The sequence below is a fragment of the Anser anser genome (genome assembly GCF_964211835.1).
Source record: "Anser anser genome assembly, chromosome: 7".
NCBI classification, from domain to species: domain Eukaryota; kingdom Metazoa; phylum Chordata; class Aves; order Anseriformes; family Anatidae; genus Anser; species Anser anser.
The window spans coordinates 37,054,809-37,163,168 of NC_139727.1; the positions used below are offsets into that span (position 1 = coordinate 37,054,809).

The following is a 108,360-nucleotide window of genomic DNA, read 5'->3' on the forward strand; positions in this document are numbered from 1 at the left end:
GGCTCTAATGGGGCATAAAAATGCGGATAAAAAATCCTTAAGTTTTATGCAGGCACAACTCCAGTCCTTCCTGCAGAGAAGCATGTGCAAATTTTCCCTCAATTATTCCATGATTTGAGCTTTGATGACTTTAATTTGGGAATTGATTGGGCTGGGGTTTGGCCATTTATGTGCTGGATTTTGCATCGTCTCTGTTCGGCTTTTTAATCAATGATGTATTGATTATTCATACTTAGAGGTGACTATGAATCAAATCCTCGAAAATCATTCAGATCTCTCCAAACTCTCAGGAAATAAAGCTCTCAATAGAAATGTAGCTTTCATAAATGAGTCTTATTTCTAGAGTAAAACAGCTTTTGACATATTTAAGATTTGGTTGGACGGTCTCCTATCCATGTAACTCATTGCAATGATTTTACACACTATGAAAACCTAAGTAAAAGAAGTTTAAAGGCAGTCCCAGTCACACCTCACCCCCTGGCACTCCCAGGGGATCCAGAAGATCACCAGATCTTCACCAGAAGATCACTTCCATTTTTGTAGCAACAAATGTTCAAAAGGCACTGGTGATACTCTATGTGATCCCTACCTATGGTACCTGCTGAAATCAAAGGGATATGCTTTGAAATGGAGAAAGAAGTTGAGAAATTGTCTTAGTTAAGATTATACCATTGTCCATGTAAAAGTCAAAAGCAGGAAAAGCTGCAAGAACGTAGCGCATGCCAAGGTAAGCAACCTATGTTGACACGGAGTGTTAGCCAATGATATTATCTGGGTAACAGGACGAAATGACCCGTAGTACTGTATGCAGAGCCAAAATAATTGATACCCATTTACATTGGCAGAACCTTCATCTCTGACAAAGATTTTCCCTCACAGGACTCACAGGGGTGGACTGGGGCTTCCAGAGACTAGATGGTGACATCTTTATTCCAAGACAGTACGTCTACAAGAATCAGAAGCTGTACCCAGCACTCATTACTCAGTTTTGTCCACAGAAGATGACTTCACATGTGAAGTTTCCACTTTGCTTTACCAATATATTCACTATAAATGTGGGAAACCCCTTTGAAGGTTATATTGTCAGGGGCGTGATTTATTTCAGCCTGGCTTTGCCCTTTTCTCTATACTTTCTTCAGTGTGCAAAATGCACTTCAGAACCTGCTGAGGTTGATTTTAGTGGAAGGGCTGGAAGAGAGGAAGCATGAAAAAAGAAAGAATTGAAAGAATATACGTTTTAATTACAATCAAGAATGTGTCTGGATAGCTAAGCAACAGATGTTAGGATACCACACACTACCATATGGTAGCTTCATACAGCCAGAATGGGTAACAGCAGCAGTGAAAATATGATATCATGGGCCTCATTAGGAGCAAGCATGCAGGCACATACTCAGGGTCTTGAAACTTCAACATAATATTGCATTTCCAGATGTAAATCATAACAGAAAGCTGCACAACACCTTTTCATCGTCCTTTGTCACACACCTATCGCACCCAGTCCTCTAGATAGGTGTGAACACAGGAGTAAGGACTGCTGTTATCAGGTAATTTCTGCTACCTCTGAGGGAAGCAGACTCAGGGACTGAGGCTGAGAAAAGCAGAAAAAAGACAGTCTCTGGTTCCCTTGCTTAGTTACTTTTCCTACTGCATCTTTTCCCCCCTTGCATTTATAGGGTCATAAATCGTTTCAGTGACATCAGGATTCCAGGAACATTTCACTTGTCAGAAATGAGTAAAATCTGTAAACCCTGAGGTGTGAGAGACACTGCTTAGTACAGAGGACAACATCAATTTGAGAGTGGATAGCCATACATAACGTGCACATTTAGGGTCAAAGCTCAGAGAAGGTCCTTTATTCTCAACATGATCTGGTTCCTGATGGGATGAAAGGTGCAAAAGACATTTTCAGTTAAACATACAGCTGAAAGGGGGTAAAAAAGGTTACAATAGGTAGTAAGCCAGCACGATATGACGAGTGATTACTCCTTTCTGAGGAGCGCACAACCTCTCGTCTGTCACAGCAGAGCAGGCCCTGTCATGGCATCAGGGACTGGTTTGGAAAACCAAACCAACCAACCAACCCCAAACCTTTCTCCTCACAGAAGGAACATCCCATGTTTTGGAAGCTTCTGGGGAGAGGAGTTGACACAAACAAGGAGAATCTGTGCAGCTTTTCCAAGCCACCACGGGTATAGAGAGCTTGAAAAGCTCCTGACACGTAAAGCTTCAGCCCAGGCTGTATTGGGGCCCTGTCTCCTCCAGACAAGCATGTGCCTCCTCCTCATCATCATCATCACCTCTTGCTGTGTCCTTTGCTGTTGTTTTGGGCATGCTCCCTTAGAACATACTATTTCACTCTTGTGTTAATTTCAAGGTTTTTCTCAATGCAGAAAAATAAGGAACTTCTATTTACATATGCGTATTGAAGGTCTCAAAAGTTCCTTGGAAGTTCATAATTCTTTGCTTTTAGAAACAGAAGGTAAAACTGATGAAACAGCCTGTTGGGAATGTGATGGTTTCAGCAGAAAAACAGGACTTGTTGCATAAGAAATGTTCTCAAAAGCATAGTAAGTATATTTACAGTTAGCAAGAATCTTTCATTACATCCCTCCTCGGAGCAATGTGCAGTGAACCATGAACAAGCTCTGCACACTTATCTGTAATATGCTGTCTTCCTCAAGTATGTCCTGTAGCAACACCGGGCCACGGGCTCACACACCACCAGCCAAGTCCCCAGGCTGACTGAAGTCAAGGATGAGTATACGGCAAGTATTATGGCAGCCTTCAAGTGGTAATCTTGTGGGGCATTTCAGTAAATTCTTCCAGTTCCACACTTCATTAGTGAGTAATCTACAGTGGATGATTGACTGAAAAAGTTATCAACATGACCCAAAACAAAAGTAGACCTGTGCATCATTCTGTGGCTTCACACACTGGTGTTTTCTTTGTCAGGGAAGAAGAAATACAAATAAGTATTTGTACAAGAAATACATGTCTAGGAGAAATTCAATCGGTGCTAGTTTATTCCTTCGAAGATATTTCAAAGAAATTCCTTGCAAACATTAGTTATGAGAGCTACCAAATGTCATGGTTTACAGCCTTGATAAGTGATAATGTGTAAAGAGCTGCAAGGGAAGAGGTACCTGAGGCCTCCACCTATTTAGGTGCATGCCTTAGGAGGGCCAGTTCTCCTGAGCACCATTTGGCCAAGAAATATCCTCTGACATTGGTAGAAGACATCTGAGGAACAGAAAAAAGTGTCCTGCTGTTTGTAGCTGTCTCATGCACAATTTATTTTGTTGTCTGCTTACTTTTTAAGGTATTTGCTAAAATTGAGACCTCTTTATCGACCCTACAAAAGTACTATGCATTAGACCATTTATCTTATCCAGTAACTTCCTCATTCCTTAAGGACAGTGCCTCACTGCCCTCCAGTGGTAATAGACACCAGAACAGCTTTATATTTTCTGATTGCTTTTAGCCCATCAAACTATGTCCACCAGATCCTTCTGGAGTTTTTAACACTACAGATTTCCATGAAAATTGGATGTAGTTTGACAAAGCTGAAAAAAGCTTTGTACAGGGATGGGTAGTTTTGCCAGGGCAGCAAAGCTCCAGCACTGTCAGGAAAGTTTAACACCCATCTTCCAGCGCAAAGCTACTTCACTATATCACAGAAAACAATTACTCTTTGTTTTCAGAGTGAATTTTGATAGATTTCTTTAAGAAGATTTTCTCAGAAATGGCACTGCTATGCCGAGACCACAAAGGTCAGCCCCACTGTCATCACTGCTGCTTCCTGCCACACGGGATTAGTTTGCTTGCTCAGCTTTGGACTGAAGATTTACCACTTCCTTTTAAAGGCACCTTCAGTGTCAGTGACAAGGGCTGCAGTGTTTAATGTGGAGGCTGGTTGTTCCTTGTCACCTGTAACTATGGATTAGCTGTACAAATCTGCTGCCCTCACTAGCATTGTACCTGCCTCCATTACTTCTTATATACGGTGTAAAATAGCCTGCAGTAAGATCCAGCTTCACTGGGCAAGAACAGGGATGTGGAGTCCTCTGCCCCGGGCATGTCTGCTGGAACCATTGGCTTCTTTGTGACCTTTCTTTCAGCATTCTTTTCTGAGGAATGCTGAAAAAGCAAATTTTGATGCTTCTTCATAGTTGAGATATTTTAATTCAGTCATGCATCTAACACAGGCTAGACAGCTAACAGTCTGCATTCCCCATATCTTCCCGTCCTCTTAACTAGGCTCCACACTGTCTGGCCTGAGTCACCAGAATGAAGCATTAGCTGTTTCTACAGCACTCTGCATTTCCTAGGGAGAAGATTATTGGAAGTCCAGCATCAGCCAAGCACTGAATTCGTTTATTGTGGGATGAATATGAAGTGCACTGAAACAGCATGTGTGTGTCTTCTATATGACAATGTTCAGATCCAAATCTTTTCATCCAGACTTGGGTCAAATCGCAAGATATAAAGAATTTGTTTCTCTTTGTTTTGGGAATAAAACCTTCATGAGATTTCAGCTGGAGTTTTGGAATGTTTCTGAAATTTCTTTTTCATTCAGGACTGAGAAATGTCTGTATGAAATAGCTTAATTGATGTTAGGAAAGAAAACTGGTATATACTGTACTGTTAAGGTCCAGCTTAGAGCTATTTGGATAGAAATATCGATAAGGATCTACCATAAACCCACTTAGTCACTTCAGGAAATGGCAGCAGAATTCAAATAATCCACACACACGGAACTGGAAGTTTAAATACTTGACATGACTGGTTTTGCTCAAGAAGGTAGTGGGAAAGTAAGAACATGGCCGTCTAGATAGATACAATACATCATAGTGTGCTGAGGAAATAAGAAAAGCATTCACAGAACAAAGGAATCAATTGATGTTCATTTTCAATCAGCTAAGAACCTCTAGCTTTGCTTTTTCCCTCTCTCTAGATGAGGCCCACCTTCTCCCTGCCAGCACTGAGTAAGACAGAGCTGAAGGCATCCTTTGGGGTATCAGCAACCACAGGGTATTTACCCCACCACCTCGTGACAGGGAGAAAACTGTGCTGCTGGAGGGATTCTGCTGGATTCACGGCTTTGCTAGAGGCAAATCTTTTCCAGTTGTGTAGCATGGCCTTTCTAGGTGGGAATCCCTTTTTCCATGCAAGCCGCCTAATCTGAAAAGTTAGCATGGAATCAAATGGCAAACGATTATCTGCAGCAAGTCCTGGTGTATATTTCCTCTTCACAATGATTTTTTTTTTTTTAATATTTTCACTTACTCCTCTACTAATTTGTATTTCTACTAGCACTACAATATCTTCTGCCTCTTATCCCATAATCTCATATCTCTTACTAGTAGAATAAAAACCTGTTTGTAGTTTCTCCCTTTCACCTGAAAGTTATTTTGTGCCTCAATTCTTTTGTGCAGTGTCTCACAGACCCAAAACCGTGTCTCGTTAAGTCGTAACACACAAAGGTTCCACTTCCTTCGGCTCTGTGCAGCCAGTTTATGAGGGATGCAACACAGAGAACTGTCAGGCAGCATGTTTGCTTGTCCTTTGAAGGGGAAAATCTCAGACTGATTTGGTCAGAAATACACCAGCTATGAAACTGGTAGATGGAGAACAGGGAGTAAATTGTCAGTGGACTCTACTGGTCTTCCCCAGAGCAGGGCATGGCAGCTGGTCGTGCCTCTCTGTATGCCTTTACATACAGATTCCTCGACTTGCACAGCTGTAGCTTAATATAACACCTTCTGGCCCTATCCTGCTCTCTTTGGTTGCTGTATTTCAGCAATTGCCCTGCTGATGTACCCCCAAAGCAGTTTGTCCCTCTCAACCATGCCTTGGCCGATATCTCTTACAGCTGATTCATTGTTCTGTAGGCTGCAAGTGAGAAAGAACTGACTGCAGTTCCAGAGCATACTATAGGGATCTAATCCTAGGTTAAAGAGGAAACAAAGAGATATGAAAAAGTGTGGGAACTCCATTTTAGAGGTATAATACTTTCAAAACAGAGATAATTTGGTTGAGGCTTTCTTTTTTAGGATACTGATCTTTTGACACAATTATCACATCAATTTAGTCTGTTTTAGCACAGTTGTATGTTGGAAATGGTCTTAACTGATGGTAAAAAAAAAAAAAAAAAAAAGTTAAGTTTTCCTTACCAAACAGCCTAATCTCCAAAAGCAAATCATTGCTTCCTGGAAAAAACACATCAATACACAGCTGCAATGGTGTCAGTAGAGTGGGAAGATTTCGGTAGCCAGTCCGGAACAGCGGTGTGATCTGGATCTGCTTATCCGGATGTCTGGATATACCCTGTGAAATGAAAATACTTGGTAAATCACTTCCTTGGCATGGATCTGGAATTTCAGGGAGATCAAATTACACAGCAAACACCTTTGGTGTAGACCAGAACCCCTTTAGTATAAATTCTGAATCTTCACTGGTTTAGAACAGACAACCACAAAGAAAATGGACCTTCAAGTGAGTCTCACTTGGATGCTTCTGTTAAGTGCTTCTCTCCTATGTGAACCAGGTACAGTGAGTACATTTTTTGTGCTTGCAGGGAAATGTTAAAGACAAAATTCAGTACTCATACAGACTGGCTTGTTGGGAAGTGGTGACAGGGTCCCCTTAGAAACTGCTGGCACGCTTTATATCATGAACTTTTTGGTTTAATTTGTCTTCTAATTCTAACATTCAGATCAACTTCATAGGTTAGATTTTAAAACTGGGTATGTTAAAGATCATTTTCTTTGTTTTTCTTCTGTGAGGGGAATTGCTAGGCGAAGTTGTTTTCCAAACATTCTTCTTCAAATATTCTAGTTTTGAATTAAAATTCTTCTACACTATACATTTAAGGATGTAGACCAAGAGAGTAAAATAAAATTAAAAAAAAAAAAAAGAGCAGCCTGCCGGACACAGATGGAAATATACATTACAAATGCAAGTCTCTGCTGAGTCTTGGGATTGACGCAGTGACATTGTCCTTCAAACTTCAAACAAAAAACCCCAAACCTTCCTTACAATCTTGCTAGTTTGAATGAGATGCTTTGATCTTTAATAATCAGCTTGGGCACCATGAATAAAGGCTTATCAATCATAAGAGAGAATTTCATAGAACGTAGATTCAGGGGTTGGCTATATTGAATTATTTATAAAGCAAGAGGAAAGGCAGCCCAGAGGTGAGCTCAGCATCAAAGAGGACTAAGCTGCATTTCCAGAATGTAGTCAAATCCCAACACTTCAGCAAACCTTTAATCTCTCTTCAATAAATTCACTTTTGTCTTCAGTTTGACCTGATGTAGGCTGGATTAATTTGACTGGAAAAGTCACTTAGGGTCCTGTCTTGCAAACCCAGAACTTTAGGATCACTGATCTATTCACAGGAGTAAGAGTCTGTGAAAGTGAGTGGCTGAAAACCAAATGCAGTTTGGAAAAAAAAAAAAAAAAAAAGTGCCCAAATGAAATTTCTCCCGATTTTAGTGATTGAATCAGGCACAGCCCTTCAGAGCTTGTTAATTCTGAACGAACAAGGATATTACAACAGCTGCCATTTCAAAACATTGCTTTGACTTCTGGCAACCTAATCATTTTTCCTTTAAGTTAATATATGTAGGGCCAGATTTTAAAATGTATTTATGTGACTGCACCTACTGATTATCAAAAACCACATGATGAGCCCAAATGCTTGTATCCTCTTTTGGAGGACAATTTTGTCCAGTGGTGTCTGAACGACTCTTAATGGGTTTAAAGAAAGCATATGCCCTGTCCTGTTCTTGGTGTACATCTCTGCATGGTCACATCGGAATCTGGAGAAGCATTAAGCTGTTTCTCTTCCTTGGCATGGGACCTATGAGAGTTTTCCTGCTTCTTTGTGGGAATGAAGAGTGGAAGACTAACACTTACTCTTTGCAATTTCACTGTACAAGAGGAAGCAAAGGATTGCCTATGAGTATACAGACGCCTGTTATTCTCGACACCTGGCAGAACTAGCCAGAAATACGCAGACTGTAAATGGAAGAGCTGCCCTAAAAATATGTAATGCCACACTTTGGTTTAGTCAAACCTACATTTCGAAATACTTGGAGCAGTGTGCAGTGTATCTGAGTTAGATGAAGCCTGGGCTCTCCAAGCACACCTGAGCAGGCATTTGCAAAGAGAGCACTTTAAGCTAACTTGCTGGGCTGTCGGCCAAAGCAACACACAGTCACAGTCTGCACTGACAAATGCTCCACACTCTCCCCTGCTATTATGGCAATAGCATGGAAAAGATGAGTAACTTTTTCTACTGCCCCAGTAAATTCTGGCAGAGCTCAGCTCCCAGAAGCCCACGTATTCACTGGAGGTGCAGGATGTACATGAGGACTTGTGGGGTTGGGTCACTTTGCTCTTGTGCTGCCACGAAACAAGGTCCTCTACGACCATCTTCCACTGAACTATGAGAGAATGAGCATGTCCTTCCGGGCACAGGGAGGAACTGCAGGATTGTTTTTGCTTTGAAAACACACCACGTACCAATGCTTACTCCTTCCATCTCTGCGTCAACACAGAAAACCATAAAACATATCTAGAACTATGTTATGTCAATGCTAATAATGTGCTTTCTTATCTGATACAGCAAGTGGTTTCTGGTGGCAGTCCACAGGAAGTGGAGATCCAAACTCAGCATGGAACAAGTTCTCAGAATGGATAAAAAACACATTTAGACCCAAAGGTAAGAGAGTGAAACATTCTCCAGAGCGTGAACACACCGGGCACACCTGTGGGTGTAGATGAGTCAGCTCGGGGAGAGCTGGTTATTTCCCCAGCCCAGCCAAAACCCTAACATGACAGATCAGCCCCCGCATGCAGCAGAGCTGAGTGAACTGGGCTGAATTAACAGCACTGATCTGAGCTCTGCTGTTTAGCTCCTTGCCCCACCCTGCTTTGTGCACTGTATGTGTCCCCCAGTAAGCCCCAGGAACTGGGGACACAGAAGCACTGCACAGCCCATCCCTGCAGAGAGGGGGGTGCGACCTCAGACGTGAGAAGTTTACATTTTCTGTAATAAACAGCTTGAGATGTTTGCCTGCCAATTTTTGCTTTCATTTCAGAAGATCCGCCACAATTGCGACTGGCATCTGGTGGGGACAGATGTGCCGGAAGGGTTGAAGTTTACCATAAAGGCGAATGGGGGACAGTCTGTGATGATTTCTTCAATATGAACAGTGCCAATGTTGTATGCAGACAACTTGGTTGTGGCCAAGCTGTTTCTGTCTACGGATGGTCTTACTTTGGCCCTGGTGAAGGAAACATCCTCCTGGATGATGTGCAGTGTACAGGAACTGAATCTTACCTTTGGGACTGTCCGCACGCTGGCTGGAACAAAAATGACTGTGGGCACAATGAGGATGTCGGTGTCATCTGTTCAGGTAAAAAAATATATATAAATCTGCACTTAAACAAAATCTTTGGATTTTTCTGTTGGCTGTAAAAATGAGGAACATCAGAATGGAATTCAGAAACCAGACCAGAGCCGAACTGTGTGCAGAGACTCCTTGTACTTAGGCTGAATGAAGCGATCAAGGAACACAAGGATGTTCTGTACAAAATACCAAGACTGGCAGCAGCAAGCACTGAGTATGAATATGCTGAGAAGAAAATAGTCCAAGACCACTTTAGTCAGCATCTGATTGTAGGCTCTTCCCAAAATAAGGCAGGCAAACAGTTAACTGGAGGTAGAAGTACATCCAGAAGATGTGAACCAAGACATGTCTGCATTGAAAAAGTGTTTTAATATTTTTGTCATAAACGCAGCTGATATCAACGATTGCATAGGTAGAGGCAACCTATTTTGAAGCAATATAAATAACTCCACAGTAAATATCAATTTTTTGCTTTGTTCTGTGTTCACAGATGCAGTACCCTCCACGACTGCACCACCAGGTAAGGCAGGGCTTTTGAGACATAAATCCATTCACACTTCACAGTAACGCTAAATGCTCAGAGACTAATTTTTAACTTGAAAAATCATATGATTAGAGTTCCTTGGCAGACAGTATCCTAGAAAGGTGCATGTTCCTAATTTTTCCTCATTACTCGTTATTCATCTATTCCAAAATTACTTCTGTTGTTTGGATTGCTCTTAGGAATTGCATTTGCCTTTCATCTGCTAACAATTAGGGAAAACATAAAACAAGTCTTTACACTCCCGGTATAAGCTTCTGACTCCTGTTTTTTTCCACCACTGTGTCCCTGAAATAATGGATATAGGAAATCTTAAAATATAGGTGCTGCTCATGTCTCCCATGATTTTGTGTTTGTTTGTGTGTTTTTTTTTTTTTAAAGTGTTGAGTTAATCATTAATGTACTTTGTAGTGCACAAAGAAGTGGGCACTAAAATGCAGTTCTCAACCATTTGCAGCCCAGAAGTGAAAGGCTGGTTCCCTAAATAATGTCTCCTCAAGGCCTGAACCAACAAAACCACGTTGTAGTAGCACTGATCTTTTGCTGCATATTCTGAGCATCTACATCTGCCTTAACGGTACCACTGGCAAATATCTCAGCAGTTCATTTAGAACTGTTATTAATTGACAGCAATCACACTACTAGGTCTAGTGCATTAGCCCACTGCTACACGAAACCTGACATTTAAATTATTTCACCAGTGTCTCAGTTCTCATGACCATTATCATAGTTCTCTAATAATTTATTTCCTCTATCTTCCAGCATCCTCAGAGAATCCCCAAACTATAAGTTCATCATCAACATTTGCCACAGACAGCACTGTAACCTCTACCACAGAACTGCTGACTTCTACTGACAAAGGCAAGGGAAAAACCCAAGCTCTAAATGGCACCTGCAAAAATTTGGGGTAATATGCAGTTTGAGAAGTATACAGGAGGACCACTTGGAATTCAGTAAAAATAATTCATTATCTAACCCTGTATGTAAGTAGCCTTGGAGGAGCTAATGGCCAACACCATCTTCATTTTCACAAGAAAATGTGTTTGGAGGGAAAACAAGTACACGATTATGTCTACCTACAATATAATTATCAAGACTGCATATCTGTATGATGAGATCTGTACAACTGGATGATCTGAGGCACGCTTATCTGGATATTTTCTTCACCTTCAATTCTTTTAATAGTTAAACCTAATATTTCCAGGTTCTGAAGTTAGTGAAAAGGTGGAATGGAAATCAGGTGGGCTCATACCATGACAAGAGGTATACCAGTTCCATCAGTCTCCCAAATTTTAATTACTTTTAATTAACACTACACTTTTAATTACTACTACATTCATTTACAATTACTAATTAGAAAACGTTCTTCTGAACCAATTACCAAAAGTCAAAGTCTGGTAAAATAACTTCCCTTTCCATAAAGCCTAAAGTACTAATGATCCCTACACTGATTCCTGAAATGTCTTTTCTTTTACCTGGTCGTGATTCCATTTACTAATGTATTCCCTCACACCTGCCCATCTCTGCAGCTTCCTCCTCTGCACCCAGCCCAGACACAACAGGGACGGAGACACTATCTGCTACAGTGACCTTGACAACCCTTGAGGAAGGTGAGGAGCACTTGTCTGCTAGCACTCACTCATGAAATGCTATAAAAGAAAAAAAAAAAAAGTAAAAATCACCTAATTTTTTATTTCCCTAACAATGGCTACTTTGCGCCTTTCCAAATGACTGTTGCACCTCTAACAGTAAACAAACACAGTCAGAAATAACACAGGTATCTTCTGCCTTCAGTATTAAAGGTTAAATGAAGATGAAAGACTTTTTTCAGTAACAATAAAGGACTGTGCATTGACTCGCTTCACTGCTAAGCCCAAACCCACTTACTTTCATCAAGATTTCAGACCACACGTTCACTCCCAATTGCTGCCTCTCCCTCCTTCTCTTCCTTTCCTCAACTTGCTCTTGGCCTCAGATTCATCTTCTGCACCTGCTGTTCTTGCAGAGGGAAGTACTACATTGGCCCCTGAAATCCCAACCACAGTTTCTGAAGGTAAGAATGGCCATTTTGCAAGTTATATCTAAAACAAACACTCTGTTAATTGGGATTTTTCAGCTGGATTAAGAAGATGTGACCACATGAATCTGTAAAATAGTCACAGTAGACAATGCAAATTAAACTGCTGTGAAGGAGCAACCCCTCTTTAACATCTTCACTTAAAAAATATCAGACTGTCAGGATACAGCAGAAATATATGCATTTAATGATTAATTTCCCTGAGCTTGTAGCTATAAATACTACAGGTATAGTTTTGTAAAGCAGAAGTGTCCAGATCATTGTGATTTTGTGTGTCCAAGTTTCATAAAAGCTCCAGAACCATTAAGGAGCACAGCCAAGCATTTGAACTCACCTCCCTGAGCTGGACCTCTGCCTTTCCAGCTATTTAGCACACTGATAACACAGCTTTTTATCAAGCCTGAGATCTAGAGTCCTTAATTCCTCAAAGCACACACCTGCCTTTAATTGCTGCTGGCAGGCATTTAATTTCTCGTCCTTCTAATAGCCTCCTTTGCTTGCACAAGTTCCTCCTTTGCTTCCACTGCCATTACAGAAGAAAATGGGACCTCAGAAACCCTGACCACACCAAAGGAAGGTAACGGGCATTTTCACAGCCTGCAGCATGTTAGAAAAATGCTGAATGAATATCTGGATGTAAGTTTTGGTTCGAAGGGGAGATCAGTGGACATGCAAAGAAATACTGCAAAATCACCATCTCTCAGTGCCACCAATGCTTGTCTCTGAATCCCATTTGCTTGGTGCCAACCGCTGGCTTTCTGGCAGCATGGGCAGGCTGCCACTAGCACTTAAACCACAACTCCAATAAGGAGCTGCAAATGTTACATGCAAATCTCACTTCAAGTGAAGCTGAATAGTGCAGAATTTAAATGAGAGAATCCGAAAGAAATAATGATTTATATATATATATATATTTAAGAAGCATGACTTGGGATAAAGCCATTTAGTCTGTGTTTCTCACCATTTATAACAATATTTATCTGGATTCTTAACAGTTTATAAGCCTCTAGGCTTGGTCTTACCAGATTCACCCTCTCCCCACACGTGGCACAGGATGTCGCAGGCTGAGCTCCGCGAGCTGGGGGCGAGAGCCGGCTCTGCCACCAGCCCCCCACTACACCACACCTCTTACCTGCTTGTGGTGATGCTCTGCAATGCAGGGACACCCTGCAGGGAACTGCAGAAAAAATGGTCTGAACGGACTCTCCCTCTTCTCCCCAGTGACTGTTACACCTTTGGGAGAAAGACTCTCAGTCAGATAAGACAGAAATGGTTTTAATGAACATTTCCTTACAGAAAGCCAAAATACTCTTTGTTATTTTGCTTGTTTAATTGCTGCCTCTCTCTCCTTCTCTTTCTTTCCTCAACTTGCTCTTGGCCTCAGATTCATCTTCTGCATCTGCTGTTCTTGCAGAGGGAAGTACTACATTGGCCCCTGAAATCCCACCCACAGTTTCTGAAGGTAAGAATGGCCGTTTTGCAAGTTATATCTAAAACAAACATTCTGTTAATTGGGGTTTTTCAGCTGGATTAAGAAGATGTGACCATATGTTAGAGGCTACAGTCCAACTCACTTTTACTTCAAGGACATAATCTAAATGATATCACCAAACATCAGCTCCATTTTCTATCACTGGTTGATGTTTCTCCCCAATAATGCATTTTCTCAACTCTTTAATGGTATATACCTGTATATATATACTCTGTATATACCCACGTATTCCTTCTGTGCATCTGCTTCAGTGAATGATGGGACTGAGGCAGCATCAATACCAAGAATCCTGAGTAAATTCGGCTTATAAAAGCAAGGATATAGTTGGATGGTGTAGTACCAAAATCAGTTTTGAGTCTAGGTGAGCGCAGGTAAAGACATATTGCATAGAAAATATGTGCTCTGAAGTTTTCATAAAGAGGGATAAGAACATGCTATTTCATTCTCCAGTAGCCAAGAAGCTTAGAAATCCCAACTTTGAATATTTATTTATCATAGTATTATGTGATGCTATATAGGGACTCAGACTGAAGTACAAGAGACAATTCCAAGTTTGTTCACTGAAAAAAAAAACTTCTTGTACTTTCACACATTTCTACAAAAATGACAAATCCTGATTGTTTTAACTTAAAAATTACTTCTGGTTTATATTCACATTTTGCCACTGTTGTTCATAGTTCCTACTGTTTTTTTTTTTTCCCCTCAAAGCTTCAATTGATGATTCTACCACAGAACTGGACGACTTGATCACATCTGCCCCAGTCACAGAGACTAGTGAGCCAGCCACAACTCCAGCATTAGCCTCTACAACAAATGAAGGTAAGGAACAGTCAGACACAAGCTGTCTGCCTTGCATGGTTCAGGAACAAAAATGTCTCCTAGATGCAAAAGGATGCAGCTAGGAGACAATCCTGTGCAAACCAGGATTGCTTGTCCCATTCTTATACTCCTCCTCAGCATCTGTTAGAGGTCCCTCTTGGGGATGGGAAATTGACTTATGTGGGGCTTTGGTCCCCATGTAAATGCTGATCACGCTGCAAGGTGTGTGTGTATGTCCCACCTTTTCTCCATTCCCTTTGTTGGGGCAAATCTTATTCTATCATATGGTTTTTTTTTTAAGATGCTTTGTAAGCTTTTGAAGAATGAGCTGTTTTAATGAGTCTATGAAATAATTTCTTAAGTTTTACAAACCTTAAAGCCAGGGTTTCACCAGACAGGGTCATTTTGTATCAGCCATCAGCTGAGGGGGGCCTTTCTACCCACTATGTGCTGTTTTACCTACTCGTCTGATGAACAAGAAATTGATAGCAACAATAAGCTTTAAACTCCTAAGCAAATCTCCACCAGGGAAGATGAATATGTACACTTTGCCTCTGGGCTTGACAGATGTATTCAAGACACAAGAAAAATGTGTAGAACACTACATTTGATGTTCTTTTGTTGATAGGAATTTTCTGTAGTGCCTACAGTTGCTGTTTTAGCTCTCTACAGATTCCAGGGGGAAATTCATGGCAATCCTCTTTAGAGTCCTCTTCTGAATATTGAAAGACACTTCGCATATAAACTAAATTCGGCTCTTTAAACTTAGAGCTCATGATTTTCAAGCCTATTACATTTCTTAAATCCAAGTTCTCCCCATTACCTCTATCTTTCTTAAATGTACAATCACCAAATGAACAGGTGAGGCCTTGTTAGTGCCGAGGAGGATAAGTAGACCCAGTGTATCACTCTGAGAGCAAGCTAAGATTGGACTAGCTCACCGCAGTGCCAATACTGCTGACTTCCAGTCTTTCCATGGCCCTCCTGTGCCAGCTAAGAGGATGATTTTGCCTTTGTGCCTTGGTTTTCTCTTTGCAATGAGCAGTCCATTGCATCTGTCTGTGCTGAAGTTCAGCTTGCTGATTTTTGACATTTATTCAGTTTATGAAGATGATTTTGAATTCTCATCCTGTCCTCCAGAGAGCGCACAAATCTTGCCTTTCCTTCTGTCACTCTATCTGTCCTGTTCCAAAGTGTCAGTGGTAATGGCTGAGGATTTCATTACCGTACAGTAGCTGTGGCTGGCTATTTAACACCCATACCATCTGTTAGCTCAAGATGCTGCATAACATGACAAACAATTACTGAGGCAACTGATAATTCTTCTCTTTATAACCGTTTATAGAGCTTCTTCTCTTCTACAGCTTTATCTATGTTCTCAAAAGATTAGAGCTGTGACTCAATACCAGTGGCAGCAGGTCTAGGAAATGTAGTACAAATCTCCTTAATGCTCCACCCATCAACCTTAATTTTAACAATATGTTCATGTTCAAGATCTAGGGTCTATCCACCCTATTTTCTACAAATGTTAATTGTCTTAGAAATTAACAGACAAATCTTTAGTACAGCAAAGGAGAAATTTAAGTCGGTGTTTCTCTACCTTTTTGCTGCCAGTCTTTCCAATTTCAGAAGGATAGAAAAGAAAACTTTCCTGCTTTAAAGAATATTTTACAGAGCTTTGACCAGATTTTGCTGCCTGCCTTACATGTTCAGTCTGGGACCTATTCCAGATGAATGAAAAGAAGTTTGCACTTCTTAGCACACACCAGTGAAACTGAGAAATGAATGTGGTCCCTCAGGATTTATTTTTATCTTCTTGGCTTTCAGAAGTTGAATGTGAATTTCTTCTTAAATGACTGATCAGTTGACTACAATACAGGCTTAACGAACCTAATACAGGGTGTATATATGGATTTCCAAGAATACCTACGTTACTAATTTTAACTATTAAGTGCTTTGCTTGTGTCTATTCAGCCATGCATTTGAGCAAACAATTTCATCCTATGTATGCACACTCTGTGCAACAAGGAAGGTGTTTAATGGTTAAAGTGAAAAAGTGCTCCTCTTTAGCTGTAACTAACAATTTCATTACTTTTATTTGTACCAACCACAGATAAACTGCACTTTGGGTTAATGGCTCAGGGAAACTAAGTGCTTACTAATTCTTTTGATTATATTTTACACTTACCTAAGCACAAAACACTGACTTTGAAGAGAAGCAAATATCTAATGCTTTCTTTTATTCATTTGTTGAAAGCAGAAAGTTGCCTTTCATCTGTCTAGACACACCCACAAGAATGCATTAACAATTCTTGGGACTGCTACTTAATCAGTCCTTTATTTTGAATTGACATTCATATTTCAGATTAGTGAAATACTTCATTTACTTAGTAAGTCTAATTCAGAGGTTGCCTCCCCCTCAGTAAAGCTATTTTTAATATCAGCTGAATCACAACAAATTTATTACTGCCTGTAATCTAAGTCAAGATCTGGATATATATATTTTTAATCTGCCTTTTTCTCACTACTCCCACCTAGCCTTAGATAGCTAATGAAGTCCAGTTCTTAAACTTATGTAACACCTTTCACTATCGCTAGTGACTACTCAACACCTGGTTCAACAAATTAATTAGTTATCTTTTGTCTCAATTATTTTCTTATCCCTGAAATCATATTTGGCAGTCTCATAGAAGTTCAGACCTTGATCTTGGGAAGCGAGCCAAGAATATTGCTGCTGACATTTCTTTACAGCCAACTTTTGCAGAAGGAAATGATAAGCATGGTACTTAGATGGAAGGAGCTTTGATCATGGTCAGCAAAAAGGAATTAAGGGCAAAGAGAGTCTTTGGAAACATGGCACTCATTCTGAATGGATGTGCATTAGTTGGTTACAAATGACTGCCAGGTGACAGCAAAATGTCCCGAAATGAAAACCTTGTAATCACAGACCTACCAAGAAGTAAGACAGCTGTGTATACTTGGTACAGTTTATGATGGCAACAAACTCAGAGGAACTCAATTATGTTGTCGGCAGAGTCTCTGATTTCTTTCTCTGAAAGAAAAATACACTCCAGACCCATAAAACTAATTTGGAACTTCAGATCTCTAAAAGCCTTTCCCTCTGAAAGTGAGATAAATGTGTGGGTTATTCCATAAGTACCCAGCTCTCAGAAATGAGCCTGATCTGTAGAAATAGCTCTGCTACTATTCCTGGGAAATGATGCTGTGCCAACCATCTGTTATGCCAGAGTGAAAAGAAGCTGAATCAGGCATTATTTAAAGAAGAAGTGGGGAAAAATGTAAAAAGAAAAAAAAAAAAAAAAAGAAAGGAAAGGAAAGAAAAGAAAAAAACACATAGCCTTCAGGGTGCAAGGTATCTCAGGAAAAGGTTGGCTCTGGGCAGTTGTGTTAATTGTTTAGACACCACTACTATATAGGTGAGAAAGATGGTAAAGAAAAAGTAGAAATCCTCCCATCTGTTGCTAGTCGTAGGGATGAGGATCGTTTTCCCCAGAGATCAGCATGTTGTGGAAGAGGACTTTGTCCATGCCCATCAGATATTGCATATAGTATCAACCAGTCGAAAGATGGGTTCAAGAATTTATAACATCAGTCCTAAAGGAGAGCTGAGGTTAAGGGGAGGATCCTCTGTGGCAGCAGACTACTCTGCAGGCTACCCGCTCCTTTCTTCACCGTGGTGCTGGCTGGCCTGAAGATGGGCTTTGGCACGGCCTAGGATAAATGGCAGCGACGTGCGGTGTTCTTCCTCCACAGCAGATGCTTCAGCTCAGTCCCTGCGACTCGCAGACGGCAACAGCAGGTGCTCGGGCCGCGTTGAGCTCTATTACAACGGCAGCTGGGGCACAGTGTGCGACGACGGCTGGGACCTGGGGGACGCCGAGGTCGTGTGCCGGCAGCTGGGCTGTGGGGAAGCTCTGCTGGCCGTGCCCGAGGCCCAGTTCGGGCAGGGCTCTGGGACCATCCTCCTCGACGAAGTGCAGTGCGGAGGGGGCGAAGGCAGCCTGTGGGAGTGCTCTCACAGGGGGATAGCTGTACACAACTGTCAGCCGAAAGAAGATGCTGGCGTCATTTGCGCAGGTACATGGGCATGTTTCAGTGCTGATTTCCCATATGAATGATGACAAGTAGTAAATCAAATTTCCTCTTCTTGTATTTAGCAGGAAGTTATTCTTAGCAATTTCCTTTAGGATTCCTTCAAATCAGTTCCCAGTTTTCCAGCAATCCTGTTCTGACTGAAAACATGCGCAGCTGGAGAGCCCAGAAAGAGTACTGGGAATCTGGGGAAATGGCACTGGAAGGAAGCGAGAGGACTGAGGAGAAAGAAAAGATAAAGAATTTGCTGTAAAATCTCTCCAAAAGAACTGGTTGCTATTTGTGCTATTCAATTCCTGGCAAGAAAATGGCCATATGTCTACTGGACTTTACACGAGAGATACTCTGACACTATTTACTTTAATATTATTATAAAACAAGTGGCCTTGGCAGACCTACCCTACCTCCCTCTAACAGAGGTTGAGTCCAAGCTGTGCAAGTGTCTGATTTCTAGCCGTGCTCTGACAAAACAGAAGTGCGACCATTTCTGAAATGTTTCTCCTGCTATAATTTTATTAAAGAGAGAGTTTTTCAGTAAAGACCTCGAATGGAGTTAAACAACCCAGGAAAATGTGTGTCTCTTGTGTAAGGATGTCCCACACCTAAATTAAAGTGTCCCACACAACTGAATATTATATCTGCAGGATAACTGCAACCATTAACACCCAGACCCTGTCTTAGCTGACATTTAAAAAAGGGTTTGTTCATCTCCCTTTTGTGATGATGCTCCCAGAGATGAAGGGGTTGTTCCATGTTACTACTGCTTTCATTTATTTAACATAGTAACTGAAGAACATTATTAAACATCCTCGATAGCAAGACCAAAAATTCATTTTTCTGTTTCCTTTTCCAGAGCCAGTTCCTACCACAGCCCCGACAGAGCCCGTCCCAGCTGGTGAGTTCTTTGTAGGCAGACCTTTCAAAGTTTTCATGTCTGACATATTGCATATAGTTACTTGGCTTTTACTATGTGGTGACTGCATCTGCCAGTTTTTGAGGCTGCTGAACGACCATGAATTCCCTTCTGCTTTTCCAAGAGATGTCCCTGAGACTGGTGAACGGAGACAATGAGTGCTCAGGGCGCCTCGAAATCTTTCACAATGGGAGATGGGGAACCGTCTGCTATGACGACTGGGGCATAAGGAATGTCAGGGTTGTGTGCAGAGAGATGGGCTGTGGTGATGCTCTCTCAGCCAAAATTAACGCCTTTTTTGGGGAAGGCACAGGAGATATTCTCCTGGACAATGTGAAATGCACAGGGAGCGAGTCCTCCCTGGAGCAGTGCTCCCACAGGGGGCTGGGCACACACGACTGCTTCCACAAGGAAGATATGGGTGTTATCTGTGCAGGTACACACCTTCTCCATTTTATTTAATGTGAATCAAGTTTCCTAAGCCATGCATGAAAGCGTGCGTGGATGAAAGGAGGAGCCTGGCGCAAGGCTGGAGCTGCAAATGGGCATCCCTGGCCGTGGCCCCATGGGCACGAGTCAGACCGGTCACCCCGAGCTACAGGTGACCTGGGGCCATCTTCTCCTTCCCATGAGGGGTTCCTCTACTAGAGGGTCAGGCAAGCAGAAAGGGAAGAGAAGGGCTATATGTGTTTTTTTCCAGAGATGCCCACAGGTAGGTGTTAGCAGTCCAACCTGGAACTTACCTCTGGAACAAAGACTATTTGGGCCTTAAATTGCTTGTGTCAGTCTTACAGTGTTGTGAACATATCTTCTTCTCATTCTTTCTCTCCTGGGAATGCACTCCTTTTTCATGATTTCGTACTTGCATTTAAAGAGATGGTATCTGCATCATGTGAACTTATGGAGAAAACGGAGTGCACGCTGAGCTTACGTCCTGCTAGCTGAGGATGCAGAAGAAAATTGTTTTGTTGGAGGATCTGGCACTACATGAACATGGTGTGTCTAATACTAGACATCAGTGTAGGCTGGCAGTCCATTGAATCTTTTTGGACTCTGATGTTTATGTCCAAGATAGAGTGAGGTCCTCTAGGGAAGTGATGTTCATGCTAGGCTAAGTTGTATTGCATTACAGTGATATAATGCATAACAGTAGCCTCAAGACTTACAGTCCTGAAGAAGTGAATAAGGCTTCTACTACCACACTGAAAGGGCACATATTCTGATTCTGATTTTATTTTTGGTAAGTCTTCTCCTTTCCCCTTTTACTGCTACCATGCAGTGTTCTTAACTGATGGTTACAGAGAAACACTTGCAATGAATCTCTGATGTGCTGCACACAAGCTGCAAGCAATAGAAGCATTTAAGAAGGAGAAATCAAGTTCAGACTCTCAGTCCACACTCCTAATCCACTCAGCCCTGCTCAGCCCTCTGTAGTTTGCACACTGAAAATTATTTCTCCTTGGATGTATCAAGAGGCTTTACTGCTTCCTAACTAACCATCTCAAGCTAGACGTAACTTATTTTATTTGAAAGCAGTTCTGGCTGGCACACCTCCCAGGCTCTTGGCCCTGGCAGATACTGCAGTGGTGGGGCTGCTCCCCTGCAAACAGCAATTCACATCGCATTTCAGCCTGGGTGAGGAGTTGGGACAGAAACACTGCCTGTCCCCACCAGATCTGCATCACTGCTCCCCTCCTGGCAAAGGTCTGCAGTATGGGGTGGCAGAAACGGTGGCAGGAACACCAACCTGCAGGCCTCTCCAGGGCTTCAGAAACCATCACCCGAGTCATGGTTTGGGGGAGAGCCCTGGCTGTACTGCTGCTTGTCTCGCCCTTTAACTGAAAACATTGATCTACCTTTCATTTTTTTGATGTTTTTTATTTTCTTTCCCAACAGTCCCTGTGGAGCCTACCACATGTGGAACAACAGGTATGGAGCACTTCACCGCTAGCTTATTCACCTCAGGCTTAGTCAAATATTATTTCTCCCATCGTGGAGTGCTGATTCCCCGTGAGCTCAGCACTGCTTGGTGGTCAGAGAGCTCTTACACACCGTTAGCCCCCAGAAGCTCACGACACGCAGGTGAATGGGCACACAAACTCCTGATGCTGACGCAGTGGTTGTGATGAGCAGGGAGAGGTGTCCCACGACACCGAGTTTTTTGGCATCTGTGGAAGTACACACACCTCACACGTGACTTTCACCCGCCCTGAAGGATGGTGAAAAGGCCACAAGCTGGGTTAATCAAATGCCAAATTATGGCATATTGTAAATTGTTTTAATGTAGCTGGAATGGGTGTCTGATTAAACCAGGCCTAACTGCACCTTGATGTTAATTTTGCTTTGGTTGGACAGTCTCTGCTTTGCTCACACAGTAATGGAAAGATTACTAAAGCCTGGCTTTTGCTTTCTCTTTGGCAGCCCCAGCTGAGACCACTGTGGCCGAATCACCAGGTATTTATTCCTGCTCATAGACCCTACAGCCGAGCGTGGCCGTGCCCTGGCTGCAGCAGCCTCCCCTGGGGATGTGCGCAGCCACCCTCCAAACAGGAGCCTGTGGCATCACTGTGGTGCGGGTTCCTCCTGCCTGTCCAGCCCATGGCAGCTCCTAACCGGCACTTGTGCTCTCTTGCATGCCTCACCAGCCCCTGCCGAAACCACCACGCCTCCAGCACCAGGTAATGACCGCTTTATTCTGTGAGGAATTGGTGCCAGGCTGAAGCCTGTGAGAACGCTGCTGATTCCCTCCACATCAGTGGCCTTTGCTTTGCTCATGGAGTAAAGGAAAAGTGGCTGAAGCCTGACTTTTGCTTTCTCTTTGGCAGCCCCAGCTGAGACCACTGTGGCCGAATCACCAGGTATTTATTCCTGCTCATAGACCCTACAGCCGAGCGTGGCTGTGCCCCGGCTGCAGCAGCCTCCCCTGGGAACGTGCGCAGCCACCCTCCAAACAGGAGCCTGTGGCATCACTGTGGTGCGGGTTCCTCCTGCCTGTCCAGCCCATGGCAGCTCCTAACCGGCACTTGTGCTCTCTTGCATGCCTCACCAGCCCCTGCTGAAACCACCACGCCTCCAGCACCAGGTACTGACCGCTTTATTCTGTGAGGAATTGGTGCCAGGCTGAAGCCTGTGAGAACGCTGCTGATTCCCTCCACAGCAGTGGCCTTTGCTTTGCTCATGGAGTAATGGAAAAATGGCTGAAGCCTGACTTTTGCTTTCTCTTTGGCAGTCCTGACCACGTCCCCAGCAGCAGAAACACCAGGTACTTTTTGGTGCTTGTTTCCAGCAGCCCTGTGAGCAGCGGCGCTGCCTGGCCGTGCAGCGTGGACAGAGCTCCTGGAGCTGAGGGCCAGGCACTGCAAACAGGTGGAGGAAAACTGAGGCACAGGGATGGTGCCTGGGGACCATGGAGTGTCCTCAGGCAAAAAATGTTAGGAATCCTTGGCCTAGCTCACGTGGGTACACATTTATTATTTCTCATGCGAATAATGAATTTATTTAGGATTCAGACAATGTTTAATTTCATATTTTCTTATCTCACAGTAGCAATCTCATCAACTCTATCAGTTCCTCCAACTCCTGTAGACACAGGCATTACCACTGTAATGCACAAGTAGTGTGCAGTGTTATTCCAGTTTAAGTGCTTAGTCAGCTATCTAATTGTGGTCTGACAATGCGTTAACATTGCTTCCCATCTCACGCCTAGAAAGTCAGCCTCGTGCACTCGGCAAAGTTACATCCCCACTGGAAACTAAGTCAGTAAGAATTTCTGATATTTTCAGTGGTATTTGTTTTGAACCTTAGGTTTAGGTTCAAAAGGTTTTGACAATGGGATTTAACTTTTGAAGAAAGTTGAATTTCAGGTTCTGCTCAGACATTGCAAATATTGTGCCTCAAATGCTCAGAGGGCAGGCTAAGGTCTTGTTTTAAAGTCTGGCCTATCAGCCTCACATTGCTAAAAGACTGCATCAGTAAGAGAACTCTATTTTTCCAGTGATGTACAGAAAACTGAACTTCTGATAAAAAGCATTCATTTGAGCATGAAGTCATCTGCCTAAACAAATGAATAAGCAGAATTAAATCTTGTTCCTGTTATTGCTAGTAATATGTCGTCATTCAAGTCTGTATGCTTTTCTTAATATGAGCTTTTTGTCCATGACAGCTCTGTTCTTCAGCTCTGTTGATATTAATATTTTCTAGTCTGACTGCATTCAGCTTATTACAGTGGATATTAACTGATTACATACAAGCACATATTTTCATCATTCACTCTCACTTATTTTCTTTTTTTTTTTTTTTTTTTTTCATTAAAAGCTCCTCCAGAATCAAGGCCAGCACCTATAAGCCGAGGTAGGGCCTTCTCCTTCCTTCCTCTTTGTAATTCCTTTCCCTCACCAGTGCCCTGCACGCTGGGCAAGATGCAAGCTGGAGAGGGCTGGCAGTTTATGGCAGGCAGCATCTGAGGCGGAGAGCGGGGGCTTGCCCGAGCGGGACAAGCTGGCCTACGTCTGCAGTATTTATGAAAAAAGACATTTGAAACACCTGCCCATGGACTGCCAGGCTGCCGGCCAGGTGTGGCAGCACGTCCCACAGGGAGCTCACGGGCAAAGCAGCAGCTCAGGGGTTGTCGTGGCGAACTCACCCCGTCCCGCAGAAGTGCTGACGTGTGTGACCTCAGGATTAGCTGTAGGAGGGAGCGATAAGCAATGGCACCACTGAAGAAAGAGAGGAATTCATTTTCTCTCCACTCAGCCGTTTTCTCCAGCTTAGTCAGCAAAGCCCACACTTGCAGTTGTGAAGCACATTGGTATTTAATGCGTGCTGTGTTTTACTGTGTACTAAAATATGGTTTATTAACATTACATTTCTTCTCCTCTAGTAACCCTTACCTGTCTGCCTAATTACATGCGGGCAATCATCAGGAGATCCTACCTGAGCTCCCGAGGGTACCTTTCAGGGAGCGTCCACCTGCGAGACCCCAGGTGCAGGCCTGTGATCACCAACTTCCACGTCACCTTCCGTATACCGTACAACGGCTGTGGCACAAGGAGGCTGGTGAGCACGTCTGGCCTTGAAATTATCACATGCCAAGATGGTGTCAAAGTTATTTATGAACAAAACTTTTCCTCAGCTGTGGGGCCGAGGTCGGGCAGCCGGGCCCTCGTGGCCAGGCCCTGCTATCCCTCAGCTCCCCCAGCTTCCCAGTGGCATTCAGGAAAAGGGTTCTGCACTACTTTGCAGCTCTAAACTCACCTATATTTTAACAGATAACACGTGAAGCCGTCACTTATTCCAACACAGTGGAAGGATCCATGTCTGGCAACCTCTACAGCAGAAATAGGAACTCGCTGCTGAACCTCGCCTGCAGAATATACGGCAATCCTGGTTTCGAAACTGTACCCAGCATTATAGAGCCTCCGTACCAGCAAACTCCATCTGGGCGATTTATTGTCAAGTTTGCCTTTTATGATTCCCCATCTTTTTCCAATGTAGTGAGGGCTCCACCGTACTACGTTCTGCCAAACCGGGATTTGTTCGTTCGTGCTACCCTCTACAGCGCAGAGCCGAATCTGATGCTGTTCACAGACACGTGTGTGGTCTCTCCAAATCCTTATGACTTTACAACTGTGGCATCTGAAATAATAAGAAGGGGGTAAGGAAAATATCTCAACAACTATTTCCAAGTAATTTCTTGCATGTGATTGACCTGATAAGGACGATAACAAATAGGTACACCACAAATCCAGAGTTCTGTGGGACTTATGACTTATCCATTAGCAAGAAGCAGCTAGATTTTAAATGAACTAGCTATTAGGATAGACACTTTTGTTTAGCTGGCATTTTACATTTAATTCACTATTATATTCTGCCAGGGAAGAGAAATCAGTATAAATTTTCAGAAGGCATTTCACAAATTATATAAAAAATTTAGAAATTTAGACAAGGATGAGCCTCCTAATTTAAGTGGTTTTGTTTGATTTGGGATATGGGTATATTTCTTTATAGTTCTTAGAAAGTTTAAGGTTAAAATAAAAAATAAATTTGGAAAGGTAATAGGGCTACACAGTAGCTACTGCTCACATTTAAAATTTCATCAGATGTTTTACATTTATATGTTTGCATACATGTGTGATATTTACATATGTAGCATTACATACTATATATATGAAGTTACATATATAAATTCCATATAACTGCATCTGTGTTCAGGAGTTCTGGGCTGTGAACTGTGATTAACTTCACAGTTTAAAAGTTCTGAAGGAAAATTGCTTCTAAATAATGAAACAAATGACATAGTTACTATGTCACAATTTTTGTATGATAATTGTAAGGTGTTTTTTTTTCCTTTTTTCTTTTCTCAGGTGTGTGAGAGACCCAACTTTTAGGAGCTACTATTCACCAGACAGGAGGATTGTCCAGTTCAAATTCAGAGCCCCCAGCTTTATCGGCAGATACACATCCGTTTACCTACAGTGCAAAATGGCAGTGTGCAACAGATACAATTATTCCTCTCGATGCTACCAGGGCTGCATAAGGAGAGACAAAAGAAGCACAAGTGACAGTGATGAAGACGTCATTGTTGTGGTCTCCAGATTACAGTAGCCCCAATAATGCTTCTTCTAATTATGATATCATGTTGATCACTTATATACATGATCAGTATGTTTCACACCTGCTAATAAATTCTAAAAATAAATTTTAATAGGGAGTGTAAATCTAAAGGTATTGTAATCTTAACTGTACTTGTGTTTCTTAATTTCAGATTTTTTATCTATATTCCAGATCTGTAAAAGCCTAAACTTCAGTAAAAATCTCAGTGACAAAGTGTAATTGGATCAGCTGGCTGATTTTTCCCATCAAGACTGTTTCCCTCTTGCCGTTCTTACAGTTCTCCCCATTGTACTGAATAGCTCAAATACTTAGCATTCAGGAATGGTTAACCTGCCTTACAGATGTAAGCAGCAGTGCTGCTTTCTGAGCTCAAGAAGAGACATAAATCACAGGATAAGAATCCCTTGTAACCAATAATGTCTAAGCAATAATTGTAAATAGGAATTCAGAAATAATTGGAAAAAATATTGTACATGTCCTGAGATATAATCTCTACAATACCTATAAGCTATTAAAATCTTCCATATGTTAGCTTTTATTACTGGAGACTAGAACTATAGCATATCTAATTTTTTTTCGTTACAAGCATTTGCTTCATCCTTTCTCTTTCAATATCTGTTCAAATTAAATCACTTTGAGCCAAAAAAAAAAAAAAAAAAGTGTTTCTGTGATTCAGTATGTTAAATTGTCCTACTTGGAATGACTTAGTGGAAAAAAAAAAAAAAGCAAACTATAATTTTCAGTTCAGAATAGAGAAAAATATCTTGACAGTTGACTGCAGATTGTACAGTAGCCCAGCCCAACTGAGGGAAAGAGATGGATTAAATTTTGATAATCTGGTGAATTTGGAGTGTGAAAAGGATCTTCAAGGCCAATCCTCAGTGAATATGTACAGAATACCCAAACTCATAATGAGATGCTCTGTAGGGAATAAAGATGCCTACTGTTTAGAGTGTGAAATAAAAGACCAAAAAAAATAAAAAAATATAAGGGCAACTTTTTGTGTTTCAGCCCTTCCAAAAAAAAGGGATTACAATCATTCTGAAACTCAGCTTCTCCGTGAATAATGTAGCCAGCTCACAGACAATAAACTCCTGCAGGTCTTTCAACAAGTCCCTGCTCTGACCAGATCGCTGACCTGGTGGCTCAGCCCCTGTCTTGGCCTGCGTAGTGCCATGTGGGCTCACAGCCAAAGCCCTAATCCTATGGGACTGTAATGCCTTTGTAAAAAAATGGCCAGGACTCCAGTCCTGAGCCAGAGTATTTCCTAATTGCACTTAATTCACACCAAAATCCATTGCACTTGTAACCCTGCCGTTCTGCTTCTCACAGGTAATGACTTAAAGTGCTTGAAATCACATTTTCCCTGCTATTGCAGGGAAATCTCAGCTGCAGGCAGTGAGGGAAAGTGCCTGTAAATAACAGATCCACAACAGCCGAATGCTTGTTCCTTTGTTCCAAAATGCACACTAATTTGTTCTAAGGATCAGCTATTGTAAAATACTTTCCATACAGTCATCCTGTTCTCATATTAAAGGACTTTGCCAGCCATTTTCTTTTGAGGTGGAAGAGGGACCTCAAAGCGGGCCATTAATATTTCAGCATCACCTGGTATGTGAGCACATCACACTGTCTGAACACGGTGTGTGAGGGTTGAAAAATGGTTTGAAGGCTCAGATCTGGAGCACGAGCTGCAGTGCTCAGAGCCATCCCTGAAAGCATGAGAGCCCTGCTCAGCCCTCCAGAGCCACAGGGCTCGGGGGTCCAGTCCCTCCGGAGCAAACACAGAGCAGGAGAATTTCCTCATCGTTCGTACACAAGTAATTCCAGCAGTTAGCCTACCAACCCATACCTACCAGCTTGCCAGAGCATCATAGCCACGGATGTATTTTGTATTTTTCCTGGTGCTGATGGACACAGCGATGACTGGCTGGGCGTTGTACCCCAGTTCACACGTTAAATGCATAAAAAGTGGATGTTAGCATTTGAAAATTGCTTGCACGTATGTGTGTGGGTTTAAGAAATGAACGGCTATACAGAGTAAATGCAAATGTAGTATTTCTGGAAACAAAAGGAAATTCAAATGCTATTGCAGTGGCTTTATACATGTATTCAATGCCTCACATTTAAAGACAATATAAATACCCTGTCCTGAGGAAGAAAGGGTTGCATTCAAAATCCTTAAAGGGAGATAAAATATAGACAGGATTGTTTTACATAAGGTACATGTCTGAGACTAGAAAGGTAGCGTCATTACGGAGGCGTCATAATTCCATATCAACCTGTGTAGAAAAGAAACAAACTTGTTTGTACACAAACGATTTGTTGTTATAAAAGAGAAGCGCCTGGGTGTGCTTCAAGAAGGTCTGCGCCGCAACTTGACTTGACTAGGAAACTTGAAAGAACCCCTGTTTGCACAGCTGTGGGACACCAGCCCTCCGCATCGGAAAGAGTCTCACAGCTCGGCTCCCGTTTTTCCTGGCTATTCCCACACCACGTGGGTACCACGGCAAAGGCCAAGGCTAGGGGAAGGGCACATCTGTGGCACTGGCAGTAGCACAGCCTGTGGGAGCTTTAAACACGGGGTATCTGCAGCTGCAGTAGGAAATACTCCATATTTAAGGAGCTTTGGTCCTTCAAGAAAGGCAGACAAAGTAGTGTATATATATTGGAGCAGATATTCGTTAGGCTCGTGCTCAGAGGAACTGGGGGGCTCTTGGGACTTTTTTGTGCCTTCTGCTGTGGGACTGTAAAAGTTTTAATTACGATGTGGCCGCAGCGCCATATTATTCTTTTAAATCTGTGGGTAACACTAACGTGGTCTTGTTCACCCATGAATGCTTCAGCAATGGGAAATCATTGCTCAGGACAACTCCGCTACGATAGTCCCGCTTTATAACCCGAGGAATCTTCAGCAGGGACACCGAATGCTCTGCCCATGCAACCTGAAGGGACGGGTGTCAAAATGGAGGTGGGAACCACGGAGCTCCCTCTGCCCCACGCTGTGGGCTGGACACATCGGTTGCCAAAGGGACAGTCTGTCAGCCCCCCCCAGAACATTTCTGTTCAGGTCAGACTGATGTCAACACACCCAAACAGAGGCTCAGTGAATCGACAGAGAACCATGCTCTGAACCCATGAGACGCAGAGCTGATGAAAGCATGGTTAAACTTCTTCTACGCAATACACATTAAAAAAAAATGGGCACACCTGTTACTTTCTCATTTCTATCAGTTAAAATGAAACAGTAATTGAGAGATTAAGACCTCCCTTCGAGATACCATGCAATACAAGATGATTATGAAATAGCAGGAGGTATAAAAGTTAGAAATCCCTAACCTCCCCAGCTGCCATCAAAATGCAGGCACTCAGACGCTTCTTCCTTCTGCCTCTCTTAGCTGCTCTAATTCTTGCTGAAGACAACTCAATAGAATTCATGGGTATGAAAATAAACCATTTTTCTTCTTCTGTGAATCTTTATTAGTTTCTGCACAAGCTATTTTGTAGGCAACTGGAGGGGAAAATGTAAAACATACCTGTAAGTGCAGCTTATTTTAATGTACTGCTGCAAAACACTTTAATATGCCAGTAAGTATTAAAAATAAGAATATCAGAATAAAATGATTGCAATATATGACTGCCTATGACAATGTTTTTACTTAAGAACTTGACTTTGAAGAGATTTTACTCTGGAATGGAAATTTGCATGTGTAAGTCAATATTGTATTGGAGCAACAGGACTAAATTGACTTTTGGGGAAACTGTTGCTTTTTAAAAGAGTTTGGGGCATTTTTCCCCATGTTCAATCAGATGCAATAGACAGTCATTTGTTGCTTAATTTGGGATCACCATTCTGTGCTTAGATCAGCAATTTACCCGAGTAACGGTGGGCAGTGACTGTGGGGTAATGCAGTATTGCTACAGAGCTGCTCTGGTGGTGCCAGGCTACAGGAACCGTCCGGAGTGATGTAGAGTGAGGGCAGGGAAAAGCTGACCTCGTAATGCTCTTCCAGCTGGGAGGTTTCGTATATGACCAGAAAGGTCTCTCCTAAACCTTTCTTTTCCCTCTGGAGTTCAGCAGAAAGTCTGACCTCTCTATCTAGGACTGCATGCACGGCACAGGAAGTTCTTGCTGTTTGAGACCACAATTTTTAGAAAATGCTAAGGCAGAAAAGAAATCTTAAGCTCAAACTGGATGATAACCTTTCTCTAAAGGTTCCTATGCAATGCTCATTACTGTAAGTACTTCGTAACTAGTTAACATTCATTAAGTAATGTTAGATATAGCAACCTCGGCCTGTTTGTTCGTTTTCACGTTCACCCAGCCCTGAACCCTGAACGCAGTAACAGTCAGAGGGGATGCTCAGACAAGACTATGGGGACAAGCCTGCAGTAACACCTCCCCGTAACGCTCTCCCTGTCACCAGCAAATTTGGGTCAGGATGTCCTGAACCAGACAGGGAGTGCTGTATTCGTGTTTAACAGTTATCAAGGTATTTTTCTTTCATGGTTTTGAGCTGTTTTGATGTTTTAACATCCACATCACCCCGCAGCAAAGATCCACATGCAAAGAGCCAGTTCCTTTTGTTTCTTTCAAAATCACAGGTTATTGGTTTCGTTTCAGCCCACTGAGTTCTTGTATTGGAAGAGAACCCTTGCCACGAATGTATGGATCTCTAGCACTTCCTTTCCTCCTCATTTTTTCTCTTTTCTGACCTAAATTGCTTTAGTCCATTTACTTATTCTTTATCTGGAAATTATTTTAAATTTTTGTTCATCTTTGTTGCCGTACTCTGAAGCTTTTCCAGTTTAGCAGTATCGTTTTAGAGATGGGAGGTCAGAATAGTAGGCAGCTCTAAATACGCAGTAGTCTCACACATTGACCTTCAGAAACTCAAATCTATTTTATTTTTTTTTATTCCATCAGTGCAGGTCTCTGAGTGCTTTGATGTAAAGGGCTGAAACTCAGAAATGTATTCAAGTGATCCTCAGGAAAAGAGCGTAGGTGGAAGGCAGGAGGTTTGAGGCTCTTGTGGTGACCGGCCTTGCAGAAGGGAGTTGCTGAGGTGTCCTCTGTCACTTGGCATTTCCAGTTTTGCCACCGGCTTGACCTGTGATCTGTGTTTCCCTAACTGCCTTGTCTCTTCTGCTAATGAAAATAAGGATAAGAAGTACTTCCTAGTGTTCTTTGATCCTTCAAGTTTCGTAAACCAGTGCAGTAGAAACTAAAAACCCAAATGGTAGAATGTTTTGCAGGCCTGCTCTATGGTGGGCTGTCCTGGGCTCCTGGCATGGAGCAGGATGAGACCCTACTGCAGGAGGGCCAGCCTTGCAAGCTCTTTGTTGGTGCTCTTCTTCCACAGGTGCGCCTCGCTGCGGTACCTCGCTCGCCGACCCCAACAAATCTTTAAAGATTGACCTAAATTCAGATGCAAACTGTGTCTGGCAAATCGAGAGAAACGAAAATCAAACGATTAGGATCATCTTCTCCTATTTTAAGTAAGTGTTTCCTCCATATGTTTTGGTATGTTTTCAATGAATTTGAACATAAAAATGTTGAAAATGCATAATAAAATTGAAATAAACTAGTATGGCTAAGCTGAATTTCTTAATAATTTCAACTTAAGACATTGCTGCCTCCAAATATTTCTCTGTATTTGCTTCAGTAAAATGCTTTACTGAATCTGTGTTGTGGACTGCAAAGAGTCTGCTTATTTATCAGTGAGGTAGTTCTCACCATGTTTGTTTGGTTTTTTTTTGTTGTTTTTTGTTTTTTTTTTTAAAGATTTGCTCCTTCTTCAAGCTGTGAAACAGAAAGTATTAATGTATATGATGGTCCCTCCTCTAATTCACCTCTTCTTGGACAAGTATGTAACAACACTGATGCGGTCCCAATGTTTGAATCATCTTCAAACAGTTTAACTTTTCTCATAAAAACAAACTCTGTGGCTTTCGCACGAAACTTCTTTGTCTTCTATTACTTCTTTTCACCGGAAACAAGTAAGTCAGAACTTAATGAAATAAAATAAATACCATTTGAATTTACTATTAAAGGAGGATTAGTAAAGCAAAGTTTGGGACGGCAATTAGAGATTACTCACAGAATCTTTAATTAATCACTCAGCCCTTAGGGAATGGTTTGGGTAAAATCAGCAGAAGGAAGGAGGCAGCAAAACGATAGCACATTTGCTGGAGTCTAAAAGATGCAGATTTACTCAGAAAAAAATGATTGCAAAGAAGGCATTATGGGACTCCACTTTTACGTAAAGGCTTCTACTAAATTTGCTCGGTTTGCAGATGACATAGCATTTGCCCTGTTTGATCCCTAAGAATAGGACCGTCTTGTAACTCCCGCCGAGGACTTGTCACAGAAGTCAGTGAGGGTCTTCATTCGACGCGTCCCATTTTTGTCCAGGCTATTCTTATTCTTAAGAAGGAAAGAAAAAGCCTTAGCTTGTGACTAGTTATTTCCTTTGCTCCTGTTGACCTGAGTGGCATGGTATTAAAATCTTAAAGACCTCAATGTGAGAGAGAAATTCCTACATCATGGTTTATGTTGCTCCAGCATTTAATTAACTTTGCTGCTGAAAAAAAAAGTCCCTAAAATATATAGAAAAGTTATCTTTAGCACCTTTAATCATTTCCAAATGAATGGAATCCTCAAGAAATTCTCCTGCTAGTGACACAGCTTTAGGTTTTGAATTTATTTTTGTTGTTATATATACTGCTGTGTTACCAATGTGTCTGCTCTTCTTTTCAGCACGTTGTGGGGGAAGCTTAACAGGTCCCAGCGGGACACTTATCAGTCCCAACTACCCATCCTCTTACCCTCCATTCACATACTGCGTCTGGCACATACAAACCGCAAAAAAATCGAAGATAAACTTACAGTTTAAGGACTTTTTGTGAGTAAACACCCTACACTCAACTGTTCTTTTGTTATTCTGTTAGAAGAGTTGCTTTAAACACAGCAAGCAGAAGTGCTTTTAGAACATCTGTAGACATGTAAAACCAACATGATTTGGTGACCCTTTATGATAAGGTAATTACAACATGTACAAAAATCACTGTACAGTGCTCTATAGCTACTGCAGAGCCAGTCAGTGAAACACAGAAAGCTTTTCAGGTGACTAGCCATGAGGTGTCCACAAGCTAGCCTGAATTTAAATCCAACAGCATGAAGCTTTTGCTACGTAAGGGACATGCTTAAAACGGACATTAAAAGGACAAAAGCCTTCCTTTTCCTCTGGTGATACGCACAAGAGGCATCAGAGATCCACTTGAGTCAAACCTACACTTTAAAAGCTCTTCTATATTTTAATGCAATTTTTTTTCCTTTAATATATTTGAAGGTGTGGTTATTTTTATTAAGTAATTTACCATCAATATTTGTAGTTCTGATACTATAAAGGTAGCTAACTGTTGAGAGCACTAGCAAAATTTCTATTTCAATGAGAGTAGAATCATGCACTTAATTATTTCTTGCCTAAGAGTTTTCCATGCTTTATTTGTTTTTAATAACATTGATTTGTGTGTTCTTTTATTCTCCATTCTTCTATTTCAATTGACTGGGACTTGTCAGCTGCTATCCGTACTGAATCCTTTATCCAATATGAGCAATGTTCTCTACCCTCATGTTTGCTATCATTATTTTTTCTCTGTCTACAGCCTGGAACTGGATCAAAACTGCCAATTTGACTTTCTGGCAGTCTACGATGGCCTCACCACTAACACTGGCTTAATTGGAAAAGTATGTGGCGTTTCTCGGCCCACCTTTCAATCTTCTTCAAACGGCATGACAGTTGTGTTGTCTACAGACTACGCCAACTCCTACAGAGGATTTTCTGCTCAGTATACCAGCATTCTGCCAGATCCCCCAGAGCCTGACAGTAGGTGTATTCCCTTCTCACTTTCACGTATGAGTCTTCCCCTCCGTAGAAAATACAGAAAAGATCTGACAGTTGTGACTGAGGGTTTAAGCCTTTATAGTGGTAGCCACTAACTCTCTTCAAGTATATAAAAACAACAAAAAAACCAAAACAAAACAAACAAAAAAATTAGTCTCACTTATAGAACATACGTATTCCCTGACCTTGCCGCAAAATAAAGCTTGTTTTTCAGTCTTTTTGGTCCTTTTTCTGGCCAGCTCCACTGAAAACCTGAGGGGTTGTTGTTTGGACACAACAGGCATTGTTACCCTCCTAAAGATGTACAGATAAAATTTTCTGACGGGTTCCTTTAAATGTGTTTGTTCCCGCAGGTACTCGGTCAAATGGAGGTTGAGTGTGTTGTAATTTCCTTTCCCCTTGAGCTGGACAGTTTTTCTTATTTGTTCTGTACATCTGCAGAGCCTTCTTCCCATTAACTGAGGTGGGAAGGTCTGCCTCTAAAACCTTGATGTCAGTTTCCTCACCCGCCATCCTGCACTGTCATTTTGATTCATTTTCCCTTTTATAAAGGCTGCAATTCATTCCATGTTACTGGGATTACAATTAAACTTTCAGCATGAGTTTTTCATGGCTTTGCTTGCCTAACATTTTCTGAGAGTCAAGCATGAAATTTTGTATTGTATTGTATTACTTCAAACGTGCACAAGCCATTTCAGATTCAGGCTCTGACAGCTCAAGAACCATGCAAAAGGCTCGAGCACAGGCTTTGATCCAGAGCAGGTGAGAAATGACCACAGCAGATTTTGTGATAACTTATTTTAATTTCTCTTTCAATGGCAGCATCACTTACATGCTCTTCAGACAGAATGGAAATTGTTGTGAGCAAGGATTACCTGGACTCCTTTGGCTACAATGAAACTCACCTGCAGCTGAACGACCCAACCTGCAAGCCAGTTTCCACTGATCCCGTGATTTTCTCCTTCCCATTAAGCAGCTGTGGAACAATTAAAAAGGTAAAGGGGGAAAAAAGCTCTGCAAATAAGCCAACCATAGTTTAGGAATGACAAGACCTTGTCAGAACAGTTTATGAATCGTACGTGAACAAGCTAACAGCAGATTTACTTCCACATAGCTCATCTAACTGCTTGCTTCCAGCCTTGGAGCTGAAAACATTTTGCTCTGTTAGAATCTAATGATCACAAGCCTTTCAAACGAAGCCCAGGAGAATCCACACAAATTCATTCCAGACTTATTTTACTTCATTCCCTCTACATCCAGATTATCAAAAGTAACACAATGCCAGGAATGTAACTCCAACATTCCCTGCAAGTGATACAAGTCACAAGGAGATGGAAAAAGCCCAATGATGGCAAGGCTCCTAAGAGCTCATTAACAGCATCGTTTCGATAAGGGTGACTGAAATGGAGCTTTGATACTTCCCACACTCCGTGCAATATTCCTTAACCTGCTTTGGGGTTGGTTCTGCATTTGGGACACACAGGTACAAGGGCTGATTATTTTTTTTTGGTTGCAACATTTCATGCAACTTAACCTTAACACAGTTGCTTTCGACTGCAGTGCCCATATAATCGCAACTATTTCATACTGTTCCTTTTACAGGATGAAGGTCATCGGATCACTTACACCAACATCCTCCTAACTGTCTCTGAAACCGACAAGATTATCACACGCAAGAAGAGCATACAGATTGTTGCAAAATGCATAATGGAGAACAACTCAACTGTAGAAGTCATTTACGTAACAGAAAATGATCTAATCAAGAACACGACCTCTGTGGGAAGATACAACGTTAGCATGTCGTTCTACGATTCAGATTCCTTCTCCAGCCCTGTGCTTCAGTCCCCCTATTACGTAGACTTGAACCAAACTCTTTTTGCTCAAGTCAGTCTTCATTCCTCCGACCCAGATCTTCTGGTGTTTGTCGATACCTGCGTAGCATCTCCACAACCTGATTTTGGATCAGTAACATATGACTTAATCAGAAGCGGGTAAGACCCTCAATTACTTTACAACCATCTCCTACTATGTGAGAAAATATAACCTCTACATCAAATGTAGTTCTTTTATCTCTTCTCCACTTATCTTTAGGAGACTGCAGTTGGAAGCTATATTTCATAGAAAGTTAAAGGCATTACATGCCAGGAAAAAAAGTGTACCACATTGCACTGGGAGGGCAACATCATTGTATGCCCACGTTAAAAAAGAAATAGCCTTAGTTAAATGCTCTGGTTACAGCTGAGTATTTATTTAGCAAGAATGGTTATTGTATGCGGACCTCTTTAACAAATCTGTAAATTCTGTTGCAGCTGTAATAAAGATGACACTGTGGTAACCTACCCACCCATTGAGCACTATGGAAGGTTCAAATTTAACGCCTTCAGGTTCCTGCGGAGCTTTTCGTCAGTTTATCTCCAGTGTGACATTTTGATTTGTGACAGTACCACAAACTCTCGCTGTACTGAAGGCTGTATCTCCAGGCAGAAAAGAGCTGCTTCTTCATACACTTGGAAAGCCAAGACTGTAGTGGGTCCTATCCGCCTGAAGAGAGATCTCAGGGCCGCTGATCACTCAGGTAAGAGGGATACATAAATTAAGGATCTGATTAAGCTCTTCCTTGGTGTAAATCCATTACCTCATTCCACTAATAAGTGAATTTTACTAGTGCAGAACTGATACGGTGTCAAGCACAGAAGTACTTTTCAAACTGATAGACTGATGACAGTCTTTTGAGTTCAAGTCTTCGATGCAGAAAAATAAGCACTGCTAATACAGAAGTAGTATATGCAGAATTACTACACATTCAGAAAAAAAGTTATGAATGGCAAGACATTTCAGTACTGAGAGCTAACGTGAAACAGAGTAGAAAATACAGGAGGACTATTTTAAAAAGCTTTTACTGCAACTCCCACTGTATTTTTTGCTCTTTTATTGAGCACAAACCTTCACCCGAGAAAAGTGTGTTGTACCACATGCTTTCAGCTGCTAAATAAAAGTACTTGCTATTAGTCAGGCTCTTAATACTAATATATTAAACATTTATTGACCTCTCAACTTTAGCAGCACTTTAAACATGTTCCCATTTATTTCAATGAGTGAAAAATTTTGCAACCACATGCTAGAAACTGGACGCATTTACAAAGTGATAAAGTTTCAAGTGCAAACAGATCACATTCAAAGTATTATAAAACAGATCAATTCTCATAGTGTCTTCCACGACTTACAGAAAAATAATCAGCTTTACCGAGGACCATCTAGGCAACTCTTAGAAGGTACAGGGTTAGAATCACAAGTTCCTTTTTTGCCCAACATTGCTTCAATGTCTCCCCTCTATCCATTTCCGAAGATAATGATAACACTGATGGGCAAGAACTTGACTGCAGTGATACAAAAGTATTTATTAACATTGTGATGCCCTTATGCATTATCATTTTATTATAAAATTTTACAACTCTTCAGTATAGGTTCAGAATTTGCAAATCAGTACAGTCAACCCCTCAGAAAAAAATACCTGAAAAATACTGAGCCTTCACTGAAATGACACAGTATTCAGAAAACTTTAAACATGTCACTTTCTGTTTTCTCTACACAGAAACCCTCACTAAAACAGATGCTGAAGAAACCTCAAACCTGCAACAAAAGAGCTTCTACATTCTTTCATTTGTGGCTTTGATTTCAAATGTTATTATTGTGGTAGCTACAATACTAAAATATTACAAACGCCAGCCAGCATATGGCTACCAGAAACTCCAGAGTTCATATTAACTACTTCAGGATATTGTGAATTTGTGTCAACTTCTGTTCAGATTTTGTCACTCAAAGAGGGGAGAGGGAAAAAAAGAAACCAACAAACAAACTCAATAAACTAACAGCCCCAGAATGCAACAATGCTTGGAAACACTTCAACCTTTTTTATTATAAAAAGAGAACCACCTCAACCTTGACTGTATCTTAAATTGAGTTGAAAGAATGCTGGTTTCTACATCAAGGTGTTACTGTTTAGAAAGCATCTAAACTCTAAAAGTAAATGTATACCTCTGAAGTATGAGAATTTAGGTCCTTCAAAGAAATATATATTTTTATATTTTCAAATCACTTTGAAACAGCACTTGGCATGAGCTATGTTGAGGGACAACTATGAGATATTTGTTCTATACAAGTTGTCCCGTCTTTGCAATCTACTTTTGTGAGTTGCTGATTGTCTTCAAAATACATCAGTTTTCTTGGAGTAGAAAATTTTAGGTAAGCTAGCTAAAGAGACTGGATTGTACATGCCTACTACATGCCTCCGCTTGTTCACTCAACACTTGCTTCTCCATCTATAGCTTTAGCTCAAAGCATTTTAAGACACCAAATGCAACCACTCTTTCTACGTTCAACTTAGGAATCCACTGTTAAGTCCCTGTGCAGTCAAAGTTAAATGGTGCACCCAATATTTCAAAGAGCAATTATCAAAATGAAGTATGAAGACTGACCTTCCTGTAACGAGGGACTTTGAGACATACTTGTACCTCCTCAAATGACAGCAGATCTGATCCAAAGAGATTACAGTAAACATGACACAAGACTACTTCTTTGGCCTAAGATTGCTGAAACGCAGCAGATCCTAACCCAGCACATTCTGTTTTGCATAGCAGGTCCCCCTGGGGAAGGACGAATGAAGTACTCTCTTCAGATAGTGAAACATGGATAAATACAAGTGTGCTCTGTAGACATTTATTACAGTTGTTCCTGCATGGCTCAATTCATTTATGAAGGAAAAAGCCTAACATCCCCATTTTAGATATCACTTAAGGAGCCTATATTCCTAACTTTGGTGCCTGTACGGCCAGGAGGGCTTTCAAAGAACCCAGGCTGGGGATTCTACCTCTCTACACCTGATTTCTTGCAGAGTTTAAACAAAGCAATACAAGTACTGCCATTCCTTTCACAGCTGGAGTAATAAACCACTTCAACAGGAGTGCCATTAAAATAAATCAAAGCCACAAGGAAACCATGTTGCTTTCTAGGGGTAACACATTACATACAAGACAGAAGAAAATTGAATTAATTACGTGTAAGTAAAGAGATAAGCTGTAACTCGATTTATTTAGAGTACTCCTCTCCCTTGTTCAAACTGAAACTGGGAAACTGTGTTTTACAGGGCTTTTAGCAATGCTCTTTAAATAAATAAGCCACAAAGGGCATACAAAATTCTTATTTAGGAAAACCACATGTTCTTATGATCTCTCATAAAGCTAACAACTGTGTACAATAGTGGATAGAATTACAGTAACAAAATGCAAGTTAACAACACTGAGGTTCTTTACAGTTATAACTCCATAAATACTTAGCTTTGTAAAGAGTAATTGCCCTTAAAAATACTTACATTGTAGTTCTATATCTATATACATTTATCTTTCTCCATTAGAGAACCCCTCGCTAGAATCATAGTGTGCTTGTGAAATTTTGTTTTGCTTTGAGTTCTGAACCAAGTCCATTAACAGAACCATTTTATTATCTATGTGCGTCTGAAGAGCCTGGATTTGGCGATCAATATAGTCCATTAGTTTTTTCTCCATCAGTTCCATATTTTTTGAGATGATCTTTTCCAAATAGGAGCAAATAGGCTGCTGTTCTACTCTGTAAAAAGAGCAAGTTAAAAATCAGTATAACCTATTTCTTAACAAGGGGCATAATAGCAATCTGTGCACTTGAACTTCATTTAAGTCTAACATCTCATTTTGTAGACAATGAGTTTTGGATGATATTAGTTTTTTTTAGCAAAAGCAAAGTATCTTTCCTGTCTGCCACGTTTTAAATGTGAGAATTTTTTAATAAACAAGAGGATATACAGTCACCATCTTTCTACCTTACTTTTTAAAAAGGCTCAGTGATACGTGAAGGTACAGTTACAAGTAACGAAATCCATATAGCTCAACAGTATAAACAAAGTTCAAACAGCGTCAGCATGACAGGCTTTATTCTTTCCAAGTGTTTCCAGAGTTATATACACTATGCATTATTTATTTTCGCATCAGTATTCATTAAAAACACTGTACTTTCCCAGGATCTGGAGATTTTCAGGCGTTATTAGAACTTTGCCTCCTAGGCAACACTCCTACATCTCACCACTTCTTCTATTGTTCTTTGGGTATCTATCAAACTGGCTGCACTGCTAGAATGAAGTTTGCACTGTAAATGCAAACAAGTGAAGAGGTATAGGAAAGGCTGATGGCATGAAGATACACCGAGCACAGCAGAGAGATCATGGCACAACAAGAAAACTAGGAAGGGATGACAATTTAGGAGACAGAAGCAGTTGAAGTGAAAACGCAGTAACAGAGGAGAAGGACATACTAAATGCATGTAGCTGAACAGAACGACCACACGTTTTTTAAACCATAAAAGTTGAAACGGAGGAAAAAAGGAGAGATACAGAAATAAGATGAAAACAATTTAGCAAATCAAATGATTTTGTGGTTTCTTTTAGAAAAATCTTATATTCAAGCAGCTCATCTGAAAAACTGTAGTCATGTTTATCACCACACAGCCTTCAAAATCAGATTTTAAGACTCACTACTGCTGTTAATGACAATAAAATGCTTATGTGTTTTTTGTTGAACTTGCTAATATAAACTACTACTATACTAGGCATATCAAACTTAACTTACCCAACAGCCTGAATGCCTTCCTCTTTAGTCACCGTATTTTTACTGAGATGCCTATCGCCATCTTTTAGCCGAAGATGATTAACCTGACTACAGATGTTTTGAAGAAAAGGAAGAAGCACCTGTGGACTAGCTACATTTTGGTTTGTTTGCTCCTGCATAAGCAAAGATCCCATGACTTTAAGATCGTTTCTGAAGTCAGCTGTATTTTGCTGGGTAGTAAGTCCTCCAGAATCAGAAGTATTCTCTCTTTCAGGTACCTGTGTGTTCTGATCAAGATTTATTTTTGAGTCTTCACATACTGTTTCGCTTGTTAAAGGGTTTTTGACAGACAATGGTGCACTAGCTGATTGATCCTGTGACATCTGAATAGTTGCACTGTGTAATCCATCTACTGGAGTCTCATCTCCAAAGTCTGAATTTTTCCCAAAGATCCAACTAAGTTTGTCTCCACTGTTCTGATGGCAAGAAAAAACAATATACTTAAATATTAAGTATTAAAATAGACTGAAAATTATACCATAACCACTAGTATATACTTAAAAACTCTAGTAATTACAGTATTCTAATAGTATAATATAATTACTTTAAAAGCATTTGTGAATTATATTCCTAGAGAAAAGTAGAGGGAAATAGTTAAACCATGATTAAGGCAGCAGGAAGTCTAGGTAAAAAAACTTGTTCACCAAATCTGTTTGGAACATGCTTGAACATTATGGAAGACAAAGTCATAGGTGGATACTATTCATGCTTATGGAACAGCACAATAACTTACTTTCTGCTGATATCGGACCATGTCCATGAGTTGCTGAGCACCAGGAGACAACTTAGATCCCATAGATTCCATTATAGTTTGCACTCTGTCTAGATCTATGCTCGATCCTAGTGAAGGAAAATCAGTTGCTAGTTTTGCAGACACTGTTTTCACTTCTACAATTATTTTACTGATGAGTACCCTTTGTTTCTCACCAATGGAGAGCAGCTATCACAAGAAGGAAAAAAAGTATTTTGGTTAGGGAAAAAAGAAAAATCATGTTTTCTTTGTATGAATACACTGAGCTCTTTTCTGGGGAAATAAAGCTGATTTCTCCTTGTCATTACACTTAGGAGAGTTTTGACTGGAACAGAAGGAGGTTGCACAACCCAAAGATCAACAAGCTCCTCATCTTCAAAGTACTTAAGACAAGCAGTAGCTGCACAGATTTTCCTAAGGTTATTTACCTGCATCACAGAGTTACTAGCATACAGTAACGCAGAGTTACAATTCTAATTATATAGCAGCTGTAGTTTACCTATAATTTATCTGGTTTATGAAATTTCTTCTCTAATAGGATATCTTGCTCATATATATTAGGTCTTCATAAAAAGACTATCATGATTCAAAATTAAGAGACCTATGAAGACATCATGTACCTGATTTTAAGTGTTTATATGAACTGATGACTGCATAAAAATAACTGTAATTGAGTAAGAGCAATGCAATTTAGTCAATGAAGTGATTAAAGAGACAATGAATATTAAACAATTATGTTGAACTCCCTACCTTAATTCTACAGGAGGCTGCTGGGCATTCCAATTTCAGATACTTTTTGTATAAAGTAACCTTTTCAGTTTCACTACAAAAATAAAATAAGGTGGTTGTGACATCACTAATATAAAGTTATTTTTAATTTAGTTGAAATACACAATACCAGCAGACATTCAGATAAGAAACAAGACTGGCTGAAACACGTTTCTGCTGTGGTATAGCAGTTTTAATGCTTATATTCAACTTGTATTGAATCTGATCAGACACGTGTATAAGAAGCGATTTGTATGTGTACGTACATTATCTGCTAGAGCAGCTTTTGAGGTTCAGTACGTTATTCACACATCTTCCCTGAGGCTCTGAGTCGGTTGTTTTTACTTAGCTAATTAAGCAGATGTGCCACGTAATGACTTAAAAACAAAAGAGAAAAGACATTGTTTTAACTCCCCCGGCAAAACACGGACGGCAACATCGAAGGGTAAAACAAATCCTGAATTTTTTATTTTTCTCTCTTGTTCTTGAAGCCTGGGGTGACTACATACCAGAGAGACGAGATCTTCTGGCAAGGATCTGCCACAAGAGGCCCGCTCAAAGGAACAGGCGGATGTTTTGTCCAGGGAGGTTACACGGGATGGAAAAGGAGCACGTACCCTCGTCGCGGTCTCACCCAACAGCACTTCCGAGTAACGCTTTGTAAGTGACCGAAGCGTCTCGGTGGCTACAGAGGCACAAAACCACGACCCCTCCCCTCGCCCCCCAGCAGCCGCCGGGGCCGCCCCGGGGAGGCGCGGGCGATGCCCGCAGCCAGAAGATGGCGGCGGGGCAGGAGCTCACTCACCCCCGCGGCACCGCGGCGCCCAGGCTCTCGCCGCGGCCGGTGCCGCAGTACTCCTCGCCCGCGTACACCTCCATGTTGCGGGCCTCGCTCACCACGCCGACGGCGGCCACCTCCTCGGCGCCGGGCGGCCGGCACTCCAGCTGCAGCACGCAGCCCGCCTCGCCCCCGCCGCCCGCCCGCCGCTCCGCCACCACAGCCTCGCTGCCGCCGGGGGAAGCGCCGCACGGCTCCGCCGCCCCGCCTCGCCGCACGCACAGCACCCGGGCCAGCCCGCCCGGCGGCGAGCAGGGCCACGAGCACCCCGCCGCCACGCCGGGAGGCTCCCCGGGGCCGCCGGGGTGCGGAGCGGCCGCCCCGCAGCCGCTCGCCATCGCCCCGCCGCCACGGAGCCCGCTGGGACGGGGGCGGAGGGAGGAGGGCGCCCTAAGATGGCGGCGGCCGCGCGCATGCGCGGGTGGGTGGGCGCTGGGTGAGGCGGCGGCCGTGAGGGCGGCTGCTGTCAGGGCGACCCTCATCAGGGAGCCCTCAGGCAGCGAGCCCAGTGCTCGGACCCGGGGTTCACGTTGAGGGGCTCGGCTCCAGGCTTCTCTACCCCCCGGGGGTCTGCGGCGAGCAAAAGCCCGCTGCTGTGGACACCGGGGGTCTCGGTGCTCCGCGTGGGCAAGCGCGCCCTTGGTCCCTGTCAGTAAAAATAAACAAACAAACAAATAAACTGAAACCGCTCTTCTGGACAAATAAAAAACCCTAAATGCGTGCCGGTGGTACAGGACCTGATAAAATGGGAAAGTTTGGAGTACCGCAGCCCCGTTTCCCGTGCCGCATGCTAGTAGTGTGTCACGGAGGAAGAGAATATAAATAAAATATTGGGTTCATTTAATTTTTAGTAGGGTCCCGGCTTCTGGAGTCGGGGAAAGTTTCTCATGGTGCTGCGGTATGGATGTACCCAGGCAGCACCAGTATCGGGTCTCCCAGTCCGCCTGGTGCTTTGGCTGAAGCAAATTAATTAGCCGCGTTAAATAGGAAGATGGACTTGAACAGGCTTTACACAAGACAATACTGCAAACACTGTTGGCATCTCTGCCTTTTTTTTTTTTTTTAAACTTAACACATTGTTTTATGTGATTCACCACTGGAAAAACAATGGATTTGCTCTGTTTTAATTTAAAATGAATTAATTAAAATTAATTAATACAAATGCTTTAGCTTGAATACTGTGTTGTATTACCCTCCTATTTGAGTTTCTAAATGTGCATGATACTTCTGAAGTGCATTGCAAATTCATCCAGCTTTAGAAGCATTTGTTTTCTGCTTTGGATGATGATGTGGCTGCATGATGCCTCAGATTATTCTGGTCTGGAAGAGTGATGAAGTCCTCAAAATTACAGATTTTGGGTGAGGAAAATTATCTTTAATGCAGGTGGGACTGGCTAAAATCCTTGTGTAATATATGTTTATGGGATTTCCACGTGTTCATATGCACTACATTTCTGATATTTTTAAAGTAAAGATAAAATAATGAAAAATAAAGAACAAGATGAAATTTCAAAGAGTAGATTTTACTGATCTGACGGTGGCCAGTATAAATATCCTAATTATCGTATCCATTGGTAGCAATGTTTTTATGTTCCTCATCTCATATAATCTCCAACTCTATCTCAGGTGGTATCAGCTTAAATCTTTCAGAATAAACCAGTTCGGTCCTCACACGATTTGTCTGCCTGTCTCCAATCAGTATTTCGGAGTGTGCTGCTTTTTATTTGCGTTAAGCTGCCTAACCAGTTTTCTCACGAGCCTAATGGATGAAATTTTACTTCCCGTTTCCCTGGCAGAGGTGAGGTATCAGAGTGCTTTTTCGATTGTTTACCTTCAGAGCAGAGTGTTCTCGTTCTTCTAGTTCTCCCGTGCCGAGCAGCTGAGAGCCAAGTACACCGTGCCTCCTCGGGTACCATAGTGCTTTCTCCAGGAAACCTAGTCATGCTAAAACACAGCCTATTTTTGCTCACCGTTGGACTAACTTTAACAGGAAACCCGTTTTCGATAAAAGGTAAGCTTTTAGTTTTTGTTACGTATTCAGACAGTTTCTCCAGCTCTGATAGTGCCTGGTCCTGGCGGTAAATATGCACACCTCTCAAATCCAGTCACAGCTCTCCCTGGGCATTAGGCTGTTAGCAGATCTCCTAACCGAGAAACTTTGGTTTAGGAAGGAAAAAAAAAAAAAAAAGCACTGCAGTTTGAAAATTTTTATACTTTAGTTCTTTGTTTTTGTTTTTGTTTGTTTAAAAACATTATCTTCTATACAGGACACGGTTGTGACAATTGTAGCTGCTGTCACTCATGAATAGTAAAGACTCGAGAAAAAGATTTAGATCTTCAGAAACTCGAGAAAAAGATTTAGATCTTCAGTAATGTGAGGGAACTTCCTTCAGTTTTGTTTTATTTCCTTATTAACTCCTGTACATTTGTGATTTCGCTTCATATTTTAGACTTGGATGTAATGCCTGAAATATTTCTTAGAAGGTGATGTTCTTGTGACTGTACGAGTGCTTTCCTGCTTTCAGGTGTCCAAACTTAAACTGTTAGGACGTTTCCGCTGTTAGTTCCACATTACACGTAACTCACGAAACAAATTTTACGATTTAGTTAATCAAGTTATTTCTGATGAAAATAAAAGTCAAAAGTAAATATGGAGTGCCAATGTTACTTGCAGACCTGTCTGCTAATAGCAACTTCCACGTTTTGATTGTAATGACAGTATTTAATGTTGATCATAGGCTGCCTGAACCCAGCTTTCAAAAATCCTGATGTTATCTGATAGGTAGAGATCATCATTACACTGAGGAATCTTCCCCCTCACTTTGAATGGGTGGTTCATGAGTGCTCTGTGTCTTCTTTGGAGTTATGAAATTCTTTCACAGAATCCTGGGAAGCTGAGGTTGACTTTGTACTGCTAAAATGAGAAGAAATCTCTTAGTTTCCTTATAAAAGAACAATTTAAGAAGTAGGAAGCTACTTTGGCTGTTATAACCCATGTTATGTTATTGTTGACTCTGTAACCTGTTTAAAAGCAATAGTTATGTCTCTGTTGACCAAAGTGAACAGATTGATGAGCAGACAAGAAAAAGAAAGAAGAATGCAAGCTCACCTAATTAAAAAAAAAAAAAAAAAAAGAGAGAGGACAAAAAAACATTCACTGGAGATTGTTTTCTGTAAAACCATTTAGTTGAAACCAGATACTCAACGGATTTCTTGTCTTTAGCTTCCTTAGTTAGGATGACAGTTCCGGAGATAACTCTGATATGATGTAAAAGGTTCCAAACTTTTTACAAATAAAGCAGGAGAAACATGACTGAACAAACATCCATCAGCCATTCCTAGAGAGCCCTGCTATCGACTGACGCATCAGCACATCGTTCCTGACACCAGTGAGGTGATTTCACAAAACTCGAAGAAACTTAGCTGATTATGAGATGTCAAAATCTGTTGCACAGTTAATTTTAACTTGCCAGCCACCTCAAAAATCACTAGAAGGGGGACAGATGGGTGGACAGAGAAGACCGTTACTGAAATTTTCCATGTTGCTTCAGGTTGAAAGTATAGGTCATGGAAGAAAGAAGAGTTTCAGAAATGATAGACAAACATAAAAAGTTAACAGGTTAAAGATTAAAAGGTTAGAATATGTGAGAATTAAGATTGTTTAAGTAATTTGTTAGCTTTTCTTTATGTGCTCTGGAAGACTCCAGCTTTAAGCAGAAGTTTCCTTCTTTACATCAGTTGGACCATTCCTAAGCTAATTCTACCACATACTTATATAAATATGCACTGAATACAGGAGTTGGGTTGTTTTGTGTTTTTTGTTTTATTTTAATTTTCTTGTTCTTGGGTTTTTCTATGATGTTACTGCTATATTGGTGGAGAAAGTTATTTATTTATGTATTTATTTTGAAAATAGCTAATTTGTTTTGATAATGTCTAAATGAAGGAATGACTAAAATTTGTGTTGTTATCTCAGTTTATAATGTAAATAACTAAGATCAAGAGTTAAAGTCAAGATTGCCATCTAGCTTTGGGCACCCAGGTTAAGAAAACTTAAGCTTTATTTTTTTAGCACTTTATAGCAGTTGATTTGGGGTCGTGTAGTCATTAACCTTGAATACAGTCAAAATAGGTTTTCTGCAGAGAATAAAGGCACATACTTTGGCCATGAAAGAAAATGTTGATTTCTGTGACTTTCTCAACATAATCCAAGAACTCTGGCAGAGACAGAACCTACCAAACTGAGCTTGGGGAGTTGGGTTCTAAAATGGTGAAATTACTCTTTCTTCATCTATGACCTGAGCAGAATTATTTTTCAGTGATCACCACCGTGCAGATTCCACCACAATATATTTCTTATTCTTTCTGGTTCCTTAGAAATTTCAAACTTTATTTTTAGGGGTATCTTCTGAAGAGACATACAGAGTTTCAACATTTGAAATAATTATTCCTCAACGTCTGACAGGCAAAGAGAAACATCACACATTTTTTCATGAGGTTTGTTGTTCTGTCCAGTGTTTTTTCTTCCGATATTGCTGTTTTTCAAAATTTTGTCCTATAATGCACACACACACACACACATGTACTGTGTATGTTATATATTGATTATTTTGTGAAGAAATGTGCTCTCTCTTCAGATTCTTAAGTGTTTTCAAATAGTTTTGAGTAAAGGGCTGTAACTGCAACTCTAAGTTAAAGCCTTTCAAACTTCTAGTCCTGTTAACAGCCTTGTAAGAGAGAAGTAAGAACATGGAGAATATTTCTGTTTCCTGCAAGTCTGATTAGATGTTGAACTACTGTCTGTGCTGTATGTGTTCTTTTTCTCATCGCACCTTGTCTTTGAATAACCAGAAGATTTCAGCCGTGTATTGGCTAAAGGGCAGATGCTCACCTTGTACAAGAGGTCCCATAAAGTCGTACAGGTAAATGAATGAGTTAATAGAGAAAGGTCTGAGCCTTAATTCTTTGGTTCTAAGATCATTTACCTTTGCACCAGATACAGAGTTTAATTACTGAAATAACTGATAATGAAATGCCATGAGTCATCTTTGTGCAAACTGATTAACAAAGGAAGAATTTGTGAGTCGTTCATCTGTCTACAGATGATTTACATAAGGAGTGTCATAAAACTTTATGTGATAGTTTAGCAAAAAAATACATGGGCTGTGCCCTCGCTGTGCCCTCCTTGGGGACCTGAATCTGGCCAACGTTCATCCAAGCTATGTCTACTTCCTCTTCACTAGTATCTCTGGAGTATCTGTTTCTGAGCCTATAAAACTATATCACGGTTGCCTAGGTTTAGGTTTACTGACTCTTCTTTTTTTGTTGTTTTAATACCATAAGTTTTAGTTTTTCATTTTTCTATAGACTGCATATCTTTTACATTCCCTGTACAAATCTCTAATGGCGGATATACTTAATTTCTTGTGTAGTTTTTGTACTTTTTCATTATGTCTTCCATATGAAAATTTATAGCTCAATAGAATTTAAATTTTCCATACGAAAGAATGTAGAGTGTGTTGCTGAAACTTTGCAATACACAAAGCATGAGGATTAGGAGTGCGTGTTTTGTGAATCTGATAAATACTTTAATGCTGTTGGACCTCTGTTATCAAAGAAAACAAGGAACTGACACACCCAAGTAGAAAATAACATAGTTAAGTGATAACTTTTGTTCTGTTTTCAGGAGCATTCAGATGACAATCTTTCTTACTCTATTAAAACAAGAAATGGAACATACCTCCTAACACTGAAGAAAAATAAGTATGTGATAGTGTTCTGAGTAATCGATCCATCTCGGAATTTCATTGCACATAGACAAGTATTTTTATATTTTTAAAAATATTTTTTTAAATTTTAATATTTTTTTCTAGTGCAGAAAATAGATTATTTTTATATTAACACCACAACCAGTAGATTTCAGAAAGTCCTTGTGGAAAGTTCGACAGTAGCTCTTTATTGACAGGGAGGGGAGGGTTGTTAGTGTTGTCGTATTTGGAAAAAAATATCTGTTGTTGTTCCTCATTCCAGAGGCAATAATAATCCAGGCCCTCCTATGACATAGTCTGCTCAGGTCATAATCTGTGTATGTTTTAGTTAATATATTTCAAAATAACTTATTTTCCAAATAGTGCAGGTCATTTTTAAGAAATTTTGTTTCATGTCTGTGAATTTTAATGATAATGTAGCATGAATATGCTGCTAACAATGTAATACTTACTAGGATTCTTGATTTATTTCTTGCTTTATAGACTCTTAAAAGAGCAGTAGTTTATTTTTGTTTCCAGAGACCTTGTTAGCAAAGATTTTGTGCTATATACGTACAGAAAAAATGGGACACTGGAGGCAACACAATCAAAAATCAAGGTATTGTACATAATAAAATTCCCCTTTTGCATAAGAGTTTCCTCAAATCAGGAAAACCAACTTTTATGAACTGAAAGCCATATTAACAAATCGTTAGAGCTGAGGATGGCAACAAGAGTGTACATGCATGTAAATGTGTTTCCAAAGCAAACGTGAATGTACATGACCATTCACTCTGAGCGTCTTCGTGTCTGTATCCTACAAGAGTGAAGACTGTTTACATTTTTGGTAGTGGAGGGGAAAATGCAAGTGATGTACATAAAGTGCATATATAGAAGAAAAATATATGTGCTGGGAAAGAGGCATTTTCAAGTTTTCATATTTGTGGCGTTTATGTTTAACAATTCCCTGAGATATAAAACATCAGGTTCTGTGTTTTATGAGGGAGTGGCCTTGTCCTCATACTCTTTATGATTATACAGCATCACTTTTGTAAGGTGTGAAAGGAGACACCGGGTGATTATGCCAAGGTTGAATTTGAGCTACGCAAGTAGGTCACCTTTGCATAATACGCAATTAAAGGTACAATGGCAGCATCAAAGCTCTGTAGTTTTGAGCAAGCCTTAAGAATGCTTTTACATTTAAGTTTCAACTTGTAACTGCAGCCTGGCTTAGTGAGACTGCTCTGTGCATGGGAGAGCTTCTCAGATCAGCCTGTGAGAGGATTCTGTTTAAGAACAGGATGAGCAATATAGATGCAAAGGTCTTGTTAAAAGATGGCAATGGGTTAAATGAAAAAGTTGGTTGTTTTCTAGAACCAAGGGACCAAATGCTATTGTAGTTACTCACATCAAGTAATATTTTACTCCAAGAATTCTGGGATTATTTTAGAATAGGGAACGCTTTAAATTTGCAAAAGCCAGCTTTAATAATAATAAGGTTGGTAACAAAATAAGTTTGCATTTGAATGCAGCTACCTTATTTTGTTATTAATTATGTGGTTTTGTTGCATTTCAGACACACTGTTATTATCATGGCACTGTTGAAGGAATGGCTAACTCGATGCTCGCTCTTAGCACGTGTGATGGCCTGAGGTATTACTTCTTGCTTTTTACTTCAAGATAATAAATTGTGCAGTATCACCAGTATCAAAACAAACAAAACTGCTGATATTCATTATACACCTGGAAAGAAAACGCAATCCTATCTTGCAAATGTTTTTTACATTTTGCCTCTTAATGAAGCTGAAACTCTATACAGGTTTTATACTTCCCCTCCCCTATGACTGATACTGTTGATAGGCTGCATTTAGAATTTAGCATTCAGAATAATGAAATGTTTTAAATACAATAAAGTTACATTTATCTGAGAAACATGAAGGGGCCAGATTAATGCATAAAAGTTTTAAGGTATTCCCCTGACAGCATCAATCTATACAAGTAGACAAAATGAGATGGCATGCACAGCAGATCAGGCAGATACTCAGAATGTGCCTGGAGCATGTCAGTGCTTTCTGCCTTCAATGAGTTTGGCTCTTCAGCTGGATTTAGATACACTTGTCAGTCCTGGCAGCCTTGTTCAGCTTGATATCTTTTTGACAAGTAGGAAGAGGCAATGGAACAAAGTTCACATACATATCTTTCATGTGTCTAGCATCAAAGTGAGATGCCACTCACAATAAATAAAGATATTTCATGGCATTCCTTTAAATGAAGAATAAAATTATCAAACTACTGGTACTTCAGGTAGCACTGGATTTCACTAAGCAGAACAGAGATGTCATTTTGGCTGTTCTGCAAACTTGTGCAAACTCAAATAATCATTTATGTCAACACAGTGGTATGAAGAGTTACGGTTTTTAAGTATTCCTCTGTTGTTCATTCACCTAGTTATAACCATGAGGGAAAAATAATTTTCCATTCTTTTATGACTGTTAGAGGAATTATCTACTTTGGTGGCAAATGGTATGGAATGGAGCCACTCAACTCATCCAGCACATTTGAACACATGTTTTACCAGTTAGAAGATATGGAGCATATCCCTTTCCGATGCGGTATGCAGAATGACAGCCTTCATCATGAGATGAAGATGTTTGTGAAGCAGTCTGTGAAATATGCATTTTCATCAAACAGTACCTCGAGTGGGGAAAAACTTTTGAGGGTAAATGCATTTCTGTTTCTCTCCTGTGGGCTACAGTCCAAGCCATCTCCTCAGTCTGTTGCAGATGTCAGTGGTCTACAGAGCTCTTGCTTTGGCATGGTATCATTGCAGGTGCTTTTGGCTTAGCAGGCCACCTTGTTGCTCTCATTTTGATGGACCCCAAGCTGGTGGGAGTTGTGCTAAGGAAATCCTGAAACAGAAGAATATCACAATGCCAATTTAACGTAGCTTGAAGCAGTTATTTAGCAGAAAAGCAGAGCTCAACCCAAGACCACTGTGGGTGTGTGAAAGCTGCCATTCAGCACATGCATCTTGGTGTCTGACCAAAAGCAGATTACTTGTACACAGATATTGATCTGGAAATCTAAAGCAAATTGACATTTGAGGCCACATTAAAAATTGTATCATTACTTTATAAAAACATTAAATGAAAATCATGAGAAGAATAATTTTATAAGCCTTGAATTTATTACTCATAATGTTAACTTATTGTGCTTTTTAATTTGCAGAAGAAGCGAGCTGTCCTGCCACAGGAAAGCTATGTGGAATTATTTATGGTCGTGGATAATAACAGGGTAATGACTTCATCCAATGAAATGGATAAATACTTTTTGTTAAATTATTATTTTTTTCTCTGACTTTTGCATATGGCATCTTACAGTTTTTGCTGAAGAAATCGGATCCTGCTGCGGTGCAAAAGGAAACGGTTGAGCTGATTAATTATGTTGATGGGGTAGGTCAGTTCAGTCACCTATACATGGTAGTTTCTACTTTATTGGAGTTTCCAAAAGTAAGGTAGTAAAGTAAATCTGTACTGTTATGTTCTGAAATTGTATTTGGAAGTTATACAGCAATTTGTAACATTTAAGACATGTCATGAATCTATGCATAAGTCTTGTAGAGGTGCAGCCCAGATGTTTGTAAACATCTGTGTGCTCCCTGACTTTGGCTCAGTAGTGGTAAAAATCTTTCATAATTCAGTTGAACTGGATTGATGGACAGTAATTATCTTTTTTTTTTCTTTTTTCAGATGTATAGAGCATTAAACATCCAGATTGTTTTGGTTGGATTAGAGATATGGACAGTTACAAACCCCATATCAGTAATGAATGGTTCAGCTGGAGACGTACTGGGTAGATTTGTTTCTTGGAGACAGAAAGACCTTCTAAAACGATCAAGAAATGATGTTAGTCATCTCATAATGTAAGTTTTCATTTGGAGGAAATGCCACTCCTGCAACACTGCTGGTGTTGCTAATGCATGTGATTTTGGTTTTGTACATGAATGAAAATGTAACGAGTAAAATTCACTCAACTTCCAAACTGTTTTAACCTGAAAAAAAAGAGATGAAGAAACTATAATGAATTCTTCGTAGTTAATCAACTCAAAAGCACTGGCACAGCAGGCTTAGGTGACTGATCATTGTTTTCAATCTATGTTATTGCCATGTTCATTACTAATTACGGTGAAACCATGATATGGTGACAACTTTCTTCTTGACTTCAATAAGACCAAATTTTGCTTTGTAGTATTTGTTTCAGACATATCAGTGTCTCTTAGTAGTGATCATGAAAGTGATTTTTCAGCCCCTCTTTCAAAAGTACCTTCGAACTGCGTTTGTTGCAGAGGGAGAAACTCTTATGGTGGATCCATTGGAATGGCTTTTGTAGGTACCGTCTGCTCACAGGTCCAGGGAGGGTCAATCAGCACTGTAAGTATGTAATGTTGTGGTTAGTAGAAGAAACTAGCACAGAAATTAGGAGCTGCTATCATAGATGTGCTGCTAGTGAGACAATTGAAGGCTTTCCCCTGTGCATTTACGTGACCCAGAGTTGTATCTATTGCTAGACATTGATTCCACAGAGGCACACCTTCAGAACATCCTAACAGATAATGTGCACTTTGTGAACCCACTCAGGTATTAGAGACTAGGCTTGAAGTGGAATGGTTTCATCCACAGGGTTTCTTATGTAAAGATCTGTGTGTATTTTTATGCTTATATACAAATACATATATTTCCCAATTTCTGTCTTCTTTGTGTTACAATCCACTTGTCTGATTTAGTCCTGAAATCACTTTTTAATCACATTTATGTAATTTATCTAGTTCAAGGTTGTATAAGAAAAGTCCATCCTCATAACGTTAAGGTTCATAAGCACAGTATTTTGGGGATGGGAATGCAACTACAACGTGTGCATTGTTTCACTCTTTACATGGATAGACACTGAACATAATGCACCGTATTTTCAAATGTCCAGAATTCTCCACGAAACTGTAAATGGAGAAAAAAATAAATTAAATTTGGCAAAACTAGCCAGAAACCAGTGTTTCCTTTACCCTTGGGGACAGATCCAGTATTTCCTGAGGTTCCTTTCTTTACCATAGGGATACCATAACATAATGGACAATCTTAGAAGCAGATTCTGTTCTTTAATAGTATGTTTGTCTTTGAAGACTCCACTAAAATCAATATCATGACTGATTAACTGCGCTACTATTCAGAGTATGATCCTAGAAAGACTGGCAGAACTTGGCCCTACCTGAAAATAAACAACTTATGTGTTCTTGCTGCTTTTGCTTTGCAATATGATTTGATATTGCCTGCATGGCCTCTAAGAAGCTTGTGGCCTGGATAACTCAGTAGATAGAAACATAGTAATTTCTTTAGTTTCATAATTTTTAACACAGATTCTCTTCATTAGTTGGATCATAGCAATTTGTTACGTCATGCTACAGTAGTTGCACATGAATTGGGTCATAACCTTGGAATGAAACATGATGATGAAAGGTGTCCTGCATCCTACATTATGTACAGCACAGATACGTAAGATTTCCATTTATTTTAATAAACTTTTTTTTTTTTTTTTCAATCCGCAGTGGATAGATAAGCTGAGAAACTTCCATGAATCCTAAAGAACTTTTGTGAATGGAAAGTTAAAAGTTTAATGACAGAGCTGAATTCTTTGATTTAGGACTTATATAATTTCAAATTATTTAAAGCATTTCCTGTTTTGTGACCTAGTCATTCTTTGCTTGTAGCATTCATTAAAACTTACTAGGATTTTGTTAATTGCTCATTTTATTGATAGCGTATTGCTGCTGGGTTTTTTACCCTGCTGAGAGTCCTCTACATATATTCACCATGTTTGTGCAAACATGCCCCCTTTGCATAGATTCTCTTAAATGTTAGTTTAAAAAAAATGTCTCATCCTACATTTGTTTCAGTTTATTTGTTCTTTGGCTCCCCTTTATCTAATAATAATAATAATACAATTATTTTATCTATCCGCATTTATATTAATAAATCCGCATAACTGAACACTGGACCAAACTACTATGAGAAGATGCATTCCTGAGTTTTTTGGGAATCCCAGTTAAGGTGAATGTCCTTCTGGAAAGTGTATTTTAATCAGACATTTTTGGACTCAGTACAGCAAAGGAATTTCGAAGGCCTGTTTTGTACAGAACATCAGAATGTCTAATCTGATGGTCTCTTTTGCTTCTGAAAGTATTTGCAGTTATGTTTTATATAGTATATTTTTATTTCCAGAAGTACTGTAGTACAAAATAAAGAGGAAATATCTCAAGATCTCCTAACATTATGAAATGTGGTATTTATTATTGATCACCAATATTTTAATGGTTTGAACTGAATTGCCTTTTTGCAAGCAAAATATTTATAATAAAAAATAATATTATGCTTTCCAGGGGATCCAGGAATTTCAGCACCTGCAGTGCTGATGATTTTGAGAACTTTATTCTAAATGGAGGAGGAAACTGCCTTAGAAATCCCCCCAAAACAAGCAATGTTTACAAAGAACCTGTCTGTGGTAATAATGTGGTTGATAACAATGAAGAATGTGACTGTGGTAAACCAGAGGTAAAGAAATTCAGCTGGATACTTGTATATTATATTATACTTGTTGTATTATACTGTCCTTTTGTTACACCTGATTTGCATTAGTATCTGAGGAGTTTTTTGTATAAGTTTACATTTCTGCAAGCTGTAAAAATTCTAGAAAAAGCCTAAAATCATATTTTTATTTAGTTATGAACTCAGTTAAGGGTTACTGGACTTCACAGAACTTTGAGTCAATGCCTAAGAAAGAAATTTCAGTACACAACATGTGGAAATGCCATCATTTTTTGTGCTGACATTAGCAACATAGATACTTCTGTTATGTAAATGAGGCTCTTAGTCTGTATAGCACTTACAGGTTTCCTAACTGTAACTCTTAAACTTAGACCACAACAACATTACTTTTGTTGGCCATATTTACATGGTGCCAATGTCCCTCAAAGAATGGGATATATTGACTTCTTCTTTGGAAAATAAAGGTGTCTCGTAGTACAGTTAGCTTAAAGGAGGCTACAGTGAGGTGGGGATCGGTCTCTTCTCCCAAGCAACAAGTGATAGGACAAAAGGAAATGGCCTCAAGTTGTGCCAGGGGAGGTTTAGGTTGGATATTAGGAAAAATTTCTTCACTGAGAGGGTTGCGAAGTATTGGAACAGGCCCAGGGAAGTAGCTGAGTCACCATCTGGGAGGTCTTAAAAAAACACATAAAAGTAGAGTTTAGCGACATGGTTTGATGGTGGATTTGACAGTGCTAGATTAAAGGCCAGACTAGATGATCTTAGAGGTCTTTTCCAGCCTGAATGATTCTGTGATTCTATGATTCAAAAAAAACAGCAATAAATCAAAAGGCTGTCAGGAAACCCAGGCTCCATTGTACAGGTCTACATTTTTCTCCATCAGACTGCTAACATAGTGGAAAAATAACATGTGGAGGTGGGATACATACGAAGCGTTATTTAAAATCTGAAATCATAGAATCATTAAGGTTGGAAAAGACCTTCAAGATCATCTGGTCCTGTTCTGCTTCTTTTAGTATCCATTTAGAGTGTAAACATATCATGTATTCCTGTCCACAACCTATCAAAATAGATGCTTTTCTGATGACTTGTTTTTAAAAAATGCAGCTAAAATGTATGCTAGTTTATGTTGGAGTAGAAGGCTGTCAATCTCAGAATATGAAAGAGAGTATGAAAGTGTTTAATATTTGGTTCGTCCATGCACTTGGTTTGACCATGTACTTTCCTAGCTATACAGCAAAGTAAAAACATTGTGTCCCCCTGTTCATGTCTGTTCTTCAGGAATGTACTAACCCTTGCTGTGATGCTGCAACCTGCAAACTTACATCTGGATCGCAATGTGCTCAAGGACTGTGCTGCAAAAATTGCAAGGTAGGCTATATTTTATTAGGCTAAATTAGTGCTAATTATTAGGTTGGATTTTGGGGGCCGGGGGTGGGGGTGGTGTCGAAAAGGTATCATAAAATCTCTTGACTTATTTCCACATTATCAAACTACATTCACCAGCAGAGAGCACGTAAGTAGAGAATATGTGCCTAATGACTTTTGGACAGTAGCTTAGAAATAGAATGTCATCCCTGTGTTGTCCACAGGAGGCAGGATTAATCAGGGGATTTTGTGATCTCCATTATGCAACACCAAACGTCTCCAGTTTCTATGATCATTGGCTACATTTTAATTTGTGCTTGTACATGTATTTGTGTGATCTAACCTAGTCCTTTGCAAGCTAAGCTCAAAAACTTTGCAGCTACACCATATGAAACCAAGAATTTTAGATGTTCATTAGATACTGATTTGAAAAAATAAATATTCTGTCTTCTTTAAAATCAAAGAAGATTCCCATCTGTCATTGGTTCATGATTGAATTTCAGCTGTTGCAAAATTGTGAGGTGGCATTCTTCTCTGGTTCTAGTTTAAAGTGGCAGGAACAGAATGCAGATCGAAGATGGACTTCTGTGATCTACCTGAATACTGCAATGGAAGCTATGCCTACTGTCCAGATGACATTTATATCATGAATGGTTACCCATGCAATGACATGCAAGCATATTGCTACTATGGAGTATGCCAGAGTTTTGATTCACAATGTGAAGCTATATATGGAAAAGGTACATTTGTAATTTAACGTAAAAAGACTTGTAGTCTTCTACAAGACATTTCATAGTTTTTATTTTCTTTCTCATATTTTTAAGACAGTGTGGTGGCTTACTAAGATTCACTGTTTTTCATACAGGGGCACGAAAAGCACCTGATCTATGCTTTGAAAAAGCCAATATTAAAGGGGACAGGTTTGGAAACTGTGGAATGAAAGGTGGAGTGTACAAGAAGTGTACTGTTCAGTAAGTCAATAGCAAGTAAAAGCCTCCCCTAAAACATCCAATGTAAAATTCTCCTCTTAGATGTCATGTTCTACAACAGAATGTATCTGCTATGAACTTGTAAAACATGAGATGTAAGAGAACAATATTTGCTTGAAAGGCAAGCTAAGTTTGACTGGATGGTGTATTTGCACTGACATTCTGGTGTGTTGTTTTTTTTTTCCTGTTTACCTTGTCTCTGAGTATCATTTGTTCACTACAGGCATAGTCTGTGTGGCAAGGTCCAGTGCACTTCTGTTAGTCTTCAAAATCTTCCTGCTTGGAGTGTTGTCAATAATGCGTCTGGAGTTTTATGCTGGTCTTCTGATTTTGACTTAGGATCGGATGTCCCTGATCCTGCTCAAGTTCATGATGGAACAGCCTGCGGAGAAAAAAAGGTAAGACGAATCACAGCAGCATTACACAGTATATTCCACCAAGTGGAAAGCTCTTAACTTTCAAAAGCATTACATTCTCTTATTTATATTCCATAATATAATTAAAAATCTGCTTTTTCAGATATACACACACAATTAATTAGCTCTTTAAAAATCTGTGATGCTACAAATCAGTGAGCTACATTATGAGTTACTCAAATTATTTCCATCAAACTGCATCCATAGATTTAGAAAACTTTGAGACAAATAGAGCTATAAAATTGTGAAGTACTGAGAATTCTATCAACCCTTTTCCCGAAATTTAAGTAAGAACAGTAGACTTGTAAACATATATTTTTGTATAGTATATTTGTAAAATGGATGGGATTTTTGGAAGTCTTGTGTGTAAAAGACACTAAATACTTTTTCCAGGCCTGTTTGGATTTTGAGTGTGTTGATGCAAGTTTTCTGGGCTACAGCTGTGATGTAAAGCAGAAGTGTAACAATAATGGGGTGAGTAGATTGTGTTTTCATGCCCTATTTCTTGAAGACAGAGATAGGTGCAAAGTCCCACCATAAAAGCAATAACCTGACATATGGCTTTGATTTATTCTGATATGTATTAAAAGTTAAATCCACTTTTTTTTTTTTTTTTTTAAATCTGCAATTCATTTTGCCAGTATACTGTAAACATCTTAGCACTAACACTGAAAGACATTTCTTCTAAATTTCCCTAGGGAACCCTCGAATATTACTGAACTGTCAAACTTTAAAAGGAAAGTATTCCTCTGAGGACAGGCTAGGGATCCATGATTTACATATTTCTCTGTGAAAAATCAAAAAGGAGCCCAGAGGTTTTAAAACTAAGAAGTTCTTCTTTGGACGGTACCCTAGTGTAGGCAAATAACAACAACATCACAAGAAGAGATTAATTCTACAGAGAATCAACTATTGGTATCAGTATTACTCCGTGTTTGGGGGTTGGAGGGAGAGAGGTTATACTTAATACATTTCTATGGAATACTATGGAATATTTCTTGTTTCCACATGCAATTCTTAACGTGTAACTCCAAATATATATTGGAGGTCGAAAGCGGCCACTTTCAAGAAGAAGTTCCTTTGACTAATCCGTTTCATATGGACTATAGGTGTGTAACAACAACGGGAACTGCCATTGCCATTCGGGGTGGGCACCCCCCTTCTGTAACCAGTCAGGCTATGGTGGCAGTGTTGACAGTGGGCCAGCTCACATAGGTAGGACACTGAAACTGTCTTTCATTCTGCCTCCAGTGTCTGATTAAAATAATCTACTAATACAGAGTGATTTCTGGTCTCTTTTCAAAAGCTTTTTTGCTACTGCATGGGCTGCTTAATCATGGAATGACTTGAGAATGAACATTATCATCTGATGCATAGTCTGCAGACATCAAAAAAGTCGGTCCAAGGGAGAAGTTGATCTCTTTTTTTTGTCTGAGATAAAAAACATTAATTGCTTAGGATTACTACTACATTTTTAAATAGTTGCATATTATTTAGTTAGGTGCTGAACACCAGATAAAAAGGGTGTAATATAGAAGGACTACAGCTTGAGAATGAAACTAGCAGCCTTTATGTATGGAAAAGGTCTCGCTGTAATGAGAAGGATTAAGGAGGTGCATGCAGCAACTAGCAGTTCGCTCATCTAAGAGCCATGAAATTCTGCAAAGGGAAAATGGAGTAGATTTTTCTGGCCTTTACACTGAGAGACCATGCAAAATGTTTTACTTCTATTTGTTGACTAAAAGGAAAAAGGCTGTATGTCATACAACGTGGGGTGGGTAAAGGAGGAAGAAGTACTTGTGCTTACATATGTCCAAATCCTAATTACTAAATTTGATTTATAATAATTTGAAGATTGTAGTTTTTACAACAGAAATGAGTTTTTAATGGGAAAATGCTTTAATATGAGGTTAAGCAAGATGAGTATCTTACATGATTGCAATTGTTTTTCTCTAGATACATCACTTCGGGATGGTCTGCTTATATTTTTCTTCCTTGTGCTGCCAATATTGATTGTGATTGTAATAGCAGTAATTAAGCGTGATGCAATAAAAAGAAAGTTTTGCAGGAAAAGTAGAAGACAACACAGGTATTGCACTTATTACAAATGTGTATTTCAATACTTGGGAGCACGCTTCAAATAAATTGAGCAGGCTAGAGACCTTATACAAAGAATCAGAACCCCCTCAAAAGAAAAAGACTACCCCACTAACAGTAAATGTGGGTAGTTTAATCCAGATGCTCAGGTTGTCAGTTCTTAAGCATTTCTTCACAATATTCACTGCACTTTTCTAATTGGTACTTATAATTGTGTCGCATGGGCACAGTGGCACAGAATATTGAAATTATTTGCCAAGGCCGGGAAGGGGTGGAGTCAAAACCAGAATCAAGACCTTTGAGCCCTGTCCCTTGATAAGCACTCAACTTAATGTTGTCAAGTCAAATGGGGTTTTTCCTGACAACGTGGTTTTCATTTCAGGGATAACAATGTGCAGCAACCAAAGCAAAATAACGGACCAGCTCATAGCACAGGAAATAATCAGGTAAGAGAGACGCATACGTGTATTACTTCATGCTGAGTAATCCAAATTATACAGTGCCTTTTCTCTAATGTAGTTACTGATGACTTTGTGGGTTTTGATACGCTAAACCCATCAGAATTTTCAAGTATTTAAATTGGACAAGAGTTCTGTTTGGGTAGGTATGGACCTTATTGCCTGCCCTGTCAACACAGGCTGTGAGTAGTGTGGGATGGAACAGGCTGCTGCTCAGCAGAGCAGCCAAGACTGAACTCTGAATTCTGCAGCCAAGTACCAGAGAAGCTGCTTAGCCAGGCTGTGGATCTTGTTCTGGTAAAAGAAAATGAAAATGATCGAAACACAACATGCGAGAGAGTATGAAATGTCACAGGAAGTGAAAATAACCTCCAAAATACCATTAGCTTTATACTGACTAATGAGCCACACTTTGAAACGTGTTCCCTGTTAACCTGATTTTCTTCAATATCTTTTCTAGTCTGCCACATCAAATCCTGATTTTTTTACCATATCATATTTTCCCGGTCCAAGGTTTGTGGAATTTAAACTCTTCTTTATTTCTTGTTTGCTATGTATGCACTGCTGTACCAATATAAGTGAAATGGCTAATGTCTCATGTCCTGCTCTGGGGCATTTTTCATGCAGCATAATATCAGATGAAATAGATTAAATGCTTGAAGGAGAAGTGCAGCTTTACCGCTTCCATAGAAACCAGCATAATGGGACATGTAAATGCTACCAGAGTATTTTGTGTGTGTCTGTGTGTGAAATGCATGTATAAATGCTACAAACCGATTAAAAATGGTGAAGTACCAGTTTACAAATACCAGGTGTCTCAAATCATGAAATATTTCACTAAATGTGTTTTCCACACTTCAGGCAGCCAGTACAAACACGGATTCCTGCAGTTCCTTCAGGACCTCAGCGACCTGTGGTCCCGCCTAGACCAGCTGTCTGAGAAGTTTCTTGGGAATCCTCACCAATTCTGACCAGAAACTGATCTGAAACAAATTAAAGGTTGGAATCCCACAGTCCTCACCTTGCATCTTATGAAAAAGAAAAGAGACACCGAACACAGAAAAAGGGACCCTGAATGCAGATTTTCTAACCCTCCATTATTTTGCTAAGAGCTGCTGGCTATATTTGTACCTCTTCTACCTCACCTCTTTTTTTTTTTTCTTTTTTTTTACCTTCCAAATCAAAAGCCTAATGTTCAATTCTTGTTAGTTTAAATCTATAACAGTGTTGGAGAGCAGGACTCCTCTGAAGTGTTGCCTTACCTGCAGGCCAAAGAGAAGTGGATTCGTTTGTTTAACAGACATAATTTATTCACCTTTAGTTACATGCTGACGTGAAAGTCAGAGCATAGGTTGTCCTCTGGGGAAGCCTACAGCCTGTCTACCTCCCGGCCATCCTCCAGGCCGTATGCTGTGCCTGCTGAGCACCCCACGTGCAGGGCCTGGGGCCAATTCTGTACCTTGCTCTGAGCCCTTCCTGCACTGTCGCTGTATCCACGCTGGGATCCACAGCCACCTCTCCTGGAAAAGAAGCTGCTACAAGGAGGAGAAAACGTCACTGGGAATAACAAAGCTATGGATACAGACCAGTCATCTTTATGATGGGAGGGTAAATCATGTGCTATGTTTGCGTGTAGACTCTAGGAGTATGAACAAGCAATGGGTGAATAAATTACAGAATCATCTTGCACGGGTGTTTCTAGTCCTTTAGTCGGTCATTTCACAGGGGAGATGGTCAAAAGGACCCCAAATCCATTACGGGCAAAAAATCTGCATTGGCAAGGCACATCTTCCAGGGAAGGGAGATTTTCTTAAGAGAGAGAGAGGTTGTGGAGTCTCCTTCTCTGGAGATATTCTCTCCTTCTTTGGAGATATTCAAAACCCGCCTGGATGCCATCCTGTGTAACATGCTCTGGGTGACCCTGCTTGAGCAGGGGTGTGGGACAAGATGATCCCTGGAGGTCCCTTCCAACCTCAACCTTCAGCGATTCTGTAATTCCTCAGAATCCCGAGTAAAACATCCCTATCGTTTAGGTGCTACATCAACAGAATTTAACATAAATCACCAGTGTCCGCGTGGTTAATAATGATGAATTTATGACCGCGAGAAGAAAAAAAATCACCGCTGTCCCCTCGCCGGCAGCGGCCGCACCTGCCGTGCCCTGGCGCTCCTAAAACCCTCATTTCTCCTCCCATTTCCTTCCCCGGTCCTCCGAGCCGCCAGAGGACGCCGGTAGGGCCGGGGACACCCAACCCTGCTCCTGCTCCCGGCTCCGAGCAGCGGCGGGGCCGGGTACGGGGCCCGATGGAGCGGTCGGGCGGCGGCCGTGTGGTGCTGTGCCTGCTGTGCGGGCTGCCGGCCGCCGGCAAGTCCACGCTGAGCCGGGCCCTGCGCCGCCTCCTGCCGCCCCGCCAGGGCTGGGACTGCGCCGTGCTGGCCTACGACGAGCTGATCCCGCAGGAGGCCCCCGGCCCGGCGGAGCCCGGCTGGAAGCGGCGGCGGCGGGAGGTGCTGAGGCACCTGGAGCGCCTCCTGAGGGCCCCGCCGGCCTGCGCCGAGCCGGGGCCGCCGGAGCCGGGGGCCGCCGCCGGGCCGCTCTGCATCGTCCTGGATGACAACTTCTACTACCGGAGCATGCGATACGAGGTGTACCAGCTGGCTCGCAAGTGTAATCGCGCTTCGTTGTCGGCTTCTGGGGCAAAAGGCAGGCTGCTGTAGCGGCCCCTCGCTTGCTGCGGCGTCCAAAGGTTGTGTCGTTGGGTTATGAGACCACTGGCGCTCACAGAGCTCTTCCCTCAGAAACTACTTCTTGCACAGCCGTGAAGGTAAAATTCTCCCTTTATCTTCTCATAGATTCCCTGAGCTTCTGCCAGTTATTTCTGGAGTGCCCGCTTGAACAGTGCTTGCAGAGGAATCGCCTGAGGAGTCACCCGGTCCCCGACGAGACGATGCGGCTGATGGCGACAAGAATAGAACTGCCGGACCCCAAGAAATACGCCTGGGAGCAGAACAGCCTCGTCCTGAAAAGTCCTGAATGCCCCTCAGAGGAAGAGTATGATGCGGCATTGATGAAGGGCTTTTAGTAAGTTCTCTTTCCACAAACAGGCTTTTTTACTGAATCTAAACAATATTTTAAAAACACTCCTTGTGGCAATCTTTGGAAGTTACACACGACACACATCAGTTGTTGGGAACTCACAGCCATCCTTCTTTGTGGAGTTAACACAAAAGTTAAGTCAGTTTCCAAACTGTTGAGAATTCATGTACATTGTCTGAAACATTAAGACTGGAGGTTGTGGCTGTGGTTTTACTTGTAAATGTTTTTCGTCTAACTTGCTATCTAAGATTATCTCACTGTCTCATAAGTTTAACTGAAAATTTGCATTTTTTCTGCCATGAGGCAGAAAGAAAAATATTCAGCAAAACTGTTTGATCGATGTTTTTCTCTATTGTTTTTTTTTTTCTCAGTGCACAGATAATTAATTTGCTGGCCACTGCTTTGGAAAATCCAGTGAAGCAAAATGAGGAAAATACTGAGCAGAAGGTAGAAGTACTTGTCTTAAAAGTCACAGCTCTTTCAGATGATGGTGAATGAATTTATTCGTGAATTGTACTCAGATCACCACAGTGACAAAAATTGAGATTGATCTATAGCAGTTGGTTGCAAAACCATGTACATAAAAGTTGATCCTACTTGAAATCATAGGATCATTTAGGTTGGAAAAGACCTCTAAGATCAAGTTTGAACTACTTTTAAGCGTACTGTTGTATATTCTACAGCAGTAACAAGAATGCCTTTTGGAGCTGACACGTCACACTTAGGAAAATAAAGTTCGCTTCTTAATGTCACTTATGTGCCTGACAGTTGCACTCTGCCTCAGAATTGAAAGGAGCAGATGCTCACCGTGCAGGACACTGAGTTAGTGTTCACGTTACTTGCTTTTGAAGAGGGACTATTTCAAAAGCTGGTAACAATCTAGATGAACTTAATGTGTTTGCATGTGTTCTCACTTTCATGGCCATTTTGGCTAGGAAGCAGATCGAGTGGCCTGTGCAGCTAGTACTGTCCATCAAGCTGATCAGACATGCCGACGAGTCATCTCTCAAACAATGAAGGAGGCAAAAGGTATGTGAAGTATATTGTAGGTGCTAGCTGGCAATGTAGGACTAAACCTGTGGAATTCCCTCAGAGTAAACTGGAATTACAGCCCTGCAGGTGTGACTGAGGCAGTATCCGTCAGAAGTCTTGTCAAAGTTACTTGTAGAATGTGAGCCAAAGTCTGTAAATTTTATTTTTAAAAATTAACATAAAGATGTTGGCTTTCATTTTCTTTAAGATAAAAACGTGCTTCCAAGTGAGATGAAGAGCCTGGCAGAAGAACTCAACAAACTCAAAGCAGCATTTTTGGAAGATTTGCGGCAAGAAACTCATCTGAATAATCAAACTGGCCAACAAAATCACTCTTTTGACCCTGCTACAAGTGTATTTTCTTCATTCCAATGTGAGGCAACCAGTGTAGTTAATAAATATATTTTAAAATAATGACAGAGTATATTTTAAAATAATGACAGTGTTGGATTGCTTTTAAGAATAAAAAGCATTAAAAACATAATACTACTTTAGCAGTACTGCTGAAAATATCTGAGAGCTCGAGCCTCCAGAGAAGGAAGCCATCTATGACTCCTGCCCCCATGTTATAGAACAGAAACAAGCTAGCACACTGTTTGACTTCAGAGGGCAAGCCAACAAGAAGCCATCCTTAGGTTTTAAATTTGACAGAATCACAAAAAATTTAGCCTGGGAGGAACACCAAGAAGTCATCAAGTCCAACTTCCCTCAAAGAGGACCAACTTCAAGCTGGATCAGCTTTCTCAGAACATCATCCAGCTGTGGTTTTGAAGAGCAGCTTGGATGGAAACCTGCTCAGCTCTCAAAACAGGTAGCTGAGCATTTCCACAGCTCTTTTGTGCCTGGAAAGGTATAAAAGCAAGAAGTTTAGCATTTTAAGCATTAGGTGGGTTGACAATGAACTGTAGTTCCAATGTCAGCATGTAGACATCTAAGCTCCAATGAAGCTTCAGTTTCTTAAGTCCAATTTTTAGATCAGGCTCATGGGCTCTCTACTTGTTTCCCTGACAGCAACTCTACAAAGAACAAGAGATTTGAGATGCATTAAATTGAGATTCTGAGAACTGTGTGCACATATGCATGCGTGTGGGAATAACTTGGATGTCCAAAGGAACTTAAAATTTGGTGCTGCCTTCAAAGTCACAAAGAATAACATACGTATAAATTCCATGCACAGTGACAACTACCTTACCATGATGAAAATTGTGCTTTCAGACATGCAAGCACTGTTGCTAATAAGGAAATCAGAATATGAGGAAACAAAGTATTTGGAAGATGAACAAATGTGAAAGATGAACAGTGGAAAAGAGTAACAAGAGTGCCCTGGTTCAGTTCTAAAATCAAGTATCTTCAATTAAGCAGACAAACATAAATGTACTGTTTCTTGCTTACTCAAAAGCTTACTGCCATACCTTAGACGACCTAAGTCACACACAAGCAGTTCACAAGCAGTGCACCAGTTCCAGCTGTTGAGAAGAATTACTACAGCATAATCACTAACTTAATTAGAAAGCGTTATTTTATTCTTATCTTACAAAAGCAAAGCTCCACACCATGAACTGCACTAGATACAGTCAAGTTATTTCAGAATTAAGCTTGTCTTCTGAAAACATTCACTACACAATAAAATTGTAAAATACAACTCTAACAGGTTTCGGTTTTGCATACAAAATATGCTCTTTACATTGAAATACATATTAACAAAGCAGGTACTCAGAAGCACATACACAAAGATTGCTCAATGAAAAATGCTTCAGCAGGGGATAGATTTTCCTGCAGCAGAACATCCATTTGCTGTAGATTTTCAAAGGAGCTTAAAATTAATAAAAAACTTGCCAGTGAAGACTTCTAAATTACATTCCCTTCGTCAAAAAGAAACAAAAAGCAAACAAGCAAAACCCCAAAACATTCTGTAACAGAACAAATAGCAACAGATAATTTTGCTAGGAAACAATGTTGGAACACGTCTTTAAATTTTATATAAAAATGCCAATCAACAATTCATGTCAAAATTAACTTTGTCTAAACATTGTATCTGTGAAAAAACAACTATTACTGTTCCCTATTAGCTGCTTCACAGTTGGTAAAAGTATTAACTGAGGTTTAAGAGTATTAACTGAGATAAGCTACCAAGATATTCAATCTAATATTTGCGTGTTCATTGGAATATTCCTTCTCAAAATACTAAATCTGTATTAAGAGTGCTATAAATAGTGCATGTTAAAAATGTCAACAAATCTATAAAACAGTCTATTACAATAAAAACAAAAAACTCACAAAGTTAATGTTTTGCAACTACAGAATTTAACAGAGTGAAACTATAGAAAAAAAATTAGCTCATTCCCAAACTTCCCTGTTAATACAAGTAAAGATGTTAATCACCACCTTATAATATAAGGATTTTTTATTTTTATTTTTTTAAGTTAATGCAGTGTAGCACAGAGAACTCAATGTGGGAAGTCCTGCTGAGGACTTGATCCTACAGATCCTGACATTGACTCTGAATGAATAAGGCCTACCTGTGCATGGGAATTGTCAGGACCATAATACCCTAAAACAAATTTCCAGTACTAATTCTGCTCTTTAAATTATAGTAAATAGTATGTACAGCATTATGAAAAACTAATGTCAAAATACACCTTCCAAACCTACTCAGTAGTTGGAAGGAAATAGGTGTAGTTTGGCACAACCGAACACACAGTATTAGGTTGAAAAACTAGGAATCCTAGTCCAGAAGCTGACTCTCTGTGAAGGACTAAGCAGGTAACAGGGATCCACCCCCCAGATCTGGTTGAGGATCAAGCAGTGAACACTAAAGCCTGCTGCTGCCTAAGAACCACTCCCTCGCAAATGGGAGCTTGCACACAGAAGGGAGGAAAAATGTTTTTGTAATTGTTCAGTTTTTAGATGTTCAAGATAGTTCTCTTTTCCTAGGGAAATTCAAAGTAGAAACTGATATGAAGTCAGCAGTATTAAAATACTGCTACATAATAGTTTGCAAGGTTTGGGGTCCTTTTTTTTTTTTTTCCCAATGAAATGAGTTCTATTATTAAGAAAATGTTCCCCCTCAACAGAGATCCCCTTTTCAATAACGTCATGCAGGCTTCCTCTTGCTAGCAGCTCCTTCTATTACTGACCTAACTGTTCTCCTACCTAAAATTTCTTTCAGGGGAATTATGGTTCACAAGTCATTTTTTCTAAATCACCAAGTCATTAGCCTTTACCAAAAGAAAAGTCTGTAACATTTAGGGGCATTGACAATGAAAATCCTAATAGATCAGAAGTGGTATAAAGAACAGAAGAATGAAATCTCAACGTTTGTGCACATTGGAGTTTATCTCCCTACCGGTATCGAGAGGGACAAGGACTGGAGCCACGAACCAAAGACAACTTAGCTGTTGCAATCTGCGTTATTCAGAATTGGAAGTTACTCCTTGTAGCAACACAATTTGAGAAGCTTCCTTGTAGCTGCTAAAACCTAGGAATAAAAGTTTACACCATCTGTCAAAAGGCAAGGAAAATGGCCTCTATAAATTACTACTATAAATTACATTCTTCAACGTTTGGGGTACTAATGCTATATTTTAGCCGAATTTAGATTGTCGATTGTGTAAACGTGATCAAAAGATCTATCATTTCTATATTGTTCTTTGACTGGAAGGGTCTTGTTACAAAATCTGTACAGGAGCAATAAATTCCAACTAAATTTCAGTTTACCAACTTTACTGTAGTCTCTAAAATGCAAAAAGACATGCAAGTAGATGACTCCAGGTCCTCTGCATATCAGTTTCTGCATACAGAATCGCTGTTTTCCTTCTGAAAATAAATTTTAAAAGTATAAAGCAACAAAGGGATATTAGGGGATTATAAAGAATTTCATTACGTAAAATGGAAATTATATTCTCAGTTACACAAACCAGAAAACAAAACATTTTTAGGAGTGACAGCGTGTTATCCTTAACCTTCACTGCCTTGGAAACACCGAAACGGAGTATTTCTAATCCCCTTAACTAGGTATGGACAAGAATCCAGTTCCTTCAACTAGTTATTTCAGCATGGAAAATTCAACAGCAGATAAATAAGATGTAGAGAAGTGTACTCAGTTCCCAAATTTCTAATTCATTCAACTGAAAATTACTTCCCATGCCAACATTTCCAGAAGCATTTTTTTCCTGCATATTGATCTAACACTGAAGTCATTGTAAGTTCTTCCATTGGAGCTTTGGCTCCCATGACAATACAAATCTGAATAAGCCAAACATTTGCTATTCAGATTGCAGCCTCTGACTTCCAGAACATTAATCAAATCTTCTTCCTACTTTTAACAAATTATATTTTCTGACATATTTTGCTGATAGTAAAAGGAGAATATCAGGGAAGCTTTAATTTGTCTCAGCTAAGACAAACTAAGGTAAAAGTGCACGTCTAAATATGGGAAAAGTAACAGTTCTTCCCTTTTTTGAAACATTACAAATTCCTACGTAGCATATCAAAAGCTTCTATTAATTTTAGTAGGATGTTTTATTAGGTTTATATTAAAGTGCCTGTCCATTAGCCTAGGTGCTTCTAAAGTAAGATGTACAGAATTAAAAAAAATAAATGTGCAATGGACTTTGTGTACATCTTTAGTGACCATTTGCCACCTACAATATTAATCACAATGACTTCAAACGTAGCCAGCCAGTATTCCTTTGCCTGCCTACTACATGACCTGTTTGTTTTTTTTTTTTTTAAAAAAAAAAAAAAGGAAAAGAAAAACAACAATGCACAACCTCTTCCCCTGATTTCTAGCACACCAAAAGGATAACAAATTTAGGGAGGGGACAAGACAAACTGATTTCCAAGTTAGCTGAAGTTTACAACAACCTAGATTCCAAAACTTTCAAACATATATGCAACCTACCAGTTGTAGCTTAGCCCAAGAGAAAACCGAACAAACTACTTTTAATTTGTAAACCTCTTGTTTGTTTCTATTAGAACTCCTATCAGCAAGACAGAAGACTAATTGTGCAAATTTTAAATATGTGTACAAATTAGTTTAAGGCAGTTAAAGTCTCACTGAATCTGTATTAGTTCTACGAGCTCTCTATTATGACTGTCTGTGAAGAATTACCTCCTTTTAAAAAGAAGGACACAAAATTTCGGTAAGTGTAGTTTAAAACAAGTTGTCATGTTTAATTTTTCTTTACTCAACTAGTGAATGCCAGGCTCTTTTTTCCTACCAGAGGTTAATTCACAATAACCTTTATATTCTAATTTTGCGAGGTGTCTTAAAAATAATAGTGTTCGAGCCCTAGCATGAAGAGTCTGCGCTATACTAAGTAAAAACATACTAACCTTAATCAGATTAAAGTTAACTTTTAAATCCAATTGAATTTGTACGTGAAAGTTGCCTCTGTTTGTGATTTCAGCTTGATAGTAGCTAAGTTTTCAAGGATAAGTATGTCTCCAAAGTAACCACATGTCATTGCATTCACCCTTCATAGTTAATGGTTAACATTTTATCTTGCCTGGTAAATAATCTCGTAATTGCATCCTATGTTTCAGGACATGTGCTCTGCTTCTACATCTGTAGAATGTTTATTGGGATTTTAAGTGCAAGCAACTTAAATTTAGCAACCGAAACATCTTAATGCATTCCAATTCTTATAACACCTTCACTTGCTTTTTCCTTTTTTTTTTTTTTTTTTTGAAAGGCTACATATAAAATAACAACCACGTTATACAAAACTCCTCTGGCAAGTTTTATGACAACAAAGAAGTAAGTTTGCCTCCTTTTTCCAATTGTTTAACGTGAAGATTCCTTATGGGGAACGTGCAAGCTTTCCTTCAGCAAGTATGAAAAATATATTGTCATATGTTAAAAAAAAATAAATGAAAGCATGTTCTCAATGTTGATTATGTTGTCCTCTTGCAAAATGGCAAGCAAAGTCATACTTATTTTTACACTTGCACCCGCATATGTTGCACTGAAAAGGATTTTCAAATCCATGACATCCCATGTGAATAGTATAAAGGATATTGTCCGCAAAGTACATGTCACAGTGCTGGCAGTGATGCAGAAGCTGAGGGTCCTGAACCGGCAGGGTGGGAGCTGGAGTACTTGGTTGGCTGTTGCTTATGCTGGGAGTACTGGTGTGGGCACTGCGATCGCTGCTCGGCCCTGCCACTGGGCTGTAGTTCCTCTGATTGTGTGCGGGCCGGGGGTCTGGGCTGGTTGGAGATGAACTTTGAGGAATACTTGCTGACACAGCCGAAACGACTGCAGGTGCAGTAGGCTGCTGTATCATGAAAGGCTTTTCATCTTGACAGGAAACAACATCAGGAGAGGCTGGATTTTGGTTTTCAGGCGGCAAGCTAGATAACTGTCCGGCTAGCGTAGATAGCTGGTTTAAAGGATTATCTACCATAAGGTCTTGTGGATCTCTTGGCAACCCGCTGCTCTGGGATGGTTTTGTCATGCTCTCATATGCTTCAGTCTGGATATTTGGGATTTCATGAGTAAAATCGTTAAGGTAGTCCGGTTTCTGAACCACCATGGAAGGTGGGCTCAAATTAATTAATGCTCTTCTGCTGTACCCCAAGTTGCTGGTCTTCTTCTGCAAAACCCCCCACATTTTCTTGCTGCTTAGGGAAGACCTTGTACCCTTGATAGGCACCATTTTATGTTTGCGCCTCCGGTGGTGAGATAAGTTGCTTCTGTCACTGCAGCGGAAGGAACACAACTCACACTTGTACGGTTTTTCACCGGTATGTGATCGCATGTGTGCTTCCAGATGGCGTTCATAAGCTGATGCAAAGGGACACAAATGGCATCTGTGTGGCTTCTCACCTGGAAAATTAAAATAGATACTAGAGCATCTCACTTGAAAAGGCTTTACATGGAACAGAAAGTAGCTAACTGTGAGCTGCTAATCAAATAGTTCAAATGCAGCTTCAGAATTGCAGCTAGTCTTGGCTTTAGCTGGGTATTTGGTGGAATAGTGGAGTGAAGTTAGACATGTCTGCCTCTCCCAAGTGAGAGAGCATCAAAAAACTGTGAGCGGAACTAGCATAACAGGTAACCTGAGTAGGAGTTGCAGCAACAATGCCGAGCACTGAATGCAGGGATGTCTGTGTGGTGCGCTCACTAGATCCAAACTCCACCTCACCTTTAAAGCACACAAGCAGTAGGCTACAGTAATGTCTGTACTGTGATTTTCTTACTGGTAACTGTGTTTAAACAACGATGGAGGGTATTCTTTTGTTATCTTTCAAACATTTCTACTTTTAAACATCCTGGAATTATTATCTAAATAACCCATGTACACAGGCATACACTCAAGAACTGAGTTTTCAAAAAGAATCCTGTGGCTGAAGAGTTATCACAACCAGGGGTAGTGAGTAAAGGATTATTTTTTTGTATATCATTGGCTCTTCAAGAGGCAAGAAAGCAATTTCTGTGCTACTCTGTACCAACTGAAACTACGATTTTCTGATAAGCATATACATGTACTCAGATACACATGTAAAGATTGGTACAGACAAGGATGTAATGAAAAGAAATCCCCTTTATTCAGAAAGCCCATTCACATAGACAAGTTCTTATTTCACTCCACAGAAAAAGATTTGCATCCCATGTCACAAGTCCTTAATACAACACAGCTGGTGAACTACTAATCGTACTGCTGTTAGACTCTGCGTGAATTTAATTCTGCTCTAAGTTACACTTAATAATGGTTGTGTGATCGTGCCTGCACCATAATTACTTTAGCAGATAGCTCGCTGCACTTGCATGTTATCCAGGATGCATCATCTGTTTACTTACATCGCTCTGAGGCTACCGGTCAACTACCACTTCCCTATTATAATGCTGATTCACTCACTCTGAGCTTTCATAGTCCATGCAATCCATGTCTTAGCCCTTTGCCATGCTTCCTCACCATGCTTCTGAGCAAAACCACAATCAGGTCTTGGATGTCCTTGTCCTTTAGTGGAAACAAACAAAACAAAACAAAGAACAACCTTCCTTTTTCTGGAGTCCCCTGGCTGTGTACAACGGAACAAAGTGGGGCTTTCAGAAAGAGCCATTAAAGGTAACGGCAGAACAGCCTTGCCATCAGGACACCACGCAGTGCAGTATTAAAATTAAGGATATCACATATATTGTTAAAAAGGCAAAGGATAAAGAATGCAGAAAAAGTTCTCTCTGGCAACCTGAGATTCTTGTCTGTATTATAAAAGTGAGCAGACTGGCAGAGGGAAGTGCACTGGGAAGCCACTGGTATTTCAGTAGGTACTGGAAATGTTTGTACCAGTGTTCTGCTCATAAAGCATTCACCATGCAAAGATACATCCAAATTGTAGAAGCTCTTTGATGTACAGTAGGCTGATATCCCCTGTATCCCTCTCTCACTGCCGGTTAGCTTTCTGAAACTGAAATAAATTCATACTCCATCACTTTGTAGTACAGCAATGCATATTTTCAAGTCAGCTACCTTTTCCTAGGGCCTTTGTGAAGGTTTGCTGATCAAATGAGTCATACATACGCTCTCCAATACTGACAACGCTTGCAGGAGCACTGAGACAACAGACATCCCACACGTAAAGCTCCACTGTTTCCCAAAACTTGGATTCAGAGCCACCAATTTATTTGAAACAAAAAACATCATACAAAGCAGTGCTAGTTTTACAGGCTGTTTGTCTTTCTTACTAACCGAAGTTCAGGTTTGGGATAATGCTAACAAATACCATATACTACAACTTGAGATGTTACCCAAGACAGAAACCCAAAGTATTACACTTCACACTAAAAAGGGCTTTCCTGATAAAAGGAAGGCTTCTGAATAATAACCACTGGGTCAAAAAATTTTGAGGACATTTCTCAGCATCAAAATTTTTAATTGGAATCTTTCTTGCTTTTGTATACCACAACTGTATGGAAATTACCACGATCCGTAGCAGGTACTGTTTTGCTAGCTCAAGCCACTAAGTGACCTCTGCTCCCTAAAATAGCAGCATTTTGAGAACAGAAATGAACTGTTCATCCAAGATCTGAGAGTATAAGAAAGGTAGGCAACTTCCTAGAGTATAAGAAGGAATGTGGGCACTGTAGCTTTATCCATATTCTGATACTTAACAAAATAAAACATCATTTTTGCTGTTTGGTACAGCAAAGATGTATGACATTTAACGTGAAGTAACACGTTATTTCAGTCATCGTTTGAGGAACCCCATGCATATCAAGCCATTAAAGACACCTCAAGAATCAGCAAACACACGATACAATACCAACATCTTCTAGCAGCAATTTATGTTTCCCATCACAGCTCTAGCAGTCCATCTGCTCATGTTGACAACTGACCAGGGGCTTAGAGATGCAAGCTTTTAGATGGCAATAGCTATACACTACTGAAAAGACATGAAATTTTAAAGTTGATGTTACCTCTGCATCTTTAAATACCATTTGTCATCCTAAACTGCTACAGTTGCTCCTACTACATGATCCTTGTTGCACAAGCCCAGAAATAGCACTGCACAGAGTAAAGCCGTTGAAAGAAAAATCTCTCATTGTCCACATACCATCTGAGGCAAATGGTAGGTGAAGCTGTAACTGATTTATCAAAAACGGTTGCCAAAAAAAAGTTCCAAAACACCTTGCTGCTTTGCAAGGTGTGCAGCAAGCCCTGCGTTAACACTGTGTCAAATATAGGTAAACAAACCAGGGTGTTTTATCCCCTATTGAAAGGGCACAAAACTTCCACTGGGAATTTGTAAATGAAAATTCACAAGACAATAACTTAAAAGATTTTCAGAGTCTGAACCTCAGAACTCTTGATTTCTAGTTGCTTGCCATCTTCTATCCCATTACACCCTGTAAAAACAGGTCAACACTTCGAGGACCATGCAAGTAGCACTGACTTCCCAAAAGTACATCCTGGGAGTTACTGTGTAAAAACAATGGTTCACAGTAAAGCAAGCATCTGATTAACAACAACTGTACCTAAAAGGATTTAGGATTATATCCAAGATACTACAATATGCTTCCTTCAAAGCATTTCCCAGGATGCCTCCTACACAAGACAGTTGAAGTGAGAGTTGGAAGTTCTGGACAGTCCATATACACACCAGACCAAAAACCTGTAACAACTCCCACTCTTTGCAGAATGTGACTTCATCCCCAGCCCCTCATTACTGTAATTAGTAGCTATAAAGTCTTTCATATCAGTGCAACATACTATGTAGGCACCAAAGACAGACTTTAAAAAGCCCTTTCATTTATTTTCTCTCAATTGCCAAGAGGTTAGAGCTAACTTCACAAACACTTTAGGGTATTCTTACCTTTATTGTGAGCTTTGCTTTTCAGTTTTAGAAACTCAGCAGTGGCAAATGCTCTTAAGCGAGCCACATAAGTAGTTTTCTCCTTTTTATTACTCTCTTTAATGACTTATTTTATATGACCTCACACTTGAGTAGTTCACTCATATTACTACATTTAGTACTCTCACATCCACAATGTTGTGCAAAACAGGAATATTTTCCTAATTAAACAACGGAGAAAGAACAGCCCCCATGTGGCAGCATATACATTTCTAACTCTTCTAATTACCAAGGAAAAACTAGAAGTTACCATTATGGCCCTTCAAAAGCATCGATGCTTTCATGCTGAACTTTACTCCCAAATATACTTACTTCGAATTCAGCAGTTTGCAACAATACAGCTAAGCGGGCGTGAAAAAGAGAAGTAGGTCTAATTCTGGGATAACTTTAAGAACTGTCAAGCTGCTTGATGATGCCAGCTGCTCACAATGCAAATCATAACATTGAGCTAATACCACCATGTCTCACAGCAAAGTACCGTAGAATATTGCATACCTGTATGAATTCTGATATGCTCTATGAGCCGTGCTGTTCCTTTGCTGGCATAGTTGCAGTATCGACACTTTAATTTTCCATCAAATGTCCTTTCAAACCCATCCACTAACATTCCTGAGTTTTCATCCAGTGAAACTTCAACAGAAGGATGATCCAGACCATTCTGATCACCTTCGGTCCCAGCTGTGAATAACGCAACAGAGATTTCAATAGAGAATCACTGGGATACTAGCTATTTTGCTGTGAGAATATGCCAAACATCGCTGCTTCTGTATGCCCTTGCTCATCAGACATACAGAACTATGAGAGCAAGCCCTGATTAAGATAAAAGTACATACACAACTTTTGTGATGTGAAAACTACTCCTAGAGGTGCTTCCATACAATTGCAGTAGTGTGCATAATTATCTGGAATGTAAACAGTGCAGTCATTCTCAAAAAAATAAATAAATCATTGCACTGAAATTAGCTTACCTCCCTGAAGAGTCTCTGCTTCCTTGTCTCCACTAACTGATCCAGAAATCATATTTACATGGTGAGTCTGCTGTGTAAGATATTCCTGAAAGTCTTTTACAAAGTCCAAAGGTTCTGGCTTCTTTTCACCCATATTCACTCTTTAAGTTTACAACCTCTTGTGCCTAGAAGGAAAAATATTTTCAAATCATGAGTTTCATTTAATTTGAATGCAATCATAAAACCAACTTTTAAAGTGAGGGATTACTTTCATCATGTATTGTGCCTAAATGTATAAATTGACAACCACAAGAATATGATTTTCAGAATTCTTAACTCATTAAAGATCATTAAAAAGTATTAGTGTGGAAATAATTTGCAGCAACAGTAACATAAGGACTATGTAAATTTGGATAAAATGACATAATGTCAACAAGACATTGCTCGACTTGTTTTTTCGTATTTTAAAATGGATTGTACCTGAACTTTAGTTCTCCTACTAAGTAGCAAGCATGCTCAAATATGTACTCCCGTTACGTCAGACAGAAAGCACAGAGCACAGCTTCCCCAATTTCCCTGAAAGGAAGAAAAAATAAATAAAGGAAATAAGTTCATTATTCTTCCCAACCGCCACAGGTTTTAAGAACGAAACTTGACTGTATATACGTATGTATGTACATATTTTGGAAGACAAGTTCTAACATTCTACCGCTATAAATCTTACTATAACATCTACATTTCCCGTAAAAATATGTCAAAGACTCCATCCACTCTATCTATCTCACAGAAAGACACATTTATCTTACTGATAGTCTGAATGTTTTCTCTGGTGAACAACTGGCTCCAGAAAACCCACAGCCAGGGAATTCAGTCATAGCAACTGTAATGCGGTCTCATGTTGGGAAGTGACTACATGATTAGCAAAGCCAGAAAGAAGCCTTGTAGAAAGGCTTTATTATTATTCCTGCAGATTATAATCAGAATCACTTACAGTGCTACTTTTCCAATATGAATAACTTTGTCTTCTCATACTTACTACTCAGAACAAAGGTGACATACAAAAGCTGAGTTCTGAGTTCAAGATCATGTTTAATCACATTCTCCTGCACTTTCAAAGTCATTTACAAGCATTAGTTCACTTTTTGTATCCAGATGAATATGTTCTTTCACATCATACCTAAGTACCCTCAACTATCATTGTTATTAATACTGTTGCACTAGTTTTGAACACATCGTTACAGGTGAATTTTGCCTACCCTTTTTTCGGTGTCACCAGCCTCACGTAGGCTTAAGTCAATTTGTGTTCCATTTGTTGGTGTCTCCTGCAACAAAACGAAAAGATATCAGGGCATGAATTAAAATTATGGAAGAGGACTACAGGACAATGTATTATAATGTAGAGTCCTGACCAAGCCATCTTCTAGCAAGTTATAACGTTAAGAAATCAGATTGAGAATAGATAGTATTTTGGGGGATCCTCCTTTATCTCACCAACTTAATTTGCAGACATCCGTCTTTCCATTTTAGTGTAGGTAATTTACCACAATTTGACAACAAACCTCTACATCTGCACGCACATAAGAACCTTCTGTGATACTTTTTTTTTTAAAAGCAGAAAACTTACAATTCCCCTTTTCAGCGAAGAATAATAGGTCAGCCACTCGCTATGTCACTACCGCAAGCTAGTAAATGCAATTTTAATTATCAGAACCTGAGCGGAACAGCTCACGTTTCGTGCCCTTGAATGGGGGCCAGTAACGTCAGACATTCTTTCGGTTCTCCTTACAAAGAGCATTTTCCACACAGCTCTGCCTGCTCCAGGCTGAATGGGTGCACACAACGCTGGCTATTGACGGGCTGCACAGGTGCAGCTGCTCCACGCACCACGGGTACGGGCTGGGTTCGTGGTGGGAGAAGCGCTGTAGGACGTGCTTCGACGAAAGGCGTTCCTGTGAGTATTTTGCCCAAAGAATTCAGCTGGAGAAAGCAACTTGGATACTGGAAAGCCACGAGCAGCGATGCATTCGAGGAAACCTCGATCTTACTTGTGAAATTATGGTTGTTGGAGTATAAAGTAGGGTGATTATGAGGATGCCTGTGCACCCCGCTTTAAGGAAATTGGGGGGGAAGTAATGGAAAGGGGGTAGAGAGGGGGGTGTATCTCTGACATAACCTCATCTTTTCCAGTAAAAACGCGTTAAAACGTAGAGCACCGCAGACGAAGGACCCGAAGGACTCTCGTCCCGTCGCTACCCTCTCAGGGAGCAGGAGGGGGAGCGGGGCTGGCCGCCCGCAGGTGCAGCACCGGGACAAGCCGCCGCCGAGGGGACGGGGACACCTCCTCGGGACGGCGACGGCGACACGGCCACACCAACGATCCCCTCACCACCCGCCCGCCCGCCCTTCCACGGGTGCCGCTCCCCCCCGGTATAACCCCCGGCTGCCCGAGGCGGGCGCTGCCCGTCAGGGGCGGGCGGGCGAGGCCCCGGGGCCGCCCCGCAGCGCCGCTCACCACAGCCGCCGCCGCCCCGCTCCTCCGCCGCCCCCGGCCGCCGCCATCTTTGTTGTGCCTCCCGCGGCCCGGCCCGGCTCGGCCCGGCCCTGCCCACCGCAGCCTCGCGAGACGGCGTCGGCAGCGGGAGGCGGTGCCACAAGATGGCGGCGGCGGCGGCGGGCTGGGGGCTGAGGAGCGGCGCAAAGGTGAAGCCCGCAGCGAGGGGCTGAGGCGGGCCGGGGCCTCCTGGAGAGCGGCTGGGGGCGCGATGAGACCGTGGAAAGAGAGGAAACAAACCGGCGGCACGGTGCCCGTGGTGGGGCTGCCCTGCTGGGAAGGGGCTGGCTGGGGTCCTGCTGCAGGGAGAGCCATCGAGGAGGGGAAAGGGAGCTCAGGAAAAGATACACTGCTGTGTGGTCTTCCATTTATTTATGTCTTAATGGTGCTGCCACGTCCACCGGCATTAAAATCTCGTTTCAGATTGTAAAACTGAAGGGAAACAGATAAGCTAATTTTTTAAAGAGCTGAGGTGAAGGTAGGAGTTGAGGTAACATTGATTTTTTTTTTTTTTTTGGTTTATCAGCAGCCCAGGAGCCACATTTCAAATATATGCTTTTAGTAGGGCAGGCAGCCTGAATCTTCTAGGAGAACAAATCATTGCCTTACCTGCAGGAAAAAAAAGGAGGAAAAAGCAGTGAAGCAGTATCAAAGCAGTTGAGTAGCATATGTGCACATTAACTCTCTGAGCTTGTAATGCTATATGACTGCATGATTTCTAAGAATAAAATTGGGAACAATGATGGTTGTTTTTTTTTAAATCAAAATACTGAAATCGAAACCAATTGCTTCTGCGCTGTGCTGATACTCAGGAGTGAAGTACACAGAGTGGAGACCCACAGGAATATGGGTGGGTTGCCAGTGTAGGTTTCATTTCAGCGTCATCCTGCTGGTTTTAAGACTTTTTGAGGTAACCCTGTTATGAGTAATTCCTTTTATTGTCTAGTGCCGTCTCTATAAGGCATCAACAAATGTTCATCAAGCTGTGTCTGCAGTGTGACAAGTGAGTTAGTTGCAGAGGAAGAGCCAAAAGTGAAAGCTTATGAGGAGGGGGGAAAGCCTGGAGATGGTCTCTGCTAAGGGGCAGGCGGGGGAAGTGAATTCAAGGAATGCCTACCTTACACACTACCTTTTGCAAAACCGTTGTCATTGTTGCCAAGAGGAGCCCTGCCATAGTACAGGCTGCAACCTGTAACAAACGCTGAGCTATTTACCCTGCAAAGCTTCCACGTGCCAGCCAGGCATGTGGCAGGTCACCTCGGTCAGTATAGCTGTGCACACTCATGCTTGTCCTTGCTGAGCTGCTGCTCATTTTCCTGAAAGCATATGAGAAAAATCTGTTAGTTTTTCTCTGGATGATGAAATCTGTGCTTCCCATGGGGCAGAGTGCTCTGCGTGCGTTCAGTGATGTGTTCACCTGTGTGGTTGGTAATTCTGCATCCCAGCTTCAAGTGCAATAAAGGAAAGTACAGGTGATGCCCAGAGTATTACCAGTTGTTTCAACAGTACTGGCTTATTGCATAGTGAGCGTACCTACTTGCAGCTTTTCAAAAAGTTTTGTATTCTTAAAAGGGCACTGTGCGTTTTTCCTGGCAGCTCATTGGCAGTACTGGTGAAACGTTCTCAGTGGTTTGTCACTGGTTATGCCACCATGAAAGAGAAATGCTCTTTTCTTTGTACTTGGAAGTAAAGTAGTGGAAGAAGCATTCTATAAGCAGGGAGTATATGTGATTTGTAGTCCTATAACTATACAGGAAGCTTATTGTGTTAAATGCATGTGTGTATATATGTATATATTTATGTTTTTTCCCTCGTAGACCTCACCAAGAACACTGACTTAGGCAGGTAAATGTTTAATAGTCTTGCACATCTAGCTCAAAACCGTGTTCCTACCATAGGTGAATGTTCTGTGTGTAACCAGTTCCTCACTGACAGCTTCAAGAGCATGGTTGCCTTGGATTTTTTCCCTGTTTAAGCATCTCTTATTTTGGTTTTATCCAAAGACTTATGGTGACTCCAGTAACTTAGTCCTCAGTTGAAAGTGTTAGAGCTATCTAACACTTCTGATCATTTAAACATGGTATTTGTGGATCAGCCCTGCTAGTCAATATTTGTTTTATCTGACTAGGGGTGTCAAATACGAATGAATATTGAATGTTCACAGCAATATCTGTCTTCTCTATTACAACTTCTTACTTTTTTTTTGTCATGCATGACTGGTTGTGCTAATGTTTGAGTTCCTTACTTGTAATTGACCTGGGTATCTTGTCTCTAAGACAAAAGGAGTCCACAGATCTGTTTTACATCAGTTCTTCAGCCAGCGAGGTGACAGGTATTGAAAGCTAACATGGAATAGAGTAATTATTGGAAGGATCAAAAGAATTTTTAGTTCCTGACCGCAGAGTTTCTGCTGTTTTTTGAGGAATGCTACTATCACGATGTGCATTGCAGACTTGTCCTGCGTTCTGTGAGCGAAGTAGCAGCCTGTTTACAGCACAGCCTGTCAGTCTGCTTGCTGTGGGGTTAAGAGTGCATGCCAGCAAAAATGTATGTTGGCAGGAGAATGTTCAGATATACGTTATTTTTATGGCACAGCTGTGTCTCTACTAGGGGTTTCTGTCAGCAGTTGTCTTGATAAGAAATGAATGCCTGCACTTCAGACTGACATAGCAATAGAGAAAGAAATCTCAAGCCAAGATCTGATCTGAAGACATTAGCAACAGAGTTAGTTGGGTTTGGGGAGCTATGAAAGCAAAGCCTTTTTTCTGTCTTGCCTCTTTTGTGGTCAGGCAGTCGAGCTGTTCTTTTTCAATATGCAAAACAAGTTTTGCAGCAGGGTAGTTACTGTTAGCCCGTTACTTTTTGAGCTAGCTCATATTTGTTATATTAACTTTTTAAAAATCCTAAGAACTTAATTTACTGTTAGAAAGTATATTAACTTTCAAACCAAAAAATGGGCTCCTTTCTAAAGCGTGCTGTTACCTACTTGAGTAATTATTTGAATAGTAAGTAATTTATAGCTCTCCAAAATGCGAAACTAATTCCGTCACGTTATCTGTGTCCGCCCACTTAATCGCTATGTGTAGCTTGCTCCCTAAAGCCACTATGTGTTCTGTTCATTGCTTCTAAGATTTTACCATGTATGCTTAGTGCAATTTGCCATACAGCAGAACACTGTGTAGTGCCTCTGCTCTCTTGGATGGATAACCACTGCTTCTCGATGCCGTTTGGAATTGTTATGTCATGGGTGAATGGAAGGAAGTTCCTGAGAAGGGAGAGGTTAATCATAAATCACATAAATAAGTTTATTTTAAAAGTTTATTAAATCTGTTATTAAAGTTGACTGGTCTTTTGTAAAGACATTCTTATTTTACATTTACTCTTATCATATATGTAAACGAAGAGATTAATTCTGTCAAAATATACGCTTATTACTATGAATATTGCAGCAGACTTGCAATATCGTCTTTAAAAATAAGTACTATCAGTGAGGTTTATTTGCTGCAAAAATTAAAATCGACTAAAATTAATGTTTTGAATATTTTGTAGAATAACGTGTTAAACTTCAAGAAAGACAATTGTTTTGTATTAATAGATACCAGGTAAATTGAGTGTAAGTTATATTTCCTATTCTGTTACTTAATAAATGCACTGGGTAAAACAGTATTTTTGGTATTAAAATATAAAGTATTAGAGTAGTCTACAGATACAGATACAAATTCTATTAACTGTTCTGATGTTCTGTATTTGTTTTCAACAGCTGAAAAAAAACATACCAGCGTACTTGGCAGCTTCTTGGAGGGCTTCTCCGTATGTCTTTAGATCCTCCAGATCAGAACTTGCGCCAAATCTAGCCAGTGATGGAGTTGTCTATGCTCCGCTTCAGACATTCACTGAAGAGGAAACAATGCTGAAAAACATGGGTACCTATTTTCTGTGGGGTTAAAGTTCAGAAGGGAAATTTTGTCTGATTTTGCTTAATTTTAAAACTGCTCTCGTGCACAAGAGAAGAATGTGATGTTATTTCAGTTCTTTTTCCATGCTTCCATGGCACAGTTCCACATACCATAGTGCAGTTTACTCTGCATAAATAAATATTAACTGTTTGAAGCTGTTGCTATCACAGCAGTGAAGTTGCCTGACGTTGACTCGTGCCCTTTCTCAAGCGCTTAGTTCAGCTGCAGGTAACTGCTCCAGCTGGTTTTCAGAGATTTCAGGTATACCCAGAATGGTGACAGATGTGATCTGCGTGTCTGCAATGTAGGCAGGCCTGCATGAAGAAGAGGTGTCCTCAGAGCAAAGGTGAAAGACCGAGAACCTGCACGTCTGGGAGAGAGCTTATAAAAGGCTCAGGCTGAAAAGGAACAGTTTTATTTACAGGATTTTGTACACTCCATATGTTTTAAAGCCTGAGACCATCTTCCCAAACTGCAGATTAAATTTATAAAGAACAGGATACAGCTAACAAAATAAGGGGTGTATTTGAAATGTTTTTTCTTTTTTTTTTTTTTCTGTCAGTTACTGTCATGTAAGTGTTGCTGAGGTGTTTTTGAAGTTTCTGAGTCTATAGGAAGTATTTGTTTCAGTTCACAGACTTGTGGCTGAGTTCAGAAAGCAATGATTGAGCGTTGTGGCACATTACTCCGTTTCACTTGGGCAACTTCTCATCCTTTTATTAAATTGGCTGGGAGAGTCAGAGAATATATGCATAACCTCTCAGAAATACCATATGACTGTTATATTGATCCTCGAGTGTTAGAATACTTACACAGTTTCTTTCTTTTCATTACAGTGAAAAAATTTGCTCAGGAACGAGTTGCACCTTTGGTGCAAAAAATGGATGAGAATTCGAAAATGGAAGACTCTGTAATAAAGGGATTGTTTGAACAAGGGGTCTGCACACTTTTACTTAATCTTTTAATCAAAAAGTGACACTGCTGATAGGGATTTCTAGCTGTCCGCTTTTCAGATTTTTAGATTGAGAGATGTAAGTCAAATTAACCGATGAATTGTTGAAAAATTTGAATTTATCAACACCAGGGCAACTTTTTCTTCTCTTTTACCACATTATCTCTCTCCATCTTTTACTGAGATATTCTTTCCATCTTACCACTCCCATACCACATTCTTCATCTTGAGTTCCTTTTCTATCCCACCTCTTTTTTTTTTTTTTCCCCTTGGATAAACAAAATTGCGTAGAATCCTAGAATCAGCATGACTTTGATAAGTGTTGCTGGAAAAGGGTAGCAGGAGTCCTCTGTGTCCATTTTGGGCAACCTGAAGGGCTTGTGTTGCAGATAACCTGTTTATCATTCCTTGTAGCCTTTCCTGCTATGAAACCTAAAGCTTGTCTGTGATGAGAACATCGTTTTATACAATGACAGCTCTAAATATTCAACATGAGGTTAGAGATTGCCATTGTTCTGCAGAATGCAATCAAATTAGTCAGTGATGTATATATAGACCTGTATATAGACCTGTGTACTGCACTTGTTTGTTATTTCTTGCATAAGTTGTGTATCAACTTCTGTGATAAATTGTTAGTTTTTTAAGGGTATTGAAGGAATCTGGGTCTTTGGGGAAGGATCTGTAAATATTTACATTCTGCGGTATTTATTTTAATCTCTTAAGTGTCAGCTTAGACTAACCAGTTGTTGGTGAGAACTAATGAGAAAGACTGACATGTTTGCATCTTTTACCTTTCAGCTGATGAGTATTGAGCTTGGGGAAGAATATGGAGGAACTGGAGCTTCATTTTTTTCAGTCATATTGGTGGTAGAAGAATTGGCCAAAGTTGATCCAGCTGTAGCTCTTCTATGTGAACTCCAAAATACACTAACAAATAGGTTGTTTACCACATATGGAACAGAAGAACAAAAGAGAACTTACTTGCCCAGAGTGTCTAAAGATACAGTGAGTCAAAGTCACACTTTACTAAAATATAGTATAGTTTTCAATAGTTATATAGTGTTAGTGGTTTTTTTTTTTTCAGTAACTAAATGGGGTGACTGCAGCATTGGAAAATAGTCTGTGTGTGTGAACTTTGAGATGCTTGTTAGAGCTGCGATCTGGGGTGATACAGATATATCCTGTCATCAGGAGCTGAGAGGTAAAAGTGGAAAGGGTGTTACTAGTGTCATTAAAAGTTAATTCACTGTGGAAAAGAACTTTAAAGCACTTGAGTATGAGGCATGTAATTACACGGTGTTTGTATTGTTAATTTCCATATCTGAAACTTACCTACTTTGAGGCAGTAGGTTAAAATGTTTGAATGTAAGAGGCTTGTGCTTGCTGGTAACTATTTTTGTTGCACAACTCCTTCTAAGTTGTGCCTACGTATTCAAAAACAAGTAAAATGATTTTTTCCCTTTAATTGACAGATAGGCAGTTTCTGTCTGTCGGAGGCTGGTTCTGGCAGTGATGCTTTTTCTTTGAAGACTCGTGCTGAAAAGAAGGGAGACTACTATATTATCAATGGCTCAAAGATGTGGATTAGCTTAGCAGAACATGCCGGAGTTTTCTTTGTGATGGCAAATACAGATCCTGCCTCAGTAAGTTCCTAAAGAATAATTGCATTTTCAATGACAGCTGATGATATATGATACTATGGATTTTATATTAATAATTTGGTGCTAAAGGTTAATATTATTTGTACCTTTTCCTAGCTGAGAATAAACCTTTAAAATATTTCTCAACAAAAATAAAGAACTTGCTGAGCAATTTAATAAATTCCTCCCACCAGGGAAAATAAAAATGTCAGAATCATAATTGCTTAGATGAAGAGCACAGCATGCATTGGTATTATTCTGAGTAATGGAAGAACAGATAGATTGTTTTAGATTGTTTGTGACACTTCTGACCTAACAGACAAGTTACTGTTCGTAAAAGGCAAAGCAGAGCTTAGGCTACATGCACTTGGTAATTAAGTATACAATTGTAGGAAAGTATGATCAGGTTAAAAAGCAAGACAAGCGGGGAAAAAGAAAAAAACATACCTGAATATGCATGTTTCAAGTTTTGTCACTTAACGATTTGGATATAGGTAGTAAAGACTCAGAAAAATCAGCTGAAGACTTTAAAATATGCTGTACCACTAGAGTAGAGAGAGAATCACATACAAAGCTAAATTTTTAGGACTTTTCTTTATTTTTTGACCTTCTTCCAGCATCTCTTTCTTAAAATAATTATTTGAAGATACTTATCTTTTAAATTAAAATTTAAAACTCTAATAAAAAATTAAAAATATATAATACTTTTTCTTCTTAAAGTTAGAAGTTTGTTTTAACGTTTAAATATTCAAGAAGGAAATTAAAAATCATTGATGTTCAAAGATTAAGTAACAGTTGACATCAGTATAAATGAGAGACCAGACCGCCATAGATTTGTGTACCGACACGTACACTCTGCACTAGCAGCTCCCGTTTGGTGAGATGGGCTGTCAGTAAGGGGAGATTTGAAGAGCAGTCTCCACTTTAATAAGATGCAACTCTTCCACAAGAACTGCAGGCTGTTTCCTGCCTTACTGTGTTCCCCTCCTCATAAGGGGGGATGCTGTGGATGTTAGGGACAGGAAGAGATGAGAACATGGCCCAGAGCACCTCACACTTCTGTTTTAGGCCTTGTAGAATGTTGCAGAAGGGAGAGCCCTGTGGTTCCAACAGGGGGAAATGCTGTACACAGAGATGCCAGAATTTAGACTGGCTGTACGATCTGTGTATTGTCACGTGCATGATTTAGTGTCCTGTCCAAACCCAGTTTTTGTTTTTTTTCTTTTTATGACCATCAGAATGATTTCAGAATACTTTATAAAATATAGTCCCACTGCTTCTGTAAAATAAAAGGTAGTGGTATTCATGTCCTGCAGACTGGAATCATAAGGTGAATGAGCCCACCAATTCTGGGTGTCTGGTTAGGTCTTGCACAGTACTTCCAATTATGCTGCACTTTGAATATTCAGACAGTTCCCCGTGACACCAGTCTCATCAGTGAGTGCTCTTTGAACAACCTTAAAGGAAGCATATATTTGTAGTCTTTCATGGGAAGCATAGCTGAAGTAATTGGACTTAAGTCAAATCTTGCATCCCACAGAATAATTTGATGGGTGTTCTTGCAGCCTACTGTTGGTGACATGTTCCAGCACAGCGCTATCTTGCTCTGCCAGTGTTTTCCAGGACAGCCAGGCACTACAGTCCTTCCTGTTTAACTGACATGGTACTAGTCTCCTGTCTTCTCAAGAGAACTACTAAGACTATTCTGTTTTCCAGGTGGAATAGAAGGGTTTACTTTGGCCTTTGTTAAACCACAATTAGTAGACATATAGAGGGAGCAGGTGATGGTGACAGTGTTTTATTTACTGTTGTATTATTAAGCAGGTATAAAATTTCAGTGTTGGAATTTGGTATTTATATATACTTTTTCGTACTAGTAGAAAAAACAGTTTTTGATTATTTTTAATGCATCCTAGGGATACAGGGGAATTACGTGCTTCATAGTAGATCGCAACACAGAAGGACTACATGTAGGGAAGAAGGAGGATAAGCTCGGAATCAGAGCATCTTCTACATGCCCAGTAACATTTGAAAACGTTAAGGTATTGTAAGCTGTTTAGCTATTGAAGCATAATTTGTATATGACTTGAGCTTGATCACAAGTACAGAAAGACTATTAAATAAATTCCCGATTCTTTTCCTGCTTTTCCCCCTTTCATCATTTGGCTTTCTTCGGCTTTTTGCTTCCTATTTCTCAAAAGTCTTGAGGAGGATTCAGTTCTAAATTGTGATAGTTTTCTCAATTGTCAGTTTATAACCGTGTGTAAGGGAATGTTCTAATCAGATATTCTAGGAATCAAATGTCTGCTTTGTTTTATGCTTTCATTTATGGGGAACATTAAACAAAATGTACACTAATTCACCTGTGAACACCTCTAGCAGTTGCAAAGATGAATAGAACAGGAATAACCGAGTGGTTTTATTCTTTAGGTTCCTGAGACCAACGTCCTTGGACAGGTGGGACAAGGCTATAAGTATGCAATTGGAATGCTAAATGGCGGCAGAATAGGTATTGCTGCACAGGTGGGTAACATTGCTTAATACTGGATACAGCCAGTGTATAACTTTGAATTTGGATAGAAACTTACAAAGTATTTATAGTTAGTAAGAATAAACTGTTTAGGAAATACTTTATTAAAAACTATATTGCCACTAGATGTCACTGTCCCTGTGTCTAAGTTACAGTAACATACAGAAACAAGTGCAAATAATAAAATTCTCCTTTGGTGATACAAGCAATAGATTTAGAAAACATTAAATGGCAATTAGTTTGTCTTTGGTGGTTAACTTACTGCTACTGAAATATATCAGTATTTTTATCTCCCATTATACACATTTATTTTTTGAAGAAGACTAGCTCTTTGGAAAATTTAACATAGTGAAATGTACAAAATTAATGCTTCCAACTGTAATTGGAGGGGATTGCCAAATGTGACCTTACGCTAACTGATGTTTTCTCAACAACTTACTTTTAAAAGTCAACTTATTTTTAAAATAAGTATTAACTTTTGTAGCAGAAGTGTCCTAGTTCATTGTTGTGCTTGAAAATTATACCTTATGGCATCTTAGAGAAAATATTTGCTGATTTTGGAGTTACTTCCAAATGCTGCATTTTGTTGTAAAATCAGTTTGGATATCAGAGTGATGCTGATTTCAGTGGAAATCAGATTCAGCGTTATAATAAAATAGCCTATGACAAGCTTTTATATTTTGAAATTACTTTTACAAGTAATCAAGTAATCTTTTCTTTGTAGTTTGCTGTGGATGTAGTTGTGTTGTGTAGGGTGTGATGCATCTGTACTACCAATCTCCCTTACCTTTTGCTCCATCTTGCAGACAGTCCTTGTGAAATTGAGACTTTACAAGTGTGTATATATATATAGTATACTATACTGCTGAATGGGTTCGCTTTTCCATCATTTCTGAAAATTATCTGTGATTAAAGTTTGTTAGATATGGCATTTAAAAACTAGAGCTGTGGGCCTCCGTGTTCCCAGAGATATAAATAATATAGATGTTCTGGCAGTAAAATACATGGTCTGTCTTTTTCTCTTAATTACTCCAAGTTAGACTTATAACCTAATTAAAAGTTAAGGTCGGGTAGTTGTTATATCTTAGTTACTACTTTTTTGGCACCTTCTAATTATGAGAAATGTACTTGAATGGACAAGAACAGCAGTCCGAAAGCCCTGTAGTATTAGTTTTGCAGTAGTGATAGGTTTAAAAAATAATGAGCATTTTATAAAAATGTAATTATGGCTGTGCAAACAGTTTCAGATAGTTTTAGTGCAAGATAGCTGTATATATTGTCACAGGTGCTGAAGTTGATATATTTAGTTCATCTACACAAGTTTATATAAGAAGGCAACAAGTATGCCAGTACAGCTAATTACCAGGATCCTGCGTTATTTTCTGATGTTCTTTTCCCACATACACCTTTTCGTATATATTGTATTTTTTTTCTAGAACCTTAATTGAGAAAGGATTAAATGGCTTAAGGCAGTCAGGATCACATTTTTACCTTCTTGGGGCTATTGGCTTTCAGCTTCATATGTGGACCTGTCCAAAAATACCCATACACTACTGGACATCGTTAAAAGTAATTTGACATGAGCCGCTTGATGTGAGAGCTAACTGCCATATTTAAGTATCCCATCTTGACTTTAAGCTTTGTGAGATTCCAATTTTACCATATTCTGTTACTTTGCTCTTTTAATATTTGTTCATGCTACTAATTTACCTTTTTTTTTCCTTGTCTGATGTTTCCCTTAAGCTAATTCCCTATTTTTTGTTTTTCTTAGAACAGAAACTAGATAGAAAGAATGCATTCAGATAGATATTAGTTATACAATGAAACAAAGTGATATTACTTACTAAAAGTTACATATTCCAGGATACGTGAAAGGCAGGGTCCTTTCTTTACTGCCTTGTTTGGAATGGAATAAAATTTCAAAAATGTCTATTTAAAAAGTTTTAAATGAGCTTACTTCACAGATTTCATGATGTTTCTTTAGGCTAACATATCAAAAACTAGGGTAGATGGAAGTTAGTTCTTCTTAAATTTTACTATGTAGTTTTCTCAGGTATAATCCTCCAAGGTAACAAGTGTGTTTTCATGTCTTTGCTGCCGAGTGAAGAGAGCATGTGAAAAGACGGTGGGTCTTCTAAAATTGTTCTGTTGAGTTGTTTTTCCTAGACTATGCTGGAAAAACAGTATTTCTCCCTCCATTGCACTATTTTTTATTTTTTTTTTACTTCTGAAATAAACTGCTAATTCTCACAGTCTAGAACTTTCTATAAAATGAGAAATTATTCTGAAAACATTTACTATTTGCAAAACCACTTTTGACCCCAAACTTTTGCTCAAAATTTAGTGTTTTCACAAATATTTTGCCTTTAATAAGAAAGTTTAATTCAAGAATGAAGTAGTATGGAATAGGCTTATTGTGGTGACTCACCTCAATAAGAAAGAAAGAAAACTTTTCATCTGCACGCTAAGGTTTTTACACGGGTGATCTGAACTGCCTGACTGGAAGAAGCACAACTACTCTCATCTCTGTAAGGTGCATTCAGTCAACTAATTTTTACTGAATATATGCCTTATTTTTTACAGATGTTAGGATTGGCGCAGGGGTGTTTTGACCATACAATTCCCTACACAAAGGAGAGAGTCCAGTTTGGGAAAAGCGTATTCGATTTCCAGGTACTTGATAATGAACTCATGGGAAGTTTTCTCTAAGAGGGTAGTAGTGATCACGGTAGTTGTTAAAATGAGTTATCTGATTTGCCTAATTTGTGGTCAACCTGTCATTTCTCTGCTTCATATTTGAGAAGAATTTTTCGGAAGAAGAATTTCAGATGAGCATTCATCTGCCATGTAAAATCTATAAATTCAGTGCTGTGTGTTTTTGCAAGTAGAGTATAAATCATTAAAAACTTCAAAACAGTATTAATGTAACTCTTTTTATAATAATTCATTCACTGCTTTGGAAAATAATACACATGGAATTCCTTTCTCTTTGGATTTTAATCTCCCAGTGTGTAGAACGTGTTCCACTTTTTGTACGCTTTCATGAGCTGTTGGAGAAGGCCTTTTCTGGAGACACTAGAAAGTATAAAAAGATGAGGAAAACTGATTGAATTATTATATTTCCTGTGTTATACAAAGACATTTAGTTTCCATGATAATATCTGTATCTTAAAATGAAAAAGATTCTTTGTTGCAAAAATGATGTATAGTTTAATAAGGAAGATGTATAATTGTAATTACTATAGTAATTTTCTTGTTAAAAGAAACCTACATTTCAGCTGAAGGGAAGGAACATTAGTACTACTCATAATTTATACAAATTTTAGGAAGTACCCACAGATATCTAGGAAATGATTGGAACTGCGTCTTTTGAATGGAAAATGGAATTTGTAATTGCCAAATCATTTTGTTATTTTGACCTGCCTATATATTTTTGCAATTTTTAGGGAGCAGTGTTAATGTTCTAATACGATGAAAGATTTCATTATGTTTAGGAGCAAGTTAGACTACTAAATGCCCATTTTCAATCATTGTAATGTTTGGGTCACTTTAAGTAATCCTATTCTTCTGTAATACCTGCCATTTAGAGGTGAGTTCCATCACCTTTTACTTTCCCCTTGAATCTACTCATCAGACATGTCCTCTATACTTCTTTCTTTGCTGTTCCTAACTTTTGTTTCATGAGTACGGGGCATGGGAAGTAGTACACCTTTGTAGTTCTCCACTTTATTTAAGAGGTACTTTTTCAAGTCTGTCTCATTTATGATTCATCAGGGAAGCAGACATGTTAATGTATGAATGTTCTCATTAGATAGCTGCAAAATAAATATATGGCTTTGACCGACCCCTGTCCCTGCGTTGCCAAGGAGAATGCTAAGGTTTGGGTGAAGTTTTCCTTGGTGCTCATGGGTTCGAGTAGGTTTGTGTTGAACCCTCCTGGCTAGCCAGTCAGGGCAGAAGTTAGCCAGTACTCCTGAATCCAAGAAGAGGGAAGGAGAAGTTGCTAAAAGGACTCCTAAAAGGTGGCTCAGAGTTTTCCCAACATGGATGTCACAAATGCAGAGGCACGTGGAATTACCAGTCCATCTGAAACTTCTTTTTTTTTTAATTTTAGAGCGTACGTATGTTCCTTTGTGGTAGAAAAAGTGATTCTTGCTAGAAATTCCAGTTGGGTGCTAGTTCTGTCTGACTTGTGGCATGCTTATTGCAGGGAATGCAACATCAGATAGCTCAGGTGGCCACACAGCTGGAGGCTGCGAGGCTGTTGACCTACAATGCAGCCCGTCTTGCAGAAACAGGAAAGCCATTCATAAAGGAGGCAAGCATGGCCAAATATTATGCTGCAGAGGTAATTTACAGTTTCTGTATTCAATAAACTTATTTCACTGCTGTTTGAAAGTTTCTTCTGTTACTGAATGTACAACTTCTAATTCACATTTTGCTATGAAATCTGTGGGTGTACTTTTATCTTGTTTCTTGTTCTCAGAGAAAGTAAAGTAGGGACTTGAGCAGTTTCTTCTTCAGTGGCCAAAATAAAATAAATAAATAAATGAGGAGCACCATTAAAAGAGAAAGTGAATTAGTATTTTTACTCATCTTGAGAGATTTCATTCTCTCAGAATTTCTCTTTTTGTGTCCATGGAAATGGCATGGTGAGACTTTATTTGTGACCGTTTCAATTCTGCTGGTCACAATTGTGAGGCTTAGTAAGATTCAGAACTGGATTGTTTCTGCCTCTCTGTAATTACTGTTTTGCATTTGTTCCTGCTTGTCTTATAGTGTAGCATATGAACTGTTGCAGTAATGGCTAGTGAATTCTTGATGTCTTCTGATTTAGAATGAAGTTATTTGTATGATGATGAATACAAATATATCAGTGTCGTTTTCTCACTTGTTCTAGTTTACTGTTTTATTTTCTATTTTGTGTTTGCTTTAAATGGCTACGGAAAATAAAATTTACTACCACCTTCAAGAAGTTACAGTGAAACTATTTTCATAGGTTGCAACACTGACAACTAGTAAATGCATTGAATGGATGGGTGGTGTTGGATACACAAAAAATTATCCAATAGAAAAATACTACCGTGACTGCAAGATTGGTGAGTTGCTTCTTAAGAGGCATTTCTTGTAGCATTAGTATTATTAAAGCTTGGGCATGCATGACTGGCTATTTTTTAAAGATACTTTTTTCCTTGAGAACTGTAACCAACACTGATCCAAAGGCTCAGATATGACAAGGTAAAACTTTGGGTATAAATAGCCATGCTTGTACGGCTAGTTACAGTGTTTAATTAGATATTAATAATATACAGACGCACATTGTGTCTTGTTTCATTAGGAAAATTCCAGTTTGAAAAAAAATCAAGGTAGTATCTTTATATTAATGATCTGGATTTATGTAGAATTTTATTTTCAAGATGTGTTTACCAGTATAATTTCTGAACCTAACACTTTGACATTTCTAGCAATGTTACCCTTTGACTTTATTGCTGATATCATTTGTTAATAGTTAACTTTTTGGTGGTTATCTGGGAATTGCTTTTCAGGAAATTTTCTTGTCGTTGTGTTGTACCAAAATAAAAGTATTTTGCTTACTGCAGATAATAGGATATGAAAATTTATGCAAATATTAATTCTGTTTCTAGAACTTGCTCAATAAAGCTTCACTTCATAATTATAAATGTTGGTCTGTTAGAATAATATCTTCATCTCTTTTCAGATATTCACCAAAGTTCTATACTCTTCTAATTTATTCTCTTCTGATTTCAGGTACGATCTATGAAGGAACTTCAAATATCCAGTTGAGCACCATTGCAAAAAACTTGGCCCAGGAGTACTGAAAACTTAAGGACTTCTTGACTGTTAACAGACATTATTTCACTGAACGTTAATCGTGAATTACAGGTTTATTTGTAATTGTAAAAATCCATGTGGTATCATAAATGAGAATACATCATCACAGACAAAAGCATAAGGAAAACCATGAATTCCCATTTTAGGATATTGAATGTGTAAATCATGCTAAATCATGAATTCCATGTTCAAATCCAAATCATGGGTAAAAGTATTTCTTTCTTCCCGATACACTTCTAAGCTAATACATTGGCTGACATTATTTTGTTGCTTTAGATTATCCAAACAGTGTGTCTCAACTTTGAGATTTCAAACTGAGAACAAAAGAAATCCTTGGCTTGGCTGATGTAAAAGGTTCTGTTAAGCCACCTGAGAGAAAGGTTTCTTCATGTGCAGCACAGCTGTTGCGTAGTGTGAAGCTTCTGTTTGTTCTTGATGCCTTATAGGTTACAGGAGTGGTGTTTGAAAATAGGTAAATGTGATGGTTTTCTCTTTCTCTGGTGGAGTGACGTCTATGGTGCTGTTGTAACTTGAGTAATTTTTATAGCAGCCCTTAGTGTGTTCTTAAGTATATCTTGGTAATTAAGCCCTTCCAGCCCCCAGTTTGTAGTACTGAAAAGTGGATAATATCTACCTCCCTTTCCAGCATTCTCAGCTCTTAAAGGTATTAATCAGAGAGACTATTTATAGTTATCCTTTTATAAAAGATTGAGTTGAAATCTATGTGAAATGGGGCTAAAAAAGCTCTGGTAGTTCTGCAAAAAGGCAGAGATATAAGCTAGGTAATAGGAAAACTGTGATACTACTTCAGAGGGACCTTTCCATGTTCAATGTATGTTACAAACTTTAAACCTCAGAGCCTTTCTTAGAGTTAGGGAGGGTCTGTTAATTTGCAGTGAAGAAAATTCACTCATGGAAATGAGTGGTTCTCTACATGCAGAGAGATGTTTTTCTTTTGAGAGAGTGGGAAATAATTTTCTTGAGATGTATTTGCTTTTTTGTCCCTCTCTGTTTACTTTAAAATTAGATGTTTTATTTACTGGTGAAGCCTCTTCAGTGGTGGAGAACTAATTAACTCAGAATCAAGAGACTGAAAGCTTAGTGTATCAAAAATTGTAATTGCTGTAACTGGCAATTTGTTTCAAGTGGTTTGGGGAGGAAAGGATTGTTTTTCTGTTTTGTCCAACTTAGAAGAATCTCACTTTTAAATCTTGTTAGTCACTGATGAGTCACTTTGGAGCTTGGAATGTTACAGTCACAAACTCCTAGAGAACTTTATGGCAAAACTAGTGAAGATGACCCTTAATAAGTCTGATTTGATAAGACAGACTGCAGTGCCTTATACAAAGAAACAAGCAAGGACAAAGAGCATCATTAAAAAAGTTTTTGGATTGGCTGTCAGCCTCAAAGGGAAGTTAACTACTTTTTTTGTGAATGATTTCCCTCGCATACATACTTTGCCTGTTGGTAGGTGAAGAATTAATGTAATTATATCAGATAAAAAAAAGTATCTTCCATATGAGTTTGATCAACAAATTTGAGATTTTCAAAGATGCACAAGTAGGAGGGTAGACTAGATGATTTCTGAAAGATTCTTCTAGCTATAGTATTTTCAAAAATACATTTCAGGTTGATTGCAGGCTTTCTTTCAGCTGTTAGACTAGAATTAAGAGTACAGATGCCACATTGTCTAACTACAGTTACTCTGTTCACTATAGTCTGTGAGTTGACAGTGATCATAATCATACTACGAATGCTTGAGTTACATTGATTAATACAATGTGATGTGCTGGAGTGAGAGGCTGTTCTTAGCTGCTGCAGTTCAGCCTGCTTTGCTGACATGAGTATCAGCAGAGATGAGGTTTTGATTCATGCTGTTTGATAGGTCGTCTAGTTTGAAACACTATCTTGGCTTGGATTTCGTAGTTTTGTGTGAGGCTACAAAGTGGGTGACGATACTTAACTGACTTAATATAGTGCTAAAAGCAAACCGTTCATGGAGGAAACTGCAGAGCTCTCTGAAGGACTGCTAAGGGCTGGATATTCAGCATTATGTAAAAGGAATGACTGTTTGTGTAGAAGTGTGTCAGGTTTTTGAGAAAAAAATCTTGAAAAAATCAAAATAATGTGATTGCCAGCAGTCTGAATTTGGGTGCCATACTCCAGGAAACAACCGGGACAGCTTCATCAGCTACTCATCAGCTTTTAGGTCAATGCTTTAACTAATGTTACAGCTGTGAATATTTCACGTCTCTCAGTTCCATATGCTGCAATCTGTCAATTCACAATACCTTTTGGAAGAAATGTATGCATTTTATTTAATTTTTGTCTACAAAATTCTGTGGAGGAATATGCACACAAATGAATTGTAACTGCCGAGTTTCTTTCCAGACTCCACTCTTGCTTCAAAAGCGCACGCACGGGCACACCTCTGCATCAAGCATCAGGTGCTCTGGCCATTGACTGACTCTGGGAAGGGTTAACTTGTTTGATGGCTTCAAGTCCAATTCCATTCCTGCACTAGCACAGGCTCTGGTTTAGTAATAGAATGTGCTCCGTTGTCCAGGAGCTACTAAAAGCTGCCTACGTCCCCCAGCCAGTGCTGAGTTTGGGACAAGCATTTATGGATTGTCATAAACTGCAATTCTGCTTTCGGCACTGTTGGGCATGGGACTGTTCACGGTGGTTGGCTACACCAGTATGCGTAGGGCTGCAGAGCTGGCACTGTGAACGTTGGGAGGGTAGGACTTGAAGCTGCTTTATACACAATATGTATGTATATCTTGAGTTTTCCCTTTATGTGCCCTTAGTCAACTCAGCCAGTCTAGTCTGTTGCCTTGGAACAACACCTTCAGTAAGCAGATGTGACATCTGGGCTTCCCTGAATGGAAGAAAAAGTGTTAGGAATGTATAAAAAAGTGCCTGAATTTGATGTTTGACTAGATACGATGCTAATCTTGTGTGTCAGCTGATGGTTCTCTAATAATGTCATTTTAATTTGGAATTTTTTTCACTGGGACAGACTGAATGTATCTTCTGTCAGGTTTCTTTAGTATTATCCTGGCTTGTGATAAAGATCTGAGGCAGTTCTCCACAGAAAGATTTAATTGTTACGTGGAAAATACTCAAATATAACATTTTATATGATGTTTTCTATGCTGTTTTTCTTTCTTTCACATTTTCTTTTCCCCATGTAAAGATTGTGTTAGAAAAGGATTACGTGAAATATAAAGTAATTGTTCAGTGGGAGCCTTTTGCTATGTAAAGAATTTTCTAATTAACGTGTTATTACCTTTCTGTTTGGAAATCTTTTGGTGAGAGATGCATTTTAAGTTCTTCATGCCACGATAAACTAGATTTGAAACACAGTCTGGTTCAAAAGCAGCTGTCTTTTTAGAGCTTGCTTATTGAATACATGAAAACTGAAGAAACATTTTTTCTCAGCCCCAAAAAGTATTCACTGTACCAATGTGATAGATCTCCTATGAGAATTACGTAAAAGTGGTTAACAGCTGCCACAAGTATTTCACAAATATTTACACGTTACGTTATCACTGTGCAAACTGTTGGAGGAGGCACAAATCAAGCACGAGCTGACGGGGCAGATGAATATGCTTTGTACAATTCCCGAAGAGTTTTCACGATTTTTAATTCGTTACATTGAAATACAGTAGTTGCAGAGCATTTTGCTAAGAGTTGTCTTCTCCGAAGTGTAACTCTGCAGTCTCAGTCTAGGTGAAGGGGAACAGCTGCAAGTCTTATTCATCTGCATTTGGCTGCCTAGAGCTACGTAGCATGGCTGGCTGTGCACAGGTGAGAGAGCGCAAATGTCTTCTCAGTTCGCTTCTGAGCGTTCAGTGAGTCCATGCCAAAGATTTTCAGACATCAGTGCACAGCTCATCCAGAGTTCTAGGCTGACATATAGGAATGACAATAAATATTCCAGTTAAACATGGCGATTGTCAGATCAGTCGCTATAATAAAGTCCAGCTTAGTGGCATTGAGGGAGTTTCTCATTAGCTGATACTAGACACATGATTAAACTGCTTTGAAATCTGTGTTTATTATCCTCTAAAAATATTCTGTTTGTGTGCAATACCACTAACATGTTGGATGACTAGAACTAGCCGCTGTGTTTCCTAATAGCTTGTTTCATAGATCAGTGTTCAAACGTTGATTCATATCGGTATATTAATGTTCAAAAGAACATGCAATGTATAATGTATTTTTTCTGACTTTGTAACTTTTTTCTTATTTATATTTAAATATAAAGATGATGTGCAATCTCAACAGACAGCAATAACATTTTTGTATATTCTTCTGCCCTTCAAGATCATTTAGATTTACATCTTTCTGAAACTTTTCTCATCTTTCTTATTTGTGTAGAGTGACTAATACTGGAGAACTATACATAAAAAAAAAAAAGCCTTAAGGTGACTTCACTAAAGATCCTAAAGAAAAAGCACTCCGCACCTGATGGAAAACTGTATCTTGATGGCCAAAACCACAGTGCTTTCAGAACTCAGTTTATTTAATATATACAATGAGGACTTCTGAACACATAGAGAAATAGGTTCATCAAACATGATGCGGGGTTGGAAGGGACCTTAAAGATCATTTAGTTCCAACCCCCCTGCCATAGGCAGGGACACCTCATGCTTTGAAGGAAAAAAATAATAGAAACAGGAAAACCTAAAACACAGCGATGAACTCAACTTCCACGTTGCTAAAATAAAATTAAAATTAAAAAAATTGGTTGATACAACTTTGTTTATGGAGTCACCTCATCATGCACCCAACACCAGCTAATGAGAAAAAGCCAACTTTGAAATGATACAAAGGGGTAGGCACAAAGGTCTGGGTTTTTTTTGCATTCCGTCTCATACGGAATAGCTTTGTGTTCTGACTGTTAAACTGAGTGAAGAAAAAAGAGTCCGGGAATAATTCAGAAATTAAAGTTAAGATTCTGGAAATTCAGTTAAATACTGAAAAGCTCCGTAGAACTTGTTCTGTTAGTTGAGCTGCTGAATATATAGTTGGTACGCAGCAAATGTGTTTTAGTGCAAAAGCCAATGCTGTTTGTTTTAGGAAAGAAAACGTTAGACATTCTGTTCCTGAGATGGAAGATGTTTACGCACCAAATGCAGCATTTGCTCCAATTGTTCCCGCAAGAATTGAGGCAAAGCACTTTTTCAGCTCAGGTACTTTTTGAACTTTGAAAATGTTTTATGACTCCCTATTATGTACTAGAAGATTGGTATATCATATGAAGGCTGTACTTACGTTCATAGTCTTGTTTTCCCCATGTTCAGAGAAAAACTCCTTATGTTCCGTTCTATGATTTTTCTCAAACGCAAACTGTTGTGCTCCCTTCGTAAATTCCAAATTTGTCTTTTCGACACCTGTCCGATCAAGCTTTAAAGAGAAAATAATTTTCTCCGCTTAATTAAGGCAAGGCGTACAATTCATTGCTATGGCAGGTTATTTTGTTTGTTGCTTGAATAATAAAAGCTGGATTCAGCTCGTTGTAAGCTGTATTTAGCTATCGTAGAGGATTCACAATTTCTAAGGTCCAAGGTAAGGTGCAGTAACAGCTCTTCCATCCTATACCAGAAGTATTTTAGCTCTACCGTGCTTTGGCTTCAGTGATTCAATTTGCAGAGATAAACAATTCTCTGGAGGTAATACAGCTTGTCATTATTTAATAATTATTTAAAATGTAAGACTCTAGGCCACGTGAGTGTTGTGGTTGTCCTCTAATTCTTCAGGGGCTGACACAGCAGCAGGTTAAAACACCCAATGCTCCGGTGTCTCAGACTAGCAATTAAATAGCTGACCTTTTCTATACTTTTACTTCTATTTAGAAGTGTCCAAAATTCCATTATTTATTTATTTATTTATTTATTAAACTAGAAAAGCCTTCTGGCACTGAATTACATCTATTTCTTGACTGAAACATATCTGCTCTATGCTAACATCATTATCCAGGAATGATTTCTAGAAGAGGAAGTGAAGAATAATTAAATCATTCCTAACTGAAGGAAATGCTTCGCAGAACTATGCAAATTCCAATTTGGCCAAGATGCTGCGGTTTCATATTCTATTTCTGGGAAGGGCAGAGGGAGAAGCGGTTATTTTTGGAGCGAGGTTCTGGCTCTAATTTTTCTCTCTTGCCTCGAGATGAGCGCGTGCTGGGACACCCGTGTTCAGGCAGGAGCGCGGTACCTGCCGTGGTCTGCTTCTAACGCTGTCCTGCTGCGAGTGCCTGTAAGTTATGCTTCCCCCCCTTGCTGAAAGTGTCATTTGCTGGGGCGCTTGCCCAGTTCCCTGAAGGGGGGTATTTTGTCAGGATGCATGAGGAGGGCTCAGACCTAACCTGAAGCAGTGACTTCTCTGCCCGGTGAGTAGGGCAGTGTAGAGCTGGCACAGGGCAAAGGTAGGAGGGGAAGGACCTGCTTAACCCTGCTGCTTAGCCTGGAAGAAAGCAGGATTACGTTTTGGAGTCCAAAAAAAAAAATGAGATTCCTCTGTGAGTGCTCAACAAGAGTGTCTGGGGGGAGCCTGTGGACTGGGCACAGCCCTGCTGTGGCTTTGAGGCTTGCAGATTTAGATTTTCCCTTCTTTCCATCTGCAAATCTCACTTTTACAAGGATTAAGGCAAAACGCCTGGTGGGGTGGGGGGAACTATCTGTTTTTATGTGGGAATGTTTGCAAATACGTTAGTGATGTGTAATTGAATTATTAACTGGAAAAGATGGAGTTGGAAGAATAGTGCCACAACTTCTGCCATTTAGGGAATCAAATTGCTAAAATGAGTTATGTATTCAAGCAATCAGTTTAAAGGGAAAGCTGTAAAAGTAGGACATATGTTATTAATTTTAAAGTTACATTATAATAATGAAGTGTAAATAGTGAACTTCAGTGATTTGCAAAAGGTACCAGCCTCGTGTCTCTCCTAAACTGGTTGATTTATGTGCTGTTTGCTGTTTTTGAGAACACAAAACAATTAATTCATGTGTGAAAAGAACAGTGAATTAATCCTAGAGAGCCCTGGAGCCTTTAAAGACCTGAATCATATGTTGAGCTCGTTTAAAACTTGCATAAGAAATTAATGTAGAATAAAGCCCTTTAATTTGAAAAGTGCATCTATAGTAGGTGTCCCTAGGATATCTTCTGGATCATTCTTCAGAAAGGTTAAGGAGGACTTTATTTTTTTCTTTCTTTCTTTTTTTATATTCAGTATGTATTTTCCAGTTGCAGCTCAACATGGTGCATTTCAACTTATAAAGAGACAGAGATTTTAAAAAGAAATGGGGAGCTTTTTATTCACCTTCCACTTAATTTCCTTGCTGCCTTGCCAGTCCCAGCTTAATGAATGTAATTGCTACCTTTGATGAAAATACTATTATCAAGATCACACATTACATTGGAAAACAGTTTTTCTTTAAACACAGCTACTGCAGTCTCTAATTATGCATGTAACAAGTGGCTCCTGAACAAAAGAGCATGTTGTCTACAATTGCTAGGAATTGGAGCAAGGCAAATTTGAACAAAGAACAGATTAGATTTGCTCCATGCTCCACAAAGCCCATTCCCCTGATTAATTTCCTGCAAAAACTAAAACAATTCTCTCTTAAAAGAAACTAACCCTCATCTCCAGAATGATCCATATGCCATTTGTGTCAATCTATATGATGATAATGGCTGCAGATTTAAATTATTAACTATTAGATGTAGTAAAATAGGAAAGCTCTTTCATAAACTTACCTTTTCATATGTAAATAAGCGGTACAAGGACTTAAGGAATAAGGAACAAAAACCTGACTTTTCTGTGGAAACCAGGAGCCAGAAAGCACCCAGTAACTGAAAGTCTGAATTGTGTGTGCATAATCCAATTATTTTGTCAGTTTACCCTGTGCTATGCATTCTGCACAGGCGCTGCAGCGGGAGCATCATCTCTCCTAAAGGCTGTGTTGGTTTTTCCAAGAATGACATATTTGAGGGCTGCTTCCTCCATGTGTGTGTGTGCACCTTGAGTTCTTCTGAGAATGATTTCATTGAATTCTCTAAACAACAGTATTTAATGAGACAAAATCAGAGCTGGAAATATATTTGCTATTATTCCATGGAATAGCCAGCAAGACAGCAGTAAAATTTTGAATTAGTAATTGGCCACTGATACAATCCTGCAAGTATGGATTGAATTGTTTTTTGTGTGTGTGTTACTAATACAAGGAATCAGTCATAGTAATTTAGAACATCGTATTGTTTTTCATTTTTATTTGTATTGATCTTGGATTCATAGCTGTTTCCCATTGTACATGATGCATATAAAACCCAGTTATGTGGATAAAAGAAAAAGTTCTGCTTAAAAGCATTTACGGGTTAGGATCAGGTATGGACTCATGTAAACCCTTGTCTAGATAAATATTTTTAAGAAAAATTGGTAAGCAGAAGCGCTGTAGTGCTAAAAAAGCATCCTCTTGCTCGCTGTAGTGAAAATGCTTTGTTCCTGCGAGTAAAGTCAGATTAGTCGTGTAGGAATTGGTCCCGCAGCCTGTAATGGGTGGTGGTGCCTGTTCAGTGCGTTTCTCTGCCAGGCAGGATCCAAAGCCCCCCTTCTGTGTGATGCACACTACAAGCAATGGTTCAGTTAGCCTGGGTTTGAGGTTTTTGGAGGAAGGTGGTTTAACACTGTCCTTTCTGTCCCCGTCAGCTCTGCCATACACAGTAGCATATGTGAAGTCTTCCAGTGGCCAAAGTCTACAGTGCAGTCAGTGAACAGTGATGTCCATTCATCCACTCACTCAGTGCTGAAACAGGTAATACTAAACATTTTCTGTCATAAGCCTATCAAAGATATGAGGTGTTGAAGCTTTTGTGTAGCTTTAAAACATAGTGAGCTATATCTTAATAGGATTGGTTTATGAGCTTGAAATTTAGAGATTTCTAAGACACTGCTGAGAAATCTCCAGGCTTTGCAGCTGTCGCCTGCACTTCCAGTCCTGTTCCATAAAGCAGCTTCTCTTCACCTGCGGTGTATTTTCATGCACGGCCGATGTGTGCAGCTCCACCCCCTGCACTGTTCTGAAACATCTGCTTTAGAGCTCTCTTAGAGTGGGTAACTCTGGTCTGCTTGAAATAGGTGATGCTCCCTGTGCTGGGATGACTGTATTATGCAGGGGAACACAGGACCATGAGATGCAGCACAAGAGAAATGACTCTGAAATTAATGATGTGCAGTGGCCAATAATAGGTTCCTCGCTCTGAAGCTATTTCGCAAGAGATAATGATGGGGGGAAGGAAAAGCGATACCAATTATATTTTTCAAATGAATATTAATTGTGAGGATTTTTCCAAGTGTCCAAATGAGTATCCAAGTCCCTTCTTCTTCCTTGGGACTCATCCTGCAAGGTCCTGCAGCCTCTCATTCAAATCAGTAGGGGTCGAAAACCATGTGGAAATTTCAAGGAACAAGTTTGTGAGTGCCCTCAGTACAGGCGGACTTTGCCAGTGCTGGGGAATTCAACACCGCTGGAGCTGCATTACAGCCAATTTGCATGGGCAAGCAGAAGCTGCCTCCTGCAGCCTGCACGGTTTCTCACACTTCTCTTTGGGGCTATGGCAGGACTCAGGAGAACTACTTACACGTGGCCATGCTTAGGAATTGAACACTATTTTTTTTTAGCATAGATAGGGGTGTTACTGGCCAGGGTAAAATAACTTTACCAAACCTACAAGTGCCCAAGTCTTACAGCCTGTTTCAAAAGTTGAGTTGTGCCACGTGGGGCTATGCGTCCCACTGAGTATTGCAGGACTGAGGCTGCTGAGCTCTCGTGTCTCCTCCAACATGCAGCAAACCGTAAGGAGCTTCTCTCCAAGGGGATGTGTTGCATAGAGTGCCAGAAGGGGAAGATGTAAGATGGCAGAGGTCTGGTAGGTATTAGCAGCCCACAACACCTTTCTGCATAGCAGCTTTCAGGGTCTTGGTACTTTTGCCAATGCAGACATCAGGGAGACAATCACTACCCCTTCTATACCTGTCATTTATCCCTTCACAGTTCTTCCCAGTTTGCATTACTTGCAGAATCACAGAATCATCTAGGTTGGAAGAGACCTCCAAGATCACCTAGTCCAACCTCTAACCTAACACTAACAAGTCCTCTACTAAACCATATCACTAAGCTGATAATACAAAATCTTTAAAATCTGTACTTAATACAAAATCTTTAAAATGCACCCTGCAGTCAAAAAAAAAAATCATAATTTTCCACGAGGATAGAATTAATCAAGATGTAATTATGACACCAAATGAAATTACTTAGAACATCATAAAAATCTTGTTCATCTCTCATCTTTAAGAAACTGAATAAAAGAAAAATTAAATCCTTTCTGTGGAAATGGAAATCATTTCTGTTTCCAGACGCCCTTTTTTTGAGTGTTTCAGATACCCTGGGTTTTCTGATGATGGGACCACTGCAGAGCTTGCACTGGTGAAAAAGAAACCTAAGAACAGCCTTGCATTTTTTAGTCTTGTAACTGCAAATACCCATGACAAAAAGAGGAACATGATTATAGTCACTGGCTGGGGAAGCTGGAGAACAAAACCAATATATTTAGAAAATCCAGAATTACTTGTGGTTTAGTTCCTTGTCCTCCCTGAAACAACTGTCAAGTTGAAAGTAACCTCATGAATTTGGGGAAATGTATTTGTGTACTTTCCTGAAGAAGTGTGAGGCTGTGAGCTTTTTTTCCTTTTTAAAACTAATTGTTGTTCCCTGCAGTGGGTGTTAGTTTCTTATTTTACTGTAGCATTTAAGACAGCACGCAGTAAAAAGGCTGCCTGGAGAACAGACGTGGTACTTTGGCGGCATATTTATCCCTTCATCACACCATCTCCCCTTGTCTCACATCATCCAACTTCAGAAGTTTAACACAATTACCGGGGTAACCCCCAGATCCATAAGTGTTCTTCCAGGCGATTTGATGTGGCGCCTAATAATGCATATTTTTTGCATAGATATTGCCTGGAATACGCATTAATTCACATATGGCCTCCCTCACAGCCCCGATGGAGCTTCAGCCTTGTATTTGTCAGCATCGGTTATTTTGTGTAGGCAGATCAAAGCACGAATGTGCAACCTCCAGGCCCGAAGCCTGCACGTGGTGCCACGATGAATGAAGAGCAAGCAGCCCAATTCCCCGGGGCAATCTCGCGTTTCTGTACAAAGTCCTCCTCAGGCAAATGGTGGCACTGCGCCCTCCCTTTGCATGGGTCCCCGTGACAGCAGGCCATCCGTGGTGACCACAAACTGGGATTTAAGTGTTATGTAGCTTGTGGTGGGGCACGGGGAGGTTTGGGATGCCCCTTTGAGGGAGAGGGGCGTGAGGGCAGTGGATGGAAGAGGATCAGGAGGCCACCTTTCCATGCAGGAGGGACGGGGAGGTGATGTCTCGTGAGCTGGTGCCAGGCCCAGTCCCCTTCCCCTCTCGCTTGAGGTCTCAGCTTAATGCAGAGGAGGGGGCAGCCCTTACATTTGCTTTAAATGATTACTATCCATTCAGTGCAAGTGGAAAACGAAAAAAATTAGCTAGTGCAAGGGGCTGCAGGGCTCCAGCGAGCCCATGCCACTGCCGGCCTCCCGAGGCTGAGACCGGGCCTGCTCAGCGCACCTCCGCTCGCACGCACGGCCCGTTTGTTTCACGCTCCTCTCCACCTAGATGTATGACACAGAAAGAAGGAAAAAGTAGTTCAGGTTTAAACTCTTATCACTAAAGTGAGTCTCCCTCTACATTAAAAAACTATCCAGACACTGTAACAGGAATGGGTTCAGTTCTTATGTCATAAATTTGTGTGTGTAGAAAAAAGACTTATTGGTGAATTTAGCAGTATTTTTCGTTGAACTGGCAGTTGCTAACCATTACACCAGTATTTATTTGATTCTTAAAGAGCACAAAAGCATGGACTACAAATAAAGAAGATGGAGTAATAGCTTTTGACTGGACCACTAGCTTTAAACTTGAAATGAAGTGTCCAGTTTTGAGTTACTGTGTCCAAATGCCATTTGTACAGTTTGAAAAGTGGGGGCATTTTTCCAGCTTGTCACTGTTAGCTGTAGTTCATTCCAGTGAATGATATCACTGAAGGAGCAGTTGTTCTGCTATAAGTACTTCACTCATGACTGGAATGTATTAAATGTATTAATCTGTGCCTCAGAGTGTAATTTAGGGAAGCCCTACATTTGACACATTCTTGTACATCCTTATTTTATTGCCTTATCCTGCAGGTAACAATGTCTCAAAAGCAAAGATACCAGATGAAGTTAAAATTACATGTCACAAAATATTATATGCACTTTTGTTGCTCATTTCGCTGTCAGAATTACAGATTTTCAACAACATTAGTTTAAATATGTTTATGACTTGATTTACACCTCTGATGTCAAAATAAAATCCAAGGCAGGAATCCAAGGTTTCAAATGATGCTGGAGGTGAAATGAAGCCGTGAGAGGAACGTCCCCATCCTCACAGCTACATCTTTAACGACAAACCTCTGTCACAAACAGCACCTAGGCCAGCCAAGGATAAAAAGTGGGGGTTGAGTTATCCTGGAGAGTATTTGTCAAGCCTGCTTTAAGTCAGCAGAATAAAAATGTATTTTTGAGGCAAGGTTAGAGCTTATGTCAACTAAGTGAACTCATAAAGCATTTATAGCCACCTCGTGACTATTATGTATCATAAATTTGGAACAGTCTTAATCCATAAGTGTATAATTTTAAGGTACTTCAAGATACCCTTACTGCCTTATATTTTCAATGTAGCAATCACCCGTGTTGCTGTTAGCAATTAAATAAGTACATTATTAGCAGTAATAAATGCCAGTTTGTCAACTGAATTATGGGTTATGCACCTACAGAAAGAAAAAAACTGCACTGTTGTCTGAAACAGGTGTGGGTATGAAAGCCCTGGCTGTTTTAGGCAAGTACCCAGGGATATGCAGCGCTGTGCTTATCAGCCCGGGGCTCCTGGCAGCTACCGCAGCTTACTTTAAGTAATTGGACCAAAAGTACAATGCAAGTGATTATGTGCTGCAAACTAACTTGCCTCTCATTCCTTTGTGTTATGAAAAAAGCGTTTAGCGGCTGGAGCATCCCTTATTTATGTTTAATGAGAGATCCACTGGAACAGCTGAAGCGCATGGGAGCCAGGTTTGGTCCCAGATTATGCCAGCGCCGCACTACCAGCCAACAATATTTACTATAAACACACCCAGGCTTCTTTTCTTTTATTGACTTCTGTGTCTTCCTTGTATACATTTCAAAATAAATATCCAGAGCTACCCACAGATTTTCCTACGGGGCCGAAGAGCCTTCGCTATGGAGCGAGGCAATTCATAAACGTGGAAAACGGCCCCGCTCCACCTGCAGGCATCGTTAGCTGGCAATGATGGGGATGATAGAGGAGATGGGAACAGTGACTGAACTCCGACCTTATCGATCGAGCCACCTCCACCCAGCTGAGTTGCTGCGGCCCAGTCAGCTGAAAAGGAATTTAAAGGGCAGTCGTCTTCCCCGTTCAGCCCTCCTGTCATTAATAACGTTTTCATCCATGACAGTGATAAACACTCGGTACTTGAGGAGAGTTTATTAAGGTCAGTCTATAAATAAAAATTAAAATTTAAAAAAATGGGTTTACACAGATGAACAGATGGATGAATAAAGTGATTGGTAAAACAATAAATATGAAAATAGACAGATGGATGAAGTATCTGGCAGTGATCCTTTAAAAGCCCAATGCCTCAAATACCAGCAACATTATACCAGACCCTTCTCTCCCCTCGGATAAAAAACAGATTTAATGAAGCTGCTTCAGAACTTATAGGTTTCGTGGATCTATGGCCTGACTAATATTTTGTCATTTAATGCCTATTCTCCAGCCTGATAAAAAGGATTGCAGCCATTTCTCTATGTCAGGTATATAACTGAGTGCTACTAAAATTTAAATGTCTCATCTGTCCTTGGATTTAAATACAGATGGCCTTAAACCTCTGAGTTTTTCTTAATGCACGATGGTATACAATACCTTGGCTGACTTCTTTTATCATTCTCAAAGAGACGGGTTTGTATCTCTAGTGGAATTCAGGCTACCAGGAAGTGAATATTCTTCATTTCCAAAATCTGAATATCACTCAGAAAAATAAACCCCAAAAGCCCAATAACATTTCAGCTCCATCACTTGAGGAATACTGGCAGGTCTTTATGCTTTTTAAAACACAAGTCCACTTGATCAAAAATTTCCTGGGAAATCATGTAAGGACTTGCTATCATGCAAGTTAAATTATAAATTTTATCCTCGGGTTAGCATCGTTTAAAAGTGATAAGAAGCTAAGAAAGGAGAAAAGTTCATTGCAATTTTGCATAATTTTCAAAGCGTTTGATTCTGTGTGGGCTGTAGGTTGCTGAGCTTGAGTGGCAGGGGAGCATCGTTTAGGGAAACTTGTACAATAAAGACTTGACTCAGATTCAAGGCCTTTTAATCTTTAAATTGCTTTAAGTTTGCAACATCTAAAAGAACCTGAATTGTTGCTTCTGGTTAAATATTTCAAAACCATTACTTAGATCATTGCGATAATTGATCCTTTAATATGCCCTCATTCCTTGATGGCCACGCAGCGACATTAACTTGCATTAAGCAGGCCGGAGTCACGTGCATCATTGTTTGCTGCAAATGAAGATTTTGAATGCTAAATCTGAACATCGGCTCGGGACTCTTCCAGCCTGAGCATGCCATCAATTTCCATGAAAAGTGGCTGCCTAAGTGAAATGGATGA

At 39.9% G+C, this 108,360-nt stretch overlaps 7 protein-coding genes across 19 annotated transcripts; 5 read left to right on the top strand and 2 right to left on the bottom strand.

Annotated features, from left to right (window-relative positions):
• Nucleotides 1-6,463: 6,463 nt before the first annotated feature.
• Nucleotides 6,464-26,648, top strand: LOC310902348 (scavenger receptor cysteine-rich domain-containing protein DMBT1-like). Its single transcript, XM_083843735.1, has 20 exons — nucleotides 6,464-6,550; nucleotides 8,636-8,731; nucleotides 9,111-9,428; nucleotides 9,913-9,942; nucleotides 10,726-10,824; nucleotides 11,493-11,573; nucleotides 13,455-13,502; nucleotides 14,241-14,351; nucleotides 18,126-18,449; nucleotides 19,318-19,359; nucleotides 21,274-21,306; nucleotides 21,799-21,831; nucleotides 22,023-22,055; nucleotides 22,203-22,235; nucleotides 22,427-22,459; nucleotides 22,607-22,639; nucleotides 23,692-23,727; nucleotides 24,257-24,432; nucleotides 24,645-25,030; nucleotides 25,740-26,648. The coding sequence occupies exons 1-20, from the start codon at nucleotides 6,487-6,489 to the stop codon at nucleotides 25,978-25,980; spliced, it is 2,250 nt and encodes a 749-aa protein (XP_083699861.1). The 5' UTR covers nucleotides 6,464-6,486; the 3' UTR covers nucleotides 25,981-26,648.
• Nucleotides 26,649-28,481: 1,833 nt separating this feature from the next.
• LOC310902361 (CUB and zona pellucida-like domain-containing protein 1) lies at nucleotides 28,482-39,200 on the top strand. Its single transcript, XM_083843786.1, has 9 exons — nucleotides 28,482-29,429; nucleotides 31,353-31,488; nucleotides 31,775-31,989; nucleotides 32,750-32,894; nucleotides 33,658-33,878; nucleotides 34,719-34,891; nucleotides 35,499-35,887; nucleotides 36,206-36,471; nucleotides 37,489-39,200. Exons 1-9 carry the CDS (start codon nucleotides 29,348-29,350, stop codon nucleotides 37,659-37,661), a joined length of 1,800 nt encoding a protein of 599 aa, XP_083699912.1. The 5' UTR covers nucleotides 28,482-29,347; the 3' UTR covers nucleotides 37,662-39,200.
• On the bottom strand, nucleotides 36,952-43,375 carry LOC310902352 (ATPase PAAT). 2 transcript variants are annotated; one of them, XM_083843755.1, is made up of 5 exons: nucleotides 43,005-43,375; nucleotides 42,090-42,162; nucleotides 41,322-41,528; nucleotides 40,550-41,004; nucleotides 36,952-39,518 (listed from the first exon to the last, which is right to left on the bottom strand). In XM_083843755.1, exons 1-5 carry the CDS (start codon nucleotides 43,358-43,360, stop codon nucleotides 39,290-39,292), a joined length of 1,320 nt encoding a protein of 439 aa, XP_083699881.1. In that variant the 5' UTR covers nucleotides 43,361-43,375; the 3' UTR covers nucleotides 36,952-39,289. The 2 variants fall into 2 exon arrangements, with proteins under 2 accessions (XP_083699881.1, XP_083699880.1); XM_083843754.1 differs by having other exon boundaries at nucleotides 42,913-43,328.
• Nucleotides 43,376-43,424: 49 nt separating this feature from the next.
• Nucleotides 43,425-62,299, top strand: LOC310902347 (disintegrin and metalloproteinase domain-containing protein 9-like). 5 transcript variants are annotated; one of them, XM_083843731.1, is made up of 22 exons: nucleotides 43,425-44,956; nucleotides 47,345-47,442; nucleotides 48,632-48,708; nucleotides 49,233-49,311; nucleotides 50,269-50,345; nucleotides 51,189-51,411; nucleotides 51,921-51,986; nucleotides 52,073-52,144; nucleotides 52,442-52,614; nucleotides 53,038-53,122; nucleotides 54,114-54,235; nucleotides 55,120-55,291; nucleotides 56,567-56,656; nucleotides 57,198-57,393; nucleotides 57,519-57,624; nucleotides 57,866-58,040; nucleotides 58,452-58,532; nucleotides 59,168-59,273; nucleotides 60,015-60,147; nucleotides 60,538-60,601; nucleotides 61,074-61,126; nucleotides 61,475-62,299. In XM_083843731.1, exons 1-22 carry the CDS (start codon nucleotides 44,887-44,889, stop codon nucleotides 61,551-61,553), a joined length of 2,397 nt encoding a protein of 798 aa, XP_083699857.1. In that variant the 5' UTR covers nucleotides 43,425-44,886; the 3' UTR covers nucleotides 61,554-62,299. The 5 variants fall into 5 exon arrangements, 4 of the variants coding, with proteins under 4 accessions (XP_083699857.1, XP_083699860.1, XP_083699858.1 ...); XM_083843732.1 differs by lacking the exon at nucleotides 43,425-44,956 and adding an exon at nucleotides 47,797-47,867 and having other exon boundaries at nucleotides 47,370-47,442; XM_083843733.1 differs by lacking the exons at nucleotides 43,425-44,956; nucleotides 47,345-47,442 and having other exon boundaries at nucleotides 47,487-48,708; nucleotides 49,197-49,311.
• A 529-nt stretch (nucleotides 62,300-62,828) lies between these two features.
• Nucleotides 62,829-70,634, top strand: PSTK (phosphoseryl-tRNA kinase). Its single transcript, XM_083843768.1, has 5 exons — nucleotides 62,829-63,281; nucleotides 63,467-63,695; nucleotides 64,082-64,157; nucleotides 64,646-64,739; nucleotides 64,951-70,634. The coding sequence occupies exons 1-5, from the start codon at nucleotides 62,918-62,920 to the stop codon at nucleotides 65,154-65,156; spliced, it is 969 nt and encodes a 322-aa protein (XP_083699894.1). The 5' UTR covers nucleotides 62,829-62,917; the 3' UTR covers nucleotides 65,157-70,634.
• Nucleotides 70,408-78,697, bottom strand: IKZF5 (IKAROS family zinc finger 5). 5 transcript variants are annotated; one of them, XM_083843756.1, is made up of 7 exons: nucleotides 78,561-78,697; nucleotides 77,305-77,370; nucleotides 76,529-76,624; nucleotides 76,070-76,233; nucleotides 75,597-75,779; nucleotides 72,608-72,709; nucleotides 70,408-71,574 (listed from the first exon to the last, which is right to left on the bottom strand). In XM_083843756.1, exons 4-7 carry the CDS (start codon nucleotides 76,200-76,202, stop codon nucleotides 70,631-70,633), a joined length of 1,362 nt encoding a protein of 453 aa, XP_083699882.1. In that variant the 5' UTR covers nucleotides 76,203-76,233; nucleotides 76,529-76,624; nucleotides 77,305-77,370; nucleotides 78,561-78,697; the 3' UTR covers nucleotides 70,408-70,630. The 5 variants fall into 5 exon arrangements, with proteins under 5 accessions (XP_083699882.1, XP_083699883.1, XP_083699884.1 ...); XM_083843757.1 differs by lacking the exon at nucleotides 78,561-78,697 and adding an exon at nucleotides 78,222-78,359; XM_083843758.1 differs by lacking the exon at nucleotides 78,561-78,697 and adding an exon at nucleotides 77,933-77,951.
• Nucleotides 78,596-96,684, top strand: ACADSB (acyl-CoA dehydrogenase short/branched chain). Of its 4 annotated transcripts, none has more exons than XM_083843761.1 (11): nucleotides 78,596-78,748; nucleotides 82,360-82,522; nucleotides 83,392-83,492; nucleotides 84,306-84,512; nucleotides 84,980-85,150; nucleotides 87,064-87,189; nucleotides 87,578-87,670; nucleotides 90,261-90,350; nucleotides 91,888-92,025; nucleotides 92,677-92,776; nucleotides 93,447-96,684. In XM_083843761.1, the coding sequence occupies exons 1-11, from the start codon at nucleotides 78,704-78,706 to the stop codon at nucleotides 93,515-93,517; spliced, it is 1,305 nt and encodes a 434-aa protein (XP_083699887.1). In that variant the 5' UTR covers nucleotides 78,596-78,703; the 3' UTR covers nucleotides 93,518-96,684. The 4 variants fall into 4 exon arrangements, with proteins under 4 accessions (XP_083699887.1, XP_083699888.1, XP_083699889.1 ...); XM_083843762.1 differs by lacking the exon at nucleotides 83,392-83,492 and adding an exon at nucleotides 83,922-84,003 and having other exon boundaries at nucleotides 78,696-78,748; XM_083843763.1 differs by lacking the exons at nucleotides 78,596-78,748; nucleotides 83,392-83,492.
• Nucleotides 96,685-108,360: the final 11,676 nt, after the last annotated feature.

Coding starts and splice junctions, on each gene's coding strand:
- LOC310902348 (XM_083843735.1), top strand. CDS start 6,487: ATGGACCTTCAAGTGAGTCTCACTTGGATGCTTCTGTTAAGTGCTTCT. Junction 13,503..14,240: donor CCCACCCACAGTTTCTGAAG/GTAAGAATGGCC, acceptor TTCCCCTCAAAG/CTTCAATTGATGATTCTACC. Junction 22,640..23,691: donor CCCAGCAGCAGAAACACCAG/GTACTTTTTGGT, acceptor TTTCATTAAAAG/CTCCTCCAGAATCAAGGCCA.
- LOC310902361 (XM_083843786.1), top strand. CDS start 29,348: ATGCAGGCACTCAGACGCTTCTTCCTTCTGCCTCTCTTAGCTGCTCTA. Junction 31,990..32,749: donor CTTCTTTTCACCGGAAACAA/GTAAGTCAGAAC, acceptor TCTTCTTTTCAG/CACGTTGTGGGGGAAGCTTA. Junction 34,892..35,498: donor GCTGTGGAACAATTAAAAAG/GTAAAGGGGGAA, acceptor TTCCTTTTACAG/GATGAAGGTCATCGGATCAC.
- LOC310902352 (XM_083843754.1), bottom strand. CDS start 43,283: ATGGCGAGCGGCTGCGGGGCGGCCGCTCCGCACCCCGGCGGCCCCGGG. Junction 42,163..42,912: donor GGCGCCGCGGTGCCGCGGGG/GTGAGTGAGCTC, acceptor TTATTTTTGTAG/TGAAACTGAAAAGGTTACTT. Junction 41,529..42,089: donor CAGCCTCCTGTAGAATTAAG/GTAGGGAGTTCA, acceptor TTCTTGTGATAG/CTGCTCTCCATTGGTGAGAA.
- LOC310902347 (XM_083843731.1), top strand. CDS start 44,887: ATGCTAAAACACAGCCTATTTTTGCTCACCGTTGGACTAACTTTAACA. Junction 51,412..51,920: donor GTGGGGAAAAACTTTTGAGG/GTAAATGCATTT, acceptor TTTAATTTGCAG/AAGAAGCGAGCTGTCCTGCC. Junction 61,127..61,474: donor TCATATTTTCCCGGTCCAAG/GTTTGTGGAATT, acceptor TCCACACTTCAG/GCAGCCAGTACAAACACGGA.
- PSTK (XM_083843768.1), top strand. CDS start 62,918: ATGGAGCGGTCGGGCGGCGGCCGTGTGGTGCTGTGCCTGCTGTGCGGG. Junction 63,282..63,466: donor GTACCAGCTGGCTCGCAAGT/GTAATCGCGCTT, acceptor ATCTTCTCATAG/ATTCCCTGAGCTTCTGCCAG. Junction 64,158..64,645: donor AGGAAAATACTGAGCAGAAG/GTAGAAGTACTT, acceptor CATTTTGGCTAG/GAAGCAGATCGAGTGGCCTG.
- IKZF5 (XM_083843756.1), bottom strand. CDS start 76,202: ATGGGTGAAAAGAAGCCAGAACCTTTGGACTTTGTAAAAGACTTTCAG. Junction 75,780..76,069: donor AGCAGAGACTCTTCAGGGAG/GTAAGCTAATTT, acceptor CGTTATTCACAG/CTGGGACCGAAGGTGATCAG. Junction 71,575..72,607: donor ATGGACTATGAAAGCTCAGA/GTGAGTGAATCA, acceptor TTAATTTTCCAG/GTGAGAAGCCACACAGATGC.
- ACADSB (XM_083843761.1), top strand. CDS start 78,704: ATGGCGGCGGCGGCGGCGGGCTGGGGGCTGAGGAGCGGCGCAAAG. Junction 78,749..82,359: donor GGCTGAGGAGCGGCGCAAAG/GTGAAGCCCGCA, acceptor TGTTTTCAACAG/CTGAAAAAAAACATACCAGC. Junction 90,351..91,887: donor AAAGCGTATTCGATTTCCAG/GTACTTGATAAT, acceptor TGCTTATTGCAG/GGAATGCAACATCAGATAGC.